This window comes from Solanum stenotomum, chromosome 3, assembly GCF_019186545.1.
Source record: "Solanum stenotomum isolate F172 chromosome 3, ASM1918654v1, whole genome shotgun sequence".
Taxonomy (NCBI): domain Eukaryota; kingdom Viridiplantae; phylum Streptophyta; class Magnoliopsida; order Solanales; family Solanaceae; genus Solanum; species Solanum stenotomum.
In genome coordinates this window covers 4,862,064-4,992,890 of record NC_064284.1, presented here as the reverse complement: position 1 = coordinate 4,992,890, position 130,827 = coordinate 4,862,064, and the positions used below count along the sequence as shown (strand labels likewise).

The 130,827-nt window shown below is 32.3% G+C and overlaps 10 protein-coding genes, 1 long non-coding RNA gene and 1 pseudogene across 13 annotated transcripts; 5 read left to right on the top strand and 7 right to left on the bottom strand.

Moving 5' to 3' along the window:
- Positions 1 to 4,840: 4,840 nt before the first annotated feature.
- Positions 4,841 to 7,683, bottom strand: LOC125860809 (uncharacterized). The gene is made up of 2 exons (XR_007445880.1): positions 7,413 to 7,683; positions 4,841 to 5,364 (listed from the first exon to the last, which is right to left on the bottom strand). It is a non-coding gene; the product is annotated as an uncharacterized LOC125860809 (long non-coding RNA).
- Positions 7,684 to 16,719: 9,036 nt separating this feature from the next.
- Positions 16,720 to 25,658, bottom strand: LOC125859277 (ribulose bisphosphate carboxylase/oxygenase activase, chloroplastic). The gene is made up of 12 exons (XM_049538978.1): positions 25,292 to 25,658; positions 25,121 to 25,206; positions 24,999 to 25,008; positions 24,032 to 24,094; positions 23,485 to 23,598; positions 22,628 to 22,689; positions 21,381 to 21,435; positions 20,998 to 21,199; positions 19,870 to 19,976; positions 19,527 to 19,582; positions 17,810 to 17,902; positions 16,720 to 17,038 (listed from the first exon to the last, which is right to left on the bottom strand). Exons 1-12 carry the CDS (start codon positions 25,623 to 25,625, stop codon positions 16,928 to 16,930), a joined length of 1,293 nt encoding a protein of 430 aa, XP_049394935.1. The 5' UTR covers positions 25,626 to 25,658; the 3' UTR covers positions 16,720 to 16,927.
- A 3,979-nt stretch (positions 25,659 to 29,637) lies between these two features.
- Positions 29,638 to 30,618, bottom strand: LOC125859276 (E3 ubiquitin-protein ligase RSL1-like). Its single transcript, XM_049538977.1, has 2 exons — positions 30,161 to 30,618; positions 29,638 to 30,004 (listed from the first exon to the last, which is right to left on the bottom strand). Exons 1-2 carry the CDS (start codon positions 30,589 to 30,591, stop codon positions 29,932 to 29,934), a joined length of 504 nt encoding a protein of 167 aa, XP_049394934.1. The 5' UTR covers positions 30,592 to 30,618; the 3' UTR covers positions 29,638 to 29,931.
- Positions 30,619 to 32,952: 2,334 nt separating this feature from the next.
- LOC125858398 (4-coumarate--CoA ligase 1) lies at positions 32,953 to 36,398 on the bottom strand. The gene is made up of 6 exons (XM_049538158.1): positions 35,149 to 36,398; positions 34,472 to 34,670; positions 33,604 to 33,817; positions 33,391 to 33,493; positions 33,172 to 33,296; positions 32,953 to 33,137 (listed from the first exon to the last, which is right to left on the bottom strand). Exons 1-5 carry the CDS (start codon positions 36,148 to 36,150, stop codon positions 33,177 to 33,179), a joined length of 1,638 nt encoding a protein of 545 aa, XP_049394115.1. The 5' UTR covers positions 36,151 to 36,398; the 3' UTR covers positions 32,953 to 33,137; positions 33,172 to 33,176.
- Positions 36,399 to 48,046: 11,648 nt separating this feature from the next.
- On the bottom strand, positions 48,047 to 51,396 carry LOC125859495 (ACT domain-containing protein ACR11-like). The gene is made up of 10 exons (XM_049539264.1): positions 50,757 to 51,396; positions 50,025 to 50,082; positions 49,807 to 49,929; positions 49,599 to 49,693; positions 49,419 to 49,503; positions 49,257 to 49,316; positions 48,885 to 48,940; positions 48,651 to 48,756; positions 48,465 to 48,533; positions 48,047 to 48,343 (listed from the first exon to the last, which is right to left on the bottom strand). Exons 1-10 carry the CDS (start codon positions 50,903 to 50,905, stop codon positions 48,281 to 48,283), a joined length of 864 nt encoding a protein of 287 aa, XP_049395221.1. The 5' UTR covers positions 50,906 to 51,396; the 3' UTR covers positions 48,047 to 48,280.
- A 3,838-nt stretch (positions 51,397 to 55,234) lies between these two features.
- Positions 55,235 to 58,492, top strand: LOC125860867 (mitochondrial protein pet191 homolog). The gene is made up of 3 exons (XM_049540898.1): positions 55,235 to 55,417; positions 55,508 to 55,612; positions 58,167 to 58,492. The coding sequence occupies exons 1-3, from the start codon at positions 55,349 to 55,351 to the stop codon at positions 58,206 to 58,208; spliced, it is 216 nt and encodes a 71-aa protein (XP_049396855.1). The 5' UTR covers positions 55,235 to 55,348; the 3' UTR covers positions 58,209 to 58,492.
- Positions 58,493 to 59,399: 907 nt separating this feature from the next.
- Positions 59,400 to 62,531, top strand: LOC125857814 (uncharacterized; annotated as a pseudogene).
- Positions 62,532 to 63,018: 487 nt separating this feature from the next.
- Positions 63,019 to 70,981, top strand: LOC125860712 (protein FRIGIDA-like). Its single transcript, XM_049540721.1, has 3 exons — positions 63,019 to 63,990; positions 69,658 to 69,833; positions 69,928 to 70,981. Exons 1-3 carry the CDS (start codon positions 63,045 to 63,047, stop codon positions 70,777 to 70,779), a joined length of 1,974 nt encoding a protein of 657 aa, XP_049396678.1. The 5' UTR covers positions 63,019 to 63,044; the 3' UTR covers positions 70,780 to 70,981.
- Positions 70,982 to 72,800: 1,819 nt separating this feature from the next.
- LOC125860711 (U2 small nuclear ribonucleoprotein A') lies at positions 72,801 to 76,811 on the top strand. Its single transcript, XM_049540720.1, has 8 exons — positions 72,801 to 73,051; positions 73,163 to 73,203; positions 73,289 to 73,418; positions 73,514 to 73,719; positions 74,796 to 74,966; positions 75,832 to 75,882; positions 76,015 to 76,188; positions 76,505 to 76,811. The coding sequence occupies exons 1-8, from the start codon at positions 72,970 to 72,972 to the stop codon at positions 76,508 to 76,510; spliced, it is 861 nt and encodes a 286-aa protein (XP_049396677.1). The 5' UTR covers positions 72,801 to 72,969; the 3' UTR covers positions 76,511 to 76,811.
- A 368-nt stretch (positions 76,812 to 77,179) lies between these two features.
- LOC125860709 (chaperone protein ClpD, chloroplastic) lies at positions 77,180 to 83,750 on the bottom strand. Of its 2 annotated transcripts, none has more exons than XM_049540718.1 (12): positions 82,755 to 83,750; positions 81,991 to 82,148; positions 81,686 to 81,918; positions 81,434 to 81,542; positions 81,230 to 81,360; positions 80,661 to 80,762; positions 80,300 to 80,581; positions 80,087 to 80,190; positions 79,672 to 79,966; positions 78,206 to 78,439; positions 77,852 to 78,088; positions 77,180 to 77,677 (listed from the first exon to the last, which is right to left on the bottom strand). In XM_049540718.1, the coding sequence occupies exons 1-12, from the start codon at positions 83,438 to 83,440 to the stop codon at positions 77,351 to 77,353; spliced, it is 2,898 nt and encodes a 965-aa protein (XP_049396675.1). In that variant the 5' UTR covers positions 83,441 to 83,750; the 3' UTR covers positions 77,180 to 77,350. The 2 variants fall into 2 exon arrangements, with proteins under 2 accessions (XP_049396675.1, XP_049396676.1); XM_049540719.1 differs by having other exon boundaries at positions 81,686 to 81,915.
- Positions 83,751 to 91,746: 7,996 nt separating this feature from the next.
- Positions 91,747 to 100,098, bottom strand: LOC125860570 (uncharacterized). 2 transcript variants are annotated; one of them, XM_049540553.1, is made up of 12 exons: positions 98,784 to 100,098; positions 98,465 to 98,599; positions 98,161 to 98,305; positions 97,316 to 97,618; positions 95,971 to 96,229; positions 95,307 to 95,473; positions 95,110 to 95,220; positions 94,135 to 94,186; positions 93,934 to 94,040; positions 93,718 to 93,846; positions 93,356 to 93,445; positions 91,747 to 92,600 (listed from the first exon to the last, which is right to left on the bottom strand). In XM_049540553.1, exons 1-12 carry the CDS (start codon positions 99,986 to 99,988, stop codon positions 92,046 to 92,048), a joined length of 3,258 nt encoding a protein of 1,085 aa, XP_049396510.1. In that variant the 5' UTR covers positions 99,989 to 100,098; the 3' UTR covers positions 91,747 to 92,045. The 2 variants fall into 2 exon arrangements, with proteins under 2 accessions (XP_049396510.1, XP_049396511.1); XM_049540554.1 differs by having other exon boundaries at positions 91,747 to 92,558.
- Positions 100,099 to 111,862: 11,764 nt separating this feature from the next.
- Positions 111,863 to 121,736, top strand: LOC125858533 (poly [ADP-ribose] polymerase 1). Its single transcript, XM_049538335.1, has 20 exons — positions 111,863 to 112,158; positions 113,179 to 113,228; positions 113,324 to 113,507; positions 113,933 to 114,110; positions 114,209 to 114,548; positions 114,851 to 115,046; positions 115,192 to 115,347; positions 115,473 to 115,533; positions 115,985 to 116,048; positions 116,123 to 116,374; positions 116,991 to 117,228; positions 117,397 to 117,512; positions 117,583 to 117,659; positions 117,766 to 117,926; positions 119,561 to 119,752; positions 120,050 to 120,158; positions 120,307 to 120,389; positions 120,528 to 120,665; positions 120,804 to 120,986; positions 121,470 to 121,736. The coding sequence occupies exons 1-20, from the start codon at positions 112,015 to 112,017 to the stop codon at positions 121,515 to 121,517; spliced, it is 2,970 nt and encodes a 989-aa protein (XP_049394292.1). The 5' UTR covers positions 111,863 to 112,014; the 3' UTR covers positions 121,518 to 121,736.
- Positions 121,737 to 130,827: the final 9,091 nt, after the last annotated feature.

The window sequence follows — 130,827 nt, the reverse complement described above, 5'->3', positions numbered from 1 at the left end:
GTCTAAAAGATGAGTTCAAATCCTTCACATAAAAAAAGAAAAGAAAGAAATGAGCTAGTTCCCATCCTGAGCTGGAAGATGAAGTGACCCCATTCAAAGAAATGTGGCAGTGGTGGACAGGTGGAGTGCCTAGAATGGAAGGCAGAACAACATACAGGTAAATTTTGTTCTGAATATGGAGTAAAAGTTGGAAATAGAGCAGAAAATTGCTGATGATTTTTCTTCCCAAGACAAACTTTACCTACCGGAAATTAGAAAAAGGTCAGAAGAAAGTTGATCTTTTTCCTTAGCTCCCTACCTATATGTCTTTTAGCTCCGAGTACTTGAATTTTTCTTTTAAGAAAATGTCTCTTTTTCGACCACATGAATTTTCTTTCAAGAACTGAACACATGCATATCTTCTCTGGAAGCTGATATTTTTGTTTTTTATGTATCTGGCTGTATTGTAAGTTTCTCTTCCTTATTGATTGGCTCTGTCTTTAAGATTATGCGGTTCATGTGATATCTCTATGTACTTGTCCTAATACAACTTGAACTTATTCTTGATAGAAGTATTGCAAAATTATAGGATCTGGATATTTGAAGTTTCACCAATCTGCCTGCTAATGATCATCCACTATTGCTGTTGTGTCTTCTGTGCATTTCCAAGTTAAAGGATTTGGTGTCAAATTCCATTTCGTTCTGCAATAATTGATTCAATTACTAATCATAGTCTTCAATATCTTATGCTCCTTTTTGTAAGAGATTTGCAGTCACCCAGTAATTCTAGAAGAAATTTGATTTGGGGTAGCGTAGCTAGTGGTAGAGCTATTCCAGCATGCCAGGTCTTTGGTTGATCATGGCAAATTTCCATTTGAGAGCTATTCCAGCACACCAATAGGTCTTTTGTTGATCACGCCAATAAGAATAATTGCCAGAGTTGGTCAGTGACTCCACAGTGCAATAAAAGGTGACTGTTTTTCTCTGGTCCTTCCAACACAAATAACATCTTGAACCTAGCTTAATCCTCCTCCTCTTCAAATTATCTTGGGTCAGACAGGCTTCTTTGACAACAAGCCAAACAAAACAAGCCACTGTTTAAGGAATTTCCAGTCTTCATGTGTTCCAAAATTCAAGAATTAACTTGTTCTCCTAATACGAGTGAGTGCATAATAGGTAGATTTAATTGTATAGTTGCCTTTGCTATGCCCTCTGCCATGACAATATGTCCTCATGTTCATAAATGCATTTTAATTGATCCATTACTCTTACAAAATTAGCTACTCTGTTGATTTCTCAATCAATTGGTAGTGTTCTAAAGCTCAGGTTTAATCACTGTTGACCTCATAGTTTGCTAACAGCTGCCCCCTTGTTACTGACAGGTTGAAGATGTATAGGGATAATGCTTTAGAGACCCTTCCCATTCCTCACTTTAAGACTGGTTGGCACTGAAGGAGGGCTAAAACGCTCTGTTTGACCTCCATATACTAAACCCAGATAGTGTAGTTACCCCTATTTTAAAAAGAGTCAACCCAGTGCAATAAGCTGGGCTATACGCAGGGTCTGGGGAAGGGCAGGACCATAAGGGTCTATTGTATGCAGCCTTACCCTGTATTTCTGCAAGAGGTTGTTTCCACAGCTCGAACCCGTGACCTCCTGGTCACATGACAACAACTTTACAGGCTCCCCTTCTAATCTGAGACAAAACTTCAGGTGAGTGGGTGTTCTCCAGTATAGATTACATCCCCTTTCTGCACCTTCCTGTCCCATAATATAAAAATTCCCTGGTCTACCATTTGCCTCTAAAAATCTGGGCACTGTCTCAGAGGGAGGCTCGGTGAAATAGACATATCCGTGAAGATGCAGGCTACCTGCACCTAGACTGAAAGACCCTATGAAGCTTCACTGTTCCCTGGGATTGGCTTTGGGGATTTCCTGCACAGCTTAGGTGGAAGGCGAACAAGGCATCCTTCCAGGGTGGGGATGGGGGGGAGCCATCAGTGAGATACCACTCTGGAAGGGCTAGAATTCTAACCTTGTGTCAGGACCTACAGACCAAGGGACAGTCTCAGGTAGACAGTTTCTATGGGGCTTAGTCCTCCCAAAAGGTAACGGAGGCGTGCAAAGGTTTCCTCTGGCCGTCCAATCTTTTGAATAAGGGGGATGAGCCATCTGCTAAGGATTACCTTAAGGCTAGTAATAAACTCACGTCCGATGAGCAGGAATGTGTTTGCCCACATCTCTTTAACAAAAGCTTCGATATTTCCTTCTAGCTTTGTTTCCTAAAAGCAGTAGATGTTTGCTTTCCATTGTGAGCTAAACTTTTCTTCACCCTTCTTTTTTGTCCTGCTATTTGGCCCCTTTCCGTTCCATGTGATGATGTTCAGCTTCATGGATAATCAGTGTATGAGAATTTCTCCTGCTCCATGTCCCGCTGTCCTTGTTATTAACATTAAATTTCAGGATTTTAGTTCCTTCATACTTCTGCATTTTGGGGTCTTACAACTGACAATGCATACTTTGGCTTGTTTATCTTGCTTTCTTTTGTACAGTTTCATGAAGAGAGATAGATCTTACATCTCACAGTCTTGGAAATCCAACACATAATGCTTGCACATTTCCAGTACATTTTTATGTACCCACAATGATGCTTCTATATCAGAATTCTGAATATGAGTCAGCAATGGGTCCACATGCCAGAGGTCATCCTCTTCATGATCAGCTATCTGTTTCTCCAATTCATTTGAGTTATGGAGAGGAATAATATCGTCACTGTTGATAACAGTCATCTCAACTTCCTCATCTTCTTGTATGACCAAGACCACCTGTAGTTGATTAGGGCTGCTGTGGAGAGCACGCTGATCAGTGACCTCAGACATATTTAGAGTGTGTAGAAGTTGTCGATGCTCTGACAGAATGACGGCTTCAATTTCCATCATTACTGGATTGTGTCGGTCTACAAATTCAACCAAAATATGCCTTATTTGTTCATTCCAAGCAGATGGGAAATCCAGGCCCATATTATTTTTACGTGGATGTGATCAGTTATGTAGCATTGAGTAGGTGCAGATGCAGAATTACTCTTCTATCAGATTACCCTGGCTAATTTCCAGGCTGAGTAAAGTTAGATCAGATTTCTATGTGTTTTACTAACTGGGATCCCCAAAAATCATAGCTAGTATCTGTGGACACCTACAATATTATGCGTTAACGTGACATTCAACTTCCAAATAGGATTCAACCTCTATATTCAGTGATTTAACATGTACAGCAATTGCCATTTGGTATTTCTCTTCAGTTCTGATTCCATGTAATTGTAGATTACAACTGTCATTGATGAACCAGTTCTTGCTTCGCAGTGGGTTCACGTGAACCCAGTAGCTTAGCTTTTGCTCAGACCTGTATATTTATTAAGCAATCCACTATATATATTTGACCGTGACCCATTTATTATTGTATACTGACTTGAGGTCTATGTATGAACCCGTAGAACCTCAAATCCTGGATCGCTCTGCTTGCTCGGAGGTGAAGGACGATGTTGAGTGATTTAATGCTCTCCTCGTAACTTCTGCAGAGGTACATAAAGCATACAAAGTTCTCTTGATATTTTAAAGATAGCTTAAGGAAGTTACCCGGGCTAGGCAAATTACTTGTTTCTTCAATTTGGTGAAATTTCTCCTCTTCCTTCAATTGGCATGTAGATTAGGATTTGGTTTCTGAATTCTGATTGAAAGAAGTAGTATTTGGATTTTGCATGAAATTGTTTGTCCTTGATTATCCCTTTCTGCTTTTGATATCATTTCTTTGTTTCTTTCTACATGGATCAGCTACTTTAACTTATGCTTTGCATCCAGGAACAGACATGGATATCCATATCTGGAGATATTCCCTTCACTGCAGACTCATTGTTTATTATACTGTCACCGACAAGAACTTTATCTTTCTAAATAGAAAGAAAGAAAGAGGTCAATCACCAACAGGAGGAGGAGGATATGAAAGAGAGTACAAACAACTATTCCTCTCGAGTAGAACTTCTAACTGAAGTTGGAGGAAGCAAAATTAAGGTGATGCGAAGAGTATATATCAAGTTGATATGCTAGAGTGCTGCATAGCCCCACTCTATTGGCTAGTACTGGGGAATTGATACTACACCTTGTAGAAACACGGTACAAATTTCTTGGCCATAAAGATACCATAACAGCTTAGAATAAATAGGTACCAGATTCTAGCTTCATTTGAACAATTCAAAACCTTATTCCATTCACCAGAACTTCTCTGCCCTCTTGCTAAATTTTTTATACCATAGAGATTTGAGATTTAAGTGACTGAATGATTAGATTATTTTTTGCCAGAACTCTCTGCCCTTAATTCCTGTTAGTTTCATTCTGTATGTAGTTGAGATTTTAAGTGACTGAATTGTTAATATTTTTACTGTAACCTACTGTCCTTGTACATATCTCATTGGCATTTTACAATTTCATAGAGGAGAGTGCATAGACTGGAGCTTAAGAGTAAATGAGTGTGTTGTCTTTCATAGTATTAGCTGCTAACAAGTTTTAACAGCTCTCTTCATGAAGTGGTACTTATCAGCTATGTTGCTCAAGACTCTTCAAAAATCTCATTGGGTGTGTATCAAATCTTGCATTTTTGAAGAATCCGACACGGGTATGGCAACATTTTTGAAAAATTCAAGCAACTTAGCTTATCAAGACAATGAGTGTTTATTTGACAGATGGTGCCAACTTTGAGTGTCTATTTATGTATTAATGCTGATATTATACTAGTATTTAGTAAATGACTAGGCATCTTAGTAACATTTCTCATTTGTTGTACATTGTAGCTGTAAATGATGGATATGTTAAAAACATAATATAACATAAATTAACCTCCCAGAGGAAAATTGAGCTCTGCACAGTTCTTTTTCTCTGTTTAATGCTGAAACATGATCATGGGGCTCTTGACAAAGATGGAATATTTACAAACTGACACCATCATAGATAAGTCTCATATGGTCATGCTAGCTAATAGAGGTATAATAGATATACTACATCCTATGCTGATATGGACATACACAATAGCTTTGTTACCATATCATGAAATACCACCACCCTATGGGGTTCAAGAAATGGAAGTTGCCATACATGTCTTGATTCTTTTTATTGTTCTTGAAGATGCAGCAAGTTGTCTATTGATGAGCATGTTCTGAGAAGGATGAGTTAGAACTATGATTGGACCATACAAATATCCTCCACAATGGTCTGCGTTTGCGTTTATGGTGCCGAGATGTCACTTCTGATTCGGTTTTTCTAAGCATTTCCCACATGACCTGAACATCCTCGTAACCACAGGTTTGTATATCGTCATGAAGCTTCAAAAGTCCAGCACCTGAAGAAAATAAAAGCAAAGATACAAACGCGTTAGTGAATCTTCAAAGCTATTGCTAATTCTATTCACAGAACATGCAGATAAATCATAATATATCACACTTTTTGAGACATGCTGTAGAAAATTGATTCCAAGTATCATCTTTATACTTTTGAATACATGATCTTTAGCTAAAGACATAAAGTGGTAGATGCTTCATGTTGAAAGAGCACTGAAGAATCGGATACCTTGGCTACTCTATGTGGCCATATTTTTAGAATCTGGAATATTACTATCTGGTTATCTTGAACAGATAAATATAATAATACAGAAAGTGACATTACAGTGTCGTTTTGACTTAAAGAGTATATGAAGACACCTATAGTTAACAATAGAAAAATAGATAGAAGATTGGACAAAAACAAAGCATATATTTGGTTGGTAGAGGCTTATGTAACTATCAACTTGGCCAATGTTTGGGTTCTAGAAAATATATTCTAACAGAAATCAGATTAGTGGATTGTGATGGCACTAAGCTAGTGGATGGAAGGAACCACTAATGGAATCCTAGAAAATATGCTTGCCATTTTATAATATGTGAAGTGCTCATGAGTCATGACCTAAAGAAATGTTACTTGCTACTTGGACATGAATAGACTAAGATTGATTTGAATTGTTTGCAAATTTGGTATGTTTCAGTGCTTTTTACAATAAGATAAGAATGCAATTTAGGTAAAACAAGCATGCCTAACACTTTAGATACTTTCCTTTTCCTCAGTATTTTTAAACCTATTTTTGAAAACGCTTTTCTTGAGCCAAAGATCTATTGGAAACAATCTCTCTATCTCACACAAGGTGAGAGTTAGGTCTGCATACACTCTACACTCCCACTTGTAGGATCACACTGTGTATATTGTTGTGTTGTTGTAAGCATGCCAAACATTTTTTTTTTTGGCCTATTTGTGAGCTAGTATACAATCATTTTTGTATAATATGTGTGGAATCTTCTGCGCAATTCTAAACACAATTCAACATTAGTCAATATTGCTAACTAAAAGATGTTCAATTGACCACCCTTCTGTCTATGTAGCAGTTCAACTCGGAATGTAGATAAAGCAACACTCCATCCCCACATCCCTCCCCTACTACCACCAACCCAACCCCACCCCCACCCCCACCCCAAAAAAAAAAAAAAAAAGAGGAAACAAAGAAATGATTGATAAAGTTAAATTTGTTGAGAAGGTCACATACATCATGCTTTGTCTCAAGTTTCAACAATTATGAAAGCAATTTTATATTTTCCTATGCCTTCAATTAAATTCCAAACTTTCACCGTTTTTTAAATCTATTTTATTTTCCACGTGTAAGGATATTACGTAATGACTTAATTACACGAACATATCCTCCTCCTTCTTCACAAACTACACCCTCCTAACTCCCACCCACTCACCGCACCGGCAAAACCACTACATAGTTATAATGAAGAGAGATGAATAAATCTTTGATCAAAAGGATTCAAAAAAAAAAAAAGAAAAAACTTACCAATATAGTAATTCATATGGATATAATGTTTTTTTAAAAAAATGAAATTTTATGTTTTCCAGTTTCTTTGCTCAGATAAACACCTCCGATCTTAAAAGATTGTGGATTCGAATCACCAAGTAGCAAACAGGTGGGAGCTCCGTCGTATAAAAACGACTCAGTAGAGGCGGAGCTACCATTGGAATTATAAGAAGTCAGTAATTTTAGTTCAAATCTGTATTCATATTGAAGATTTTATTTAATATACAAACAATTTATTCAAATTCAGTAAGTAGAAGGAATTAATGATTCAAAAACTCATAAATTAAAATTTCTGTTTCCACCTCGGGAAACGAGCACATGCAATTTGTACTCTTTAGCAGGTTCGAAATTCAAAAACACCGAATCCAGTTAAATTCTCAAATCTCATCTCTTTCTAAGAAAAATTCAAACGAAGAAGGAAGAAACTAAAGAGAATTTTGTTTCAACTTCAATAAATCGATTCAGAATGATCCTTGCTTAATTTCATGAACAGATAAGAAACTAACCATTTTTTCGAGCTTTAACACGAGCAGAAACAGCAAACCAAACACGCCTTACAGGAAACACCATTTTATGCCACCAATCATCCATCACTTTGATTTTGATCTTCAATTTCTTCCTACGACACCTTCCTCCTAATCGACTCAACAAAATCCTTAACCCGGCCAGACCTACTTTTTTTTGCTTTAATTTATTTTTTTGACAGAAGCAGAACAAAATGAACTCCACACACTTTGAATATTTGTTTTGAGAGAAGAAGAAGAAAAAATGAGGATAGTATTAGGGGCTCAATGCCACTTTTCTGCTTTTTATGGAGTGGAAATTAATGACTATTTTTCCCACTTTCAAGTTTTTCTTTTTCAATTAACAATCTACCCGCCGACACGTGACAGTGTTCTACTTTTTTTTCTTATGAAATTATTTCATGCCACGTTGGATTTTCTTCTTAATCTTCACTTTTTTCTTATACTCTCATCGTTCGCATTTACTTACTCAAATATTCCTCATTTACTTACTCAAATATTCCTGAGAAATATCGGAAATACACTTAAATTTGTGTGAATTATTGATTTTATATTTAAATTATTGATAATTTTAATAATATTTCTCATCACAATCTGCTAAATGATATAACAAATGGTCTCAAACACGTAGGAATGTAGGAGCGTGATACTCTTGATAAAAAATTGAAAGAAGTGTGGAAAACACCTCTTAAGGCGAGAATTTAAGGGTGTACTTCACCCATGTGACAAAATCAATGGTGTATTTAAGTTTAACTAATCAAATAAAGAGGTGTTTTCAATATAGTTCGAGGACGAAACTAATAATTCACACCAAGTTTAGGATTGTTTTCAATAATTCTCTCTTCAATATATTAAAAATATATTTTGTATTAAGACAAAAAATTAAATATCTATTTTATTTTTAATTTCATTAATCAATTCAAATTATGTTTCTAATGATTATTGTTAAATAATATAAATATCATAATAAAAATAATATTTTGTTTATTATTATTTTTAAATAATGCTTATTTCATTACGTGTAAAAGTAAAAAAAAAAATGAATATTGTGGGAACAAGTAATTTGATTTGAGTGGATACAAAAACGTGACATGTTTATGTGGGAAAGCAACAAGTAAACAGAAATTTTGGTGATTTGGCCGGTTTGACTGTGCATTTTTTATGTGAAGCATTTTTCTTTTAATTAACTTAAAAGTAGACAAAACAATTTAGTACTACTACCTCTAAAATGTTTTCCAAAAATAAGGAAATTACAATTTTGGCGGTGGTAATAAAACATTTGTAATTGGGTTGATAAAATATAAGTAATATTAATAACATATTTATTGTATTTATACAAGTAAAATATGAGGAGAATATAATGTATATAGATGTTATTCACAATTTGTGATTGGGTTAATTAAATTAATAATATTTTTGTTATTGAAAAAAGGAATTAAAAAATCAATATATTATTTTTATGATATATATAAATTTATCCACCATTTGTAATTGGACTAATCATATTAATAATATTCCCAAGATTGAGAAAAGGAATAAAAGGATCAATATTTACGATGTACGTGAATTTTAATTTACCAATTATTTGTGATTGGATTAATCATATTAATAATATTCCCAAGATTGAAAAAAAGGGAATAAATAAAGAATCAATATTTATGATGTACACGAATTTTACCCATCATTTCTGATTCGATTAATTATATCCTCAATATTGAAAAAAAGGATCGAAATATTGTTATTTTAAGTGAATAAAATTTAAAAATGGTTAAAATTTCATAAAGACAGAGTCACATAAATTCGATGCTTCAAATTCATCGAGATAAATGCCTCTTCTTTCTTATGTCTTTTTCGATAAAAATCATGTTTGCACACGTTATTTTTATGACTCGTAAAACTAAAAAGAAACTGATAAATTTCTCTTTTCGAGATTTTTTAAACTAATTCATTTTTATTAAATATGACGTTAGAGAAACCACAATTAACCATGAATGTACGTTCAAACTAACCATTGACAATTTGTGCAAAATTTAATTTTCGCAGTCTGCATTTATCATCACATGTAAAGCTATGCATGAATGATCTTCAAAGTTTATAAATTAAATAATTTGTATTAATCCTATTTTTAGCTTTAACAAACCTAAAGTTTGAGTAAATGCGAAGGTAATCAAAATTAAATTTGCTTTGGCTCCCCTCCATTTCGTCAAGTACACTTCTTGATAAGAGACATGTGTCCTATTCAATTTTTAATGTTCAAGATTATATTATATTAAGAAATATTATAATCATAGTTAAGTTAACAAATTTTGGTAAACTATTGTCCAAATTTGGTAAGAACAAGATATTTCACATAAATTTTAATATCCATTAATATCATTATTTTCATCTTATATTTTTAAAAAAACATATTAAACTATGTGATCTTTTAAGATGAGAATCGACCAAAAAAAATTTGTGGCAACAAACTTTATGCTTGAAATATTATGTTGAGAAACCAAAAATAAGGTAAAAAATTATCAATATTGACAAAAATTATAAAATAAAAGAAAGGGAAATAAAAATAAAAATAATTAAAAAAGACGAGATGTTATCAAGATTACAAATGTGAAATATCAAAATTCTAAAGTTTAGGAGAAAGTGTGGCTGCTGTGTTTGAAGAAGGAAAAAAAAAGAAATATATATGTTTTTAAAAAATATTCTTTTATCTTCTTCGATTTTTTTTGTTCTGTGAATTTTGAAAACATATTTAAAGCCAAAATATTTTCGAAGACTGTTATTTATCAAGCTAAATAAAAATATTGTTAGATTCATGTTCTACTTTTAAATATTTGAATAAGAAAATATAAGATGAAATTAATGATATTAATAAATATTAAATTTGTGGGAAATATTTTGTTCTTATCAAATTTGGAGAATAGTTTTCCAAAAAATTGTTGACTTAACTATGGTTATAGTACTTATTAATATACTATAATATTGACCTTTAAAAATTAAATAAGACGCATGTCTATCATCTAGAAGTGTACTTGACGAAATGGATGGAAAGTGTAATGGAGGGGAGCCAAATTTGTTTCCTATTATAGGGTTTATGCAAAGAAATTACAAAGACATTTAAAAATGACAACACAAGTAATAAGCAACCGTGAAATTGATTTTTTTTTTTCCTCAAGACATTTACATTTATTTTTTTTTGATACGTGTGTTGCACATATATGCGAGTCATCTAATGCTTGCTATTGTAAAATAATATCAATATTATTATGTAGATTTTGAGAAAATAATTATACATAAAAAAAAATAAAGTATATAAAGTAAAAAATAAAGTGATCAAAATTATTAAAATATTAAAAGTAATTAAAATTTCTTAAGGACAGAATCATGCATGCAGATCTATTGTTTTAGATTCATAGTGTTGCTTCATTCTCTTAATTTAATTTGTGACTTTTTTAATAAAAACTTATTATTTTCACGACTCATATCAGCTAGAAAAAAAGAGGAAAAAATTATTTTTTGAGACAAAATTTCAACTTATATATTTTTATCGAACAAGTTGTTAATGTTTTTTTAATCATGATTAATCGTGGGTACTCACATTCATATCGACAATTGACAATTTGACATTCACATGCATTACATGTAAATGTTGAGTTATCTATTACTTGTTATTGTAAAACAATATCTATGTTATTATATAATATTTGAGCAAACACTCGACATGAAAAAATAAAGTATATAAGGTAAGAAAAAAGTAATTAAAGAACAAAGTTTTAATTTATTTGTTTTATTGAATATTTCATTAAATATTTATTTATTATAATTAATCATAGGTGAATATTCATTGTCAACGATTAAAATATTTACTGTCTCCTGCCCAAAAGTTATACTCACTCCGTTTCACAAAGAATGACCTCCTTTCATTTTTAGTCAGTTTAAAAAAGAATGATCTCTTTCTTTTTTTGGTAACATTTTAATTTCAGTTTTTCACGTAGCATGTTTAAGGCCACAAGATTAAAGGGCAATTTTGTACATTTGACATAACTTTAATTTAGGACCACAGATTCAAAAGTCTTCTTTATTTTTTTAAACTTTGTGTCAAGTCAAACTAGATCATTCTTTGTGAAACGGATGAAGTATATTTTTATGAAATTTGCATTTATTTGCTCTTCCAAGTTTATAAACTATTTTTTTTTTACCTAACGAACCTAAATTTGGTTATTCAAAATCAAATTTGATTTTCCATCCTTGACTAGATTTACAATTCTTCATAAACAATAGTGTTTATGCAGCAAAATTTAAAATGATAGTACTATTTAAAAACAACAAAACGACAAAACTAATGTCTTTTAAAAAAGTCTCACATACTTATTTTGTTTGTTAAAAAGTGTTAAATCACTACCAACAGATTTGACTCGCCTTCGAATTTTGAAATGTATTATCCGTTAAGTGGCACCTAATTTGGGGATAAATAATTATGTTCTTTTTTTTTTCATCTAATTTGATATTTGTGTTGCACTCCGACTATTTCAAATTTACACTATATAGGGGTCTCATTTGGAGGAAAGCGCTTTAAATCAAAGATTTTTTTATTCTCAATTCAAACTCGAGATCTCTTATTAAGAGAGAATCAGTCTCATCTACTACACCACATCGTCGGTTATATAAATAATTATGCCTTACTTACGGAAAGATATTTAAATTCCTTCTGTTTTTAGTTTCACATGATGAATTATATTACTTTCAAATATAAATATGTTGTTAGTTATAGAGATGGATATAGAAGATATATTTGATTAGTTGGGTCCGTTTTAGATTAATTTCAACTTAATATAATATTTTATTTTTTTATTTATAATTAGCCAACTTGACCGATGATAATCCTAATTATTTTCTCCTCCAATTCGATTCTATTGAATAAAAATTAGGAAAAGATATAAAAGTAAAAAATAAAAAACTGTGCCTGCATATGATAAGTTTATGAAAAAATTGGCTCAATTTTTAATATGTTAGACTAGTTAGTTTATATTTTTAATATTTTGATATTCCATGAGCTCAAAATCTTCAGTCTATAGTTTATAATTCATGAATAAGTAAAATAATAACAAATATTTAAAAGAGACTCATTTTGGATCCACAAATAAACAACAAACAAGTAGATGCTCGTTAACTAACTAAAATTAATCATTAAGAACTATGAAAAAATCCAACCAAAATCATCAATTATTACTCTAAACTAAGACCAATGTATTTGACTTGCCATTCAAAATTTGTTACCATTGGTAGGTGGATTGAAATATCATTCACAAGTCACTTTTTGATTCTATTTTAAAAATAATAATTGTACTAGAATTTTATATTCATAAGTTAAATTTTAATTGTTAAATTTGAAACTTGTACCATAACTTTTTCGATTATATTATTATGTTGTCACTCATGTTATTATGTTATGCCGTTCAAGTTTTTTTTTTTTTTTTTCAGGATATGTGAACAGAAAATTATAGAAAATCTAGCCATGACTTCCACTAAATTGTCCAATTTTTTTTTATAAAAAAAAAAATGCCAGGAAGCTGTTCATATTGGTACAATGGAGAAATTATTTAATTAAAGTCTAAGGATTGAAGAAAAAAATAAAATAGATCTAGTCAAATATAGTGAGAGAATTAAATCAATAAAAAATAATTAGTAGTATAATTTTTTCAAATCAAATATATCGTAGAGAATTTTTCCTTAGTGTCGGTAGGAGTTTGGACCACGTGGTTAATAATCAATTGGTAATGGATTTTAAATTCATAGTAATTATTGGATTCTTTAATTAGGAGGTTATTGTTAAGAAAGAAAATGACTAATTAACTGAAACAGAGAAATATATTATAAAAAAATAATAATATTATTATAATTTATCACCTTAATTCTTATGACCTACCACGAAAAATGAGTTTTGCGATTGTTTTCATCAGTTAACCTCAAAAGCTAACAACAACGTAAATAAAAAATGTATATTATTATTTGTAGATTTGGATCTTAATGCAGATATCATAATTGAGTATTCTACTAGATAAAATTTGTGATAGATTTGTCCGTTTTATTATCCATCACAATTTGTTATAAAATCTCTTTATATATTAAGTATGTCGAATATTTTGTGATTGATTAACTAAAATTCATTTCTAATTTAGATAAACATTATATCCATTTCATAAATCCATCACAAATTCATAGGGAAGATACAAAGTATATATCATTTTTTTCCTACAACATACTCAGTGTAGTTTAAAGTAGTACTACTTTTTTAGTTTTTTTGTCCCTCAATTTCTGTTACTATCTGTTGTTTCTTATACATTGATTATTGTATTGTTTTGGTTGTAGTTTCTGCTATGTTACTATTTGCTATTTTTGTTATTATTTGTTATTTCTTGTACTTTTGTTACTTCTTTTTCTTAGAACTGTTTTGAACTGTTTTTTAATTTCTTGAGCTAAGGATCTATTGAAAATAATTTATAGTAAGATTACATTAAATATGTATTATTTGTTGTCTATTAAGTTAGAACCACTATAATTAGTAGGAATCTTTCTTAAAGAATACAAGAAAAGAAGAAAAGGAAGTGTAAAGAAAAAGATAGACAAAACGATTTCGTTTGCCTTTCGTCAACTTCAACTATCAGTTTTAGTGACCCAAATATTGTCACTTTTTTGTATTAACTATTCAAAAATCTAGAAGCCTCTTAATTAGCACCTAAAACTTTATGCTTCTACAACTTTAATAAATACTTAATTTAATAAAATAGTTTTATCTACAATTAGATGGTGGCTTTGATTTAGTTTTCAATTTAGATTTCTTTTTTCCTTGGAGGGATGGCAATTTTTGTTAAAATACTTATTTTAGTGGTTTTATTCTTCACTAATCATAATATTGTATGTTTAAATAATGTGAAGTGAAAGCTCAAGTTATGATTAAGGCAAAAAACTAATTAAGCACTTTATTAGGTTTTGAAAATAGTTTGATAAATGAATTAGCAAAATGGACCACTCTATTCTTCTGTTTAAGAAGTGGGAATTTCATGAGGCATGAAAACACTGGCTCACCTACCTTGAAAGAAGCCTTACACCATACAATAAATGGACTTTCTTTATGCAATATTTAAGTACTAATCTCTATCGACAAACTTCGTTTGAATTTATATATACTGATGGTGTAAAAAATTATAATATCACGTCACACTTAATATATTTGAGAGTAGTTCAGTATCAAAGTGAAATTTGTAATTTTGAAAATGAGGCAAGGTTGAAAATCATGAGGTCTTAAGTTTAAATTTTATTGGAGGTTAAAAATAAAAGGCGATTTGTTTCCATTTGTTCAAGCATTAGCGAACAAAATTACCAAGTATTTGTATTGGTGAAAGGTAGTAGGACACAAATTCATATTTGAAATTTATGAATTCCTGTGACATGATCAAGTTAATTCAACAATTATAATGGTTTCCCTCATATTTAGTGGATTGATTTTATTATATATATATATATATATATATATATATATATATAAGATCTCAGTCACATAACCTATAAACAAGGCTTTAGAACCGTCGATGGTAGCCGTGCCTAGCAAATACCTTATGAAAAAAATCGAGGTACACGTAAGTTGGTCTGTATACAATAATTTTTCTTTTAAAAAAAAAAGATAGATTACCTAGTATAATAGATAAACTCAACTTGATAATAGGAAGGTTTTTTTATACCGTTGGGGTATATAAATAAAAAGTTTATACTCTTTTATATTTCAAGGACTGAAGAAGACCCTCCATTTAAAAGTTATTGAAAATTGAAATGCACAACTTTAATGCTAAAGTCTTGGCATTGAATCAATTGGATTATGACTTGTTGTCCCTCTATCAATTTATAATATAATGTCTTTGACATCTCTTTCACTGCCATTTTTAATTTTTAATTATATTTTGGGCATCATGAATGATGTATACAAAAACGGTCCTCAAAAATTCGTTGTGAGAGCCATTCTTTTTCAATTGATTTAATTAAGGACAAAGCTAATTGGTATGATTGTAAAAATATCTTAATATTAGTAGTATATGTTTATGACTTCTTTTAGATTATAGTATTTTAACGGTAATATAGGCTTTTGATTTGATTAATATGATTGTCATTTTTTTAATATTTACTTATTTAATTCTATTAGTTCATTTTAGGTATGCTTCAAATTTTAGCACCAGTGGGAAATTTGAGCTTTATGTCGTATGACATGATCATGGCTTGTAATAAGATTTTTCTTAGTTAGAGTCATCGAGTTTAGCTTAAACAAAAAAAGTGATGATTTATATAGTTAATCTTAACTTATTTGGGATTGTTACATAGTTATTATTGTTCTTGTTGAGTTTCTAAAGAACAGTCGGGTTACACGTTTCACTTTATCGACATGTGAAGTGTAAGTGATGATCACCCTAGAGTATGCGCTACCACCCTTGACAAACACTTCAAAACCCACCTAACATTCGATGAAAACCCAACCAAATGTATGTTGCTCATGAGCTACCAAGTACCAATCTTGCAACAGTATTGGCAAACTTCTTCACTTGTTGGTTATTTGCGAATCAAACTCGCTCTCTTCCTACGACTTTCACGTCGGGACACAAGAACACAGACCATTATCAAACAAATATTATCCATAATATATGTAGTCATCATAAAAGTGCCTAGTATAGTTAGTTAGCATCAGATATCATCCTATTGTCATGAAATTGTGGGAAAATGAAACGGTCCATTGTTAGCTATCTAAACCCCTATTATATTAAAAGTGAGCCTTAGAACCACTACAATACATAAGAGGATAAATGGAACTCTTCATTCTCAACCAAAAATTTAATTCAAATTTTGATAATGAAAAAGTCTTTGGTAGGAGAGCAACTTCCTTTACTGAGCCCTATACGCCGGTATAAATCCAAATTTGTCAAGCAAGTGGATACCGTATACTTATTATAAAAATAAATTTTAAAAAGAGTGAACCTAATGAAAGAAGGGCTCCATCCAAAAAGTACTAAGTACAGTTAGCATCATTCTATCTTCATCAAATTGTGGGGTTAAGGTGAAGGAAATGGTTCATTTGGAACTCCCATTACAGTACAGGGGGACCTTGACCTTTAAGAAATGAATTTCTTAATACACTATATTGATCTTATAATTTGAATCGAAGAAAAAGACAAAACTAAAAACGAATTTGTGAAGGATTATAAAACCAGTTATTCTTACCAACCAGATAATTTACTTGAGCAATAAAGATTGTGTTTTGGGATTCACATTTCACAGTACTAAAAGATTATTTAATGAGGAAAAAGTTCAGTTTTTTTGCAACAAAAAATATAAGAAGATAAATTTATATTCCCATTTTTCAGTACTCCTGATTGGATAATACATTTTACTGTTATTCACTCAATGATATGCACAAAATCAACCTGAAGCCTCTTTAACTCACATAGTTGCAGCACTCCATACTATTCTTCATCCATGTTCTTCATGTATTCTTTTGAAAGTTTGCTCTCCATAATCAGCATTTGTTCTTTCGTAAGAGAGTGTCCCGATTCAAGTAATGCTTCCACTGTTTGCTGTTCAACAAGAATAAAACCAGTAGAATAAGTGAACGATTTTACTTCTAAGAGAGTACTCCTCAAGTTGATTCTCAACCCTGCTTCTATGTGTGAAGACCTAAGCTAAAACAACTCAATAAGTTACTCCAATCTCTAACTAAAAATAGAAGGAAAGAACGAGATAAATGGATTAGATAGATTTCCTATACATAATTGTAACAAAAAACTGTCTAAGAAATAGGCTTGACTTGGCCCGGGTTGTTTAATAACTAGTTATTCATCGCATGTTTGACCCAACTACTTGAACGCAAATAAACTTTGGATGGATTGAGTTACTACCCCCTAATTGATCCTCCTAGTTTTGACCGGGCAAGCTTGCGTGCACATCCATTAATTCCACGAGATATTTGACACCTCTTCAATAGGTATCCAATAATATCATTAGAGAAGTTATTTTCCTCCTTTTTAAGGAACATATTTTCTTAGAGAAAATGTTTTCCAGATATTTGACCAACCAAACATAAGGAAAATTGAAAACATTTACTAGCTAGACCAAATACATGGTCAATTACTCTCCCTCCCCACCCCCAAACCCCTTCTTTGCATTATTTTTATCATTTTTCTTGCTTATGTAAAAAAAAAAGATACTTTAGTTGTCCGAACAACTTTTCTGCCAAATCAACAAACATGAAAAGCCAACATATATGTAAAATTAGTTTAACAAGTGAAATCAGATTTCCTCCTGCCTTGATTGTCATGAAAAAGGAAGGGAAACAGAAAATGCCTTACCTCTGGAGGAATAAAAACTGGGAGTTCTCCCTTCTTTCTTTGTCGAAGAAATCTTCTGCCAATATCTTCAGCACCTCCAGAGTCTTCAACCCACTACATAAAAGTGGAAAGCACAAAAGAGTAACTGAAATTTTAATCAAGTCTCTGAAAGTTGGTGTTAGATTAGAAACTTGTATACCAATGTGGTAGAAAAGAAACAAACACAAAATAATTATTTGTACTCACCATTTACAAGTAACAACAATTGATGAAGCAAATGTGTTCATTAAGGAACTGCCTTTTTTTTCTATAGACCTTTTTCAGAACTGTTATAGAATATAATAGGTGTAAATATTATATATTCCATATATAGCTAATTTAATTATAGGAGCAGATTCTTAGTTGATTTACTTTGATTTCATAGAAGCATAGTATTTGTATAAGTATCTTGTCTTGATGAATAGAAAGGAAGAAGTCATTCTCCATATAATATAAGTTACAAGAACCTTAAAAGTGGAATGGACTACGAGCTTGAAAATATGCAGTGCTTGCTGCCGAGTTTTACAAATCCGAGAACCAGCCATCATAGAGCAATACTATAGTACATTGAATCTGTATCTTATCTTACTCACTAATTACACCAAAGCCTCCTTATGATTTTGGCAACATCTATATAGTGACTACTGATCACAAAAACAATGAGAATTGCCCCTATGGTACTGCAATAGACTAGCAAGGCTCTACTGCATTGTTCTATGACCAATCAATAACTTAAGTCCCAACTTCTACTATAAATTCAAAATAATCCTAATATAATATCGAGTTCTCATGAACTCACTTGTTCTGCAGCTCTTCACCTATGGACTAAAGAACACCCAAACTTTGTAAATTGGGAGAAGTTGAAGAGAGAATAATTTATACCTACAGAACCATGTGAATCTACTATGGATTAAAGAACACTCAACAACAACAACAAACCCAGTGTAATTCCATAAGTTGGGTCTGTCTCCTGATAAGTTTTAACAACATTAGTGAACTTCTCTCAAGGATTCACCATGTGAACCTAGGTACAACCAGAAAACTAAATACAGCCAAACATCATTATAGTGGCAGCATTTGATTTTCATGGCTGCTATAGTAATGCAATGTTATATTTGTATACTGACGTTTATGAAAAATTGGTTCTGGAGAAAATCATGCCATTATAGTGAAATGACGTTATAACAAATGACTGTTATAACGAGGTTTGACCATACAAAAAAGCATGAACCTTTTTAGCTATAGCTCAACATGGTCATCTAGTTGTCTTTCAGGGTAGAAGGAAAATGTGGAATGTCGTTTTGTGAGGTTACCATGAATTTCTTTGTTTCTCTTTATTGATAGAAAGACATCTTATAGAATACCCACTTCAGGAACACAGATGCAATGATCATAGCTCAGCAACTTGCCATTTCTGTCCACTGCCCCAGACATAATAATGTCATTATTCACCAAATTACCTGTTTTTCATCATCTGAAAACTAATTCTAAGACCTAATTAAGTAGACAGTTAACTCTGACTTTCTCCAATGACTCCGATAAAGAGAAACTTTTAGCAACATTAGCCTTTTCTTTCCTCTGACAAAATGAGAGAATGTTCTTTGACCAATTAGTTCAAGAAAAAGCTCAAGAAGACACCTAGGAAGCAGCTAGGCTAAAGGTTGAATAAGGTAAAATGACATTGCTCAAATTAGATTACCTTTAGGATGGACTGGTCGTATGTTCTAGATCTCATAGCTCCATAAAAATCCAATGCTGCCAAGAGATGAACAAGAAATATGAGAGGAAAAAGGCTTTCGCACCTCTGCATTTTTCACTCTATTTATATGACAATCTAGTGATATAAACAGTTTATGATCATGAACTGAAATATTTAACCAATTCTTAGCCAATCCATAGTCCCATAATAACATATGTAAACAATGTGATTGTGTACGATTGTAAGTCCTTATTGCCAGAAGTGTGAGCCAGCAAAAAAATATCAAAAAATTGTATTAACTTTCATGTATTAATTAAAACAACTTTCATGTATGGTTGGTTACCTTGATTTGGGAAGGTATTAACTATAGTCGCAACCTCATCCTTTGTTATGCCATCTTTCTCGTACATTCTGCAAACAATATTCACGATGTCTTCTTGGGTGGGCTGCCTATATCATGAAAGAAAAAATAGTTACTACTCTCCAGAAATGTATAACAACAATTTGTTGTCCATGGAGAACATCTAAAAATTCATTTGCAACAACATACCCAGTGAAATCTCACAAGTGGGGTTTGGGAGGGTAGGATGTATGCAGACCTTACCCCTACCTTTGTAGGATAGAGAGGTTGTTTCGGATAGACCCTTAGCTTAAAAGAAGTGTAATATATAGCCAAATAACGACAAACAAATAGCAAGATAAACAAAGAAAATGAAGCAACAAGTAGTACTAAAAATGAAGAGTAAGATACTACGTGAATACTAAATAATACTACTAAATAAAGGGAAGATGAGAAGAAGAGACTAGCCCCCTTTCTAAATTAACATTAATAACTTTGATTGATCAAGAATTTTTAGTTCAGTTTCAGCATAACATTGGAGTGATTTAAAATCAACAAGAAATAGCCAAAGTACATACATTAATCACTATTTTCCTGATAAAAAAAACAGTTGTTGTAGAAAAAGTATACACATAAATCACTGTAAAATATTAGCTTCAGTGGCACTGTCTTTTTCATAAACTTGAAAGTAAGAAGTTAAATTGTGTCCACCAAATGGACCGTCAGGTAGTTCATAAAAACAAATAGGTGTTGTACCCTTACTATACTCTGAAGTGGCCCAAAAATTAAATCCAGGGACGATTTCCTTAGTTTTTTGAGTATTATGGACCTTGTAGATGATGTAGAGACCTTGTTACTGAAAAGCTAGAAAGGAAAAGTTCTGCTCTTGTGTTTTGAATGTAACCCTCTCAGCACCATCTTAGATGCTAATGATGTTAATAAAAGTTAACCTCACATGTTCAAAAGTAAAAAGTAAATCCATTAAGGATAGAACTTTTGAGGTTTCTGGACTGCACCAAACCTAACAGCAACTGATTAGTTGTAATTCCCGTGACCCCTATATATACTCTGAAGTTGCAAGAAAGAAGCCTACGAACGATTAGGACAAGCAAGAGAGAGAAGGGGGCGTACCAATAGAACTTCTCCATTCTCCCATCACGAATTAGGGGAGCATACATTGTTGAAAAATCATTTCCTGTCACAATAATGGGAATCCTGTGTGTTATATCTCCTTCTCTCCAGTCCTGCCCCACGCTTACCCTTGTAGGATTATCACACAAATTCATCAAAGTTCCAACAACAATTTGGTTGTTGACTGTCACTTGCGTGTTACCTTCATAGCAAAAAAGAAAAAGAAATCTCTTTAGTGGATAATGTCAGTTCATTTAATTCTTGGTCAAAAAGAGAGCTGAAAGATATAGTCATTTAGACCGAAGCGATGCTTGATGGAAACTGAAAACACAAAAACCAACAAATGTAGATTTGTACATCCAAGTAAACATAATATAGCTTACCAAATCTACCAAGGCCAGCATCAATGTCGTTGATCATCAAAACACTCATTTTCCCCTGTCAAGCAATAGGAACCATAACACAGTTCATTAACAGTTCACTTAAACATTATGAAAGACTCCAGAGAGAATTATAGCAGGAATTACAACAATGTTTCAGTAAAGCAAAAAAGTCATAAACTTCAATTGAATCCAGAATTAAATATGCATGCTTTTGTAACATTTGTTCATGAGTGAAACAGACAATGCATCCATATGCTAAGCAGTGAAGCTACTCTTTTTCCAGTGGACTAAGTATACATTCTCTAGAACATGGAATATCATGGATGTCATATTCTTAATGTTTTCAATTTTCATCCGCCTCTCAATCTAAAATTGGTATGTGTGTATGTGCATGGTGCACTTTTGCTCTTTTTTTTCACCTAGGATTATGAAAATATTCTGGAACAAAGGAAGGAATATATTTTCTGCAATATCGGGAGCACTCATATTCATCACATATATATATCCATTTGGAACTTTGTTAACATTTTTTTTAGAAAGAAGTCAACAGTAGATCTTGCTAGTCATTATTACATAAACAAAGTGAAATGCACCAGAAGCAAAAAACTAGACAAAATCTCTTTTTTGGAACTCTCTTTTTATATTTTCAGTAGCAACATTGTTCTTCCATTAAGATTATTAAAGAAAACGTACTCAAAGTAACACAATATTCTAACACAGTTTTGATGGTTTAAAAAAATCAACACTTTCATAGTCAGAAAAAGGAAAGAGACAATAAGGCCATGGAAGAAGAAAATGAAGACGTAAAGGCAGCCGGCGAGAACAACAGCAGAAAAGAGTAAATGCCAGATGAGAAGGGAAAAAGAAAGAGGTGAAAAGAATTTCAAAGGGAGAGGAGAGAAATGAAATTCAGAACTGAATGAAGTTGTTGCTGTAGCAGATGGCCTGAATGCATGATCCTAAGAAAGAACAGAAAGGGAAAGAATGATTGATTAAGGAATTAAATAGGGTGGAAGTTTCTGTTCACTATTATTCTTCTCTATGAATTTCTATTCACAGAAAAGAAGTAACAGAGAGTAATCCATTACCTATGAACAAGTGTCACAGGAAACAAGAAACAAGAAAATGAATAAATATGTGTCCAAACCAAAACAGCTATAAGTCATAGCATATAACATAAATCATAACAGGACCCAGACATACAAACATATACATATACCGGTAATAAAAGCAGTAAAGCTTCTAACTTGGTTCTGAACCACTTGAGAAGCAGTTCTATAACGCTCACGTATTAACTTTCCCGGTTCTCCTGTTAGGGGAAAGATGAAAAGAAAAATAAGTAAATAACTCATGTACAAGTAAATAATGTATATATGAAAGAAGGATAGAAAAAAACACAGATAATAGAATTGGAAAAAGGAAATAAATATGATCACCATCCTAGATATTCACAATATGAGTCCTCAAATTGAGTTGGGAAGAGTTTCTCCATGTAAAATTTTGTGTCTCATTATGGAAATGTCATCTACCATATTAACCTATAAAATTGTTGGATGAGGGTGATCTCTAGCTTATGTGTTTATATATATATATATATATATATTATTTGTTTATGCTCATTTAAATCAATTATACTTTTCTGACCCAGCAACAGTAAATCTTGGTTGAAACTGATTGCTTTAACTAGGCATAGCCTTGTGATATACCATAGAAGATAATTTTAAGAAAAGGTAGTCAGTGTTTTACAGACTCTTTCCTGATATGACAGTGGGAGCAATATCAGAGGAGGAACAACAACGAGTCAGTTTTGTGTCCACATCTTGCATCAAAAATCATCAAACAGATCTAAAATTGACAGGATTGATTTTTCTTCTTCAAATAATATTAGAAAATATCCCAGAAAGAAAAATATCACAAGCCATTTTTATACATCCATAGTGTAAATTGACACCCTAGCTTGTCAGTTCAAAATATTAGTTGCAAGGGGTTCTTTTCTTTTTGTTTCTTCATCCAAGGATGATGATAAATACTCCAGTTCGAAGTTAAGTCAATAAGTTCCAACTCATTCTTGAGCAATTTATACAATTAAAAGAAATAATGCTACCAGCTCTTTCTGATTCTAGCTCTCCTGCAGACATAATGACAGGTTCAATTCCCATTGCCTGAAAGATCAGTTCGGTCTGAAATGATTTGCCTTGACCTTTTCCTCCCCAAACGCCTGTTACAAAAATATCAACTTAACAATACCTTCTCAAATACCCCTAAAATTCAGCTTAAAAGCTGATAGGGCATAATACAAAATCTTTTGCAGCAAAACTAACAGTATTCATGGAGTATCAAGATCATGCTAGCTACTGTACTGCCTGACAAAACTATATTTTGGTCTGGCATTTCATGATTGAATTAAGTGAAAAGCAATTATCACGTTGAGGAAACATAAAATAAGAGTCAAAATGTCTACGATAATCCTACACTAGGATAAAATATGAAGCATCACGGGTTTATTCTAAAAGGAAAAGCAGTGAAGAAAATGTTGCTCACACATCTCTAGCAAAAACTAAAACTTGTACAAGAAATACTTTCGCATAATAAGGTACATTATTAAGATCCTAAAGTTTCTAACAACAGAAGGGGAAAGAGAAAATACTTGCCTAGAATCAGGGGAACTTTGGCGTTCAAAATATGAGAAATGTAGTTCTTCACAATGTGACACACTGCAGGGGTAAGATTCCACATATCATTGAAAGGTTATCACCAATGTGTTTAAATAAGGCAGCTCTGCTTGCAATAACAGCATAAATGGTGCAGGGGTGAAATAACAAGTTTACATGTTAAAATCTGCATAGAAGTGTAGGCGTTAATCCTCCAAACACATGAACTACTACACCAATTTGTTAATACACATCCAAATCAAAGGAAAGGAAAGAGGATTGTGAGAAAACATGTAATATACCAGGTGCAGAAAACATAGATTAGTTCTTTGAGTCCTCAATCAGCCATCAAGACAAATTTTCTATAGAGCCCATTACTATAGGAAATTTCAGTTTGCCCATTTATTACTCCTTAGCTGAGAAAGTGAAAACGCATATATGAAATGAAACAATAGCAACGCATGATTTTTACCATGTTTTTTGAACAATAAAAAGTCGTTATTTTAGTCATAGCTCTCTGCAGAGTTAACCCAAACAAGAAAATGTACAATAGAAAAGGTTGCCTTTCTACTAGTAATAATAACTGTTAGGAGAAGCCAAATAGAACTGTGCTTAATCCATAAAGAAAAGGGCATCAGAATTTATTTCAGTGGCGAAGCTATAAATTTCGTTAGGGGTGTTCAAGATTTAATATATATGTATAAAAAAAAAAATTGACCTGTATAATTTTCTATGTACATGGTATAACGAAAACACCCTTCGCCTACTTGTAACTACACCACCTGATCAGAAAACAAACTGATCTCTTCTATTGACTCCAGCAAGAAAGATACCAAAGGAAGCTTAAATGCAAGAGTCAAACTCATACTGGCAGAGGAAAACACCAGTACTCATACACAAGATACAATGATCGCATAGAATGGAGCTGTTGGAAGACTAAAAAATGGCGGCACTGACTGAAACTTACCAACTTTATCCTGTTCATGTCCAGAAAACAAAAAACAAGAAACGGATGAGAAACTCATATCGATTAATTTTTCCGGAAAAATTAGAGAGCGTGATGCAAAATCCCTGAAAATAACAATGTACCAGAAACACAGGTGCAATATAGTAATCGCCTTGAAGGTACTGAAACGACCTAGTCACCTTCTGCCGATAATCAAACACAATATCCGCTGAAAAAACAACGATAATCATCAATAAACACAACACAATTTCAATGAACTAGGGTAATGATAAACAAAAATCGAAGTTATTTACAGTCTTTTCCAAGGAAATTTCCCGCGAAGAGACTATCAATGACGCCAGCCCTAGCACCAACAGCAATATTCATATTATCGGCCTCTGCACCAAGCCTATAAAGATAATCTTTGCCATCAGAATCTTTGGTTTCCCATGAAGACTGTTCAGAGAGTCTTTTCTTCTTCTTTGGTTCATCTTGATCGGAATCTCGAATTTCATCACTCTGTTGGTTAGTAGATGAACAACGAACAGAGATAGAAGAGTAATTGGGGAATTGCTTAGAAGGAGAAAGTGGAATTGAGTGGAAAGTGAGAGGAGCTCTGAGGAGATTTGTGTTGAACAAGAGAGCCATTGTTTTGAAGAATTTTGGGCCTTTAGTTTTCTTTTGTTGTATTAGCCGTTACAACCTCACACACTTTTTGGTTTGACGTTATCGGAACGCTATCAGTTGGAGGTATTTCGCGCCACACACAACAATAACCCGCCCTTCTTTTCTCTAATAACTTTATTTTGGGGTTAGATTTTTAATTTTTTGTATGTCAAGATAAATAAAAAAATTTTCACGAGATATAAATTTATATTTTTTAATATATTAATATATCACAATTATTTGCGTCTTTAAAGAACTTATTCTCCATGGAATATATGTTTAAATTTGAAGGACAAAACTTAAAAGATCAACTCATTTGAAGAGTAGATAATTAAAATTAAATTTTTACTCATTTGTCTCGTGTAGTACTAGTAAATTCATTTAGTAAATAACTAATTAAATATCTATATAGTACGTAATAGATTAAAAAAACACTTAATTCTTTCAAAAAAATAATTAGGAAAGCATTTTCATTCTAATCAAACACACCTGTAGAGTCAAATTGATATTTGTTTATTTTTTTTATTTATCATTCAATGTTCAGTATTTACATTGTAGTCTAACTATTTTAAACACGGTACCACATACTCGTAGGGCCCATTCGGGAGGAAGTATTTCCTACCAAAGATTTGCTGAATTCGAGAGCTCTAGTTAAGGAGATAACAACTTTATTCACTGCACCACATTCTTTGGTGGTCCAATCGATATTTTGATTATTCATATGATCCGTCCCACTGGTTTGACATTGAAGTACATTTTATTAACTGCTCGCCTTTTATTTTGTGCCCCTTTTATAACTTTTGACAAAAAGAAGAAAGAAAGAAAAGTCTCATAGCGTTTGACGGGAATGAAAAATGAAATAAAAGTAAAAAGCTTCGTAGCTTCTTGATCTCCAATTCAAGCCTATTAAGCACAACAACTCAACAAGGGACTGCTAAACAAGGCTCAAGTTCGTACTATAATAATAATAATAATACAACTTGAATGGCGCATCAAATTAACGACATAATTAAGTAACTTTTATATCATCAAGTCACTTTAATTCTATTATATTAACGTGCAATAAGTATCGTATCTTATTTTCGAGATTTCAAATATAACAAGAGGTTTCATTGATATGTTGTTGTTTGTAGTAGTATTGTCCAGCTTCATGCTCCTATATGATTAACGAGTCTGGCAATTCCAATGCCTTCCGCTCCAAGCTTCTCCACATCCGTAGCAAAATTCCTCTTTACACCTGAACCCAATATATATACACACAACAACGTAACGTCAGTCTAAAAAATCTTCTTAAAATATGAGATCTGTAATTTTGAAAACGATTCAATGGTGTAAAAAGTATCGCACTAACCTGCAAGTGATGTGTACACAGCCATCATCAACTTTATCAACAAGAGAATTGCAATGAGGGCAATTCTTCCATTTCCGATTTTCAGCAAGTAGCTTAACCCTTAAGTCATCTTCTCTGTCTTTTTCTTCTTTCTGAAATTGTTGACAGTCACGCCCAGTGTGCCAAGGTACTCTGCACCGCGCGCACAACATTCCTGCGCACCAAGGACATTTGCCCTTAATAATAATCTCTTCTTCATCATCAGGATCATGGCTGAGCAACTTTGCACATTTTTTATAAGGACAATACAATTTCTCTCGATTCGGAATAGCTGACTCTATCAAGCCCTTTTCATACCTTGCAAAAATTTCTAAAGAGTCTCCAATAACATATTGCTTCTGCAATTCCTTTGCTAATTTGGCATCTGATATCAGATTACGCGGAGCCATTCTTAGCTGTTATAAAATTTCTGTATTGTGTTTGTCTTTGGTATTGGAGATATGAGAATATAGTCAGTATTTATGCTGAATTGTTTGGACATAATTAAAATTTCTTAAGAGATATTTTAAGCTCATTTTTGGTTTCACATTAGAATTAATTTTTGGTTTATGTAGAAAGTTCTTGGAAGGGGACACGGAGACTTGATGACTGATATTGGTGAAGTCATCACTCATAGCTCCGATGTGACGCAAGTCAAGTGGCAGAAACGAAATCAAACACGATCTTAGAATTTAGCTCGAATCGACGGTATGGATAATAGTGAACTTGATATAAATTGAAAACTATATTAGGAATACAAATGGAATTTTTGTTGTGAAATAAAATGGATGACCATGTCAACTGTACTGTAGCAATCTTGGCGTTCAAGTTTTTTCCTTCTGCTGTAGCAAAAGTAGTAGCTAAGTAATTGACTTGGTACATCTCTATTTCTAGTTAACCAACTCATATTTTTCTATATTAATTGATATAAAAATATTAAGAAATTGCAATACTAAAAAAAATATATATATATAATCAAACAGAAAATAACAATTAAAGAAAAAAACAATAGAATTAAATTAGTCTCAAGAAAAATAAGAAGAAAATTATATTTTTTCCTTGGAACAATACAATGACATATTTCTTTATGCGTCAATTTTATATATGTTGCTATCTCATTTTTGGGTGTTTTAAATTATTTATGTTATTTCACTAATAATTTTCTTTATATAGTACTATTTACGTTTATATATTTAGTTAACTATATAAATTTAGAGTTCGTGTAATTTCTCTTACTTATAATTTAAATTTTTCACAATTATTACTTTAAAATATGAGCACATCAATTTGTTTAATTGATAAAATTAATAGCCTAAACTTTTTGTTATATATCTACACAAAACTTTCATATGAAAGGCATAAAAATAATATTTCATAAAAAAAATTATATTAAAATTAGAAATATAATAAATACACAAGAGAGCTCAAATATCAATTTTATATAGAAACCAAATTAATTATATAATTCAAACACTACATAAAGAGATGATAAACAATATCCGCTGTAAAAAAAACCGATAATCGTCAATAAACCCAACACAATTTCAATAAACTAGATTAATGATAAACAAAAATCGAAGTTGTTTACAATCTTTTCCAAGGAAATTTCCGGCGAATAGGCTATCAATGACGCCAGCCCTAGCACCAACAGCAATATTCATATTATCGGCCTCTGCACCAAGCCTATAAAGAGTCTTTTCTTCTTCTTTGGTTCATCTTGATCGGAATCTCGAATTTCATCACTCTGTTGATTAGTAGATGAACAACGAACAGAGATAGAAGAGTAATTGGGGAATTGCTTAGAAGGAGAAAGTGGAAAGTGAGAGGAGATTTGTGTTGAAGAAGAGAGCCATTGTTTTGAAGAAATTTGGGCCTTTTAGTTTTCGTGTTGTATTAGCCGTGATTATAACTTCACACGCTTTTTGGTTTGACGTTATCGGAACGCTGTCAGTTGGAGGTATTTCGGGCCACACACGACAATAACCCGCCCTTCCCTTTTTTTTTTCCTTCTTTCTAAATTTATTTTACATTAGATTTTTAATTTTTGTATCTCAAGGTAAATATTTTTTTCATGATTTTCTCCTATATTACAATTTCACAATTACTCATGTTCTGCACCTCTAAAAAAAACTGATGCTCCACTAAGTATAAGTTTAAATTTGAAAGACAAAAATTAAAAATCTAACTTGTTCAAAGAGTAGACCGTCTTCCTCTCATATTATTGATCATCTTACTAAAAATAGTTATTTCATATTAATTGTTCACCTTATTAAATCAAGAAATCATTAATTATATTTTCCTTATATTACATTTGCAATTAATTCATTTTTAAAGTGTTCATATTTATTTATAAAAATTTCAAGAATTTTTTAAGGAATGAATTGATAAAATTATTTTCTTATTTATAATTTTTTAATATGTGTGTAAAAAGAAAAAAAATGATTTAAGGAAATAATTAAATGGAGTATATAGATTTATTTTATTCCTTCTGACCAAACACGAGTCAAATGGATATTGATTATTCATGTGATCCGTCCCACTAGTTTGACGTTGAAGTACATTTTATTAACTAATCTTCTTTTATTCTGTGTCCCTTCTTTTAACTTTTGACAAAAAGCAGAATGAAAGAAAAGTCTTATAGCTTTTGACAAAAAAGAAAAAGAAATTCAAGTAAAAAGCCTCGTAGCTTCTTCATCTCCAATTCAATCATATTAAGCACAACAACAACTCAACAAGTGACTGCTATACAAGGCTCAAGTTCGTACTATAATAATAATAATAATAATACAACTTGAATGGCGCATCAAATTAACGACTTTGATAAGTATCGTATCTTATTTTCAGATATTAGGAGAGGTTTCATTGACATTTTGTTGTTGTTTGTATAGTAGTATTGTCCGGCTTCATGTTCCAATATGATTAACGAGTCTGGCAATTCCAATGCCTTTCACTCCAAGTTTCTCCACATGCGTAGCAAAATTCCTCTTTACACCTGAATCCCCAATAAATATAAACATTACTCATTAGTTAATTTACTCTTAGATCTATAGACACAACAACGTCAATCTAAAAAATCTTCTTAAAATAATGACATCTGTAATTTTAAAAATGATTCAATGGCGGCGTAAAAAGTATCACAAGCACTAACCTGCAAGTGATGTGTACACAGCCATCATCAACTTTATCAACAAGAGAATTGCAATGAGGGCAATTCTTCCAGTTGCAATTTTCAGCAAGCAGCTTAACTCTTAAGTCATCTTCTCTGTCTTTTTCTTCCTTTTGAAACTGTTGACAGTCACGCCCAGTGTGCCAAGGTACTCTGCACCGCGCGCACAACAGTCCTGCGCACCAAGGACATTTGCCCTTAATAATAATCTCAGCTTCTTCATCAGTAGGATCATGGCTGAGCAACTTTGCACATTTTTTATAAGGACAATACAATTTCTCTCGATTCGGAATAGCTGACTCTATCAAGCCCTTTTCATAACTTGCAAAAATTTCTAAAGAGTGTCCAATAACATATTGCTTCTGCAATTCCTTTGCTAATTTGGCATCTGATATCAGATTACGCGGAGCCATTCTTAGCTGTTTTAAAATTTCTGTATTGTGTTTGACTTTGGTATTGGAGAAATGAGAATATAGTCAGTATTTATGCTGAATTTTTAGGGACTGTTTGGTTTCACATTTGAATTAATTTTTGCTTTATCTCGAAAGTTCTTGGAAGGGGACACGGAGACTTGGTGACTCATGACTGGTATTGGTGAAGTCATCACTCATAGCTCCGATGTGACGCAAGTCAAGTGGGAAAAAAGAAATTAAAATAGTATCTTGGAATTTAGCTCGAATCGACGGTATAGATAATAGTGAATTTGATATAAAATTTAAAAAACATACGAAAATTGATTATATTAGGAATAAAAATGGGATTTTTGTTGTGAAATAAAATGGATGACCATGTCAACTTTACTGTAGCAATCTTGGCGTTCAAGTTTTATCAAAAGTAGTAGCTAAGTAATTGACTTAGTATATCTCTATCTTTATAATGTTGATTAACTTTCCATCTCTTATTAATTTATTTTCAACTACTCTCGTAATTATCTCCACATAGCTTTTTCATCTAATTGGGACGGGTAGACCATATGAGTGACTTATAATTCATATTCAATTGGTTATACTCTTTTTAAGTCATATCAAGTGAATTGTTGAGATTTTTCTTATTGTTCAAAATTCAAGAGAATTGTTGAATTATTTTTTTTCATATTTATCCTTTATTTAATAAGATTCTAAATTATTTTATATTTTCTAAAAAAAGAGTGTCCTCTATGCATGCCTCAAACCTCTTTATTTTTTATTATGAAACATTACGCTATTTCCTTGTTTACTTATGTACATATTTCAATGTATATAACGATTCAACACCTATTATACATACATGAAAAAATAATTTTGTTTTTTAAATATATGATATAATTTCTTATTAAAAAAAAATTAGATGAACCTCTTGAATCCACGTGGCTCCCCCCGACAATGAGTCACACATTTGGACTTCATGATCAACACTATACTGTTTTAATTCATGCATCTCCTTTGTGTGTTTTGGATGCTCAGCCAACTATGATAAAAGGGACCAAATATGGGCCACTATGAATATAATTCAGACTAAACAGATTAGTGGGCTTAGGCCATCAGTATTGGATTTATTGGACTCTAATCAGATTCTGAAGTAGATGGGCAAGTAATTTGCACAAATAAGATCTGCACACCCTTAAGTATAAAACACTGTTGTACTATGAATACAATTCAGACTAAATGATTGCAGGTTCCTACTCAAGACTGTGGAATGACCCAATTATGCACCTCAATAGTTTTTTAACTATATATAGGTTGTAAGCAAATAAGTAGTACTCCATTCAACTCATTTTATGTTTCACCATTTGACTTGATATGATTTTTTTTTTTTTAAATGAAACTTTTGAAACTTATGGTCTAAAACAATTTTTAGATATGTGGTGTTAAGATTCATTTCATTAAGGGTAAAAGAGGAATTCTAAATTAAATTATTTTTAATTATAGTAAAGTGACATTTTTTTTGAGCTGACTAAAAAGAAAAGGATTCCACATAAAATGAGACAGTAGGAGTAAAAAAAAAATTATGAAAAAAAAATCTTAATTTTTTAAATACTTTTATTGTTGAAGAAACTCTCGATTTTATGTATCAAATAAACTTCACAATACACTTATAATTGAGACGTGATATAGTTTCACGTGAGAAGAAGTTAATAAAAAGAACTATAGTTCATCCATTTGTGGGCAAACTATCTTTAAAAGTTTTGTTATGTTATTTGAGTTTTGGGGTGAATTAACGTAAGTTAACTTTGTTTATCATAGTTCGCCTACAAATGGGCAAAGTATCTGTTTTGATCTGTGTTTTCAAGAAGGGTCCATTTGATCTGTAGCATCTATAAATTATCTATTATTAAAGTCGAACTTGTTTCTTCTTGTTAATTTCATAATAATAACTATCTACTTGTTGATGACCACGAAAATTCATCGGCTGATCTCACCACAAAAATTAGAGGGAAAGAGAGTTTTGGTTGGTGTGATAATCACTCTTAACTACTCCCACCTATTTTTTCCCTTCTAATTCAACTGTGTTAGTCATATGACTGCGACCCATAACCCAAATTCAACACACTTAATTGACCATGACCACTAAAAAATGATCCATAACCCAAATTTAACCCACTTAATTGATCACGACTCATTTTCTATACTTTTAACTTTCTTCCACCACTAAAAAATGACCTCATATTTTCATCTTTAATGAATTTCATGACTTTTAACTAATTTCATTGAACACTAGATCATCGAGAGTCCTTTTTGTTGTGTAATCAACTCATAGCTTTACTTTTTATATAAGAACAATACAAAAGAAAAATATAAACACAAATTCTTGATATATTTCTTTCCCACAAAAATACTTTTGATACCTTATCATCACATAATAATATGAAAAGATGAATAAAAGAAGTCTTATAAATTAATTTACAGACATATTTCGTCCGTTGCCAAACTGGCAATTATATTGATTGAACATAAGGTACAAATCAAACAACATATAGTATCTCTAAAAATGGTGAATCTTGTATTGGTTATTGCCTCCATCAATTTGAAATACCAGCAGCCAGTCTAGCTCTTAAATCTTTTCTCAGAATTTTTCCTGACGGAGATTTTGGTACCGTCTCTACGAAAAATACACGCTTTATTCTCTTATAGAATATCACCTGCAAAATTTTGAAAAACATATCAAAAATGAATCACTTAATGTTTACTATGCACTTTTATTCAAACACATTATTGTTTCGAGATGAAACAAACCTGCTTGGAGATGAAATCCTTGACCTCATCCTCAGTAATGGTAGATCCATTTGATCTAACAACAAAAGCCACTGGAACTTCTCCCGCTTGTTCATCTATCATTCTGTCCAACGCAATTTAACAAATTATCAGAATTTAGACCATTTTTTGAGCTAGCTGTATCGTACGTTAGGCATTTATAGTTGTACATTACAAAAATTATAACTAACTTACGGGACAACAGCAGCATCAGAAATGTCGGGATGGTTGATAAGAAGAGCTTCAAGCTCGGCAGGCGCCACTTGAAATCCTTTGTATTTGATCAATTCCTTCAATCGGTCCACAATGAAAAGCTCATCATCATTGTCAATGAATCCAATATCGCCAGTGTGTAACCATCCTTCCTTTTCTATTGTTCTAGCTGTGGCCTCAGGATCATTCAAGTAACCTACAACGAAATAATCATTGTTTTTACTAATATATAATTAAATAAATAAAAATAGGCGACAACTTAAATTTTTAAGACCAAAGTCGAAAAGTAGTTGGGCAGGTGGTTGAATGAATATACACCGAATAGTTCCACAATTTTATGGTAAAAGGCTCCACATGTTTCAATAGGTAATAAGAAAGGTACTCTAAACTTTGTTTCAACTTGTATGTTTTACTTTTTCTTTTTTAATTTTTTAAAAAGAATATACTTTTTATTTTTCGAGATTTTTTTTAATTTTAAACTTTCTGATTTAATAATATCAATCTTGTATTCAATAAATTAAAAAAAGTTCTTTTGCTTTAAAAAAAATTTGGTGGGAGTGGTAGGTGAGCTTTTGATGCTAGTATCAATTTTTGTGGCGTTTGAAATATTAATCAAATCAACATAAGTTTTACTCTGTTGGTATATGAATGACCCTTAATGCATCTTGATCTAGGTCCACTAGTTGGTATATTTATTATTCTTAACAAACTGTGTTATTATCTATATACGTATGCACCTAATAAAAACGTGTATTTTGGAAATATATGTAAATGGTCACCTAACTAAAATACTAATTTGACACGTAACTTAAGTTTACGAAGAATATTCACGCAAAAGATTTTAGCATACCTTTCATGATTTGATCACCTCTAATGCAAATTTCACCGGGTTGGTTACGGGGCAGAGAGCAACCCGTATCCGGATCCACAATTTTCATCTCCGCGTTCCTCACAACAGTACCACATGCCCCTGATTTAATATCAAACGGTTCTTTCGCAAATGCCAAACACATCGCCAGCACAGGACCGGCCTCCGTCATTCCATAACCCTATTTTAATTTAATAATTTGTTAATTAGTCAATAAATTTAAATTTGGAAATTTATTCAACAATAATAAAATAATACAGTGTATCCTGGCTGGCTAGTCACTATCAAGAAACCATAATAAGGCAAATATATTGTTAAAAGTCAAAATCAATATGTCCACAAAGGTGTGCGGTATTCTTGTGCACATTTTTTTAAGAACAGACTGTTTGGCTACCAATATTTACTTAGTCAAGCAAAATACATTTGTAACTCCAAAATTAGGAAAACTATAACGTGTAATTAAAATTAATTTTTTTTGGTTTCAGTGTATCTCTTAAAAATATTGTTTTTGCGAAACTAGCGCATCAGCACATGGATGGTATTTCAGGATAAGAACATGAAGATTAAAAGATCAATAACTTTGGCGTATACCTTATATTTATGGGGAAAATAGTAATAAATTTAAATTCTAACTCCGCGTAAAAGAAAATAATATTTACCTGACCGAGTTTGGCGTTAGGGAATTTTGCTCGGACGGCATCTTCAAGTTCCTTTCCTAATGGTGCAGCACCAGACATGACTGTTCTTACTGATGAAAGATCGTAGTTATCAACTAATGGACTCTTAGCAATGGCGAGAACAATAGGCGGAACAAATGGTCCAATTGTCACTTTATGCTTCGGTATCAACTCTAAAAACTGAGCAATGTCGAATTTCTGCATAATCAAAATTGCTGCTCCGACTCTCAATGCACAGAGCAAAACAGAATTGAGTGAGTAAATATGGAACAAAGGCAACACGCACATCAACACATCATCGCTGTGCATATACAAATTAGCATTTTCTCCATCAACTTGTTGTGCAACGCTTGTTACTAATCCTTTGTGTGTCAACATCACCCCTTTCGGCAGCCCGGTAGTCCCGGAGGAATACGGCAGCGCTACGACATCGTCCGGCTGGATTTTCACATCAGGAATTTCGTGTTCGTCGGATTGAATCAATTCGGAGAAATGAACACAACCTTCCGGTGCTGAATCGACGCATATTACCTTCAAATCATTTTCAATTGCGTAGTCCTTCACTTTCCCCGCAAAACAAGCTTGCGTGATAACAATCTTAGCGCTTGAGGCTTTGGCTTGCTTTACTACCTCTGCTGGTGTAAACAGGGGATTAGCCATTGTTGAAATTGCTCCTAGATACGATGCGCCAATAAACGCAAACACAAATTCAGGGCAATTAGGCAAGAGGATCATGATTGTATCCTTCTGCTGGATCCCCAATTTGTTAAGACCAACAGCAACTTTTCTCGAAGTAAGTTCAACTTCAGCATAAGTATAGATTCGATCATTTGCTCCATCAATCAAACAGGGCCGGGAATTAAACTCCGATAGATTTTCAAAGCAATAAGAATGTAAAGGCAAATGTTTAGGGATGTAAATATCAGGGAGTTTAGATCGAAAGATTAAATCTCCTGATTGCTTTGTTTCGGTATCCATCGGCATCTTGAGAGCTAAAAAAGGAAAAATTTGGAACACACTGAAAAGCTAAAAGGAAAAGTAGATTTTTAGCTATGGTGTCCTGAAGATGAATGTCCAAAGATTGATGAATATATATATGAGAAAAAACACACAAGTCTGTGGTAGGTGAAAGGGAGTTTATGGGTATTTAGGGTTGTTCAGGGGCAACTTCATGGAAACTTGTTTCAATTTTTTTCCTTTTGGGGGGATATAAAAAAATAGAGTCTCTTGTGGTTGGTGAGAGTGGTTCTTATGGTTAGGTGACGATAGATAATTGGGATTTTAAAAGAAAAACAGTAATCATTTTTCTTAATTTACCTGATACATTTTTTCGATTTAGTATATTTTAAAAAGGAACGATATAATTTTTTATTTGATAAATGTTTAATCATACTATCAATATTCTATCCCGATTGGATCTCACTTATTTGACAAAAGTGTACTCTTCAATTTTTAAGGATAGCTATAGAGTGAAGTTTTTCATATTTCTAAAATATCGTGTTCAGTCAAATTACATTTACATAAATTTGGACAGAAAGTAAGAAAAAATTGGTCAAAATTGACATTCAAAGTTGACCTTTTGAAGTTCAGTATTTTCCACGTTGGCTCTTCACCTACCGCAACTGGTCGAGACGGGATTTTGCTGAAGGTCAGTGGAACGGGACACTTTCACCTAACGAGAATTGGTCATTGGCACTTTCATTAAAAAAAAAAAAAAAAAACATATTAAGGCAGCGGGGTACACATAATTTTACGTAAGCATGATCAATATTTGAAGAAGTGAATAAACAAATAAATTATTATAACAATAAGTAATGTATTTTTTTTATTATTATTACGAAGCGATTTTTGAGACACTGCTTGGGCTAAGGTATATCAACCTTAGCATTTTGGGATGACTTCAATAATTATTTTTAACAACCATATGTGGTTGGATACTAACTTAATTAATAGAGAATAGGACATAAAAAGAGTATTTATTATTGTTGTCCTGCTCATCAATAGTTGTCCTTCTTGGTTAGATCTTAGTGTTAATTATTTTGTTCCATTATTATTATACGTTTGGAAGTAATAAAAGTTGTTGGAATGTTTATTATCCCTCTTGTGACTTCTTCTTATATACAGAGGAGATGGATTTCTTAGAATGATAGTAAAATAAAAGAATAAGGAGAAATAGCAATTTTAGTCTTTGTATTATAGGTTTACTAGTGAATATTTTCGCGCTTCGTGCGGTCATAAAATTATTTATAAATTCAAAAAAGTCACTCACTTATGTATAGTTATCTTAGAAAGTCACTCAATCATGAATATTTATCTTGAAAAATCACTTTACCAATCTAAATAATTTTTTCATTAAATTTTGTTGACATGAGATTTTTATTTTATATTAAATTTTTAAAAAATAAAAAAAGTGTCAATTTTAATCATTTTATTGGTGCACCCTACTAAAATTATATAGAAATATATATTTATCAAGATCACTTCATTTTATATGCATTTAAAATAATATTTAAAGCAATCACTCAAATATGACGACATAATTTGCTCCTCTAATTTTTCTCATATAATTAGAAACATTGGAATCTTTGTTATTATCTAACTATTGTTCAAACGTTTTATGTAGAATACTAATAGTTGAGTGACTCTCTAAGATAGCTATTCATGGTAGAGTGACTTTCTAAGATAACTACACATAGTTAAGTGACTTTTGTGTTATAAAACAAAGTTGAGTGACTTTCTGAGAAAACTACTCATAGTTGAGTGAATTTTTGAGAAAGTTATTCATAGTTGAGTGACCATTTGAGATATTATCTCCTAATCCTACTTTCTCTTTTTGTTTAGTTACTTCCTTCAATCTTTCCTATGTTGAATTATTTATTTTATTGAATTATTTTCTTGTTTCTCTAGTTCTCGTTGCTAGTTAAATATTGTGCTCTATTTTTTAAATAATCAAAAAGAAAATTTACTTCTTTCTACTTTAATATTTTCATTACTTATTCGAAACTAACGTTTTTGATCTTTCCTTGTCTTCTATAATAATTGTCTTCTCCTAATTAATTGACAAATTATTTAGTCAAAGTTAGACTTTTAAATTAAAATGATAGGCACTAACAAATTAAAGGGACTTAAGTACAATAAGTGGTACTTAACAATGAGTAATTGGAAAAAAATGAGTAACGCATATTGAGGAGACATATTTTAATTAGTGACCTTTGATTATTATTTTTTGATTTTAATAACAAAAACAGATTAAGAAAATAGGAGAATGGTAAAATAAAAAAATAACTTATATAAATATCACCTTGTTTATGTCCAACTTTATATAAATATATATTGCTATAGATTTTAAATTACAAGCTCCCATATATTTTGAAAAAATAAAAAATTGTGATGATAATTCAACTTAAGTTTTTTGATTTGTTAAACTATTTATAATAACTTACATTCAAATTACTCATGTAAAATACAAATTCAACACATACTAAAATGAGATCATTCTAATTTGAAAAACACAATTCACTCTTTTTTAAGTTGGAACTAAATTTGAAACTTTAAATATGTCAAAATTAAGTTTGATTTCATTTCTCAACCAATAAAGTTTGTCCAGAAGAAATATAATTTTATTGGCATTATTTTTTAAAACTAAGATTAAGCCTACCTTCTGATATTTAAATGGTTAGAAGTAATATCAATGAAAGCAATAATCAACTAAAGTGTATACGGCGAGAAAATTTCCTTTTAGCATTCTTAATTTCTTATTCATGAACAATTTATCATTTTCGTAACCACCTACGAAAACACACAAAGAAAAAAAAATATTTTACATAAAATAATGAACAAAAAAGAAAATAAATGGATAATTTTTTTTAAAAAANCAATTTATCATTTTCGTAACCACCTACGAAAACACACAAAGAAAAAAAAATATTTTACATAAAATAATGAACAAAAAAGAAAATAAATGGATAATTTTTTTTTAAAAAAAATGAAACACATACACGATGTTTATTAAGTAAAATTGAACCTTCTAGATATTTAAATAATAATATTTACAAGCATAATCAAAAAGATATATTTGAGATACTCATAATAAATAGTTTGATAAACAGTCCATTTGCTCATCTTAAAATATACCAAATCTCATTCATGCATTGATGAACCTTGGTTTAATATCTCTTTTATACTTTGAATAGTTGTTGTAGTCAGTTGACACATTTTTCTTTTCACTTTCTGTAATTGATTGAACAAACATGCGTAGAGTAAAAATGATTCTAAATAATTAAAGAAAAAATATATAATTATTATGAGAAAATGATATAAAACAAAGATAAAAAATTAAAAATTGTCAGTGCAGCAATAGAAATCATAATAATAAACATGCATAAGCAAAACTTGAGAAGAGATCATAAGATCACCTAAAACCATGTATAACCAAGAATAAGTAAATCATGTTTCTTCAATTCATATAAGAAAATTTGTCAATACAATTATCCAATAAAAATAATAATTAATATTACCTAATGAAATATAGCATCATAGGTTTTTCATCTAACATAGTGGGAAAGCTTTGGAACTTTGTTCCTAAATTTCTATCATTTTATTGAGTGTCAGAATTTGAAAAGGTGTCATATTTAATACCTATAATAAATAGGAGTATTATTTATTGGGTAGGAGAAGGAGATTATTGCAATGAATTTTCTGGGCAAAAAACGTGCAACACTAATAATGCTTACTATGTTAACCTATTAATAAATGTTAATTATGGGGAAGGAGAATAGATCATTTTTTCTGCAAAAAACGTGCAACATCAATGCATAGTGATACTAATACGGCACTAATGCAATACTACAGCTTTTATGTTTGTGCTTTAATAATGAGAGAATTAAATACTATGCTTTAATTAATATTCAATAAAAGCTTAAAGCAAAAAAAAAAAAAAGAAGAAATAATTCAAAAAAAAGAAGAAAAATAAATAATTGCAAATGCTGGCCATTGGAGGGTGCCACATCAGCGGTTTTAAATTCAGATTTATATATATATATATATATATATTGTAATTTTGATCTTTGTATAATTCGATAAACATAATTAACTTTTATGAATAAACTGATGTGTTATTATGAATATTAAATAAGAAAGAGAAAGGGAAAATTTGTGCAATCCCATCATCAATTGAGACCACTTGACCGATTTCATCCACTTGAAATTTTATGTAAAAAGTCATTAATTCAATTTCCTAATAGACTTGTTTTTTTTTATAGCTTTTACATTTAATTCAAAATAAATGATTTTTTACTTAATAAAAAAGGAAAATTTGTCCTTATTTAAATTTTATAAAAATTACATAATCAAGAAGCTATATTAAATACTAGTTACTACTTTTAAATTAAGTAGTATAATTTAGTAAGAATTATAGAGTATATCTATATATAACCCTTCTTATTTTTTCTCAAGGAAGAATTTACTTTGGCTCCTTAAATGCCTTTTGTTTCATTTGGATTTGAATATTCGAGTTTCCTTAGTGTACACATTTGAAAAAAAATAATTAAAAAATCATGCAAATTATTAGTTGATACTTGATAGTAAGCTGGCATATTCCCTACCTAAGCAAAAGAATATATATTAAAAATGACCAATTAGTTGTATCGTTTAAATATATATATATATATTAAAAAGTCCATATTTAGTATAATAGTTGTCCACTTCCCAACTATTATGAACTACCAAAATATTCTCTTTATTCAATAATAGTGGTCTTTAATTGATTTGACACAAAAATTAAGAAGCAGTAAATAATCGAGAACTTTATCAAATCTCTCTTATTAAATATAAGTCATCTAAACATTGAAAAGTTAATAATATTTAATAGCAAAGGTAAAATAGACACAACATGATAAATTATTCATTAATTTTATAAACGGAATAAGTATTGTTGAACATCCTAAAATAATACTCTATAGTAATCCCTCCGTCCCATATTAGTTGATCATACTAAAAATACCTTACTAAATCAAGAAAGCATCAATTAGATTTTGTTTATGTTACCCTTAATCCCCATTAAGGGAAAATTAAGCGGATAAGCAAACATATACTAGTTAATTACTTAACATAGCTATAGTTTGCCTTAATTACATCTTGCGGCCAACTTTTAGCTATAATTACGCAGCTCAATTTTTTAGTTTTGTATAATTCGCACGTTTGTATAATATAATTTGTATAACTTTTGTATAATGTAATTTTTTATAATATAATTTGTATAACTGTTTACAGTTATGATGTTTGTATTTGTATAAATTCGTTATTTCGAGTTTATACAAAAATAACTTAATTATACAAATGTACCCACGAATTATACAAATCCGCGAATCATACAAACGAGACAACTTAAACTATAGCTACAACCTGTAAATAGGCAAACTATAGTTATGGAGCATAATTAAATTTATTGTAGTGGCTATTTGCGAAAATTCCCCTACAGTTAATTCTTTTTGAAAGTTTTCATATTTGTTTGTAAATAAATTAAGTTTTTCAAGGAGTGAATTAGTAAAATCGTCTATTTATTTATGATTTTTTAATAATATGTATGTAAAAAGAAAAGTGATCAACTAATATAAGATGAAGAGGGTAGACAAGCAAAGATTGACGGTGGGAGTAACTACCATTAAGGTCCATCCTGGTAGGGAATAATTGATGAAAATGATAACAATTAGTAATATTATTTTTATGTACTCTAATATTCTCCATTCACCCCGTCTTATTTTCTTTCATATAAATTACTCACCTTAATTAAAAATAGGAAATATTCAGTGAGTGGATGCATAGAAAAAGCTAAAAGAGTATTGATTGAATAATATGTCAATATAATTTTTTTGCTCGAGATTTGTGGATAATTAGACTACGAATAAAAATAAATAATATATCATATATCATAGTTGCTATAAAAATGTATTTCAATTATTAATTATTATTTTTTCAATTAAAATTAGGGGTGTGCATTCGGTTTTTCGGTTTGGTTTTGCACTATTCGGTTTGGATTTTTTAATTTTTGGCTTTGTAAAGTGTAATCTAATCCGATCCAAAATAAATTTGGTTTGGTTTGATTTTTCTCTATTTGATTCGGCTTTTTTCGATTTGGTTATTCGATTATGTCAATAATTAATAACATAACCAAAGTAACAATATTGAATCCCTTAAATATACTTTCTAATATAAATCATTAATAAAACTTGGGAAAAGGGTCAAAAATGCCCTTAAACTATGTGAAAGGAACAAAAATGCCCTCCGTTTATAGATTGGCTCAAAAATGCCCTTAGCGTTAATACTTTGGTTCAAAAATGCCCTTAAACTATATGAAAGGAACAAAAATGCCATCCGTTTGTAGTTTGGTCCAAAAATGCCCTTACCGTTAATATTTTGGTCCAAAATTGCCCTTATTGTTATTTAATGGGTAAAAAATGCTCATTTTTCAAATAAATATTTTTTTTAACACATTCTTTTCTAATAATGTTTTTTTTTTAAAATTAGCAAATGTTTATCCTACTTCAATTTAGAAAAAAATAAAAAATGAAAATATTTCTTATTTTTTATCGTTATATAAATATAAATTAATGATGGATATACTATAATCTTATATATGACATATATTATATGTCCAAAGGGTACATGACGTTATTCTATTTTAATTGATAAAATGAGATTAAGAAGAAAAAAAATATTTCCTACCTTTTTATTTGTTAAAGTGATTTTAGAAGAAAGAAAACAAGAATAGTGTTCTTCAATAATATTTTAATTAGGACGAAGATGTGTTTAAAAAGAAAAAATATATATTTATTCGGAAAAGGGCATTTTTGACCCATTTTGTAACTATAGGGGCATTTCTGGACCAAAGTATTGGCGGTAAGGGCATTTTTGAACCAAACTATAAAGGGATGGCATTTTTGTTCCTTTCGCATAGTTTAAGGGCATTTTTGAACCAAAGTATTAACGCTAAGGGCATTTTTGAGCCAAACTATAAACGAAGGGCATTTTTGTTCCTTTCACATAGTTTAAGGGCATTTTTGACCCTTTTCCCATAAAACTTTAAACACAATACTTATAAGTTTACCTATTAAAGATGTTCAAACATAAAATATAGACGTAATCATCATGAAACACAATAACCAAAAAGGGACAAAAAGTGGTTAACTCTAATTTAATTCAAAACCTAAAAACTTAATATATATATATATATATATATATATATATATATATATAATTCGTTTTTTTTGGTTTTTCAGTTTTTATTTTTTAAAATTCGAAACCAAACCAAAAAACCAAACAAAACAATTTATTAATCCAAAATCAATCCGAATAAAAATTCGATTTGATTTGATTTGATTATTCGGTTTAATCTGAATAGTGCACACCCCTAATTAAAACGCTTGACTATTTCAACAGGAACATCATAGATCAAAAGAGTGAACAACGTTATTTATAATTCGACTTATGAACATTATTAATTTCAAGATATTCCTTGGACGAAAAAATAGAAATTTTAAGTTATGTGCAACCGCATTAAACGTATGCATTTTTATTACATGTTCATTCTGACTTCCAAGTTAAATACTATTTTGATTTTTTGTATGGATAATTTTGAATCGTGTTTTTTTCAATTATTACACACATTTCAACGATCATTAACTTTTTCAATGAATTTTTTTTTTAAATAGAAGAGTCATGGGTATGTAGCACAACACTGTTATTACAATTTATCTCCAAAGTCTTTAGGGTTTGTTTAATATGAGGATAAAAGATAACAATTTCGATATAAAATTATTTAGCTTGTATTGAAGTAAAAACACTAATTAATTTTAAAATTATTTATGTCATTATTTAAACAATAATGATAAAATAAGTTATTTATCCCATTTTATAATAAAACAACACCTTAATCCGTTAACCAAATGCTAAAATATTGTACATTGGGAGGTGAGCACTTGAATAAATTATCAATCTCGAAGGAGATATATATTTCATTGAAATAGTGTTACTGCCACATCGTATGTGCAATTAATTGTTCAATAAAAAAATATATCAAAACAAAGCGTATTCAGCCTTGCTTTCAGAACTCAAAAAACGTGTTCGTTCCGTTGTCGTATTATAAGTAATTACTCCTTCATTCACTTTTTGTTACCGTTTGACTTGATACACCCATTATGAAAATTAATTCGTTATTAATATATGTATTTTATCAAATTATCTTTCATTATAAATAATGTCTTAGAAAATGATTTGAAAAATAAGTATTTAATATTGAAAATAAAACATGAAAAAAAAATTATTATCTCTTTTGATATGTCAAAAGTGCCAAGTAAAAATAAAACTTTATTTAAAGAATAAGTGAATAGAAGGAGTAGTTAATGTGTTATTTGAATCTTCTAAGTAATACACGTTTACACGCTTAAGTCAAGCAGTCAACAATCAATTTCATCTTATTTTAATCGGAAATCGATCGATAGTTCACAGAGCATTCACATACTTCTTTGAGGAAAAAAAAATCGCATAAAATGTTTATATTAAATTAATCTATGTATGCCATATGTTGAAAAATAAACCATCAGAGTTAGTTAGTGTATATTTTTATTTTACTAAATCACTTATTCATAGTGAGTGTTGGGTATATATACCATAAACTATACTAAATTATTATTGTAAAACCAAATGAAAAATAAATACATATTGAGAAACATGAATATTTCGCTTTTTTTAAGAAAATTTAAATTCAGTATAATATAATCTATCTCAATTTAATAATATAACTCTTGATTAATTAACTTATTCCTTCTTATATATAATAACTCAATAATACCATATAAATCTAATCATTCTGATAAATTTTTTGTTTCACACTCATAAATTGAGACAAAAAAGTTGTTGAGTTTAGCAAATAGTGAAATAATTATTCTTGTATGTGAAAGATTGAGAAAAGCTGTGAAATTATTTTGGGTAGTTGGTCCTCTTGTAGTAATTAATTATTCCACCCATCTTAATTTTTTTAAACTTCATTATTGTCTTGAAACTCTTCGAATCAATTTCATAATATATCTGGATATCTGAGGCGATTTCCTAATTTAGGATAATTTATTTAGAAAATTATTAAACTTTATTTTATAAATTTTTTCAATGAAACTCATAGGCTCAAACTTTTCTGTTATAATATTGTGAGAATCATCCACTCCTTCATAGAAGGCTTGTCAGAATCATCAACTCCTCCATAGAAGGCGTTGTGCGAGCATATGTCACAGCAGTGACAACTAACTCGCGAGTCGAAATCGCCTTTTTCAGAATTACTGTTTTTTCCTTAGTTAGAACACGAGCTTTTCTGGCCACCGTAACAATTACGGAAGGAAACTAAGAGATTGCGATAACAGTCTCACTGAAATTTTGAGATCCATCAACATTTTTAACTTGGTCAAGAATATCGAAATAGGTAGACAATAATTCTCATCCATTTGTGAGTGTATCTCTTAGATTTTTCTTTTTCGGAGTAGAATTATTTTATAACTTAAAAATTAGTTAATTTAAATGATCAAGATGGTCATAAAATACTTAAAATAAGTATGTTGTTATTTCTAATTAAAAATTTAGCTTAAGATAAAAACTTAATAAAAAAATGATGTAAATTGATTGGATGACTTTCAAGATAAAATATCGATAATAGATACTTCAATTTTTAAGTAAACTATCACACGTTGTGTGGCTTTTTGAATTTTTAATTTTTTCTAGTGAACTATCCTAAATTGACTAATTATTCAAATATTATCTCATCCACATTCATCATTGATAATATTAGTCAAATACTATATTTAAAAATTATAAAGAATATATTGGAGGATTAAAACTCAAAAGTTATCCTTTCATTTATTATTTTAACCAATAAATTATGGTTCTTTCTTCCCTTTAAATGTGAATGTAGTAATTTTCCAAACTATTAGGATCGTCAAATAAATGGGCGAAAAATAATTTGATCAGGACTCACTAAATTTGACTCAAATTTCCTTTTAAAACAATTCACTTTCCCTCTACCCTCCCCTTTTGCCCAAATCTAGGATCTGAAGACTTTGGATGCACCACAAATGATCTAAATTTAAAATAAAAATAATGAAATTTAGCACTCTAATTTGATTCAAACCTTGATCTCGTGGGTGGTTCCTCTACCTGATACCAACAACACAAAAATACTCCTATGCTTCTTATATGTGCATTATTAATTATATCCTAGTTTCTATCAGTTTTTCAATATATATATATATATAGAGAGAGAGAGAGAGAGAGACTCTCAGCCCTCAATCTCCACTTAGGCAAACATAGATGCATGTAATAAAAAAAGTCATTTATAAAAGTGGATCTTGATCATAGTGTCATTTATAAGTCAGAAAAAGTAGGAAATTAGGAATAATCCAATAGGCCCTAGGATATACCTTGGGTGAACGATATCTAGGAAGTTCGGATTATTGCACTGATAGCTATTAATCGATAAAATTGTGACTACAAATGACCAATTTCCTTTTTTCGAATATTTTAATTTCAATTTTTCACGTAACATGTTTAAGGCGCATTTTGATACATTTGACATAACTTAATTTAGGATAAGAAGATTGAAAAGTTTTCTTTATTTTCTTAAATTTTGTGTTAAGTCAAACTAGATTATTCCTTGTTAAACAAAAGTATTTGTTATAAACATTTATAATATCAACAAGCGTTAAAGAAGACTATTGAAACTTATCGTGATAGCTACATATGGTAAAAAAAAAATCTCCACTAACAGTGAAACTAATTATAAGTTGACCAAACTATTCTAGACAACTGAAAATTTCAAAAATTAGCCAAAAATAAGAAGAAGATAAAAAGATGCTGATGATAAATGGTGATTATTAAATAATGAGAAACGTACTGATTAACTAGGAAAATAATTGAATATTGGGCAGTTGGAACACATTATCAATTACTCACTCTGTCCCAATTTATGTGACTTACTTTCCTTTTTAATCAGTCCCAAAAAGAATGACACATTTCTATATTAAGTAACAATTTGACTATAAAATGTCTATTTTACCCTTAATGAAATGATTTACAGCCACATAAATTTCTATCATTCATTTTGGACCACAAGTTTTAAAAGTCTTCCTTTCTTTCTCAAACTCCATGTCGAATCAAAGTACCTCACATAAAATGGGACGGAGGGAGTAATTAGTTCCTCTGAATAAATCGTGGCGAACTATATCTACCCGTTTTTTATTATTATATATTAAATACTATTTTTTAAAAAAAACTATTGCTATATAGAAGAAAAAAAATTATTGCTATATAATAGTAATTAAGGTACTTATTTTTGTATACTTTTAAGTTTTTTATCCCTGAACTAAACCCTTTTGGATAGAAATATTCAACAAAAATAAAACAAAAAATTAAAGAGATTTTGGAATATCCAATTTTGCTTTAATTATGAGGGCTACTATCTGTCCTTTTGGAATAAAATAGTGGTCCAATCACTCCAACTTGCACTCCTTATCTTTTCTCAGTTGAAGAATTTCGAAAACCAAAAATTCATTTGCCACTCAATCATTTAACTTATCTCCGCAAGCAGAGGTGAATTTAGAATTTTAAAATAATAAGAGCATATTTAATAACTTATATTTGATCGATTTAACTTTTAAGTTTTTACTATTATCTTATTACATTATTAAAATATACGTTCAACATTATTATTTTAGATACCCTTATTTATTTGGTCTTTCACAAAGCAATAGAACATAGGAGTACTTATTTAACCCTCAGTAAGTTCCCTCCATTTCAGTGATTCAAATAAAGCTGAAAACTCATATTTCAGGGCAGTGATAACTCATAAGCCTTAACTGATACTGAGTTGTATATAAATGGCTCTTACCACTTTGGAAATGTTTATTCAAAGACGATGATCGTATAGATGGTAGCATTTTACAAGGTTAGAGCAGTAATGAAATTATATTTTTTTTTCTAGATTTTTTCATGCATGTTTCAACACGCGTTTTGTTGTGACAGTTAAAAAGTGCATGGTTAAACCAACTGATTGTCTCATCTCTCATGCTGCAATGTATTAGAAGCTCGACTCTTCTGTTGATGGTCTCCTCAAGTAATAGCGCAAGCTGTTTGCAAGAACCTGAAAGGTTACAGATTGAAATCTGTCAATGATTTTCATCAAGCTAGATGTAACTAAGACAAATAGGTAAATATGACAATGACAATAATTGAAATTGCTTTCACACAACAACATTGCGAACCTGTTGAAGGGGCTTGATGAGAGCTTTGTTCTTGTAACTTACATGAAATTTTGCCTTAGCTAGCAGTCCCTGTAATAGAATCGATGTATTAATCTACACTGCCACTAATTCATAATCATCAGAAGGAGTATAGCTAGCTTCGTCCTTCAAGCATGAATTGATTAAACAACCCTGTAAGAGTCTGACCTCGGTGTCAAATTCTCCTGATATAACATCAATGTTTATTTCAGTAATGATCTTGACGAGATCAACTATTAATCCAGGTCGATCTGCTGCCTCTACACACAGTAAGCTGCAAAACAGCAATGTTTTACTATCCGTCTTTCAAGATAGGCACGTAATGGCATCTTATGGCCAAGCTACTTGTTTTATCAACATTAGTCTGAGAGTAACAAATATGACGGTATTATTAAAACGGACCTTCGTTCAGGACCATCATCATAGACATGGATATGAGTTGCTATGTCCACATCAAGCTGAAAGTTGGCACAATAAACAACACAACATAAATGGTTAACATTAGACTAAAAATATTTAATTACTGATGTTTCTGCATCAATCATGTGCATTAGGTAGAGGTAGTATTCTCAATTATTGAGCAAGCACTATGCAAGACTAAGTAGAATCTGCTCAAGATGCATCACTAGTTTTATAAAGTAATTCTTGAAGGGATCAAAGGATTATGAGACGTAAACGCAAGCAGTTCCAAATAAAATACAAAAAGAACAGGCAGATTGTTTAGCATGGCCGCACATGGAAAATTATGGAAAAGAAGAACAAAGGATTTACAACCTTTTGACTTGGTTGAAAAGCACCAAAGGCTTCACCCATAGCTAACTGAGAGCTAGATTCCTGCACCAGAAATTATGCAGTAAGAAGAAGCAGCCATAAAAGACACCACAGAGGTACTCTTAACAAGTATCCAGTGTGTGATGGCTGAAATTGCAGTGCTACCGGATGAAACTCCATCAAATTGTTGATAATTGTCAATCGAATTGCTTCTAGCAGCTCTGGATCCTCGACCTTTCTACCTGTAGAACTGAAAAAATCCCCGATAACAGAACAATCAGAATTTCCAGATATAATTAGATCAAGAAATGACATAAGAGCATAAAGGAATCCGACATGACTTACGCATGTGTGATGCATAATTTATTGTGCTTCCCTGATGAATCTAGATAGACATTAGCCTTGACAACATTCAGTCCAAGATTTTTTAGTGCACTCATCTGTAAACACATTCAGTAAAAGTTAGGCAGTACTAGAGAAAGATGTTCTGCCTAATCGACTCTAGAATTTCCAGCAATAGCATTGACTTGAATCAATAGGAGATGGATCCTACTGTGTCAAGAAGAGCCCCAAGGCGATCACCAAAGGTAACCTCCACTACAGTTGCTTCTGGATCCGAATCCAAATCTATTATGACTTTGGGCATCGGGACAGCAGTATCTTGGGAACTTCCATCCTGATTCCCAGTCCCATGAATCAAAAACAAAATATTTAGTAAACAAAAACAAGGGGAAAAAGTTGTTTCAATGAATTAAGGTATGCATTAGATACCTCAACAGCTGCAGTTGAGGATGCTTTTGGAATAATTGTACTCTCAGAAAAAGCTAATCTGAAAGAGCACAACATGTAGATTATATTCCCGGGCGAAGCAACCAAAAGTACTTAAATTCCAGAATAAAGTAACTTTATGAACTTTAAGAAAGTGGGATGATGCTCCAGTCATTATCATTTTGCAAACTTTCCACTGCTAAAAAACTCAGCCAGTCCATGATTATTCCCCTTGCATGGCGATTTTAATCAACAGTTCTTTATTAGATTTGGAATTTTATTTCACTACCTGTTTTTAGAGATCAGCCACAAGAACCTAGATAAAAATTTCAATGCTGCTAGAAAGAGAAAACAAGATTCTGAAATGAAGACTCATAACAGATAGCCTTCAAATTAACCCGATTAAATTTCTTAAGGACACACTATACAATCTGCGGGCTCGGAATTAATTTTTAATTTCTGTCTAACCATTACAGCATCTGCTTTTAATAATTCTGGCTAGGGATACAGAGAATTAACATCAACCAGTATCAGGAATGCACCCAAAAAACTCAAAAAAAGAGAAAAAAAATCCGATTTTTCAGGTAGTCAACCAACTGAGCTAATAAAATTCCTGATTTTTTTTTTCAATTAACTTGGGGAAGATGGATAATTTCTGTGTTGGGTCTGCAACTAATCAGCCAAATTCAAGATAGAAACAGATAAGAAGTAGAAGCTGCTGAGGCAGGAACTTACCTCTTGGGAACAAGGCATATTCTCTGTACAGGATCCAAACCAAAAGAACCCCTGAAGAGAACTGAACTTGAAATGGGTATTTTCTCAATTGCTTTTAAATTAGCATAAACCCCAGAAATGCTCCCACAAGAGGCCATAGCCACAGCCATATCAGTCCAAGAATATTGAAAAATTGAACAAAAGCTCTATAAAAGGAAAAAAGTTGCGTCTATTTCACTCTGGGTTTCTTCGTGAAATAGTATACTACTAGAGGAAGTAACCAAAAAGAATCACGGAAATGGAAAGATAAGAATAGAAGCAAATTTTAAGAGAAGAAGAAGAAGCAATAGTGTTGATTGTTCTTCTAGTAGTATCCGCCATTATAATGGAAGGTGTCCTCTTTATAATATGCTAGAAAAGGTATAAAATTATGGGCCTTGTTTGTCTTTGTTGATGAAAGCTGAGCCTTAGAAATTTACTTCAATTTTATCTGATCCTTTCTCACTTTTTTTGCAGTGTTGTGAAGCTGTGATTGTATTGAGAGAGACAAGCCAAAGAACCAATGGGCAAGATATGAATGATCCTCAAAGCTACCTCCTCATCTTTTTACTTATTCTTTTTTATTAAAACTAAAATAAAAAATTACCTCCTCACATATTATTTTATTTGAAAAATCTCTTAAGTTACATATTTGACTGCTCATAATTATAACGGCTAATTTTAATATCTCAAATGATCACTCAACTTTGAGTAGTCTACTTAGAAAGTCACTCAACTTTGTTTTATCATTCAAAAGTCATTCAACTATTGATAATATCACTTAAAAAGTCATTTAACTAATGATATTTTCCTTAAAAAGTCATCCAACTAATTTAAATGTTTTCTTCATTAAATTTTGTTGAAATACAATTTTATTTTAAACTAATTTTAAAAAATAAAAATATCCTCATTTGAATTATTTTTTTGAATTTTGTTGAAATATAATTTTTTAAAAACTATGTTTTTAAAAAAATAATAAAAAATCGCTGAGCATCTTTTTGATTATTCCTTTTAATTTAGTAAAAGATATATATTTTAAACGTACAGTTGCAATTGACAAATTAAAATTAAAACCTACAGTAGCATTGTTATTAATTTATTAAGAAATAATGGAGATTGCTATTTTAAACGTACAGTAGCAATTGAGAGAAAAAAATATTTTTCTGTTTTAGTAATTGTTTTACTGGAATTAATTATGCTAAAAAATGCTACTGTTTGTTTTTCAAAAAAATTCTAATTAAATAACTGAAGAAGGTCAATAGGATAATTAAAATAAATGTCTTATTATTTCTTAAAAAATAATTTAAAACAAAAACTAGATTTCAACAAAATTTAATGAATAAACTATTTAAATTGTTGGGTGACTTTACGAATGAAATATCAATAGTTAAGCGACTTTCTAAATGAAACAATAATAGTTGAGTGACTTTCTAAGTGAAATAGCCATAGTTGAGTGACTTTCTAAGTGAAATAGCCATAGTTGAGTGATTTTTGAGTTATAAATAAAGTTGAGTGACTTTCTAAGTGAACAACTCAAAGTTGAGTGACTTTCTAAGTGAAGTATGCAAAGTTGAGTGACCATCTGAGATATTATCTCGATAAAAATATAATAACATGTCTAATGTGATTTTACAAGCGAGGCTTGAACCGCATGGGAGTTTTAGCACATAGCCACGTACATTAATCATGTTTGAGATGAGATAAAATATTATTTTCAATAGATTTTAAAGAGAAAATCTAATGTACTAAATTTTTTGCTATACATAAAATCCAGATAAGGGACCAATCACAAAAATTTATTATACACAATTTTATCTTACATTTTCAGTAGACTCTCAACTTAAAAGAAAAGTTTTTACGACTACAAAAGTAAAACATATTGATAAGGAAAATAGTAAAAATAATACAGATAGTAATATAATATTAATTATTTAATTTTAGTTATGTAATAAAATAATTTCCAAAATATACATTTATGAGCTAGTGTTAAATTACCTCCTAAACTAATGATAGTGACACTATTGGCTAGCATACATGGGGCCTTCATTATCTTCTCCTATGACGTGTCGCATTTTCAATTATATTCTCTCTTTTCTTTTTCTGGGTGCTTCTTGTCTCGCATGTGATTGAATGTTGAAAGAGCGCGTGCTAAAATATCCTAGAAACATATGCTCTGCCGTCTTATTTTACGTAAAGATATTTAAATTATTGATAAAAATATCATAAATTATAACTAAAAAGAAAATATCTTTAAAATGAATCATGAATATCTTACTTTCAAAAAATAAATAAAAAAGAGACGTGGTATATATTTTTACCAATTTAATGGAACAATTCTTGATTTATTCACTCAAAAATACGATAATCAATAAGCGGTTGTGAAGGCTACCGAAACATCACTAGTGTTTGGATCAAACAGTTGATAATTAATCTATCTAATTGGTTGAGAATACAACTTTAAACAAGTGGAGTGATAGTTGTTCTGAAGCAAACTAGAAGGACATGACATTAAAAAAAGAGAGGAGATTATAGTAGTCACCAGAGGAATAATTGTTTATTACACTTGGAAGGCTATGAATTAGAATACTTTCAAGCACATGAGTGTACAAATTAAAACAGATGCATTACAAATTAAGACGAGATCTTTTAAAGTTAGTAGGAAGCTCGTAGTTATAACAGTTTGGTTCATAGGCTTATATATAACTAGTTTTATTTTTTAGGCATATTTTTTCTCATAGCACTTTTCCTAGAAGGTGGTTATGAGATTATGTGCTCTTTTAGGTGTATTTGTTATTTGTGCTTGTTGGTTATGGCGATATTCACATTTGTTATAAAAAAAAATACATTGAATAATTAAAAAAATAAAATACCTAAAGTTTAAATGTGTAATTCAAATTACAGAAACAATTCATGAATTCATGAAGTTTAAACAATCTCCTCAAATCAGGAAGTTTTCTTGGAGTTTCATTTCCACCATTTCAAACTCGATTTCTTTTTCTACCGTTAGTTTCTTAAAATTTAAATGTTATTGTAGTTAATTTTTAGGAACACATCTTATTTTACCATAATTTTTAAAATTTTCTATCATTTAAAAAAATTACAAAAATTCTCTCTCGAATACATCACTACTCTCTCTTGAATACATTCCTCCTATTAAATAATGTATCATTCGTATTCCATGAGTATGTATCCGTCGATTTCCTATTTGTAATTTTACTTGTTTTTGTGTGAATTTACTTTAGATTTTTTTTCTTGATCTCCATAATTTTTTTCTTCAACTTTGTAAATACTTGTCAATATATAAGGTCTCTTCCGTCCTACATTGAATAATATTTATTTGTATTTTTTTTTAATCTAGATTTGTGAATATTTGCTAATATATGACGCAATGTTTTCAAAAACGTTTTTTGGATGAATCTTCGGGCGGGGTGTATCAAAAACGTTTCGGGAGTAAATTAAGACGTAGATCCATAAGGCGTAAGTCCTAAAATTTAAGGCGTAAGTCCCGAGCATAAAAACGTAAGTCCTGGGCGTAAAAACGTACACTCGGGCATTTTTAATTTATTTTTTTGAACTTTTTTTTGCTTTAAACCATATTTTTATTATTGGTGTAATGATATTTCTCAAATAGTAATTATAATACTTTTTTCTTCATTATTGATTATTAGTACTTATCTCAAATAAAATCATAATATAATTTCCATATTTTATAGGTTATTTATAAAAAGATTATTTGTAAAATAATTGAAAGGTTTACTTTGCTTATTTTATTAGTAATAAAACTATAAAATTAAAAATACATGAGATTACACCCCGTAGATCTATGGGACTTACCCCTCGTGTCTCGGGGCTTACATCCCGCCCCGTACTGTACAAAACGTCTCACCTCACACCCCCGCTTTTTAAAACCCTGAATTATGACGTTTCTACTCTTTTACCATTGTTATTATTTATTTATTTATTGCACTGGTGATTTTTTATAATTAATTATAATTTAACGAATTATAATAGCTAATATTTGTGTTATTAGCGTTTTTCTTATTAAAAGCTTGTGTTATAATTTTAAGATAATACATTATTTAAATTATTATAAAATAATAATTTGACATCAAAATTATCTGTTTACAAGATTATGATTTGTGATAATGATAAAAACATAATTTGAGATCATTAACAAGTATGTTTGTTTGATATAATTGAATACTTTTTATAGTTTTTAGAATTTATAAGTATAATTTATATTTTATATTTTTCTTAGAAAAGGAATTAATTTTGAAAATTTCAGATCAATTCTTTATTCAAATTCACATTTTATTTTTTAAATTTTTTTTATAACGAGACGTTAGCTCATCTTACATGCATCTCAAATGAACGCTAAACATTAACAAGGGGACCAAAAAAAGTGCCCAAACTGCCGAATAATCTCCTCGTTTACCTACTAAAGCCCAGGTACACTATATACGGCCCAATTAGAAAATTTCACAGTCTGGCGGCCCGGCCCTTTGTTGACTGGAAACATCCAAAAGAGCGGAGGAGAAGGGGTTTTTGAAGAAGAAAGAAGAGAGTAGTAGAAAATGGCGAAGTCCTGTAAGGGCCTTGCTGTGGAGTTGGTCAAGTGTCTTAGCGAATCCGATTGCGTTAAGGTATCCATTTTTTAATACTTTTCTCGTTGATTATTTACTTAATTTGTGTAGTTGTTGAAATCGAAAGAGCCATGTGGTTTGATTTTCTAGGTTGAGAAGAAGAGTTTCAGGGAATGCGCGAAAGAAAAGAGTCCATGTATTCCTAGTGAATGTGTAGGACTAAGGGAAACCTACTTCAATTGCAAGAGAGGACAGGTATACTTTATCAAAATTTGCAATATGTTTTATATCTTTAACTGCTCTTCATGTATTCGAGTGGTCCGATGAACTAGTCTTGTATAGCTTTCTTGCTTCTGCACTATTAAATTTGTGGAGAGTTAGTCATCTGCTCATTGCTTAATGTAATTACTTTCTCTAGTTTGATATTTGGAAATGGTTATTCTTGTGCAAAGTTACGAGGCGCGGCTGGAAATATCGTGTATTATTGGGGGGAAAATATAAAGAAGTGTCTAGAGAGGATTCATATAGCCAACTACAATTAGTATGGGATTGAAGCATGATTGATTATGATCAATTGATGATTATTGGAAGTATTTTAACAAATAGATCCCTGCCATCAATTACTCCACCCCTCCTGCTAGGTCTTTTGAAAAATTTAACCCTTCTGGTCAGATTTCACCCGTTGCCTAGCTTTTCCGGTATATAAAACAACAGGATTTTTGCACATAATCCTTGTATCATAACCATGATCTTTGGTGGCGTGGCAGTAAGTGAAACACGTTTTTGCAAATGATAAATAGAGAAATATTGAGAAGTGTATGGAAAACCTTTTCCTTTGGCACAAATTAGGCATCATTTTGGGATGAGCCAAGATGGGAAGTAGGACACATAAATAGGAACACAAAGTGAGGAGAAACATTCTGTTTCAAGAGAGTGGACGTCATTGTTGTGTAGCTCAAAGTGAAAATCATGAGGTTCAATTTGAAATGGAAGGAATATTTGTGATGTTTGACTTGGATATGGATAGTGCATCCTTTGAGGTAGACAGGAGTGTCCCACTTTGTTATGATTGATAGGAATAGCTAGTTAGTTTGTTGATTTTCCCTCAAAAGATTTTGCTTCTGAAAGTTCCATGATTGGAGAGATCCAAGAATTTATCTGAGCACACCTTCTGGGGGTACTCTTATGGGAAGTGCTTCCAAGTGGCACCTTGATGGTATTCCTATGTTCCTGTAAGTTGGTCGAAACCACTTTGACATTGTCTTCCTGGGTGATCATTTTGTAAAATATCAAGTAACAAGATTTTATTGTTAGTCTTTTCAATCACATGATAATTGTAAAACTGAATGCAGAATTTGTTCTCTAAATATAATTTTGTGTGGAAGATGATAATAGCTATACTGATAGGTTTGTAAGACAATCCTTTGTCCCATATTTTCCTTATTTGTGTGTTTGTGGGCGGTGGGTGGATTAGGCCAATTTAAACTACTTACTATCACTTAAAAAATGTTTGCTTGGAAAACCAAAGAGTTGGAGCTTGAATGTACTTGGATCTTTCAGGCTCAATGCTTTCAGCATATGCAAGTAGTGATTTGATAGGGGAAATTATTAACCAGATAAAATGTACAAATCACGGTCCCTGAACACATTGGTTTAAGAAGTAGGGAGCATGGCCAGTGAATAACAAATTAAAGGATTATCTCAGTAACCTATAGCCTTCTATAGATCCTTGATGTAAAAATTTTCAGACGGAAAGAATAGTAACTGGTAAATTCCAGCGTATGTGGCTTGATTTAGTCTGAACTTGAATTCTGGAAATGATTTCATGTTCCTCATTTCAGTTCATTCTTGAACCTAATTCCATCAGATTCAGGATGTCAATGATGTTACATCAATCTCAACAGCTGTGTTGTATGTGTCTTTAAGCTTTGAGCTGAATACAAGGTCTTCTGCTATCCTTGCCATTTTCTCGTGATCTTTTAGTGATAATCACTTTTAAAGTGGTGCCTATAACCATCCCTACACTTTTTTGCACAAACTGGTGATTAGGTATTGGACAACCAACATATCAGATGAGAATAAGTCATTATGTACGTATCAAATTAAATAGATCACTTATGTGAAGTTTCAAATCTAACTGCAGATATGCTGATGTTTGTTATGCTGGCAATTTTTACTTCATTTTTGCCGTGTGAAGTGTCCTCCGGAAACAACCTCTCTATCTCCATGAGGTAGGGGTAAGGTTTGCGTACACTCTACCCTCCCTAGACCCCACTTGTGGGATTTCACTGTTCATGTTGTTATTTACTGTTAGAATTGTACTGCTTTGCGCTGTTTGCAAGAGAGAGAGATCATTGTGGATTAATTTATGAATTCTGATTTTGGTGTTGTGGACGTGAATGCTATAATTGTTTTTCTTGGCCTTGGTGGTATCTCATGGATTTGTTTAGTTGTCTAAACTATAAGGCATTGTGTCGCTGTTGAGGAAGGGTGTCAGATAGCGACGAATTCTAGATTCTTCTTGTTAGTTAATACTGGATTTTGTTGATATAACATTCTTGTATTGACTTATCAAAAGGAAAACTAAATAGAGCTTTATTATGATGGAGGATCTGATATGACACGTGATTGTTTAAGTTAATAATACATGTGAACCACAGTTACTTGTGCATGGTTGGATCCCATAAAAGCTTAAATAAGATTACATGCTTCTTGTCAGCCTGATCCAACATGCCCTTTTTGCACTGTGATATTGACATGCATCTTCATCCTATCAACACTCCCTCTGACCAACTGTTCTCTCTTTCAGCTGGACATGAGAGCTCGAATTCGTGGAAATAAAGGCTATTAATTGGTAGGACTGGCGCAAATTCCACAAATGGGAAGTACGATATTTTCCTGACTGGACTGCATGTGTTAACTTGCAGTGTTCTGTACAAATTGCAATCTACAATTTTCTCAGCAACAGTGTCGCACATATACAAGTTTCTTGGATACACATTTTACTTGACAAACGTTGTACCTGGTGCTTCGGTCCCTTCTTAATTTTGAATAGCGTTGATATTGGATGTGAAATTGTGGAGGAGGGTTTAGTTCTCACTTTTCATCATGAATGATTAATTTGTTTTTCTTTCACTGATGTGCCATGCTGGAGAGACAATTTGTTTATCTATTTTTTTAGCATAGTTCTTGGTGGGATAATTTGTCCTCAATTCAATAAAATGACCCTCTTTGAATTTATTTTTTCCCTTTTCTTTTTCAAGTTTTCCCCCGCTTGTATGTGACTTGTGAGCAAGGTAGAACGAATTTGGTTTGTCCAGACAGGGACTTACATGATTTGTTTGAAAGCTTATCTTTAACCCACATATATAAATTTAGAAGGGGCAAAAAAAGAAGACAAAGTAACTTCACTGGAAGAGCCATTTAATGGGTATATTTAAACCCAAATATGACCATTAAAATACACAAAAGTACCCAATGTCAAACAAATGTTTACCATATTTTCTTACATGCTTATATACTTTCAGTTCTCAATTTATATCTTATAGTACTGTAATATAATTTTAACTATATATAATTATTTATTTTGCTAAAATGAAAGTTACTACTCACTCTGTCCACTTTTGTTTGTTATGTTACGTTTTTCAAAAATTAAATTGATTAATTTTCAAAGTTAAATTAGATTACATTAATTTGATATTTTAAATAAAAAAAATTAGATATTCAAAAATTATACGAAAAATACTATACATTGCAATTTTTTGCAATATCAATATGATGAAAAAATATATTGGAAATTATGACAATTAAAAGTGGACGGAAGGAAGGAGTATCAAAATGAAAATTTTAACTCTCTTAGAAAGAAAACCGAATGACACTGTAGTTTTGGGGTTCATTAGCAGTTTTCATTGCGCTCAGAAAAGAACCATTCAACTTCCCATACGACACAAAAACAGTGACGATGGAGGAGCCAGGATTGCCGGAATAAGCGTCCGTGGATCAACTGTTCGGTACCGGAAAGTCCATTACGCCTTCGTCGATGATGGCAGATAATGCCGCAACTTCAACTGCCAATCTCCGCAAACTCTCCGACTCCCTCTTAGCCTTGCAATGCTGCTTCACTGAGTTAAACCAACATATCAATTCCATTCGGTCCATAATTCACTCTGTGATACCCGGACTTGCGACTAATATCAGTACTCTTTTACCGCCAGCCGCGGTGTCCCCAGCCACAGAACCATTCCCAAAGCCAGACACTAACCCAGCCACAGAACCACTCTCAAAGCCAGAACCATCTTGGGAATTGTCTTTCGAAATTCAACTGTGCCTCATAAATTGTGAGGAGGGAGTACTTCATCATGCTTGGGACACACTAAGAGCTCCCACCCTTTTCATTTATCCAACCTGAAACGACAATTTTTATTTTATTTTATTTGGTAGCACCGAGTAAATGGCCTAATAACACCTCTTATATTTTCACAAATAGTTGTCTGAGCATCAGAATTCCCATCTGCTAGTACTTTTGGACCATACCTTAGGTCTTTGAGGACTACAGCTTCCCAGATATTCTATGGTCCTCCTACTGTTGTCCCACAATGAATCATGATTTTAAATTTTTGTATAAGAACATAGCTGTCACGCTTATAATCATATCTTTCCTGTCTAAGATCTCATGCATAGAACTTTTTACATAGAAATTTTTTCTTGGTTGAGAAATGGTATAGTTGTAATGAAATTGCAGCATTAAGGAAGTGCTGAAATTATGAAATATGTACAAGCGAGCAAGCAGAAAAACAAAAGGGATGTCCCTTTCTAATCTTGCGGTGACTCGATAGTAGTACTATATTGAACTGTTGCTAGTTGACCAGATGGATCATGCTTATAAAGTTTGTGATCCTGGATGATCTAATGCTCATTTTTTTGTGGTTCGGATGCATTCCATGGCAAGTCTTAGAAGCTACTCAACCAATTTAGCTAATTCCAAAGTTTGTACACAGTTTCTTGTTGTTCCTTCATTCGCTTCATTTTTGTTTCTTGATATGTATTAGAAGCCACTCAACCAATTGAGCTAATTTCAATGAATTTAAAAGTATGACCTCACTTTTTTCTGATCTAAACACGTAAAAGAAGTTTGTATACAGTTTGAATAACACTAGTAGTTGTTTATTAGTGTGAATAAGTGCTTTTATGTGAACATGACTGGTTTATACGCCAAATCACAATCTGGTGGTGTTAAAAATTGTTAATCTAGCCATGGTGGAGGATCATGCTAATATTACTTGAGACTCGGTGACACAAATACAGAATGGAGGTATATTCAATGTCTGAATTTGAATGACAAAAAAATGAAGTATTTGGGGAACTCTCAGTATCGTTATTGGAGAGAAAAATGAACTAAGCTTTTTGAATGATTAAAATAGAAAATGATATGGACAGGAACAAGCAGTCAACATTGGGGTAACTTTTCAATTTAGGTAATCTTTTAAGTTCAATTCAAGGACCCTTTTCAACCTTGCATCTGCTTGGAAGTTACAAACTTACAATCTGCCTTTCAATGTTTGTTTTCATTGTTCGTTGTTTCAGAGATGAAGCCTTATTATGTAATCTATCTCTTAATATGATCCATTTTGCATTTTTTCATACCTTTTCTTTATCCCAAGTGTTGCATCTGACCTTGTCGCGTAGTTGCTGTAATTTATCTGCCTGCTTAACACTGGTTTATGTAAATTTGTAACAGAAATAATTGAGGGGATGGTGAAGCAAAATTTGGAAGTTGATGCTGTTCATATTGCCTACACTTTTGGAATTGAGGACAGTTTTAATCCTCGGAGACTTTTGACATCATTTTTACTAGACACCAGAGAGTCATTGAAGAAAAGTGAATGAAAAATCACAAGGTTCACTTGCTGCTGTGGTAATTCTTCAATTTCATTCCAGCACTGATAGCCCCCCCTCTCTGATTTCTCTCCCGTTCTCCTCAAGTTAACCATGCATTTTGTTATGTTGTACAGAATGAAGCAAAGAGGAAACATTTGTTTGATCTGACATCTGTCATCAAATGTTTGAAATGCCACGATATTGATCCTTCAAAACTTCTTCCTGGGTGGAAAATCAATGAGAAAATAATGGCCCTGGAGAAAGAAATTGGTGGATTTGATAAGCAGATAGGTAAGAGTATGGCACGAAAGAGAAAAAGTGATGAAACTGAGTCGTCAAGAAGGTTCAGAAATAGAGAAGCAAAACGCTCATGTATTCCGCCATGGCTACGACAGCAAAGAGTTGATGCTCATGTCGATAACAATAACACCTTGCCAGAAGGTCGAACTACTGGCCACCTTCATGGTTATACTGTGTCCTCATCAGTATTGCGTGGGCCTTCTGCAGGTTCAATACATGAAAATATTGCTGTCTCACTTGTAGGAACTGTGGGAGGTGTGGCCATGGGTGTAGCTGGAGCAGGTATATCAGCAAGTGCCGATGGTATTCATGCAGGTATATCAGCAGGCACAGATGTTGTTCAGCAAGAAGGTCCATATGCTGGAGGTCATGGAGGGACTCTAGTTGATATTACGCCAGGACAAATAGGGAGTCATACTGGTCAGTTGTATGGTCGGCGCGGGAATGCAGCCGTGTATGATAGTCTGGCTTCATGCAGCTATGCTTATAGGCCATCATCGTACTTGGAAGGCTCTAAGGGGTTGCCAAACACCATGCATACTGATGCTTATAGGTCACCACCATACTTGGAAGGTTCTACATGATTGCCAAACGCCATATCCGGTGATGCTGCTGGCCGGAGCTCTGCATCTGATATCTACCAGGTTGCTGATACTGTCACAGCAAGTGAATTACACATGAGCAGTGGCTTACGAACAGTTGATACCGTTTCATCTGCTGCGTCTGCTCATCCTTCATCCAACTTGTACCGGCTGAAATAGATTTACCTTGGGCAGTCACTTCTGTCTACCTTAGTTTCCCTTTTCTTCTTTTTTTGTCCGTAAACCCAACCTAGAAGTGACTTCTATATGGTCTGTTAAGGCAGTCTCAGAATTGTGTTTATTAGTTACTAAAAACTCTGGACAGTTGTGTAGGCTTAGCATATTAATGTCTATAATCTACAAGGAAAAAAATAATTTCTCTTGTATATAAAACCTTCCTTTTCCATTCCGTTGAAACTTGTATTGTATTTGCTTTTATGATTTACCACTCAAAATGCTATATTTTCTCATTTGGAGTTGAAGGTGGGAAGGGAAGCACCCAAAAATTACTTACTAACTGCATATTGAGCTGTTGGATTTATTTTTTTGGTTGCAGAAGAGCTAGAAGCTGAAGAACAGGCTAATAAACGAACTTGTGAAGTACTATGTGTTTTCTGGCTAGACTTCAGTTGCAAAAAAAAAATGTTGTTACACATTGCTTTTTAATAATTATATTTTAAATACTCATAGGATGTAAATGCATATTTTTCATACTACAGGGAGATAAATATTTAATTTTATTAAAATGTATATTTTTCATAGTACAGACTACAGGGAGATAAATATTTAGTTTTATTAAAATATAGAGATAATTTTCGAAATTGAGTCAAGTTAGCCTAATTAATTTTCACTCCGAAAAAGCACAAATAAAAGAACTATAAAAATTCATAGAGAATTGCAAGAAAAAGCTTTCTCATTTTTCTTGTACTATGGTTGAACCAGCAGATGCTGCCACCGCTGCGCCGTCTCCGTCACGGCCATCGCCGGCGGTCGAAGCTCAATCGCAACTCATAGAAACAGTAAATGCTCTGCAAAACATCACCAAACAGTCTGAATTTCTGCAGCCACCAACAAATGATGACTCAATTGTCAGTTTCAGCAAACTCTCGGATGCTTTCTCCGCATTCCAGGTCTGCTTTGCTGAGTTACACCGACACGTTGTTTCCATCGGGACTTTAATCGACTCTATGCGACCCCTAGATACAACTAGTACTACCCCTTTATCTGTATCCTCACTTCCCGCAGCGGCAGCCCCAGAACAAGAACCAGAACCATCATCGGAATTCGATCCCTCTGAAGAAGAAGAAATGGAAGTGAAATCCCCTTGTTTAGAGCTAAAATCTACTCGTTCAGAGCTAGAAAGCATCTGTGAAAGGACGGACGGTCGTGGTCTGCGGAAGTACATGATAACGCATCTCTCAGATATAAATGTACTGCTTGAGGAAGTCCCTAAGGCATTGAAACTCTCGCGCAATCCGGCAAGGCTTGTATTGGATTGTGTTGGGAAGTTTTATTTGCAAGGGAGCAGGGCATATGTTAAGGGTTCACCCGTGGTCAATGGAAGGAAGGCTTCTATATTGGTTTTGGATTGCTTCTTGTTGATGGGAATCGACGAGGGAGTTGAGTTTGAGAAAGAGGTGAAAGAAGAGTCGGAGAAGGCAGCTTTAGCATGGAGAAAGAGGTTGATTGCTGAAGGAGGTTTTCGAAAGGCGTATGATATGGATACCCGGGGTTTGCTATTGCTAATTGGGTGTTTCGGGATTCCAGGAGAATTTAGAAATGAGGATATCAGGGATTTGCTTCTGGCAAGTCCGTTCAAGAAGAATATTTCTGGTTCCCTCACAAGATCAAATGTCTTCATGGCAAAGATTACAGGTCCTATTTTCATGAATTCAATTTGTCTGTAAGCTACATTTGCATAAATTGTCATTTGCTATTCATGTGAGATGGCGTGCTTTTAGTAAGTTGGTGTCTTTTAACTAATCTGATTGAACAAGATCACTGATACAAGTGGTTTGATTTGGTTGTATTGCTGTAAATAAAACTTTCCTAACTTAGGATAACCTTTAAAAATGCAAATAATTTTGACACTATGATGGACTTTACTCCTTGCATACTTGAAGGGGACAACAAATCTGCTCGCAGTTTGGAGACCATCAGTACTTGCTTGGTGTGTTCTTCTGTAAAAAATATACTTACCGAACTTAGAACTTTCTCTTCCTACTTGTTTACTGGTGTCTTGCACCTGTCCTTCCCTTTTTATTCATCTCATTAGATTCAAGGCTTTTTTCTTTCCCTTATCATACCCAAAAAGACATCAAGAGCTCCCACCCTGCCCATTTATCCAAATTGAGACACCAATTTTTATTTTGGTGGTACCTAGGAACTGGCCTAATACCACCTCTGAAATTTTCACAAACAGTTGCATGTGCATCAGAATCCCCATCCTCTATTACTTTTGGACCATACGTAGGTCTTTGAGGATAACAACTTCCCAGATTCTTTAAGATCCTTCTTTTGCACGGTACACAAAGAATCATAATCCATGGTAATGATTATATTTTTGTATAGGAATATAGCTATGATTCTTGTAATTATCTTTCCTGGCTAAGATCTCATGCATAGAACCTTTGAAGAAGAACTTCTTTTTGGAGAAATGCTAATTCTATTGAAATTGCAGCACTAAGAAAATGCCGAAATATGTACAAGTGAGCGAAAAAACATAAGAAATCCTTTCTATTCTTGCAGGATTCTAAAAGCTTTTTAAAAAGAACTTCTGCATAACATCCTTGAAGTATATCCCTAACTTAAATTACATCCTCCATGCATCTCTATGAACAACAAACATCCTTAATATTTTAAAAATGAGCTGCTTTCATCCTTCAGCTAACTACCTTTATGAAATTAACGGCACTTGAAAACTTCCGCAAAATATCTTCTTCAAGATCCAACCTGCTTTTCTTCACCTGCATTATCTCCCCACCACTTGTCATATTTGACTCTTTCTTCATATGCCCACTTGCATGATGAAAGTTTTTCGTTGTAGTTGTAGTCCAACTTCCCTCCTCTTACTCCTACTCAATAGGAAACTTTCACTAGTTACTCAAACATCATACTGCTCAAACAGCACTGGTTTTTTAGTCCCTTGTCTGTTTCTTCTACTCTCCTTTTCCTCTTTTAGACCTATTGAGATTAGTTTGTATTTATTTTGCTTTCCAGATTAGCAGACAGTTGGAGTACATTTAGTGGTTGGTGTTATTAGTTGGTGTTATTAGTGGCGGATCCAAAATTTTAAAGTAATGGGTGCTCGCTACATTCCGAGCACATGACGTATTATAACATATATATAATCAATGGGTTCAACTTAGTCCTACATCTTTGATACCAAATAATTATATAAATAAAATATAATCCATATGGGGTCAGTTTATGGAGATCTATAAGAGACACGTGGGATGAGGTGAAGAACAACTCAAAGAAAAAAGTGGTGAATGGAAGAAAGACCAAGTTTTGGAAGGATGAATGACATGAAAAAAGTAATTTGGAAGCTTTATTCCCATATATTTTCAATCTAGCTTTGTTCCAACAAAGATCCATACCAGAGTTATGGACACCACAGAGGTGGAACTTTGCCTTTAGGAGGCAGATGAATGACAGGAAATTATGGGAGTTGTTGAATTCCTTAACACACTGGACACCTTTAATGGGCTTTAGATTGGGGAAGATAAATTATGGTGGAGAAGTAACAACAAAAGGGTATTCAGAGTTAACAAAGCTTACCGGAGATAGACCAACCTAGTAATCATAATCTAATTTGGCCTTGGAAGCAAATTTGGAAAAGTAGGATACATTACAAAAGATCTTGTTTCATCTGGTAATTGGCCAAAGAAGTAGCTTTGACCTAGGACAATGTGATGAAGAGAGGGATAACCTTATGCACAATATTCTTTCTTTGTAAGGAAACATATGAGACATTGAACCATTTGTTTCTACACCGCACTTACACTCTGAAGCTATAGAGAATATTTCTAAGTCTCAAAGCCATCTCCTAGACCATGCCCAGGAAAGTCTCAGAGGCTTTGAAGAGTGGGGAGGAAGCAAGAGTACATGCTAAGAGCAGAGATAGATGGAGAATTATTCATGTTGCTATATGGTGGTCAACCTGGAAAAAGAGTTTTTCTAGGTGTTTTGAGAGCATAGAGAATAATGTGCAGAAGGTTAAACTAAACTGCATTGTGTTGTTATGTTTTTCGTGTAACCAGGTATACTCAAATGAAACTATCTCTATAGTTTTAGTACAACCCATGTACGGGTTGTGATATAATACGAAGTTAGTAAGCTAAAAAAAATATAGTTTTTTAACTCATCAAATTTAAATCTTATATTCGACTAATAATGTTCACCACTACAATAGGGTGCTCGCTACATTCCGAGCACATGAAGTATTGTAACATATATATAATCAATGAGTTCAACTTAATCCTACGTTTTTTATACAAAATAATTATATTAATAAATAACCCATCAAATTTAAATCTTATATTCGACTAATAATGTACATCACTACAATTACTAAGTACCAAATATAAGTGCAGAATTGTCTTTTAAACTAATCTTAAAAATATTTCAATATAAACTATAATAAATCTTACATGTCATTTTATCATTCTGTTCACACTTATTTTCAATGTTTTCCTATTTTGGAAAAAAGATTAATAGTAGTATTATTGAGCACCCAAGGTGTGACCTAGTAGTTAATGAAGTGGTTAAAAACCATGAGGGCTCAGGTTCAATCCCAGCGGAGACAAAAAACACTAGGTGGTTTTTCCTATCTGTTCTAGCCTTAGTGGACAAAATTATCTAACACTTGTTGTTGGTGGTAGGTGGCAGATATCCCGTGAAATTAGTTGAGGTGCGTGAAAGTTGGTCGGGACACCACAGTCATAAAAATAAAAATAAAAAATAGTTATCATTGATTACACTAATTTTATAACTAGGGGCGAATCGAGGATTTTAGAACATGCATGCACCACCAAAAGAAAGAAGGGAAAAAATGCATTAAGTGAGAATTGATCTGTAGTCCTCTAGGTAAGTAATTCAACATCCAACCAATTGCACCACTTAGCCTTCTTGTAGCATGAGTCCCAACAAATAATATTATTCCAATTTTAGAAAATTAATACCTAGTTTTACAGAGAGACCGCAGGTTCACGTGTAGTCGTGCACCATTTCTAATGTGTAAAATCGCCCATGTGTATAACTATTCAATACAAAATTGGTATTAAATTGAACATAAATTGTATAAATTGATTTATCTACAAAGTTAATAAAGAAATGTTTTTTTTTCCAAAAAATGATGTTGAACTATGTTATGCCTCTCTACCTTCTCAATGTAGGTAAGGTAACTCTACCCTCCCCAGGCCCCACCTATGGAATTACATTGGGTTGTTGTTGTAAACTATATTACATTTCCTCGTCTCATAATTCATAAGAGAAAACAAAAAGAAAAGGAAAAATTACCACAGAAGTCGTTAAGTGCTTAAGATGGTACTCCATCCGTTCACTTTTACTTGTCCACTTTGGATTTTGCGCGATATTTGAGAAATGATGATTAAATATGAGTAATATTGCCCAATTAATTGATGTATTGATGTAGGTCCTTGCAAATAATTTGAGGAATAAGTAATCAATGTTGAGGGTAAAAACAAGAAAAAATTAATTGTCTTTCTCATAAAATATTAAAACTAATACGTAAAAGTGAAAATCTATTTTTGGAATATTGGAAAATTAAAAATGCACCGAAGGAGTAGATTCTAGTAGTAGGAATGAAAACAAGAAAAGAAAAAGAAAGTTAGAAAAGGAATCAGATAAATGTGAGGAAAAAAAGAGAAGCAAAAAGGGAAGGAAAAGAAAAATTGTTGAAAAGCCTTAAATGCAGGATACATGTTTCGATCTCTTATCAAAGAGATCCAATTGACTCATCAAATACCTTTTCAACCAAAGCACCTGATGCCTCTGTGTCTCTGGTGCTCACTTTATTAGTTGAGTAGCTCTATTCATTTTTTATATAAATTCACAGGTTCCGCATTGGAAGTAATGGGTGCTCGAGCACCCACCAGGGCCTACATGAGTCCTCCCTTGGTTGTTGTTAGTCATACTCATTTTTTAATCAATTAAAAGGTTTCATTGATAATAACAAGGTCACTTGGCCGCATACAAGTGATATACCAAAAAGAGGAGAAACCTATAAAAATATGATTCTCTTCAAAGACACCTAATCCTCTTTACAAATAGGAACTACATAGGTGCTCCAAAAGAAAATAAGGGATCAGAGACTACTACTCAATCGAGCGAAGCTCATCTCCACCCCTTCAAAAGCTCTCCTATTCCTCTATTTCCAAATGACCCACATCAAAGCAAGAGAAGTAACATTCCAAGCCTTGTGCCGCCTTCTCCTAGCTCCACTCATCCAATTGAGCATCAACTCTTTAACGATTCTTGGCATAGCCCAATAAACTCCAAACCATCTAAAGATATCCTCCTATAACCTCATGGCTAAATTGCATTGTAATAGAATATAGTCCACGTCCTCACCCGTCTCTTTACAAAGGAAACATTAGCTCATTCAATGAACCTTTCTTTTCCTAAGATTCTCTGTCATCAAAATCACTCCTTTAGTAGCTAACCGCGTGAAAAAGCACACCTTCCTCAGCACTTCGGTATCCAGATCAAGACATATGGAAAACCATCCTCTGCCCTAACCATAAGCTTCTCATAGAAGGACTTAACCGTGAACACTTTATTATCCCCCAACCCCAACTCAAAGCATTGGGTCTGTCAACTGGCTCACATTGCTTTTGAAGTAAACCTAGAAATCTCTTAAACTCGGTTACCTCCAATCTTGGAAAGTCCTCCTAAATCTCAAATCCCATAAGGTCCCATCCCTATGAGTCCTCCTAACTTGTTGAACGGACAGTTCCCTTTGGAAAGAGACTCTATACTATACCGGGAATTCATTCTTAAGCACCAAACCTCCGCACCACTTTTCCCCCCAAAACTAACCTTACTCCCTTCCCCAACTTTGAAACCAATGTTATCATTAAATGCATCCCACCTCTCCATGAGTTCGTGTAGTTTGATTATAGTATTATTTTGTTGTAGTATTGCTCTGCTACTATTTGTTGTTTTATTACTGTCGTTGTTTCTGTTATTTCTATTACTTCTTTTTCTAGACTGTTTTTATTTTGAGCCGAGGGAACAACCGCTCTATCTTTGAGGTAGAGGTCGGGTCTGCGTGCACCGTACTCTCCCCAGACCTCACTATGTGGGACTACACCCTCTTCTGCTTGGAAGTTACAATCCAACTTCTGATTATTTGTTTCTGTTGTTTGTGGTTTCAGAGATGTAGCTTATTATGTGATTATATCTTAATATGATCCATCTTGTAGTTTTTCATACCTTATATCTGCCCCAAAATATTACAGTTGACCTTGTCGTAGTTGCTGTCTGCCTGCTTAACACTGGCTTATGCATGTCTGACAGAAATAATAGAGGAGATGGTGAATCAGAAGATGGAAATTGAGGCAGTTGATATTGCCTATACTTTTGGAATTGAGGACAGATTTAACTCTCAGAAACTTGTGACAACATTTTTACGAGAATCTAAAGAGCCACTGAAGAAGATGAAGGGAAAGTGGCAAGGCTCACTTGCTGCTGTGGTAATTATTGAATTTTATTTCAATACTGATAGCTCTCCTGCCCTGATTTCTCTGCTGATTTCCTCAAGTTAACTGTGCATTTTTTTTTGTACAGCATGAAGCAAAAAAGAAGCACTTGGCTGCTCTTAGATCTGTCATCAAATGTTCAAGACGCCATAGTATTGATCTTTCAAAACTTCTTCCGGGGTGGAAAATCAATGAGCAAATAATGAGCTTGGAGAAAGAAATTGAAGTAGGTGAGAAGAAGATGGTACAAAAGAGAAAAAATGATGAAACTGAGTCATCTGGAATGATCAGCAACAAAGAGGCGAAACAATCACATTTTCCAAATCCACAGCTACAACAGGAAAGAGTTGTTAATCATATCGATAGCAACACAATCTTGTTAGAAGGTGGAACTGCTGGCCACATGTTTGGTTTGTCCCCATCAGTATTGCATGGACCTGGAGGTCATGGAAGGACTTTAATGGATAATACACCCACACAAATAGGAAGTCATCATACTGGTCAGTTATATGGACTGCATGGTGATGTAGCTGTGTACGACAGACTGGCCTCCCACAGCTATGCTTATGGGTCATCATCGTACATGGCAGGTTCTATAGGGTTGCCAAACACCAAAACTGGTGATGCTTATGGGCCACCACCGTACTTGGCAGGTTCTACAGGGTTACCAAACACCAAACCTGGTGATGCTTATAGGCCACCACCATACTTGGAAGGCTCTAGGGGATTGCCAAACGCCATACCCACTGATGTTGCTGGCCGAAGCTCTGCATCTAACCCCTATCAGTTTGGTGATACTGTTGCAACAAGTGAACTCTACAGGAGCAGTGGCTTGCGAGCAGTTGATATTGTTCCACCTGCTGCCTCTGCTCATCATTTGTCCTATTTGTACACTGGACCAGATAGTTTTGCCTTGGGTAGGCATTACCTTCAACCTTAATCTCCCTTTCTGTAGTATAGCCAGTCTTGAAGTGATTTCTCTAAAGTCTCTCGAGACGCGGGCGCTGAAATGTTTAGTTACTGTGAAACTCTGGGATATTTTTGAAGCTTAGATAGTGAAGTCTAAACTCTACCTAGCAAAATTTCATTTGTCTGGGAAGACTTAAATTAAAATCTCTCCGAGACGAAATGACTTAAACCTGCTTCGTATTTATTTTCTCTAGTTCTGTCCTTTTCCCCTTTTATTCTCTATTTGCTTCAATCCAGAAGGCAAAAGCATCGACTCGTTATTCCTATTAAAGACCGACTCATTTGCAAAGTAATTAGATGAAAAATAGAAGAGTTGATGGGTGTGCTTGATATTAATGTTTTCATGAATGATGCTGTACTTGCTGTAAAATAATTTACTTGGAGAACCTCATTCTGTTGATCATTTTAGGGGTATTCTGTTTGGCATAAAAGGTTTATAAGAACTTCTAGCAAGTTAAATGTGAGAAATGGATTTTAATTAAGAGTGTGACGTTGTTAGTTCTGAGTACTAAAGCTAAAATCAGTTTTTACATGTCCGTGGAAGAAAGTGACGTTGGAGCCGGAGGATATGACCTTAAATATGAAGTTTTGGACATTGACTAGGGTAGAAGGTTAATAGATATTGACTAGGGTAGAAGGTTAATAGATAGTGACTAGGGTAGAAGGTTAATAGATAGTGTAGTGTAGAGTATTGTCTTGCTTATTTTCCTTTATAAGTAGGTTGTTGTATTGTTATGTAGTTTTTTGTCCTCAAAATTCTGTTATTATCTACTATCACTTGTACTTGTTACTTACTATATCTCTTGTACTTTATTGCACTATTTTATATAAGTTAATTTTTTTATTCAAAATGTTTTTTCATGATTTTCTTAATATTTGCTTTGATTGTATTTTTATTGCGTGAAATATTTATCAAAAATTGTCTTTCTATCTCTCTCAAAGTAGGGGTAAGATAACAATCTTTCTATATCTTTTGAAGTAGGGGTAAGGTAATGAAAAGTGACATTGGAACAAATTGATGTACTTCCTCTATTCCAAATTTATTAACTAAATTTGTGAGGCAACGTACACCTATTAAGAAAAACATTCAAAAACATAATTTAAATCATATTTTTCACTATGTTCTTTGTGAAATCATAAATATAACTTTGTAAGTACTTCCTTTGTCCAACAATAGTTGTCCATTGTACTATTTTGAATTGTCTAACAATATTTGTCTGCTTTATATAATTAATGAATAATTTAACACCGAGTTCCTAATTTACTCTTATCGTTAATTATAATCATTTTTCAATTACATTTTTCAAGATTTTGTATTTATTATATTCAAAGGGTGATATAGTACAATTACCCTTCTATTTATAATTTCTTAAGAAGTGTGCAAAGTCAATAGTGGACTACTATTGTTGGACATAGGAAGTAGTTTAATTTATCTCCTTATTAAATATAAAACTTTAATAAATGAAAGGATAAAGGGAAAATGGATAAATATACCCCTGAACTATCATAAATGGTATGCAGATACCTTCCGTTATACTTTTGGGACATTGGTGCCCCTGTCGTCCAAAAACTAGAGCATATATGCCCTTCACTCTAACGGAAGACAAAATAGGGACACGTGGCGCAATCTTATCAATAAGTCTGATATTTAATAAATATCGGATCGGTGGATAAGATTGTAGCACGTGTATGTCCGTTAGTATAAATGGTATATATGCTCTAATTTTTGGACGGCAGGGGCATTAATGTCCCAAAAATATGACGAAGGGTATTTGCTAACCATTTACGATAGTTCGAGAGGTATATTTATCCTTTTTCCCAAGGATAAATATGGAAAAGGATTCAAACATCCTCATTTTAAATTTTGAACAATTCAATAATTTTGAGCAATAGAAAAAACACTAAAAATTCAGTTAATATATAATAAAGGGAGTATAAAATACAGTAATCCACTATTCAATTGAGTTTTTGCAGCTTTTCGGAAATAGAGAGAATTAAAATAGAGTGCCAAACGAGACGCAGCCCGACCAAGGGCAATATCGTAAACGTACTCTAGTTTTTCTCCGGTATACAGAACCGGGCTTTCATAAACCTTTATGCACTTTGGGGTTTTTCTTGTATCGGCTACTAAGAGCTGCAAAAGAGAAGAAGTGACACAAAAATGGTGAGGTTAACGGCGGACCTGATTTGGAAAAGCCCTCACTTCTTCAATGCCATTCGCGAACGCGAGTTAGATCTTCGAGGTTTTTTCTTCAACCCTAATATTTTCTGTTTTCAACTTCAATACATAGTTCTATGCATAACTCTTGAATGGAGAAGCTTAATGTCTCATTTTACTATGTTATTATGCACAGGCAATAAGATTCCGGTCATTGAGAACTTAGGTGCTACCGAGGTCAGTTTTTTCTATTTTAATTTTTCAACTTTAAGATTTTTAGTTATCGGGAAGTAGTTTTTGAAGTTTTATATTTTGGTTACAGGATCAGTTTGACACGATTGATTTATCTGATAATGAGATTGTTAAACTCGAGAATTTTCCATACCTGAATCGACTCGGAACTTTACTAATGAACAACAATAGAATTACGCGTATCAACCCTAACATTGGAGGTGAGATATTAGACAGTTAAAGTATTGCACTTTAATCATACGTCTATTAACGAGGCATTTGTTCGTGTTTTTTTTTTTTTTTCGTGATGTTGCAGAGTTTCTGCCAAAATTGCATACTTTGATTATTACTAGCAACAGACTTACGAATTTGGTTGAAATTGACCCGCTTGCGTCTCTCCCAAAGCTGAAGTTTCTTAGTCTTCTTGAGAACAATATCACAAAGAGACCAAATTATCGCCTTTATGTCATTCACAAGTTGAAGTCCTTGCGTTTGCTGGATTTCAGGAAAGTCAAACAAAAGGTTGGTTTGCTCATTCCTTCCACCTCTTCAATTAAATGATGTTGGAACTCTTCAAAGATGTTCGTAGTTCAGCTTGTGGTTTTAGTTAACTTTGTCTTTCTATTTGGATTGAACTAGGTGCCATCCAGAATTTGCTCAAAATGCAAGAAATTGTATAAAATTAATTACATATCTTGCAGTCGAATTAAAAAAGAAACATTGAATGGGTTCCCAATCTTGAAGAAGGTTACTTGCCTTTTCTTCTTTGTTTGCAAAGGCTCCGTCAATTAAGTTGGAGGTGTTCGGTATGTTGTCTGAAGTAGTTGCATACATAGATGAATGACAGACCTTGTAAATCTGTTTGCTAGAATTTTAAATGGAAATGGAGATGATAGACATTACCTCCTTGAACAGGTCAAACCTCAAGATAAGTTGTGCCTAAATGAAACATATTGCAGGTCTCCTTGAATAGTGCTGTCTATGTATTTGGCCTTCTTAATATGAAATTTATCATTTTAAAAAGCTTGTAATTTATCTTAAAGCAGAGGACATGACTAGCTCTCCACATATAGATGTAAGTACAATGACTATTACTAGAACTTGTTAAGTCCCACATCGGTGGTGGTAGGCAAAATTGGTATATGGTCTTGGACAATCCTCACCTCTTGAGCTAGCTTTTGGGGTTGAGTTAGGTCCAAGATCCATTTCTTTACAAAACTTAAATGTATCGTTAGAACAGTCTTGCTTGCTTGTCTTGAATTTAATCTGTTGTTGTTTGCTTTATGAGATTGCTAATGATTAAGTGTTTTTTTTTGAGATATTCTGGGATTTGACACACAATGTCGACATGTATAATGTTACTAATATACACTCTTTAACTTCTCTATATAAACATACAACTATTTTCTCCAGCAAAAATCTATGCTTGCTCATCTCTCCACTCACTGATGTTCTATAGTTACTAGGTGTTTCTATCTTCATGCTAGAATTTCTAGGGCATGTTCTTTAAGTTTGTCTTAAAGTGTGGTAATCAAACCTTGCTTTTGTACTTTAAACTGCTGCATATTGAGCTGTCACATCTAACTTCGTTGCTATAGGAGAGATTGGAAGCAAGTAAATTATTTGCATCACAAGAAGCTGAAGAGCAGGTCAAAAAGGAATCAGTGAAGACTGTACCTGTTGAGGTTGCGGTGCCTGCTGAGGAACCAAAGGAAGCTCAAGCATCTAAGCCAGTTGCTCCAACACCTGAGCAAATAATAGCAATTAAGGTACAATATTCAGTTATCAGTTACTGTTTCTTTTTACCCGTTCTTTCTTCCTCTTCTCGGATGCTTTCTAAGAATTAGGATGGTGGAACAGATTGTTTGGATACGTGTGTCTATATGATGAGGGCTGTTCGTCGTATGAAATATGGATAGGACCAACCTATTCACTGTCTCTGCACAAGAAGTCAACTACTCAATATCTGCTTTATGTTTCTGTTTTGTGTTTTTGGCTAGCCTTCAGCTGCAAGTGACAATCACCACCACCGCCACCAAAAAAAAATAACACTTGTTCTGATCGATGAAACAAGTTTCTGCCCTTCTAAAGCTTACAAATCAACTAGTTTCAGCAACACAACCAAACATAAAATGAAATATTTTTTTAGAAGACACTGGTTAACAAAAGCTATCTTCATGATAGGTTATATAGAGCAGAACAATTATTAAGAAAAGCTACATATTGTATCATAGAAGCACAGTATCTTCTGTGGATGGAGGCTATATATTTCATTTTTTTAAAGAAAAGTCATCAGACTCTTAGACATTTCTTGCAGTGACTTGTCGGTCAGAGTCAAATAGGTAGCTTTTTATGCTAATAGGAGTACCCTATGTCCACTGAATTTCTTGCTTATGTCAATGAACCGTTGCCAAAGAGAGGCTAGAAGGAGCTTATACGTATTGGGCTTAATGCACTAAGCTTTTCTCATTAATGGTAAATTTGGTCTAATTATGGAATTGTACCTGGTAAATTGAAGCATGCTGAACGCCTCTCCTGTCACGGATTTGTGTAAAAGAGACCACTCCAGAAATGAATAGAACAGTTTTTTCCTTTTGCTGGTTGACTTAATTGTATTTTTTTTTGCATGTGCAGGCTGCCATTGTGAATTCCCAAACTCTTGAGGAGGTGGCTAGACTTGAACAGGTGATGCATAAAGTTTTGATTTACTGAAATTAGTGTTTTTGTCATTTTCCCCCTTATGAAGACTTTGCTCAGATTCCCTTTCTTTTTCTGGCATGTTTTGTGTTACTTATGATGATGTGTAAAACTGTGCAGGCATTGAAGTCGGGCCTGCTTCCTGCAGATTTAAATATTGGTGATCATGATGTTTCTGCTAAAAAAGAAGATGCCAAAGAAGACAAGATGGTAACAGATAGCGATGATAAAGCTAACAAGGCGGAGGAAAATGTACCTGAACAGAAACCTGATGGTCCTACAGATATGGAGCAGGTAGAAATTACTCTAAATAAAAATTTAATGACTATGTCTTCTCTTCTCTTATGTTGTACTTCCTCTTGTTTAAGTTTGCTGGGTTTATATTTGCATTAGCTTACAAGAAGAAGAATATCATTGGGGTCATAACATAGTTACATAACTGTTGCATGCTTAAAATTTGGAGCACTGTGCCAGGGTTATGAGAACCGTTCCTAATTGCGATAGTAGACTTGTCTAATTGTATATTGCCCTTTTGACTCACTCTGTATTTCAGAAAACTTCATTGTATTGTCTTGTCACCTGATTTCCTCTTCCTGCTTCTCTTTTTCAGGAGTAGACACCTTGGGTTATCATGTGTAATTGAGTTAGACATTCAAAAGCCAGTACATTCAGTCATGCACTGTTATCCGTGTATGAGGAGCGCTTCTTTTTGAAGTGAGGGGATTAGTTAATCGATGTAACTGAAGCCATTGTATTCTGCTGTGTACTAAGACCTTTTCTTGCATTTTGATTCTAAAAGACTAAGTAGCTGCCAAGTTTAGCAAATCGTAGCTTGAAAGCATCAGGTGACAAGCTGAATTAGTGTGTCAAAAGTTGTATTAAACAAAAAAAAAAGTTTGGTAAGCCTTGTCTTTTTATTTATTCTCTTACATCTGATGAACTGAATGAAAGTCTATACATATCTGCTAAATTTATCAAATCATAGCTTCAAACATCAGGTGACGAGCTGAATTAGTGTCAAAAGTTGTACTGAACACCCCAAAAACAAAGGGTTGGCATTTATTGTCATTCTGTCAAAGTTGGTGATGTCCGCAACTTAATAGATAGAATATCGACAACCAAAGCCATCTTGGTTGAAGCTTCATGTTCACAATTTCACATTATTAACAAATGTATATCTTCATAAAATAGATTTGACAAAATAAGGTGCACTATGGTTAGCTTCTCTATCTTTTAGTAGAATAGATTGTGTAGGTTAAATACATGATCATCAATATTATACAAGGATCATAAGGGTTTATACATTGTTGAAAGAATTCTGTGGCATGTCTTTACATGTATGAATGGACTATATCTAAAACTATACAAAAAAATTACTCATATACAGTGAGCTATATCGTGTTGTTATTACCTTACATTACAGTATAGATGTATCAGATAAATGGATACGCTGGCTTCACCTGTTGGTGACAACTGGATTTCCATTCGTATCAGACAATTGCACACTCTCGCTTGACTGGTTAATGACAACAGGATTTCCAGATTCATCTAAATGGATCATAGCAACATCACCAGGCTTGAAATCCCCAGAAAGTACAGATTCACACAGGAGATCTTCAACCATTTGAGTAACAGCCCTCCTCAGAGGGCGTGCACCATAGTTTCTGTCAAATCCTTGTTGGCATATTAGGTCCATTACTGCTTCTGATACCTCCAAACTTATTCCTAATGAAACAAGCCTAGCTCTTACCTCCTGCAACATCAGGTTCAGTATCTCGAGCATCTGAAACAAAAAATACAAAGCAGTTACTCACAGTAGCCAATTGCTTTCTCAAGATTTGTGCCAGAATAAAATATCACCCTATGGTCCATTTCAGTTCTCAGATCAAAGCAACTTCTTGAATCAAACTAGAGGTCATCAAATAGGTTACAAGATGCAGAGGTATATTATACGAACCTGAGGCTTCTCTAGTGGACGGAATACCACCACTTCATCTATCCTATTCAGTAACTCTGGACGGAAGTATGTTTTGAGCTCCTCCATCACTATTGCTTTCATACCAGCATAGGAGGCGGCTGACTCATCGTCAGCAAGCAAGAAGCCGATAGTATTCTGTCTACCCTTTACAATGGCTGTCGAACCCACATTAGAAGTCATAACTATCAAGGCGTTCTTAAATGACACTCTTCTTCCCTGTTGAATCAAGTTCCATAATTAGCAATGCCAAGATCCAAGGATAAATAAATTCTTCAGTTAAATTTATTCGAGACAAGTTTTACAATCTATCTCGTGGAATATTTAAAATCAAACCTGAGAGTCTGTTAGGTGACCATCTTCAAACAACTGAAGGAGAATATTGAATATGTCGGGATGAGCCTTTTCAATCTCATCTAGCAGCACTACAGTGAAGGGCTTTCTTCGGATAGCTTCAGTAAGAGTCCCTCCTTCTCCATAGCCTACATAACCGGGAGGCGATCCAATTAACTTGCTCACAGTATGCCGCTCCATGTATTCACTCATATCCAATCTTAGCATGGCAGATTCCTGGGCAACACCAAAAGATACAGTGAGTACATCGAATCCAAAAAAAACAAGTATCCCGTGGAATTAGTCGAGGTGCGCGAAAGCTAGCCCGAACAGCCACGGTCATCAAAAAATAAAAACCCACAAAACCAAGTGATCCTTAAAACAGAACAAAACAAAAGAAAACAAATATTACTCTAGCAATCTGATGATAAACTAAAAAAAGTAGATGTACAATTCTCGATGATGAAATTCTTCTTGATGAAATCTTATCCCCAATTTCGGATGAATTTATTTGATTCAATCTTTGCACTAAAGTCACAAACCATCTAGAACCAAGAGATTCAAATTCAAAGTAATGAAAAGATTAAAAGCACATGTACACTTGAGCACATTCAGTAATTTTGATTTATTTTTTGACAGATTAGGTGATTAAAGACTTCTTAGGTTCTTTCTTATGGGATCAGTGAGGGGGATGCAAGGATCTAGTTAATGTAGGGAATTTTTCAGATACATAAAAAATGTTATTCTTCATTTCATTATTGAAATGGCTGAAGGAATAATCTGATCCTGGCAATGGAAAAAGAGATTTGAAATAATCCAGTAATAGAGCCACTAGTATGTCTAAACTTGAAGTACTGCAACAACATTAATTGGTGGGGTCTTCAACACTTCACATAATAGCCAAAGAAACCTAGAATGGCCACACAGCACGGCCTTCGGCACCCTTTCCCTCTCTCTTTCTTTATTACTTTGTGTGTCCAGGACCAGCTAAAACACAATCACCAGATCATACTATCATAGTTTAATACTTTGTTACACAAATAACCACTACTACCAGAAACCTAGAAAATCCATCAGCATCAAAAAGGTCCTAAAGAACACTACTGCTATCATCATTACCTATATCCATTGCTACAGAAGTGGCTGGACTGCAACTTTTTGGACAATAATAACTTCAGTGGCAAAAACTTGGTGACTGTCTGGTGAAAACTAAGGCATCTAGAATGAAAGATCGAAGCAGATTTCTTATCTTAAATTATTCTTCTCAAATTCAGACAAACTAATAAAGGTAGACTTTGTTACCCAAATTATGAAGCCAGGAATCCTGATCAATAGTTCTACATTTAGATGACCAAAATTATGGGGAAGCAATTTCAATTATGCAGGTTTATATTTCTACTCAATTGTTTAATCTAGAGACATGTATTTTTGATGACTAATGCGAAACAATTTATTTTATTAATACTTACAGAACCAAAATAAGATGCTGCCAAAGCTTTAGCCAGTTCAGATTTTCCAACTCCAGTAGGACCACAGAAGAGCATTGCCGAAATTGGTCTATTTGGGTGTTTGAGGCCAGTTCTGGATCTCTTAACAGCCCGACAAATAGATGTAACAGCCTCATCCTGACCAACAACCCTTTTCTTAAGCTGCTCATCGAGACCAACCAGAAGCATTCTTTCATCAACAGTAAGCTGCTTAAGGGGAATGCCTGTCCAGAGTGAAGCAACTGCTGCTATTTCCTCAGGTCCAACTAATGGGGGTCTAGAATAAGATCAAAGAATTTAAGTTAATTTACTTCTGATTTAAATTTATGATTTCTGAGTTCTGACAATCTTTGTTCTATTATAATGCCCTTTGTGGAACATGGAAGCAGATACGTACTCATGTTCATCAGATGTAGAAGACGAAGCTGGCTGCAAATGAAGTTCACTGTCATCATCCAAACGAGACACATCATCATTTCCAGTCAGCTTGCTTGCCAGGATCTGTTAGTAGAGTGGGCACAGGTTCTTGTATTTAGACAACATAAGGAAGTACAATCTTTTAACGACATGCAAAATCTAGAGATATTGTGTAACATTTAAGTATAGTTACCACTTCATGCATGGTTTGAACAGCTCTAATTTCCTGCCAATAATCACTTGGTGATTGTGAAAGTACAGATATCTGCTGTTCCTTTCTTCTTTTGTGAGCTTGCATACGAGATTTACTACCAGCCTCGTCAATAAGATCAATAGCTTTGTCAGGAAGATACCTATCCGGTATATATCTTGATGATAGTTCCACAGCAGCATTTATGGCTTCCAGACTGTACCTACACTTATGATGTGACTCATATTTTTCACGCAACCCCAACAGTATCTGGACAGCATCCGCCTATATAATTTAGGCAGAGGAATATCTGTTAGGACATTACATACTCACTTAAGCATACATAGCATAGAGTATTATTCACCTGACTTGGTTCATTAATCAAGATGGGCTGGAACCTTCGGGCAAAGGCCTTGTCTTTCTCAATATGCAATCTGAACTCATCCATGGTCGTCGATGCAATACACTGTTACATGAAAAAATTTTATGCACAAAATCCAGATTTTAAACATCAAAGGATATGCATAGATGGACAACATACATAGACGTATAACACACATATTAAGACATACGAGTGTAAAAGGATAACCAGTGTTTTTTCAGCAGGATCTTTTTCTCTGTTTTGTAAATTTAATGTTGAAAGAGAAACTTATATTTGATAGGAACCTTAAAGAACAAGCAGGTCAAGGGACAACAAGAGGATAAAAAACCATATTCTCAAAGAATACAGTTGAGTTACACCAACCAACGCCCAAAAATTTAATTCATCATTGCTGAAGGAACTATGCATGCACCAATGGTGAACCTTCTTCACCTATCTACAGATTAACCAATAGTTTATATGACAAGTATATTACAGTTTTTACGTCTAAGAATGGAAGCCCACCTTAATGAACTGCATAGAGTAATGCAGGGAACCAGAATAGGAATTACCTGCAGTTCACCACGGCCAAGTGTTGGTTTTAGCAAATTAGCAATGTCAAGACCAGAGCCCTTATTTCCCCGTCCAACTGTGCCAGCACCAACAAGGGTGTGGACCTCATCTATGAATAGAATGATATGGCCTGCAAATTATGTCACTAGGCTTAGCCAATGACCAAAGAATTTAACCAAATTTTACTTCCATTCTATGCTCACCTGACTCTTTTACATCCTTAATTAATGTAGTCACACGCGCCTCTAGTTCACCCCTTTCCTTTGCACCTGAAATCAATAGGCCAATGTCTAAAGACATTACCCGTTTTTTCTGTGCACATAGCAGAAAACCACTAGTTAAGTTGATGCAGCAGCTAGTGGAACAAGAATATAGGAGATGCATATTAGATGGCTAAATGGGTCAAAGAATCCCAAAAAGGGAAAATCAGAAAATGAATTCATTGCAAAGCTCACCATTAAGAATGCAGGAATATTTCCCTCAGCAATGTTTATTGCAAGCCCTTCAGCTATCGCTGTTTTCCCAACTCCAGCTTGACCAAGCAGAATAGGATTGTTTTTGGTTCGACGGCAGAGTATCTCGATCATTCTCTGAACTTCAGTCTCCCTACCAATTACTGGGTCTATAAGGCCCTCACTTGCACGGGCAGTAAGATCTACACAAAATTGCTCCAGAGCATTTTTCTCTGCTGGAAACAAAACTCATTTGAGATAGTATGCCAAAACAAACACTATCAAGAAGTGAGAGGAATTGGCCGTACCGTTTGCTTTCTCAGCAGATCTGTCAATAGTTATTTTTCCAGGAAAGGATTTCTCACGTGATCTTTTGAACGAAATTGGGTCTCTACCATCTTTAGCAAGCTCTCCTTGAAGCCTGGAAACTGCTTCAGCTGCCAGACGATTTACATTTGCTCCTAACCTGAAATTAGGTCAGTCTACCCTTCATGCAATTCTTATATGCGTTACGTGTGAAGACGACAGAAAGATAAATCATATTGCAAGACAGTGCATATTACACTCAATCAGGAAGGTAAAGAGGAATATTGACCAAGCTGATTGCATTGTAGAATATAAATTTTACAACACACAAGAAATCAGTATGCATTCTCATCTCTCTCTGGTATCTTCTATACCTTGGGAGCCAGAACAGCACTAAATGGAAGTGTATCCAGAATGTAAAATATGGCAAGCAAGAATAGATGAGTTAAGGACGACTTTCTACCGAATCTCCTAACTCCATTCCTAGTATGGTACTACAAGTTGTTTGATTCCTATTAAACAGTCACAGACAACCTTCTGTTCCTCAAATTTAGAAGCTATTTTGGATCTCAAAATAAGCAGCATTAGCTAATCTAGTCGTGATCCCAAGACGTTTTTGCTGATCAAAAAGCATACTACTTTTGTTCTTACATAGTCTCCTCATCCACTATTGCTTGCTCAATCAAAAAACGAACAGTTCATATACAGAAAACAAAATTACTAGATGGTAATAAAAAGGATTTCTTTAAGCGACTACAAGTAATACCTCTTGAGCACACGACCAGCGCTGCCATCATCAACAGTAAACAAACCAATAGCAATATGCTCAGGAGCAATATAATTATACCCCATGGTCCTTGAATACTCAACCGCAGCCTCAAAAACCCGCTTGGTACTTGAAGAAAAGGCCACATCAGTAGCTGAGGTAGCAGAAGCGGAGTCCTGAGAACCCAATTTTTCTGTATCGTCCTCTGAGTCTCCAAGCCATATGCTCCGAACAGCTTCACGGGCCTTATCAATAGTTATCCGAGAACCAAGAAACCCACCAGGACTCCGATCCTCCGCGATAAGACCAAGTAAAAGGTGTTGGGTGTTCACCATATCTTTACCCAAAGCCTTTGCTTCCTTCTGGGAGAACATCACAGCTTTAATCGATCTCTCGGTAAATCTCTCGAACACCCCAGATACAATATACAAAGAACGCTTGATTTTACGAGAAACAGAGCTGCTGGGTCGATGAGAAAGGGAAATCCCAAAAAGGGTCGAAGTAGAACTGCTAGTACTACAAGCAGCAGAAGCAGTAGCTGTGGTAGCAACATGAGAAGAAGAAGGAGGACAATATGGAAAAAGGGAGAGAACACTTTGACATCTCCTATAAGGGTACACAGAACCAAAGCGGTTGAAGCTGATAGTAGAGTTGACAGAAAGTGGAGAAGAACACGATAACTCCATTGAAGAACACCCACAAAATTCTTCAGGTAAATATAAATTACAACTAAAAATCAACACACAAAAAAAGAAAAAAAGAAGAAGATGAAGAATGGAAAGTCAAAAGGGGAAGATGAAGTACTTTTTATAAGGATTTACAAACTGTATAGTAATTTATATATATAAGAAAAATTGTGTTAAATTTCTTTCGAGGAAAAGTTGGAATTAGAGATTGGAGAAGACAACACGTTAAAGGCAAGTTTTTTTGGTGGAAAAAAAGGGGAGAAAATGTGTTAAATTTGTGTTCAAAAGAGTCTGTGCCCAGAAAAAATGACTTTTCTCTTAACATGCCAAAACCTGTCTTTTTTAAAAAAAATAAGAGAACAAATTGTATTTTCCTGTTTAGAGACCTGGTATGGGGAAAATTATGTTGAGAGCGTCATCTCCGAATGGAGTCTGTAGTGTGTGATTCAAATTTAATCAGAGCTTTAATATGAATTTCAAACACCGGGTGAGAAATAAAAAAAAATGATAATAGTATTATTTTTGGGGAAAATGCATAAGTACCCTCAGCATATGCTCAAAATCCCTGAGACACACCTAACCTTTACTAAGGTCCTATTCCCCCAAACTTATTCTATATATAATTTTCTACCCCTTTTCGGCCTACGTGTCACTATCTTGTGGGCCCAGTGCATGTTGACAATATTTTCAAGGATAGTGCCACGTAGACCGAAAAGGGATAGAAAATTAATTAAAAAATAAGTTCGGGGATAATAGGACATTAGTAAAGGTTAGGTGTATCTCAGGGATTTTGGACATAGATTGGGGGTACTTATGCATTTTCCCTTATTTTTGTAATAATATATAATATTACACTATACAACTCACACAATATATAATAATTGAAACGTATATACTAAGTAAATTTTAGACTTTTATATTATCAATAACATTTTTTGTTAATTAAGTTAATATATTAATATATACTTTGAAATCAGTTGATATTTATGCCCTCCAACTTTTGGTTGGATATAAATACACTTAAATTTGTATAAAGTTGAACAAATTGACGAACACATACCTAGGATACGTGTAGAACATGAATTATCATGTAAGATGTGAATATCTACTTGTTCAACTCTACACAAATTTAAATTTCTACTTAAACATATTTAGATTTGAAGAAGATGTCAATTAAGACAAAATTAAAAAAGCATATTTATGTTTCACACTTTACTTATAACTTATTTTTGATGGAGTTAACTTGCAAACATATTGACTATATTCGTTATTGAATAGTTGAGTGTTGTTTACTTCTCAATATTTGTATTAATGTTATTATTTTTAAAAACTACAATTATGATGCCTAATCCAGCCTGAGGTCCCCAGGGGTGGGGTGTGTGTGTGTGAATAGGGATGGAGATATAATTAAGTAATAATAGAATCCAGTAGGAGCACGCAATTCTTTGGACACAAGGCAGGAGAAAAAGAAGCTTACGGAAAGGATGGCTTCTTTCCTTATTAATCAAAAAATAGAAATTCCCATTTTCCAGAGGCTTTCGCTTGCGGACAAAATATGTCCATTTTTATTTCTCTATACACATTTTAAAAAATAATTTTTTAAGGTTTATTGTTTTCCTGTTTACGTACGTACTTCTTATAAATTAATAAAACTTTTCCAAAATACTGAGTTTCTGTTTCTTAATTTTATTATTTTGGATAAGTAACATGTTTACTTTAGATTAAATTAGGCATAACTTCCATTACAGGTGTATTGAATAGTTCAAGTACTTAAACTCTTAAAATACTCTTTCAAAATAAATAAGGTACGTATGTAATTCCTAATTTTTTATGTCAAATCCTCTTTCCCAAAGATCACTCTTTCCATCCTATGTGTCATCCCATTATAAGTCCACCATGAGCCAAAGAAAAGAGTTGTTTCTTTTCACTTGATCAAGTCAAACAAAAACGTAAGCAAGATGCATGAATGAAAAGGGTTAATTTTGAGTTTGACGTGGCACACCACTAACAACTTGTTTGAATGATTGTTACAAGTGAAATGTTTGTTTTGATTCCTACTTAAATTTATTTATTTTTTATGACAAAAAGAAACAATAAATAAATTCCTATTTAACTTTCATTTTATCATATTACTTATTATTTTGTTTTTATTAATTATTTAATAACTAGTGAATTTGTTCGCGCTTCGCGCGATGAGAAAAAATTCAATCAAATATTTTAAGGATCGTTTTTAGTTTTCGAATTCAAATAGGAATTTCAAGTTTTAGTTATTATTAAATCGCAATTTAAACAATGTAATAATAATGGTGTAGTATGAATTTTTTGTTATTGATTATAGCCGTAATTTAAAATAACAATATATATATATAATACAATATTAAATATATTATAGGAAGTGTTTGACTTTTAAAAAGAAATAAAAAGAGTTCATTTCACAAATAAACCATTACGTATAAGTATAAAAAAAAATTATATGTTGAACATATTTTAGAGTTATAGTTGAAGATTGATATCTCAATTTAGAAAAATATAAAAGTGGTGGATAAAAGAAAAATGTAATAACTCACTTTGGTCAGGATTATCATTTGTCTTTATTGTCAATTTTTTATTTTTTTCTTTATTTTGATTTATAATATTCACAAAAAAAATATATATTTAAAATATTTTATTTACCTATCTCCTTACCATTATTACAATTTATTAAATATTTTTTCATCTCTCCTCATCATTACTTTTATAATTTATTATTTTTTCTACATTTTATTTTTATAGTTTTTTAAAATATTAATCTTACTTATCTCTCATCTTTATCATCATTATTAATTATTCTTATTCACAAAAACATTCTTTTTCCTTAATTATCTTCTTTCTTTTTATTTATAAAATTTGAAGAAAAAAATAGATTTAAATATTATTATTATTCAAAGAATTTATCTTTTTTTCTTTAATTTTTTTTCTCTTGATCCGTAAAATATGTAAAAATAAAATTTCTCTTTGATCAAGAGTCATAATTATCCTTTTTCTCTTTTTCTTGACTTTTAAATATTTTTAATTTATATTTTATGTTTAAAACCTCAAAAGAAGTTATAAAATAGTATCTAATTTAATTTTTGTTAAATATAGTTATAGTACTCACCATATATTATGATTATAATAAATATATTTACCTTATTTATCTATCTTCTTATCATTACTACAATTTATTGCTTTTTCATCTCTCCTCATCATTACTATAATTTAGTATTTTTTCTTAAATTAGTTTTTTTACCCTCTACAGTTTTATAATTTTTCAAATGAAAAATCTTATTTATCTCCCCTCTTTATTATCATAATTTATAATTATTATTGAAGAAAATTTTCTTCTTTAAAGTTTTTTTTTATTGATCTATAAAATCAGTAAAAAAATAATTCAAATACCTTAATTGTCTCTCTCCTCACATTACTACAATTTATCACTTTTTCTTAAACTTTTTTTTTTTTACCTTCTATTTTTAAAAAAGATTCTAAAAATAATAATATTATTCATTTCTCTTCCTTATTATCATAATTTATTATTATGCTTAATTTTTGTTACTATTCTCTTTTACTCTTCTAAAACGTTGTAGAATGAATAATTTTAATTTTAATTCAAATGTAGTAAATTCAAATTATGTTTCTCAAAGTAATCTCCTAACTTAAATTTTTTTTATCGCGATTTACTAAATTCATATTTGATTTACAAATTGAAAGAAAAGGAATTTAGAAACTATGATTATCTTAATGCTTTGAAGGCACATGATAACTTAAAAAGATTTGATAATTTTTATCATCTCAAAATAATTAGTAATATATTTTGTATGCATATGCTATAATGATAAACCTTTTTTAAAAAAAAAAACTTATAAAAAGGACTCAACTTTATTGCTATGGGCATTCTGATAAAGTTTGTTTAAAAAACTTTTCTGAAATTTGTTATATGCATTTTGATAAAGTATATAGTGCCTCAAATAATTAGTTTCTTTAAATACTTTATATTATTTGTGTAACTGGGGTTGTACATCTCTTAACCTATTCTTTTTTTATACATAAATAATAAAAAATATATTTATCTCTCTTCTTTATTATCCTAATTAATTATTCTTATTCACAAAAAATCTCTTTTTTCTTTTTTTTTTCTTTCTTTTAATTTATAAAATTTGAAGAAAAACATAGATGTTAAATATTACTGTTATTATTCATAAAATATCTCTTTTTTTAAAAAAAAAAATTCTCTTAATCCGTAAAAATAAGATATCTCTTGATTTTTAAATATTTTTCTACTTTATATTTTATGTTAAAAAAACTCAAAAGAAGTTATTCTTTTTCTCCTTTTCTTGATTTTTAAAGATTTTTCTTCTTTATATTTTATGTTTAAAAACTCAAAAAAAGTTATAAAATAGTATCTAATTTAATATATTTTAAAAATAATTATAGTACTCACCTTATATTATGATTATAATAAATATTTTTACCTTATTGATCTCTCTTCTTACCTTTACTATAATTTATTGCTTTCATCTCCTCATCATTACTGTAATTTAATATTTTTTCTTAAATTAGTTTTTTTATCTTCTATTTTTATAAATTTTTAAAAGAGAAAATCTTATTTATCTCTCCTCCTCCTTATCATGATTTACTATTATTATTGAAATTTGTTTTCTTCTTTATTTTTTTTTCTTTTGTTCTATAAAATCAGTGAAATAAAATTCAAATATCATATATGTCTCTCTCCCCAGTCCCCATATTACTACAATTTATCACTTTTTCTTAAATTTCTCTCTCTAATATATATTTTTAAAAGATTCAAAAAAATAATAATACTATTCATTTCTCTTCCTTATTATCGTAATTTATTATTATGCATGGAATTTCTATTTTTTCTCAATTTTATTTCTTTTTATCTATAATATTTGTCAAAAAAATATCTATTTAACCAAGAATCATAATTAATTTTTTCCTCTTATTCTTGACTTTTAAAATATTTTTTCTTATTTATGTGTTATGTTAAAAAAATTCAAATTCAAAAAATTTATAAAAAATATTATCTAATTTACTTTTTAATATAGTTGTGCTCACACTTATAATATGATATTACATTTCAAATAATAATAATATATATATTTTCTTTGAAAGTTCAATATATATATTTATATAACTTTTTTCTACTTAAAATGCTATATAATAAAGAAGAAAGAGAGAGAAGTAGTTAAAGAAAAATAAATAAAAAGTAACGTTTTTACATTATTTTTTTTCCTTTCATGTGTTTATTTTTATTGTAGTTACTTCAAAAAAAAAAATTCTTTCCTTTTTCTTCTTTACCTTCCTTTTACTTTTTACTCAATTCACTACTATAAAAGTATCTTCTTCCTTTTATCTTGCTATTTCCTGCCATCTCCTTTTTTTTTTTTTTCTAATTATATCATACTAAATTTATTCTTTACTATTAGAAACGAGAATCAAAAAAGTATTTTTCTTACAATTTTTCATTTGTGAAAAAAAAAATAGAATTAGAGAACTAATACTTCATGATGGCATCATTTTTACCGTTCACAAATTGAATGTTAAAGACATTTTGATGTCTTTCGATCTTTGGTATATTGAATTCCTAAATAGGATTTCATTGTACAATTTTGATAGATCTGTTGATATAATTCTTGTTGGCATAAAATGATTTAATTTGCATAGGTATATTCTAATGAATTCATTTATATAAACAAATCAAAATTTTGATTTACCTGAAGCAGTAAATCTTCTTGTGGAATGATTCTTCAATTTTCTCAATTTACCTCCATATTGTTTGCTCTCCTGTCTGATTTCATATAGATTTGTACAAACAAATAAAAAAATTTATTTATTTGAGGTAGTAAAACTTTACAAAAATTCAATCTACCTGAAGTAGTATATCTTCTATTGCAATGATTTTTCCATTCTGTCAACTTACTTTTAGATTATGTGCTCTCATGCATAATTTCATTTGTATAAACAAATCAAAAAACTTGATTTACATGAGGTAGTAAAACTTTTTTTTTTGACAATGATTTTTAAATTTTGTTTGTTACTTTTAGATTATGTGCTCTCCTATTTTATACTTTTTAATTGATTGATTGTAATATAAGTTCTTGACAACCGTTACAACTCTTAATTCTCCATTACAACAATAAAAATATCATTTATGTTAAAACTTTTCATTATCCTCTTTAAGAAATATCATTTATGTTAGATGTATTTAGTAGATTATTATATTAAGAAATGAATAAAAAAGTTCAAAAAATTGAGAAAAAAGATAAATAGAATGGTGGCCATATAGGCATGCCACATCAGCTTTTATATATTCAGCTTTATATATATATATATATAGATTTAATTTTATCATTTATTGCATATCATATCTTTTTATAGTAGCTCTAACATGTACCCTATGTCTCTTTCTTCTTTTTAGTAGATTTTCTTCAATATATAACATTACATAACGATGAAAAACATACAATCTATTCATTATATAACGATGAAAAACATACAATCTATTCATTAAAACAATGAGTAATGCTAAATGGCCAGAAATTTAAAAAGTTTTAAAAAAAATTTACCATCCCTAGGAGCTCCCCACCCCTTTTGCTCCCTTGGTGACTCGAACTCGCAACCTTCGGGTTGAAAGTGAGGGGTGCTTTTCATCCGAGCAACTCCCTCTCGTCTTATAATATTTTTTTATTTTAAAATAAACTAATCTTTTTTCCATTTTTTAATTAAAAGATATTAAAATTAAAAAGATAAAAATGCTTTAAAAGGTAAAATAACATAAGAAAAAAACCATTTTGATCAAATTTTCTAGCTAAAAGGATTTTTCCTAAAACAATATAATACAATGAAATATCTATTAATGCCAGGAGGATTTCACATATCATCATCTACACGGCAATTCTGCTAATCTCTGTTCGTTTTCATGTCGAACGATATTCTTTTGTACTTGTTTTTATATTTTATCTATTAATTGCATAATACTAAAATCAAATTGCCAAAATTCGTTACGTGTTAGACCATTCCTCTTGCTTGCCACAGCCCCACAAGAATCTTTTTTTCTTATTCATTTATTTTGGTCAATAAGAAAGCAAACTAAACCGGAGTTTGTTTCTTATATACCACTACTGATGCTGAAAGTCAACTACAGCAAACCAGTTCAAGAAGCTAAAGTCAATAATCAATAATTGTATAAAATAACTTTCCAGTTTCCAGCATTAATGAAAATTGAAGAATTCTGCAGTACCAAACTTAAATAAGTGTTACCTGAACCGAGGATTTGAAGAAAACACTCTTTTGCTACGTGAAGTAGGACAGTAGGAGTAAGGTATGCATTCACTCTGCCTCTCTTCAGACCCCGCTAGTGAGATTATGCTGGGGTATGTTTTTGTCTGCAGCATCAAACTTTAAAGGGAAAAGGGTCTGATATACCCCTCAACTTTTGCCATTTAGAGCTGATATGTCCCTCGTTATGAAAGTGGCTCATATATATCCTTACCGTTATACAAACGGCTCACATATACACCTACCGTTACAAAATGAGCTCACATATACCCTTTCATTTAATGGAAGTGAAAAAATTAGTTTTAAATTTATATTTGACTTTTGATTTTTTTTATAAATCATTTAGGGGTATATATGATTTTTCTAGCAAATTTCAAGGTATGTTATAATTTTTTTCGGACATAAATTATTTTTGACTTCTTGATTATTATTATTTGAGTTTCTTATTATTATTTTATTTTTTTCTTTCATTCCTTAGTGTAAAGAAAAAAAATTAAACTATTTTTTTTGTTGCAATATTATAATTTAAAATTATTTTTTTCGGATATATTGTAATTTAGTTTTTGTATTTGAAGAAAATAATTGGGTCATCTATAATAAATTTTACAAGAATATTAGCGAAACTTAAATAAATTTGACGATCAAAATAATAAATCTAAATTAGTCATTGAAACAAAAAAATAATAATAATAATAATAATATATGTTTGAGGAGGATTAAATATACCCATATGAGATTATAGTTTTTTCAAATAATTAAAAAATTATACTAAAATTAATTTTTTCACTTCCGTTAGAGGAAAAGGATATATGTGAATCATTTGTATAATAGTAGGGGTATATATGAGTCATTTTCATAACGAAGAATATATCAACTCAAAATGACAAAATTAAAGATATATCAGACCTTTTTCCCAACTTTAAAAAAACGTGGCAAATTTTGACATCTCAAGTCAATGGTAGAAAAATCAAAAGAAAGAAGCTGTCCAAACAAACGTCCTCAACAACCCTTTTTATGTTCACAAACAAATGACTTATACATTGTCCTTTTCTCTACCATTACAAGTACAATGATACATATATTTTCACATTATCGAAACTATATTACTAAACACTCTTTTTCAACTATAATCATACAACAATTTTAATATTCCACCAGTATGTGACCCCCTAAAGTAATAAGAAAGGGAGACGTTGAACTTCGGTATCATCAGAATAGCTTGGACCAACTTGCCCCAGCATATCTCTAATCCTACATTATTCTACCTGAATGTGATTCGTATAAGATTCTAACATTTCTCTGCGGAATCAACTTGACTCCATAATTTCTCAGCATAAGCCTTTTCATCTTCTTTCTCCTTAACAACAAAATCAGTAGCCTCAATCACTTCCTCTTCCTCGGGAATTTCTTCTTGCATCCATTCATCCGCCTCTTTTGCTGCCTCACATACATCTCTCCGGCACTTAGTTTGCTCAATCAAAGCCTCCCTCATCTCCTGTGGGGTAGCAGGCTTGTCTGCCGGTCTGTATTTTGGTGCAGGCACAACAAAGGGTAAAACTATATCATCTAAGTTCGTCCTTTGGTTTATCTTGCCTTGAGCATCTGGAGGGGGAGTAATGAATAAGATACCTAGTTCATAGTTAGAGACATGAAGTCTCGAACCTAAACTAGAATTGATTTTCTTGCCAAGTAAACCAGAAACCTGACGCCCCCATGCAGCTTCACTGAAATTGTGTGATCCACAATAAACCCATCCGAAGGACGGTGCATCTTTCCTCGATTGGAATCTTCTTCGAGCAACCTGCTCACCTCTTTTTTTGTTATTAGGACTTCTAAGTGAATACTGAACATGAATAAGAACTCATTATTTAAATCCATAACTTGACACTATTCTGAACTAGAGAAATTGTGAGGGTGGCGTGGGTGGGGGGTGGGGTGGAGCAATGTGAGGTATGGGTCTGACAGACGATGATGATTTGCAGGTAAAAAGGCACTCTATTTGAGTCTAGAATATTCTGCTCAAATCAATTATCAATTATTTTAGTTAAACCCAAGAACCCAGGAAACTAACAAGTCTTCTGATGAGATTTATACAAAAGACGAAAAAGACTCCATTTTTTCCAATCGAAACCAACATGGGATAAAAGAGTACCCAAGATAAGATAAGCATAAACATTAAGTAGACAACTGGCCATGGCATATCAACCACCCATACGACAATAAAACCACTAATTGAGAGTTACGAATGCAATTAGCATCAGGATTTTCCGCACAAGAACTTAGCAAATAAAAACTTAGACCACTAGTAGCAATTGGAAAGTCAAACATGACACAATTTAACTTGGTTTTAAATCTCAAAAGGAATTTTGTCTGCAAAACAGCGACATCAGATAGTGAAGCAGCAATTGAACAATTTGTATAGAACAATAACTGATTTTCTCATTGTTCCTCGATGGAAAAAACAAGCAAAAACTATCTCATGTAGCATTTTCAAGCAGATACCGAGTTTTGAGAAGAATCCTATTCTTAGGACTAACATAATTAACTGTCAGACGTGTATAATAGAAGAAATAATCCAACTGTTCTGGTAGCTTTTACCTTGACATGCATGGGATGCCCAATTCTGTCGCGAGGATAAGGAACAGCATCATGCAAAAGGCCCATAGTTTTCAACCGATGCCAAGTTTTCTGAGAAACAAATATCAAGTAAAACCTTCTACTTAAATTGGAGTAAATGATTGTTCAATAACATGATAAGAATAAGGAAATTCATTCTTCCAGTTGTCAGACACTATCATTTTAACAACATACCCATTGTAATCCCACAGGTGGGGTCTGGGGAGGGTAGAGTGTATGCAAATCTTATCCCTACCTTGGGATGTAGAGACACAATAGTTTTTTCTTAAACTAAAATGAGAAACATTGTTTAAGGACTGAAAGGAGAGATCAAATTAATCTACCTGTGAAAAGCACAATATACGTCTGGATGCCAAGATTCCACTGCTCGCATTTTTCACTCGTTCAATGGTAGGAAAAATAATTCTAATCGATGGGTTCCTCAACTCTTGGCTCACACTCCAGCAGCCCCACTGCCAGAAAAAAGTAAGGACAAACTCTGAACCTGATAATAACATATTACTCGAGCCAAATCATACAATTTCATGATAGCTACTCACATCTGGATCAGACTCCTCTGATTCAGTGAACCTTGATGACCGCTTCCCAGCTGCTGTTGAAAATGCAGCTAAAAATTTTGCATTGATGGACCCAATTGAGGATGCTCCTTAACAAAATGGCAAAGATAATTATAAATGATAAACTCAATAAACTTTGAAGGACTGAGCATAATAATCATCAGGTAATCATGAAACACTCACCAAATACAAAATCAGTTTCTAAATGTTCCGGCCATTTGAACTGGCCCAACACCTGAACGCAAGATGCAACGGAAGGAAATGTGAAAGTCAGGACATAACTGTTATAGATAAAGATGTTATCTATCAAACAAATTATCTGTCGAACTTTATGTTCCGGCTGACTGTTCCAACGTCCACCTACATACATTTTGAAACACTACCCAACTTTAAATCTTTTGTATGCTTCTAGGTCTGCTAACCAAGAAGCTACAGCTCATTGTACACCTAAAATACCGAACTTAGGTTCTTCAAGAAAATGATGCATCTATTAAAATGTTTGCCTTTTTCATTGTGAGACAACCATAACAGGTCAAGATACTCTCAAACAGTATACTTGTAAATGACATACATTTGGCATCTCAACAGAATTGGTGTCTACATAATACTAATAAAACGTTTCATAGGAATTCACAGAAAGAGTGAAGTCTTCAAAGATCCAGCAATCATGTGCAATGTGCCATGTTTTAACCGAACACCACCCTACAATCAGACTTACCCAATAACCGCAAGATAGTTCAAAGAAAAATTGAAAAACTTGTGAAAGTGATGGACAATGCATTAAGAATAACAATGGCTATCTTGAGAAAATTGTGAAAGCAATGGATCATGTGTTAAGAATAAAATTAACTATATCGTGCCTAAGCTCCATAAGCTGTTAGACCATGGTATCCAAGGTAAACCATCACTTGAGCCCAAAAAAAAAAGTCCAAGCAGAACAAGGTAACATAGAAAATTTTCTTTTGTGATGTTAATTATTACTGTTTTATACTATTAATGCAGTGCCCATAAGCCCATGGTTGAAAACTATACGGGGCTGACACAAAAAAATGGTGACTAGTAATGTCCACAGTCCCAAGACATAGTAGTTATTTTTAATTGCACCAATTGAGAATCAGTTTAGATTTGACATATTGTCCGACCTTCTCAGAAAATTACCTCTTGAAGCCGCCAGATTCCCCAACACCTCTGAAGCGATGCAATTAGTGAGCAGATTGCAGAAAAATGTTCAGCTCTAATAATTTCTGCAATGACTGAAAGGGATGGACCCTGCACGTTATGATCTCAATACGACTACTAGACACATGAAAAATCAGTTCAATAGAATAATCTAAAAGAGTATCACAAATGAATACCTGAGATACATGCAGTATCAACTGTACTTTGCTGCCGCTTCCCTCTAAAGCAGCACTAAGAACTTCACTTGGGAAAATATATGCAGAAAACACAAAAATACCACTGTCCGAGAGTGGCGCAACCCACTTCGCATAATTCTTCGGAAGAAACCCAAGTTGAACAGATTCTATCACACAATAAAGCAAAAGAATTGGTTCAAAATTAATAATCAGAAAAATAATTTGGCAATCAGAAGAACACAAATGAAAATATTCAAATCTATGGCACTATATGATTTAATTGTCTGCCCCTCTTACAAAGCAACAAAACAGTAAGATGCTAATGAGAACAAGACTGAACTACTTCTTAAAATTAGGTCTAAAAGTGAAATGTGGAATCCAGCTCTTACTAAAATGTTATCTGAAACTACTTCTAGATTTTATTCTTCAAGTCACTTTGACCATTAGTATGTCACAGCCACCACCGGCATTTATAATAAACTCGCCTCTAATTAAGGAATTGAACATGACAAAAAGAATTGTTGACAAGTGAAATTTCTTGGAAATCAAACTGATCCTAGTGAAGATACTTATCATTACATTTCAATACAGATGCCACAAATAAAGTATAAATCAGCTAATATTCCTATTCAAATATTTATATATGAAGTGTTAAGTAATTTACCCCCTAAAGAAAGATTTTCAGGACTAGGTACATGAATGCTAACAGCATTTGCATCGGCTGGTATATTTGGGTCTCTCTTTAGAATAACCTCTGACATCCCATATACATCTTCACCGCATTTCCTAAGGTAACTTGCAAGTTTCTTCAGCCGTGCTCCATTAAGATCCGCTGAAGTACGGAAGAGATGACTTAGACCAGCCACTGATGCTTCAACAGAACCCACTGACTTAAAGTGACATAACTCTGGTAAACAATCACCCTACAGTATTACGAGTAGTGCACTTCAAACTTCACTTCACCAACCACACCCCAATAAAATGCCTCCAGGTTATAGAAGAGCTAAAAAGAGAGAAAACACTGAAGAAATATTTAACTAGTAGAACCATATACATGAGGGAATTTACAAAACAACACGGCTCATGAGATACGAAAGCCCACAAGAGCAGAACTTTTTTTCTGCTAATATCAGAATTTTGAAATGGGTTTTATTCAGACAACTGGTAAACAGATTTTCTTAACATAAAACTAGAAAGTAATGGGGTGGATTTATTCAAAATAATCTTCAGATGAATACCTTTTTCACCCTCAATCAACAGGGAGCTGTTCCAAATTTAAGATAATACAACACGTAAAACTAACACAATTGTCGGGAGAAACTCGGACCACTCTACAAATTTATTCCCCAAGGGCCAAGGCAATGAAAACTATCACTCTTTCTACAAGATTGTATGTAACAATTCCTTATTTTGAAAAAAAAATTATATTTCTCAAATATCAACCTTAAGATTGTACTGTCAGCTCGTCTTACCCCATCATGCCTACAAAAGCTGGACACATGCATTAGCAGAGCCATGCTTGGGTAAATGGAGATCACAAACCTTTACATTATTTTGGGGAAAACGTTTGGGTAAAATGGAGATCACAAACCTTTACATTATTTTGGGGAAAACATAGAGAAAAGGAAAGAGATTGTATTGCTATTTAAGCAAAATTCACCAGTAATTATATTTATATTGATGTGCAAAGGTATCCAAGTCATCTTTTTTCCGTGCACATGACTGGCAATATCTTGTCTTACATGTACTGTTTATTAACACCACAAAGCACTAGTCTATATTAGGTGTAAGCTACAAAAGTAAGAAGATCGCTGTACAGAGGCTTTCATATTTGCTTTTGTGCAGTTACACACTAAATGGGAATTGCTTTAAAATCCTGTGCAACACTACAAAAATATCATCAATGTGACTGAAAATAACAATTCAATCAGGCACTTCACCATAAGAAAGTCATGTAGCAAAACTATATCAGACAAGACAAAAAATTCACAAGGACAGAGGGCACTAACCCCTAAGAAATGTTTGGGTTTTGATATACATGGAATGCGACTTGAGTGAACTCCAGGTACAGAGGCAACCAGATAGCAAACACTTCCTTTAAAGTCATAGTTTGTCAGCTCCAGTATCCAATGTGCCTGACTAGGTACATCAGCTACCAAAGAGGCCATGAATCCAGCTAATTGAGCAGCAAAATCAGATACCAGATGTCCATTATTTCCCACTGCAGAAATTGGTGTGAACAGTGACAAGTAATCTGGTACATCCAAGCGAGGGAAATCCTGCCACCAGATTGTATTTGTAACTCTGCACCACTGCAGCATTTGAGTCGAAAACATTAGTACATCTGGACGAAGACAGTTCATAGAACAAACACTCAGATGATTAACAAATATATATATGATATAGGGCCCTTCTTAACCGATTTTTAACCCTCAGAAGGAACGGAGTGTCTAGATTACTACTTTTCAAAGTTGGGGCCAATCTCTAATCTACTTTTTTCTTTGTTCAAGAATATCTGATGGACTCTTACTCCTACTTCGCAGCCCAACTCGATGTTGCAGGTGTAAAAAAATTATATATGCTCAATTAGGCAAACCTATAGCAATTAACCGTATCGTGAGCACCACAATTTTGTTCTTTTTCCTCTTCTCAATTTATTTTAACAGGTTATCAAGATTAACAAGAGTACTGACGAAAAGGGAAAGACGAAGAGGAAAAACTGAATTGCTAGGTGACTTGGTGCCAAAAAAAAAAACATGTTCTTTTCAAGTTCACATAATAATTTAATAGGTCATAAGAGAGAATGATTTGATTCACACAAGACAACACAGAGGAAAGGTGATTAAACAAGCACCTGTCCTGCCACCAAATTAGAAGATGTGACCACAACACGGAGACTATCTCTCCTTTGCAACACAAGCAACTTTGGATGATGGCAACCAATGCCTGATTTCCTCAGGTCTTGACCAAATGCTATCACCTCAGGAAATGGAGGATAACTGTAATCATGAATTCATGTGATCAAAAGTTGTCTGTTGTTACATTCCTAAGCAGTTTAAGAAACTCAACCATTTCTAGCGCATGCTCCTGATAGCATACCATTGGCAAAGAAGAGTGGAAAAGAAAAAGGGGGAGGAGGGAGGGGTATGTCAACCTACACAACAACTAAGTTTGGAAAATCTGGGTAAGGTTTTGAGCTTCTTCTATCAGGGCTCGAACTCCAACATCTTTCAGCATTGTGGCAAGCAATGGTAACAGGTAGATCAGCTGGAATCTCACAGTAGGACAGAAACCTATAAGAAAAAATCCATTCAGAATAAAGAAAAGAACAAAAACTAGGTAGTCTGGACATATACATATATTCCAAGCTATGTAATTGACTATATTGACTCTGTATAGTCAGTTGCCTTATAAGCTTCAAGGAACTCCATCTCAAACAGAAGATAATTAAAATGTAACCAAGAAAGTTTGACCTACCATGGTATATCAGCAGTAAATGTCGCAATAAATAGTTGTTCAAGAGTCTCAATTGGATAAAGAATCTCCTGCAATGATACAGCATTAGGATCTTCTAGAAAATTTGGTGGCCCTTCACTAGCCAGTCGATTCAAAACAAACTTCTTTCCTGGAGGTGGAACAACACGAGTTCTGTCCTCTTTTTTCATTGTATCATCAAGTAGACCAACTACCTCCTTGCTTATAAACCCCTGAGATAAAGCTTCCTCCATTCCAATAGCAATGACACCATTCTCGTGAGATGCTCCGTCATTATTGACTTGTTCTGCCCCCTTCCCATCGAGATGACATGTTTCCACCTCAATAGCAAGTGCAACATCTTTGAGGAAATCACATTCCCTATCCTGGACAGGTTCACCCTCAACAAGAAATACCTCTTTCCTACAAGCTTTTTGACCAGACTGTACTCCATGAACACTAGCCACTGGGAAATTAAAATCCTCATTGACTCCAATTTTACCATGGCATCTAACTCCCCTTCCATAATCAAGAATAACACATTTGTGGATACGCGACACAGGATGGTTGCTACTTAATATCTCCCTACACATATTCAACAACACATTTGCTTTAGAAGCAAGTGCATAACTTGCATACCCAACTGGAACACAATCTGTGGTTAATACATCATTTTTTCCAATTATATTCCTATCATCAACCTCCTGAATAAATACAACCTTTTGCAAACAAAATCCTATCTGTAACCCCATACAACAGACCCCTTGACTTCCACAGCCAAGCGAAACTTCATCACCGACACAAATCTCTACAACCTCGCCTTTTGCAACTCTAACCCCATTAACAAACACCCCATTCAGCGAAACCCTAAACTTAGTTGAACCAAAAAATAACCCGTCGCATAAATACAATTTCTTATTTAAGGGATCAAAAAGAATCTGACAATGAATATTACTGATTCGATGGTCTTCGAATATGAAATCACAACGGCTGTAATTACGGCCAATAGAGTAAGGTTTATAGGGTCGGAGATGTATAGTATCAGAAGAAGAACCAGTAGTTTTTTGAATTAGAGGAATTCCAAGAGACTTTATATGTAAATATGTTGAATTTAACACATTGGCTCTAGGTTTCTTGCATGGAAGTAGAGAAAAATCGAGTCTATGGCGTTTCGAATTCGTAGGGTAACTATCATCTGAATACTTCATGAATGAAATAGAGAAAATAATAATTATCAATTGTAGGAAAAAACATGGATAGTGAAGATAAACAATTACAAAGAATTGAAATGAATAATTGCAAAAAAAAAAAATGGAAAGAATGGTGAAACCTGAAGCGTACAATGGAAGCCAAGAACTGTTCTTCCTTGTTCTAATTGAAAATTGGAAAAAATTTCCCTCCAATTTGTTATTTATATAGAATTAATGGGCTTTTCTCATATTACTGGGCCTTCAACTGTATCTTAATTGGGCCTTTAACTATCTTAATTGGGCCTTGTGACGCTGATAACCGGAAAAGACTTCGGAGAAAACTAGGGGATTATTTGCACTTCTGTCTCTATTTTTTTGTGATTTTCTTTTGGTATAAACACACAAGAAATATAGAGTTTCAGATTTATCTATGAGTTTTCAAATTATTCACTATGTCTCAATTTATTTGGCATAGTTAAATTTCGAGATTTAAATTAGTTTGGTCTTTTCGTTTGCAAAACAGATGAGACACAAGAAACAATAATATATTTGAGATATAAAATTTATTTATTTATTAAAATGTAATAGTATTTATTTAAATGTTAAATGCTACTTTCAATAATATTCTTCTTCTTGTGTTTATAGTTTTATTGATAAGAAATCTAAATTATAGAAATATGACGTTTGAATTGGCTTAAAAAGTAGCTTTAAAGTCAAATTGAAATGATTTTTAAGTTAAAAATAAAAATAGGAAGAGATATACTTTTGGTTTTTGACTTATTTTAACTCATTTTGAACTTATTTTAATTCATTTTTTATCTTGTCAAACGCTTCCTAACTTATTTTAAGTCATTTTTTATTATTTTAAGTTATTTTTTATATTTGTCAAATACTCTAGAAGTCAAAAACTGACTTAAAAGTAAGTTTGACCAACTTTTAAGTCAATCCAAACATCCTTTACGTATCTATTTACAATACTCCCTTTGTCCCATTTTATATGTCATCCATTTCTATAAATAGTTGGATCACAATATTTGTCATTTTATAAAATTTATGCATAATTTACCATGTTTTGCCTATTATACCCTTGATAGAATAGTTAATAAATCTTGTCATTTATTAATAAAGTTAACTTAAGAAAACATTAAATAAGAATAGAAGGGTAAAATTACATCATTTCTTAATGCAAGTGCAAAGTAAAAATGTGACATATAAAATGGGACGGAGGGAGTATTAGGAAAATAATTTTAATAATAATAACCTAAAAAGAGTAGAGAATAACGAGACTTTATTTGTAGTTTCCTATTTCCTCCATTTCATTTTCTATTTTCTTTTACTAAATTAATAAAACATTAAATGGTCATGTTTTTTTATATAATAAAACCAAGAACTCCTAAATCTAATATGAGATCTTGTGCACGATCGCTTTCTTAAAGTTTTCATTCTTTAAAAGGATGACCAAAATTGTTTTTAAAATATTATGTTATTTTAAAAAAATTATATACGTAATAACATAATAAATACACAATATTTTGTTAATTTTATATACATTTATCACGGAATATACTACCCTTATTAATAAGGGACAGTTGGGAGGACGAACACTCCAATATGTGTTTGTACGCAAAGCAAATTAAATTGTACTTAAAGTTGGTCTAAAATTTGTGAATTGATTTAGGGGTAAATTGGTACTTGCCCCTCTACATTAGAAAGACATTGTACAGTGTGTTGATAAACACGTGTTCTCTTTTCTTTCTCTATGAAACACGTGTACCGTGGTCAGATGGCATACAATATTACTCAGTTGAAATTTTTTATTTTGTGAGAGGCTCACCTTTTGTCAGTTGTATGAGGTTTTCTTTGACTGCCAAATGTACAATATGGGACCTATACTTTACCCATTTCATTTTCTTTTATCTTCTTATTTTTCTCATTCATTTTTAACTTTCTCTTCTACAATTCTTTTTTCCTCCTTTGTAGTCTCTATGTTTTTTAAAGATTTGGCACCAATATTTTGTTATTTTATCGTTATATCATTTATTTAAGGAAAATTTAAAGTGAATGTGATGAGAAAAAAAAAAGTTTTTCAATAAGATTAAAGAAATTGAAGATAGTGAAATTAAAAATAAAAAATCATAAAAATTTGTGTTTTAATTTTAGAATAATAAATTAATTTTTGTGTTCGTTTATAAAAGATCAGACATTGATTTTTTAGGATAAAATTTTTCATCCTATTATTTTATTAATAAATTATATATATATATATATCCTTCTTTAAAATTAAAAAAATTATTAGAAATATTTTTTTTGGTTCTCTTTGTTAGTATTCAAGTGTATCTCTTTATAATAATCAAATTATTTGCATTTACTTTATAGTTTAATTTATATTTTAATTTTGATAATGCCGAGAGTGCTTTTTCATGTTCAAAATAACTCGTGATTTAATTGATTATTTTTATTTAAATCAAATACTCACAAGACATCCTAATATATCATCGTTAAATCTTTAATTTTTGTAAGAAAATAATAAAATCGTTGGAAATAATTTATCATATTTCTTAGAAATGATTAAATTCTTAGATAATGCATAATATTTTTTTTGGAAGGATCCTATATATACCTTACCAAAATTTTATTTTATTGTATATTTTTGAGAAGTCCACAAAAACCAAATAGCAAGAAAAATTTAAAAAAAATTAAAGTGATGAAAAATTGACTTAATTAATTTGACTTGATTTTAACATTTGAAAAATCAAATTAATTAAATTATTTTTCGTTTGATAAAACATGATCCAAACTAAATCACCAGCAAAGCAATCAAGTTTCGAAGTTTGATGAATAAATATATTTAATAAGAAAAATAATAAAATTTTATGAAGAAACGGAAAGAGAAAAAAAAAAGGAGAAGAAGAAGATACGGAACAGGAAAAAGAGAAAGAAATGGAGCTTTGAGCACATTTTCTATAAGTGGGACCCAAAATCCACTTGGCAAAACCTGAGAGGATCTCATACAAGTATTGTCTGTCATGTAATATGTATACCTCTTACAAGAAATTTTTTAATATGGTTGAGGCCCAACCAACAATAGTTGTTTGAGGCTCCATTCAATTTTGAACAACTTTCACATATAGCAAACACAAAATTCATATTTGTATGCTATAACAAAGTTTGCATAATTGTGCTCCATAACAAACATATATATGTATAATTCGCTATACATATACAAAAAAAACAGTTGTATAATTTGCTATACATATACAAAGAAAACAGTTGTATACAAAAGATCAATTGTATAATTTGTGTATGTATAAAACGAGAAAGAGAGAAAGGCAAAAAAAATTAGGCAGAAAAATATTTGTATTATATGATTATAAGTGTATAGGACGAAGATATATGTATTTGCATGTGTATATACAAACAGAAGTGTAATTTATACATTTCGTTTCTGTTTGTATAAAGTGAAAGAGGCGAGTGAGCCAGCGAGATCTGGGAGAGGAGAACGAAAATATATGTATATATACAATTTTCTCCCGCTTTATACAAACAGAAGTGCAATTTATACATTTCATTTTTGTTTGTATAAAGTGAGAGAGGCGAATGAGCAAGCGAGATCTGGGAGAGTGGCGAGCGAGATCTGGGAGAGGGAAACGAAAATATATGTATATATACAATTTTCTCTCGCTTTATACAAACACAAACGCATTTTATACATTTGCGTTTTTGTATAAAGTGAGAGAGGCGAGCGATACTACCACCAAACGAGAGTGGCGAAAATCGCAATAGTTTGCTATAGGATACAATTAAATCAAAGTATATTTATTGCATTTAATTTGAATTAATAGTTTGCTATTATATACAATTTTCCCTTCAATTTTTGATACTTGGATTTGTGGGCCTCATTTTAACACCACACACACTCTCACCTTCATTTTTTCAAATTCCTCCCTTTTCCTCATAATAAGTATTTTACCTCTCTTTTTTTTTTAATAGGCTTAAATTTTTATTTTCCAAAAGTCAAATAGAAATATGTAAATTAATATCAATTTAAGTTTTAGCCTTTTTTTCTCGTGATTGTTAATATGATTAAAAAATTAAACTCCATTATAATTATAGTCTTCTTTTCTTGTTTTATATTTTTTTTTTCATTGATTTTTTATTTTTTACTTTTAACTTAAATTTCAATAATAAGTGCAACACCAAGTACAATATTTCTAAAAAAAAATTGAAGAAAGAGTGATTTTAGAATACTTATAGGTATGCTCTCACTTACTCATTGGTGACCTTTTTTTCGATATAATTTTTAAAAAAAATTTAGTTTTGATTGATGACAGTTGAATTTACTAATAATGAATAATTAAACGACTAAAAACAGTGATTTTGAACATAAAATCAATTTTTAAAATCATCATAATAAAATTACAAATTATACTAGAAAGTGAAAAAATAGAATTAAATTTATAAAAAGGTAACTAGATTACAAATAAATAGAGTAAAAATTTAATTTTACACACCATATGTTTACATCCCTACACTATACAAATAGGGCGAAACGTCGCGGTGACTCGAAAAATAATCAATTGATTCAATTTTAAAATAATTTTAAGAAAATAAGAATTTTAAAGGAATCGCCACCTAATTTTAGGAAAACTAGGAAACCATTAAGTGATCTACGAAACCATTAGATTCCAAGTAAGGGGTTCAGGTTATTTCGAAGGGAAGGGGTTAGGCATCCTTCGAAATCCACAAATGTGAATCCCGATTGAATTCATTTTTTCAAATTGAGGAGTAGGATAAAATATTGCACAAGTATAATAAACATGCAATATACACAAGTAATATGATAAAACAATAATATAAGAATTGGCCTAAATTTGCCTATCGTCAATAATATACAATAATGAATTAGAGTATAATTCAAACCTAATTCGAATAGTTTCAACGGGAAGCATCTCCGGGGTACCTGTAAACACACTTAGTAAAAGTGTTAATAGTAAATAAATATAAATAGAAATAAATAAAATAAATAACAACTTAAAATAAAAATCCGTCTTACTAACATGGAAGGCCTTGGAAATCGACGGTAATTTCTTTATCGGCCATTTTAACTTACAAAAAATATAAATTTAAACTAAATTTCCGTCTTTTAACATGTGAAGGCCTCCAAAACCGACGGAGAGATTTTTTCATTGGCCAATTTTAACAGATAGAATATATAAACCTAAACTAAATTTCCGTCTTTTAAAATGGGAAAGCCTCCAAAACCGACGGAGAGATTTCTTCATTGGCCAATTTTGACAGATAGAATATATAAACCTAAACTAAATTTCCGTCTTTTAAAATGGAAAGGTCTCCAAAACCGACGAAGAGATTTCTTCATTGGCCAATTTTAACAAATAAAATATATGAAATTAAACTAAATTTCCGTCTTTTACAATGTAAAGGCCTCCAAAATCGACGGAGAGATTTTCTCATTGGCCAATTTTAACAGATAGAATATATAAACCTAAACTAAATTTCCGTCTTTTAAAATGGGAAGGCCTCCAAAACCGACGGAGAGATTTCTTCATTGGCCAATTTTTACATATTATATTAAATCAATTTAACAAAGTACTTAATTTAGCAAATGATCCAAAATATGACTAAACTTTAACAATGATTTGCCAAGGTTTTCCACTAAGCACGTGAACACTCATCATAACACCAATTAATCACAACAACAAAAATAATGTCATCAAATTTAAAGCTCAATAATAATAATAATAATAATAATAATAATAATATATTTAAATAATAAAAGGTGAAACAATCTTGATAACGACAAAACAAATGGACATCAACAACTAAAATGCTTAAATCAACAACATTTATTATCCACTACAAGGAATAAATAATGAAAAATAATTAACTAATAACAACTAAACATAACAGTGAATTAACTAATAGATGTAACAAAGCGGCAAAAATATAAAAAAATAAAAAGACTTAGACAAAGAAAAATAATAACAGTAGTTGAGCAAAATTAAGGGCAACTAATGATTGGACAAGAAATTGCGTGAACAAGAATTTGGACAAAAGATACGAGATCAAAAATCAACCAAAATACTAACGCATTTCGACGTAACAGTGAGAATAACAACAAGTAGTAACAACAAAAATTAATTAAAATCAAACCAATATCAGTAAACAAAGTAGTGGGTCATCGGAAAACTACTATATTCATCGGATAAAGTAAGAAATAAGAATAGTGGCCGGAGTTTGAACCCCTCCGGCCAGATCTGTAAAGAAAGACGAAGTGAAAGAAAGATTGTTTATTTACCGGAGTTGGAGCCACGCCGGTGGTTGTTGATAGTTGTTGTTGTCGACGGGATTCTGGTTGGGTTGGAGAAGAAGAGGCGAGTCTGGTTGGTTGCTCACGAGCTCGCAGTTTCGCTGGAGCTTTGCATCGAAATACCTGAAAACGGAAGAAAACCGTGAAAGGGAAAGTCGTTGTTGGTTTAGAGGTCTTGTTCGAGGGAGAACAGTGGTGGGTCTGTTGGTAATGGGTTTCGCCGGGAAAAGGAAAAGTAAAAGAGGTTTCTGGCTGCTCTTCTAGTCGGATGGAAGTTAGAAAAGAGGTGGTTCTCATTGTTTCAACTGCTGTTTGGGAGCTTGTTTCAGGCGGCAGGAGGTCTTTTGGGTTGTTTGTGTCGATTTTTGTATGTGTGTTGGCCATCTAGAAGCTCAAGTGGTTTTCAGTGTTATGCGAGCTCAGAGCTCGCTGTTCCCTAGAGCTAAAGCTCACCGGAAACAATGGAGAAAGGTTCGCCGGAAAATCAATGTGGTTTGAACTGTTTCTAAACTGTTGGTTGGTGGATCTTTAGAAACAATGAACAGAAAAATAAAATGGAGTTGGGGTTTTTGGTTGCCGGAGCTTTGCCGGATTCCGGGATGGTGGTGGCCGGAAAACCCACTTTTGTGAATAAAAATTTAAAAGTTTATAACCCTATTCTAAAAAATAAATTCACCACCACCTGACCTAATAGACAAACTATTCTTTATATAGGGAGTTGAAAACTACAATATCACTATTTTAAAATTGTGGGTTAAAATTACCGGTCAATAAAATATCTATGTATGAAATATTATCTATATCAGAATGAATTTTTGGATTATGCAAAATATCAAAATGAATATTAACAAATGTAACAGATAAAAATAAATATTAAAAAAAAGAATATATATATATATATAACGAACGTAACTAATGACATATAAAAAATGCAATTTTAAGATTAACTGATAAAAGAAAAATCCTAATTTTTGATAAATAAGGATAGTTATCGATAAACTTATTTAAAATTATAAAAAAAATTATTTTGAACTATTAAATAAATAAAACTTAAAAGTTATGAATTTTTGAAAATGTTAGGCCAAAATTAGGTGTCAACACCATACACTATATATATATATATATATTTAAAGAGGGAGATATTTTTATAATCAGTTTGGTGATTTTTTGATTTATTTTTACTTTGAAATCAAAACTGATTATGTCAAATTTTTAAAAAATAAATTGAAGTAAAAGAAATATTCAATTTGACTACATTTTTATTTAGTTCAATTTTTTATATTCAGTGAATACTTCTTAATACAAATATAAAGTGTGTGTGAATTTCTCATTCAAAAATTATCTTTTAAAGGTATCCTAGGAATTTGATTCAATTTTTTGAGATGTAAAGTAAAAAATTTAAAAGATTGTTTTTTCTAAGGCTACGAGGAATAATTATATTTTAGTTCAATTGGTTGAGAGGTGGCAATTTTTTAAATTGCTTTAGTTGAGGGACAGAAATGGTTAATGGGAAAGAGAGAGCTAATAAAGTTACTAATTAATAAAGAGCACAAAGAATTAAAAAAAAATGAAAAAGAGAGGATATTGAACAAGGAGCTAAAATATTTTGGAAGGAAAAGGGGGGAATTTGCGAAAAAATAAGGTCAGAGAGTGTGTGGTGTTAAAATGGGCCCCACAAATCTAAGTGTCAAAAATTAAAGGGTAAATAATAGAAATAACATATTTTTAAGGCAAAATTACAATCTATTCCTTAAAAGTTTATAATTACAGAAATCCCTCAAACGCATACAATAATATCAGCGTTGATACATTAATCTGATGCGCGAGATACATTAATCGTTAAGTAAGATACATTACATTTTATACATGATACACTAATCTGATGTACATTTTATACATGATACACTAATTTGATGCGCGAGATACAATAATATAAGCGCTGATACATTAATCTGATGCGCGAAAATGAGGGATTTTAGAGATTTGTAAAACTTATAGGGGATAATGATAATAAGTAAACTAAAAGATGGAATTTCTTTAATTTTTCTAAAATTAAATGGAGTCTCACACTACTATTGTTGGTTGGGCCTCAACCATATTAAAATTTTTCCGTCTTACAGAATAAAATTTTTCTTACTCTGTTTATGTCCTTTTGTAGTTCTCTTTCTTAGCTCTCTTTGACTTACCCAGATTCAAGTTGGAATTTTGAAGTTGTTGCTTAGTTTAAATTGGTAAATTTCTCATTCTCTAATTATACCTATAAATATCTATTGTTTTACTGTTTTATTGGAAATTTTTTGGGTGTATTTCACGTAAGAGGAGGAAAAGGTTAACAAACATGTTGGAGGTTTCCGGCGAGGGAGTGTAACAGGGATACCAGTTTTGTTTTCAACAAAAACGACGGAATGTGCATATGTCGTGGTTGTTAACAGTGTCAGAGTCTTTGAAAAAAGGAAAAAGAATTCACAACAGAGATGACACCAATGAGTTCTTTAACCTTCTTCACAGGTGGTCTCTTCTTCGCGACATAATTATCTTTCATGCTTCATAATATACCCAACTTAATTGAACAATTCTTTTTATCTTTTGACAAATGCTCTACAAGTTAATGTTGATTATTTCACACTTTATTTTATTATGTTCCTCAAATTATTTCTATTTTCTTGGTTCAAAATTAGGGTTCAGAAGAAAAGGCCATTGATTTGAATAGATCTACATGATAGTAATGAGTTATTTGTTATTTCTTTTGGGTACTTTTTTTTTTATTTTTTTTGTGTACTACTGATTGATCAACTGTGCTAATTTTTTTATCGATTCTGAGATGGGCTCAATTTGGTAAAATGATTCAGATTTGTGAATTGGTAATCTTTCAAATATGACTTGGTTCAGATATAACTTATACAGAAGAAATTATGTTAAAGAAGAATTCAAAAATGGTTAAGATGTCATGTTTGAGACACTATTGACTATTTAATTTGACATGCACCTTTAGTTGAGAAACAAATCAAATAGTGTGAAACCCTCTTTCATGAACATAGACCATTGTTTATAGTGCATCCTTCTTCATGCTTATTTAATTGTACATTAGTTGATTTTGAGCGGTAATTAATGGATTCATGCACTCTTCTTCTTTTTATGATTGATTTGGTTGATCGACGTTTGTAGATTAGATGGAACATCTATCTTAAATGTGATATTACATGGACTGATGTTGGCTGAGGAACTCAGAAGAATGTGAAACTTTCACTTATGCTTATGCAAGGTAATCCTTCTTTCTTCGTGTTTATTGTGCGTTTCTTACTTCATTCCAGCTTAAAACAAACTTAGTCATTGATAGGGCTCATTATAATTTTCTATGAAAATTGAAGCTTAAAGGACAATCAATTTCGTTTCCAATGAATTCCAGTCAGCTCCAACGAGAATTATGCTATTGTTACTGTCGATCAGGTAGGTGTATTTTCTAACAGACTTTCTTCACTGGTTTATCATTTTCTCTATTTCTATTGTTCACGATATCTTTTTGTATCTAACTGGATATAATGGATTAATAACAAGGCAACAATAATTGTGGTACCTCCTCCCTCTTTATTACTTTATTTTTAGTTAGATCTTCAATGTTTTAGCCATTGCTAGAAGTTGTGGAGTTAATTGCAAGAAGCTGTTATGAAAAGGGTATATAACCATTTAGACTTTGTTACTTGTTGTATTAGTTTTTTTAAGCTTATTTTACAAATTTATTTCTTAATTAAACTTTATTTGTAATCTTTGTTTGTTGGGTATTAATCCTTCCTTCTTCTTCCGGTAAATTGTTTTGTATATGAGATGTAGGTGAGACGAAGAGAAGCCCACATTTTTAGTATGTGCTCTTTCTACGTCCCCAGATTAAGAAGCATAAGGATAGGTAGAGCATGAGCTCTTGAAGACTAAGTTGTTGTATTATATGTTAAATGTAATAAAGGGATTTTCTTAGTGGTTTATACAACATCAATATAATATTATGTTATTCAAACTTAAGGTCTGATTTGATTGTGAATTGTGGGCGGCCCAAAGTAAGAAATGAACTTTTTGTTTTAGAACTACCTAACTTCCATATTTGAATGTGTAGCAGCCATTAAAAAAATATCGATTGAGTGCTTATAACATTAAGGTGGAATAGAACTACAAAAGGTTGGGCTTGATGTTCATACAAAAAATCAATGGTGAAGCTTGCCAATGGTAAATCAAATATGTACAAAGAGTTGATATGGTCGGTACTGTCAGGTGCAGCCTTTGGTAATATACATATGCTTAGAAAACACTTACCTAAATTTCCATTTTGCAAAAATAGGAGGATTGACAGTAATCTCAATTTCGATTGAGTTTTAGTTAACATTATTTTTGCAAATATTGTAACAATATTATACCAATGTTGTACAGAGAATTCTTACTCATTTTAATAACATGTTGGGCACGTTGGGCATGTTGGGCCCGTGCGATGCACGGGCGTTATCCTTCTAGTCTCATATACAGGAGAGTTGATTATAAAATTTAAAATGTTGGTCTGTTTTTTTTTTTAAAAGGGAAAAATGACAAATATACCCCCCAAATTATCGTAAATAGTATGCATATACCCTCCGTCATACTTTTGAGACATTGGTGCCCCTGCCGTCCAAAAACTAGAGCATATATACCCTTTATACTAACGGACATACACGTGTCATAATCTTATCCACCGACCGACATTTATTAAATATTAGATCGACGGATAAAATTGCGGCACGTGTCCCTATTTAGTCTTCCGTTAGAGCGAAGGGCATATATGCTCTAGTTTTTGGATGGCAAGGGCACCAATGTCCCAAAAGTATGACGGAGGGTATTTGCATACCATTTACGATAGTTCAGGGGCATATTTGTCCTTTTTCCCAAAAAATAAATAAAAACACAAGCCCCTTTTTTGTTGTTAACTCAAGATTGTTAACGTATATACTATTATTATATACTTTCAAAATTAAGTATCTTATCACTAATTAAGAGTTTCATACCTATCTTACACTTAGATACATGTATTTTTGCTACCAGATACGCAAAAATAGGGAAAAAGACTAGTGAGATTGAGGAGAGAAGCAAGCAAGATTCTTATGTTCCCAAAATACATGTGAATCATACTAGTAATGTGTATCTGGAGTGTTTCACACGTATCTGAGATAACAAATACATGAGAGAGTGGCAAGCGAGATAAGAGAAAAACAAAATAGGCGAAAGAAATCTAGATACAAGTGAATCTACTTGAATGCAATGTATATAAAAACAAATTACACATAAATTTGACCTCATTTATCCGAAATACATGTATCAAAATGTGATAGGATACATAATATTATAAACTAAAGTGTATCTAAATAATTAACTCTTAAATAAATAGAATTTAGATAATTACCCTCAAGAAACCAAAATAATCGAAAGACAAAATATCTGATCCTACAAAAAAAAACAAAAAATTTAAACAAGAAAGAGGGTTTTGGGGCTCAAATAGAGCCCATTAGGTCCACAGTCGAATAGAGCAATGCCACAAGCTTCTCAGACAAGCTTAAAGATCCAAGAAATTCCCCTTTCGTCACTCCGGTGAGTGTGACGCCACTCTTATTTCCCCATATATAATCTACATTAACAGCGACACATAGAGAGAGCTAAGCAGCTACGAATATACAAACACCCAAAAGAGCAAATTATTGCGGAAATGGCGAATCCTCCGAAGCCATGGAAAGCTGAGTATGCAAAATCATCGCGTTCAGCATGCAAAACTTGCAAAAGTATTATTGACAAAGAAGTTTTCAGAATTGGAAAAATGGTCCAATCCACTCATTTTGATGGATTAATGCCGGTATGTCTCAATTTCCCTTTCCAACTTTTCACCTTGCAGTGTTTGTTTTGAAATTCATCTCTTTCTTTTCTATTTTGAATTTCTTTTCACTTTGTACCTTTTCCATGCCTATTTTATTGTTTTCTTGTTTTCTTTTTCTTCTCTAAAGTAATTTTCTGGAAGTTTTTGCCTGTTTACTTTTTTTTTTTGTCTTGTGTGGGTTTCTCCCATTTCGTTTTTCACATGCTTGATGTGGGTATACACTTCATGGGGACATGATCAGTTTTCTAGGATAGGGAAAGGTAGACATTATGGTGAAACTCACTCTTGTGTGCACTATTTTGACTTGGTGAGTTATTATTAGAATTAGAAATTCGGTGGATGGTTACAACAACAACATACTCAGTGGTGTATGCGGACCTTAACCTTGCCACATGGAGGTAGAGCGGCTCTTTACTAAAGACCTTTGACTCAAGTAATGATGAAAAAGAAACTGCAAAAGCCGAGAAGACATAGCAAATAATAGGGAAAACATTAAATAGCATTTAACAACAACTAAGGAATGATAAAAACAACAAAATAATGCGATAACCAAAGCACAAGTTGACGATATGAGTTGCTTCCATTGTAGTTTTGTTTGTTAATCCACTAGGGTAACAGGGAAATTTCAACTACACATGAGACAAACGGTATATGTATGCTATTGATGGAAGTATGATTATCAGTCCTATATGTGTTATGACCTGCTGATTCTTGAGATCTGAAGACCCTTAAAAAAAATTAGTTTGTTAGTTGATGCCTCAAACACCACCACTTGCTGGGGTATGTAGCTCTTATTCTACTGGTAAATTTGGTATCATAGGTTCCCTTATGATACTCATTGCTAATGAGTTAAGAATCTTAAGATTTGTTTCTGTTATATTTTTCATTTTTCGTCCTTGTTTACAAGCTTTTAGTTAAGTTCTGCTTTATGTTGTCACTGATCTTCCTTTTATCACTCCACTTTTTGTCCATTTAATTGGTTCTTGTTTTTTGATTCAGATGTGGCATCATGCTAACTGCATCTTGAGGAAAGCAAAACAGATAAAATCGTATGCCGCTTCCATTTCCAAATATTACTGTTAAATTGTGGTTTGGTGATACTAGAAAGAACTTTATTTTCCATTGACTTGTATTTTGGTGTTAGCCTGGAAGATGTTGAAGGGGTTGACCAGTTGCGGTGGGAGGATCAGCAGAAGATAAGGGAATATGTACAGGTTGGTGGATCCTCAAACATCCCTACTCCGGCTGCAGTGGAATGTGGTATTGAAGTATCTCCAGCCTCTCGTGCTTCCTGTCGGCACTGCAACCAAAAGATTGTTAAAGGGGAGGTTGGTTTTGTCACTTAGTATGCTTTACTTAGCTACTACTACTACTACTACTACTAATTCTTGGTTAAATTCTGAATCTGCCGTGATTCCTTTCCTGGGGATTATTAGTTAGTCTTGGTTGAACATTGCCATAAATCATCAGGGCCTCAGTTCTTTTTGGTGCAAGCACCTGAACAGTATGTGTTTCTTGGGTCATTTTTCTCTTTACTTGAGAGAAAATGTTATTTTATACAAAGACTAATATCTAGGCATGAGACAAGTTTTTTTCTCAAAATTAAATGACAAATGATGTAGTTTAAAAGATTGTATGCAGATCTGTAACATTGTCAGAGCTTTGAATATCATATCACCTGCTCATAAAGCATAAAATAAAGATAAAATGGATAGAGCACTATATTTTCTTAAATACTTGCTATCTGTGTTAGGTACGCATATCATCAAAACCTGAAGGTCAACGTGCTAAGTCGCTGGCATGGCATCATGCGAAGTGTTTCTCTGAAATATCTTCGACTACCCAGGTTGAAAAGCTATCTAATTGGGATAGCCTCTCAGCTGCTGATCAGGCAGCTGTTCTATCCCTGTTTAAGAGTTCTACATTGGCAGGTAATAAGAACTTTGCTCTGTTGATTGCACATCACTGTTGTGGTTGAATACTCTTTTCTGCCCTCTTTAGCAACTAATGTGTTTGACAATTGTCTTAGGTAACAAAACTGATCCCAAGGAGGAACTAGCACAAGAATCAACATCTAAGGCTGGTGCTAAAAGGAAAAAACCCAGTAACAACAGTGAGAAATCAAAGCTTGCTAAAGCTGAAGCTGATGTTTCTACTGGCAAAAAAGTGGTTGACAGAAACATTGACAACGTGAAGGATGAACTCTCTAAAGCATCTGAGCTGGAGAGCCAATTGGAGGCACAGACTAAAGCCCTATGGGCACTCAAGGATGATCTCAAAAAGCATGTCAGTACAGGAGAGTTGCGAGAGATGCTTGAAGCTAATGATCAGGAATCTTCAGGATCAGAGCTTGATCTTCGAGATCGCTGGTGTGGTTTTTCTGCTGGTTAATCTGATATATTTTAGATGTGGCATTGGTCACTTATGATGCATCCAATAATTTTCTTTTCAATTGCCAACTTTAGGGTAGTTTGTAGTAGAATAGTCTTGGATTTTGAGTGATGTGGGCTTTCTTTTCCTTACTTAGTTTCCTATATCCATTGTTCGATGTCACCTCTTCTTTCTTTTGGATTTCTTTGTTTGTTGAAGGCAAAAGAAGTATGCAATATTGGATGGAATTTTTGTGCCGCACTCATACATTTTCTTTATTTTTTTTCTTGGCTTTATCCAGTGCCGATGCGATGCATTTTGGAGCGCTCCCCAAATGTCCCCTTTGTTCAGGACACCTTCGATATTCTGGAGGCATGTATAGATGTCATGGCTATTTGTCAGAATGGAGCAAGTGTTCATACTCTGTCACTGACATAAAACGTCATAAAGGAAAATGGAAAATTTCTGAAAAAACCAGCAACGAGTTTCTTCTCAAGGTACATGGTTAACAAATTCTAAATATGATACATAAGTATGAGCAGCACTTTAAAGATTCCCTTTTACCCTCAACTTGTATTTGTATTAGAGGTATGGATCAATGTTATGCTGCTCTTTGATTGTAAAAATTATTTTTTTGTTCAGTGGTATAAGGGACAAAAGTCAAAAAAACCAGAAAGGATACTGCTTCCGGCTACACCCAGCAAGGAATCTGTGAGCCAGGCTGCTAATGGGCTGTCTCAGGGTGAAAACCTAGAGGATCTAAAAGTTGCTTTGATTGGATTGTCCAGAGATTCCAAGGTAAGGCTTTTCCTTTCTTTTTTCCTCAATTTCTCTTTAGGGGTCACTCATGAGTATTTGAGGTTATACTCTTTCCCTCTGTGATTTTTGTCCAGCTTATTAATACACTATTTTCAATTTAATAGGAGAACTGGAAGAGCAAAATTGAGGAAGCTGGTGGACGGGTGCATGCCAAGTTGAAGAAAGGTGCTTTAAGTCTTAGAATTTAGGTTTAAAATTTGTCAGTCCTTGTCAGTGGCGGCTCAAGCTAATTAGTGGCCAAAGCCAAAAATAAGTTGGAGGCCTAAATTTTAATTATTTTTTTATATCTGAGATTTAAGTTATTTCTTTCTTTTAATAAAAAAAGTCTTATTTTTTTATGATCTTAAACTAAAGATATATACATATATATATACCAAAATATTTTTTAATCTTGTGATCTTAAAGATATCATGTGGAAGTTAAATTTAAAAATTGATCTATAAAAAAGAAACATTCTTTAATGTTTCGACACAAATTAAAACGTTAAAAAAAATTTAAGATAATTTTATTATTACTATAAAATTAGTCCCTTCGGGCATATGCCTCATCTTTAAAGGCATTGGGCCATCCCTGGTCCTTGTTATATTCTAAACGTTTGAAGTATTTGGACTTGCAGACACAGATTGCTTAGTTGTAATAGGGACGTGGAATGATCAAGATTCTGAGATAAAGAAGGCCAGGTAACTCCTTGCAGGTTGCAACAATACATTTTACCCTGTCAAATTCTTCATTTCTAGCTGCTTCATTCTGACAGGAGACTGAAAGTGCCAGTAGTCAGGGAGGATTATTTGGTGGATAGTATCAACAGAAAGAAAAAACTTCCTTTTGGCTTGTATAAATTAGAAGCTAATGGTGAGACTCAAAGCATGAAAACTGTCAAAGTAAAAGGGAGGAGTGCGGTTCATGAGTCATCCAGATTGGAAGATACAGGACACATTCTTGAGGACAAGACCAGCATTTATAATACGACTTTAAATATGTCAGACCTCTCAAGTGGCATTAATAGGTGATGCATCCATATTTTTTCCTCTGAAATATGCAGTTGCAATCTAGTAGCTGTCTTTTTCTTCTCTTTTCGTACATTATTCTGTGTTTCACTTTTGGTCTTTCTGCATCACTAATTGAGATGTCTCTGGTATTGATAGGTGTTTCACTTTTGGTCTTTCTGCATCACTAATCTAGGTTTCTAAAAAAAGAAGGAAAAATATATTTAGTGGGAATTGATCTCTAGTCCTTGATCTTCTTGTAACATGGGTCCTATGGGTGCCTACAGATAATATTAGATTAATTTTAGAAAATATATACATAAAATACCTATGGGTTTACGAGCCCCAATCTTTGCCTATAAATTTACCCCTGGTTTGAATTTACCTAAACCAAATTTATAAAGTAATGAATATATCTCTACAGCTACATGAGTAATAGAATATTCTTTTAAATATCATTTGGTTTTGGAAATAGCTCGGTTTTCCATGCTGCCGAGGTAGTCAAACCTCTTCAATTTATAAAGTAGCTCTATTATTATAGTGGAGAGTGATTTCTATCTGTAACTTTGCCCATGTGAGTTCCTGGTTTTGTTTGATCATATGGTAGTTTGGCCTTTTTGTTTCTGTTATCTGCAGTTACTACATCCTTCAAATTATTGAAGAGGACAAAGGGTCAGACTGTTATGTTTTTCGCAAATGGGGTCGCGTTGGAAATGAGAAAATTGGAGGAAACAAGTTGGAGGAGATGTCTAAATCAGATGCAATACAACATTTTAAGCGTTTGTTTCTTGAGAAGACCGGGAACTCATGGGAAGCATGGGAACAAAAGAAAAATTTTCAGAAGCAACCTGGCAGATTTTATCCTCTGGATATTGTTAGCCACCTCCTCTCGCCTCAAGTCTTTAAACATTTTGCTTCTTTTTTTTTGGGTTGCACCCCTAGTGTTCTTCTCTAATAACACCTTAATTTTATTATTTTTGTGCTATAGAAATGTCAAGAACCTTCACCAAGTACTCAGGTTTCAAAATGATTTACTTTGTAGGATTATGGGGTTGACAAAAAACCCACCTCTAAGAGTAATATCAATGACACAAACAGCAAACTTGCCCCTCCATTGATGGAGCTGATGAAGATTCTCTTTAATGTTGAGACATACAGGTTAAATAAAATCTCACTGTTGAACTCCTTGTATGTTTTAGAAATGCAGCTGAACCCACAAGTGATGCAGGGCTGCTATGATGGAATTTGAGATAAATATGTCGGAGATGCCACTAGGAAAGCTGAGTAAAAGGAATATCCAAAAAGGTACATTTGTTCAGCTATCTACTTCTATTGGGTATCTCCTCTGTCTATCTATGTGGTGTTTAAGGTCATCTGCTTACTTGTTCCTGATAATGTTTCTGGTACTTAGGTTTTGAGGCATTAACGGAGATACAAAATCTGTTCAGCAGCACTAATCATGATCCAACTGTCAAGGAGACCCTTCTTGTTGATGCAAGCAATCGCTTTTTCACAGTCATACCATCTATTCATCCTCATGTTATTAAAGATGAGGATGATTTTAAGTTGAAGGTGAAACCTCTTTACTTGATATCAATGTTGTTTGATTTGACAACCACTCTGCCAACTGTGTTGTGCCATCTTAGGTTTTTGAGGATCGCCACCAAGTTAAATTTTTTTAACCAACTGCCATGCCTCCATGCAATCTTGAGGCATTGTTTCCACTTAATGGAGGTGGCCTAAATCTGAGTCTAGATTTTAGCATTTTCTTTTTTTCAGCAACCACTTATTAGCTCTTTAATAGATTTGAATCGTTCATATCTTATACAAAGTCTTGAAATCATTAAGACCTTCCCATAAAAGTTTCATTAACGTACCGGTTACTGCTATTCTGTTTCTTACACCACCATGATACTACCACCGGTTGCCTCTACCAGCTTCTACCGCCGGCCTCGACATCACAACCACTAGCGTCACTTACTACCAGCAAACCATCAGCCATCACCACCAACCACTTCCACCATTACTAGCCATCAGCCCATCGCCAACACCAACCCCCTCCATCACACAACTACCACCACCAACCACCTCCACCACCCACCTTCACTGCATAACCACTACCAACAACCACATCCACCGCACAATTATCACCACACAACCACCAATCCATTGCTAGCCACCACCATTACTCTTCACCATCCACTGCAATCTATTTGTTTTCTCCACATCCAATTCTACCTTTTCCAATTCTGTCAGTATAAGAGTGATACTTCCCATTTCCCTGTCTTGTAATTTTCTTATAAACACTATTTCCAAACTTCATTACTATACCATTCAGCAACAGTTCAGTGGGGATTATTTTCGATACTATATGGATTCGAGAAGCATCTTTTAAAGTGTTCCCATGCATCCACATGTCTTGCTGCATTCTAACTTTCTTCATATCTCCAATTTTCATTCTGATGAGAGTCAGAACTCACCCCGGTCCTTTAGTTTGTTTCCATTGGCCTGTTCCATGGGACTTAAGACCTGTTTGAGCACTCTGGTTTTCCATTCCATAACTGTTTTTATAACATCTTCCCACCGCTCCTCCTTTTCTGCACAACTCCATAACCAATTGTATAGTAGGCTTTTGTTTTGTATTTGGTTTGTATATCTAATCACCCTCTATTTATTTTTCCCGTAGCACCAGAGTCCATTTCATTAGGTGAAACTTTGTCTTGATTTCCTTCCCATTAGAAACATCTTGTAATCTTGACTCAAGGCTGAAATGGAAGATATTTTGTAAGATTCAGATGAGCCCCAAGGACGTTGGTCTAGGGGGTAAGACGGCAACGCTTAATGATTTGTAGAATGTTTGAGCCATATTTATCAACTGAAATTGCTTGTAATTGCTTTCTTTTTTTCTTTTCACATATTTAAAGATCATGCATTGCTTGTTTGGAATTCTAGGTTTCCTCATCTTTTGGTATTAATCATAAGACTAATTGCTAAATCTGTATGAGTTCTTTTAAGTTTATGTAGTAAGTTCATGGAGTGAGTTAAGAGGACATACTCTGACTGAGATAGCTGCCTCTTCAATATCCCACGTGTTACTGTTTCTTTGGCTAACCTGCTGTTGGATATTTTACTCAGCGTCTCTTCTAGCAAACCTCATTTGGGTGCCAGGATACCAGCTAACTTATGCCCCGTGTATTTGGTGACAGATAAAAATGCTGGAAGCTCTTCAGGACATTGAAATAGCTTCACGACTTGTTGGCTTTGACATTGACAATGATGACTCGCTGGATGAGAAGTATAAGAAGCTACAGTGTGATATATCTCCACTTCCTCATCAAAGTGAAGATTATCGAGTTATTGAAAAGTATCTCCAAAATACTCATGCTCCTACACATAAGGTGGGCTTGTGACTCCCCCTTCCTCTAACCGTCTTTTCCCCTGGAGCTTGCTAGTTGTTTACTTCAATCTTTTTGTGTTTTGTACTTCTGGAAACCCAAAATGGATCTATAAGCACACTTTGGCTGGCGGTGGTGAGAGCACTACCGGCATAGATGCAACTGAATCCTCTCCCTGCCGTCTTTAAAATCTTTAGCTATCTACCTACTTATTGAAGCGATTTGAAAAAGACATGTTTTATGTTTTTCAAGTTTTTGAAAAAAAGAGAGGGTATGTGCTAATGTTTGCAATTTTCTCAGGACTGGGTTCTAGAAGTCGAAGAAGTGTTCTCTCTCGAACGTAAAGGGGAATTTGACAAGTTTAAACCTTGCAAAGAGAAACTGAAGAACAGAATGCTTCTATGGCATGGTAAGGTTAAACACACATCAAGGCGACCTGTCAACGGGAGGATTTATCAGTTGAATGGCTCACAATTTACATTGTATTGAAATTTAAGGTTATGAGACTATTATTAAACTACGAAAAGAGAATTTAACTGCATCGAAAAACTTTTCAGGTTCACGTTTGACAAACTTTGTGGGTATACTTAGCCAAGGACTAAGAATTGCTCCTCCAGAAGCCCCTGCTACGGGGTACATGGTATCACCTGCCCCTTACATTAACATCTTGTACTTTTTGAATTGACCTCTGTTTCTTAGCTACTCTTTTGTCCGTATATGAAGGCATTTACTAAGCTTTACACCTATCTGATGTGCAATGTCTTTACCTACATTGTAGTTTGGAAAGGGAATATACTTTGCTGATATGGTCAGTAAAAGTGCACAATATTGCTTCACTGATCACAAGAATCCTGTTGGGTTTATGCTTCTCAGTGAAGTTGCTTTAGGTGAGGTTTATGAGCTAAAGGCAGCCAAGGTGAGTAAATACAGTAGGATTGCCATACCATACTGCTGTTATTTTGTTCATTCAGCGTGTTGTCCTATCTCTCTTTGTCTGCATTTAATTACCCGGTACTTATGATATTTATTGCGGCTTTGTTTGGCTTCCATGTAGTACATGGACAAACCTCCTAAAGGGAAGCACTCTACTAAGGGTCTTGGCAAGACAGTACCTGAGAGATCAGATTTTGTGAACTGGAGGGATGAAGTTGTGGTTCCGTGTGGAAAACCAGTAACATCAAATGTTAAGAACTCTGAGCTTCTGTACAATGAATACATAGTCTACGACGCTGCTCAAGTAAGTGTTCTTATCAACATTAGGTCTGTTTCTTGATAGAGTTTGGCAATAAACCTTTTGAGAGTATCCAACATCTATTCTTGTTTGATGCAACACCGCCTCTATCCATGAATTGGATGAACGATAGGGTTATGTATTTACTTTTGCTTCTTTCCTATAAATCAGTAGGTTTATGTATTTCGTGAACATCAGAATTTCATGCCACCAACATAAAGCAAGGAAGCGTTGTAATGAATTAACCCCGTTACAGCAGTTTCTTAGTTGATACAGAGTAGTAGTTCAATTATTTCACATTTTGATGTCAGGGTCGCCTAATAGCTGTGTGCAGAAATCAGTTAGGATCTTTATCTTTTAACAATTGTTACATATTTTTATATCATGTTCAAACTTCTTTCATGACATTCTTCAGTTGTGGGGGTGGGGACATGAATTATAGATGAACATACTGATGGATTGACTGCTTTGAATTTCTGTGTTCTGCAGGTAAAGCTGCAATTCTTAGTCAAAGTGAGGTTTAATTTCAAGCGGTGAAGTTATGATTCAGACTTGTAAATACGTGTGTTTTGTAAAAAGATAGTTTCACTCCATATCAGTGAAAACTGCACTTTCTTACCCATCATGTGCAGGCTTGACATTGTCTTTTGTTGTGTATGGGGAGGGCTAGATCTCATTTTGGGGTTTTTAGGAGGAGATCGCTTCCTGCACATGTAAATGTCTCTTTGTAAGAGATGAAATCATGTTTCTATTTTTCGACAATGATGCTTAGCTTTCTGGTAAAGATTAACATTAGCAGTATTAACTTGAGAGCTCTCACTGTTAGCTGTAGCCGAAGCTGCTTTTGCTCTGCAATTTCCTCGAGATTGCTACAGGTTTGCTTAGCGTCCTTTCTGCTGCTACTTTCTTACTAGTTGCGAAGAAAGTTTGACATGAAACTAGTTAGAGTTGCATGGTTTCTCCTGGTTTTGCTTTCTTGCTACATCATGAACTGTTTGAAGTCCTAACAAGTTAACCAACTATGAATGGCTATAACATGAAAGATGGTAATATTAATTTATGGAAAAGAAAAGGAATTTTCATAATGTTTATCAACTTTAACGAGCATGGAAGCCTTGAAGCACATTTTGACTTGTCCAATTCAATCCATCTAAAAAATTAGACCATGTCCCCTAAATTGATTCATGAGAAGTCAAAATATTTTTAAAGAGGTTGTCTTCGTTTGATATATAAATTATGGAAGGACAAAAAATTAGAACTTTTTAAGGACTGACCAGATAGATTTATGATTCGCCTTTTAGTTCATTTTAACTTAGAATGAAGTGTGAATAACACACTCAATTTTTTTTTTTTTAAAGTATTGGGAATGCCAGTTTGATACTAAAATTATTACTCGGTAGAGAAATACATTTCTCTCTTTTACTACACTCTCTTGATGGTGTTTTATCTTCACTTTATTTTATAATTAGAGGAATTCCAAGAGATTCGGGCATCTCCAACCCTAATCTCTATTTTACTCTCTAAATATAGAGTTCTCTATTTTTTTTAGACAATCAACTCCAACACAATTCTTTATTTTACTCTTTAAAAAAGAATCTTTTTCTCTCTCCTCAAATATTATATTATTATTTTTATTATTTCATAATATCACCCTTTATTTCCTTTTTTTTTTTTCCAAATAATCACTTTATATAATTTTCATGTAACATAAAATTTTATTTTTTCAAATTCTTTACTTAATATAAAATTATATTTTTTCCTAAATTTATAAATAACATAAATTGCTAGTTAATATTATATAATGTAGAAATTAATAGACAATTCAAATAAAAGTGAAATTATTAATGAAATATAATTACATAAATACTCTACTTTCAAGATTATTATGTTGCTCCCGTAAATGCTCTATTAATGCATTATGGACTTCCAATGAGCATTTTTATCCTTAATTATTTTATGCTAAAGATGTTCAAATTAGAGATTTTCATGCAACAAGAACAACTACGAATAATTGAAAAAAGAAATCAACAAGTACAACCGCAATCACAACTACACTAATTATGTGGATCACACTATTTTTTTCCAAAAATTGTTAAATCTGAAATGACCTACCGGATTACTAAATTATCGTTGTGATAAAATTATTATGTTATATATTGTCATCTTGTATTTAAATTATTATGTCATGTATTGTATTTTTAAATTAATATTTTCATCTTATCATTTTAATTTTGTGCATTCTTCATAGTGAAAATTAATAATGATATCAAACTATATTAAAGTGACGAAAATTAAAAAAATTGAAATATTATAAATTCGAGATGAAAGTAGTATATATTAAATAATATATTTTTTAAAATGTTATATTACATTTAAAATGAATTACTAATATTAGAGATTAATTAATGGTCTTATATAGAAAATAACATGTTAACTACAAAACAATAGAAATAAAAATAATAAAATAATGAAAAAAGTGAAATAGAGAGGTAGTTCTCCAGAACTACTATTCACCTCTCTATAAATGGAGAAGAGAGAGTTATTTAGAGGATAGTTGGAGAGCTCATTCTCTATTTTACTCTCCAAATATAGAGAATGGAGAGTAAAATAGAGTGGGGTTGGAGTCTTGGAGATGGTCTTATTATTTGTAAATATGCTGAATTTAATACATTTTCTCTGGGTTTCTTGCATGGACGAAGAGAAAAATAGAGTCCATGGCGTTTTTTATTTGTATGGTGACTACAATCTGAATACAATTTCATGAATGACGTAGAGAAGATAATAATCATCAATTGTATGAAAAAACATGGATGGTGAAGATAAAGAATTACAATATGAAGAATTGTTAAAAAAAGCAGAAGAAAAGAATAATGAAACCTGTAGAGTATACTAAATGAAAACTTCCCTCCAATTTGATTTCACAGAGAGATATTGGGCCTTTCCAAATAACTGGGCCTTCAACTGCATCCTAATTGGGCCTTCGAACGCTCATACCGGGTCGTTTGCACTTTCATCCCTATTTTGTGTTGGTTTTAAACATTTTCCCCTCAAGACAAATAATTTATTTCGATTTCACATCATAATTTACCACAAGTTAATAAGGCGCAAGTTTGATTTCTCAAAGGGAAATATTAAAAATCAACTCATTTGAACGGCAAATTGTGCAACAAAATGTTGATAACTGAAGATTTGTCGAAAATTAAGACAATATTGTGGTTTCAATTTCTATATGATTGCCTACCAAAGTTCAAATAAGTCTTGCTATAAAACTTACAAACGAAAATTTTGCTTAAAAAATTGTCTTGGAACTTTAGCATAATATATTGGAGTATCACCTTTAAAAAAATTTAATTTTACCAAACTATCTTGAGTTTACTTATAGGACAGTTTCAAACTCCAACAGTAGTGTGATGGATTTTCACAACTCCAGCATATTTTTGTCCCAATATACTTTTCTTTTTCGTGTTAAAAAGTTGCTAAACTATGAATAGTTTTGATGTGATGGCAAAAACTTAAAACGGTCCCAAAAGTGGCTATTCGCCAAATTCTTCCCAAAATTCCTACAAAATGAAAAAGTCCGAATCTCTTGGGTTTACATGCTATTGGGCTTATTTGTGGGCTTACATATATTGGGCCTATTAGATGATCCTTCACCAGATGCTTGTTTGGTATCGTCATTGTCATTCTATAGTGTATATTCAAAGATATTTTTTCTATACCAACAACAACATATGCAGTATAATTCCACAAGGTAGGATGTACACAAACCTTATTCGTGTCATTACGGGGTAGGGATGTTGTTTTTTATAGACTCTTGACTCAGATGCTATACCATATGTATAAATATTTTTGTATTCTATATGTTTTAGAGTGTATAATCAGAATATATATTTTAAAATATTGTTTTGTAGTATATCATATGTGTAAATGATGTGTAATATTTATACCACACACATACCTTACATTTATCCATGAATTATGTGTAATTTTTAAATATTTTTATACATACCTTACATCATTGCCATTATATGTATGTATTTTTATATTTTTATTATTAAGTAAAAGAAAATTATTTAACGAGAAAATATCAATGGATTTGCATTGGGTTGGTAGGAATATAATTTAGTTTTGTTCCTATGAAATGTAGCAGATTACCGAAAAATGTCTATACCGTTCATTGTAATTTTTTTGTAAAAAATCTGAACAATCACACATTTAATCACTTAAACAAAAAAACAACTTATATATAAACAATTTTTATAAATAATATTTTCAAATGTAGTCCAAATTATTATATATAGCCATGATAAAAAAAAAATAATTTAATTTGATATATTATATATAGCCATGATAAAAAAAATTATTAGGTATTGATTTTTTTTATAGAAGAACATATAAATCAATTAAACTTGGTAAAAGTTGAGCGGGTTGGGCTGTAACCTAGCTATATTTTAATTTGTATAAATTATAGGAACCACATATTATAAGTACTAAATAACATCCTATCCCTTCTAGTTTTTTATTTACCAAAAATCCCTTAAAAATGATGTTTGCGGGATACATAGCGTTGTGCACGGGATACATTAGGTTTGATACATTCCACATAGCGGGATACATATGATTTGATACATTCCACATAGAGGGATACATAGCGTTGTGCACGGGATACATGCAGGATACATAGCGTTGTGCACGGGATACATAGTATTTGATACATTCCACATGGCGGGATACATAGCGTTGTGCACGGGATACATGCGGGATACATAGGTAAAATAAGGGATTTTTGAAAATTTTGAAATAAGTAGGGATAAATAGATATTAAGGTAAGTAAATGAGTGTAGTTAAGTAATTTGTCCTTTTAATTTTTTAACTAATTTCAACCCAAATGATTTTTGGACACTTTGTAAAGAGCTAGTAGTGTAAATTAAAGAGCAAAAGACTTTTTTTTTTCTCGCTGAGTCCGGTACCCACATTTGAGTTTGACCAAATTCGAATTGTGTCAGAAAATCTGGGTAAAGCACTCCTAAACAAATGCAACTCTGTAAACCTCTGGTCAAGAACGAAACAATACTTATTACTCCATCATGAGTTTGTTGACGCGGTCGCGTCAATGTTGTGCAATGAGCATGAATGGCGGGATTGAAATCCTTAGTAAGTTTGAAAGCAAATGGACCATAGATATATCGAGAGACAGAGCATTAATTGCTCTTGCATAATTTAGTTTGTAGTCTAGCTAGTGGAACAAATTTGGCCCCAAAATAAAATATTCAAATAAATCTACTCGCACAAATTTCATTGATTATGTACGTAATAACTAATACCTACTATTCTTTGTGATATGAGTAGCAAATTTATGGTGTATATGTAAAGGTCAAGCCAAAAGCTCTTGTCAATGCTTGTAACAGGTTAATTCACATATGATTCCTATTTTATTTACAAAATTATTTTTATGAAAAAAGAATCACTCAACATTACCAAAATATCCCGAAAGTCACCAAACCATAGGCAATATTAGGCATTGGATTCTCAATTTGCGTAATTTTAGTTATAAGTTCAAACTATAACATTTGCCATATTGGAATAAATACTTTTCTAATACAAAGCCTACAAAGCCGCGTTTCAGTATTTTTGGCTTTACGGTAATGTATGTATAGAGTAGCCACCAAAAGTCAATTTTTGTCCGTTGACCAGTCTATATTTTCATACTAATTTGGTCAACCTTATGACCCAATAAAGAAAAGTAGCGAAGAAATAGGAAGGCCCGTCCCTTTTAGATCCAGCAACTTCCTTTTTGTTCTTTTATACACAAGTAATTTACAGTATCATAAATCATGGGTTGTTTTGAAATAAAATTATGTACTTAATTAAATTTGATCAAGCGTGATTTTGTTTGGGACTAAGGGTTGTTAGTATTAAAATTTGATGGAAACTTTTATCTTTGTGTAATTTGAATAAGGGAAATTAGAAGAAAGGATTCCAGTGAGAGTAGAAGTCTGATTAGGATATAGAAAGTATTTCCCACAATCAATAGATAATGGTTCTCGTGAGATTATCCAAAATGAATTTCCATGTTAAATATATAATGTAGTGATTTCCCCCCTAATTAGAGTGATAAGGAAGTGAACCAGACAATGTAATTCAAACTCAAAAGCTAGTTTAAAAAGTGACGATTGTTCAAGACTATATGTTTAGCAAGAACCCATTGATGTGGGACCACTAACACGGTACCCCTGCACGCCTAGGCCAACAAGTATTGGGTGAACCTATCTCTTATACTATGATATTAAAAAAATGAACTTTAGACCTAACTCTACAAAAGTCTATCAAAATCATATAAGAAGATAAATTTCCATCCACACTTACTACTACTAAAATTGAGACACACCAGTAATTATCATTTCGGTGATTTAATTATGTAAATATATTTTATATTATCAGTGCATAAAAAAATCTTTGCGACATGTGACAAAATCCACAAAATTACGATTTGCATGCGTCAATCTTGAGGTTGGTTTGATTTTGTTGCGTGCATGAAAACGTAATATCTTATATTTGCATATCGTATCATGCCAAAAAGGATTATACACCACTGGTTGACACTGCAGGCTACCGCCCGCGGCTTCTTCGAAAGAGCACCAAAAAGCTTCTAATTAATTCTAAGGACAACAACTTTTTTTGGTCAATTCAAAAAAGTTGTATATATATACGTGATCAGGTCAACTTATTGGGTCAGTTGAAAAAATAATGTAGGATCGATACACAAAAGTCAATTGCAGTTAATATAATTAGGTGTATTTGCAATAAGAAGAGAAATCAAAGTAAATTAGAACTTCTTTCTTTACTTCTACGTATAAAATAGGAATACATATATACAAGATTATATATAATCAGGGAGGATCTGTAGTAAGTAGAATAAGATTTCATAATCTTTAATTATAAGTTTTGAATTTTAGTCTTGTAAATAGAAAATTCTAGCAGAGATCTTTCTAATTGGCCTTAACTGTCATCAGTCTTATGCAATGTGAATCTGAATTATCGGGATCCGAAAACAGGTACAGGACATCTCATATATGGAGAAAAAAAAGATCCGGAGATTTCCTTGAAATTCACCTACCAGCACTTTTTGACTATTGTATCCAACTTTTTTCAAAAATAGACCTGAGTCTATCGTAGAACTTTTGAAAGTTTTTTTCTAGTTTATAGTTAATAATTTAACTAATTAAGGCGGTATAAAAGTTGTACAACTAGTCTAAGATAAAATTCTTATTGATTTACACATCTGAAAAATGATTAACTACAGCTAACTAGTATAATTATATAAAGTACTTTATGATATGAAAATGCTCTTAATAGTTACCGCACTAGCTATAACGTGTTAATAATAATTGCATGATGTAACTTGTGGTCTTTTTTAAAAAGATTCAGTATTTAAAATAAATAAATAAGTAAATAAAATAAGTAAAATAGCTGGATTAGTCATATGATATCGTGGTAGAACTTTTTTTATTTATTTATTTATAAAAGATACATATTGATATCGTGGAACAAAAGTTAAAGAGTACTGTTTCTTATAATTTTACACTCTTGACCAGAACAGATACTGAATTGTTTAGGATTTTTTAATTATACTAGATAATGTGGCCCGTGCTATTATAAATGGTATGTTTTGGGGCTAATAACTGAGTTTTTGAAGCGATTGTTTGCGTGGATAAAGAAATAAGTTTTTTTATCACAAACCTGGACTTTCTTTGACGCTATTTAAGGCATAATAAGACTACCCACATACAACATTTTTGAAATATTTTATGTTGTCAATTATCATGATTTATAGTATTTTTACGATAGATTCACTTCAAGAATCAGTGAAATTTTTTGTATTTTTTTCAAAACGTATTTTATATTGTCAATTATCATGATTTATAGTATTTTTACGCAATTTTTAAATATAAAAAAAATAAAAAATAAGACAAATAAATTAAAATGGACCCAATATATGTTATTTTTATTGTCTCAATTTATGTGACACAAATGAAATTTGGAAAGTCATCCAAATTTTCATATTTTTTTAAAAAATGTTTTAAGTTATTAATATTGTGATTTATGATATTTTTATGTAACTTTCAAATAATGTACATTACTGGTCACTTTATCCTAATTTATGTGATATGGATAAAAATTACAAAATTAACCCTTTTAAAATATCTTTCAGATATTTTAAGTTGTTAATTATTATTTATAATACTTTTTTGGTAATTTTAAAGTGATATGTGTAATTTTTTTTGTCCCAATATATGTGAGCCTGATAGAATTTTGAGAGTCAACGTATTGTATAATACAACTTTTAAATATTTTAAATTGGTAATTATTGTAATTTTTAATGCTTTTTAAGTCATTTGTAAATGATATATGTTGCTTCTTTGATTGAGACTTTTCCATTTGTGACACACACACACACACACACACATATATATAGATATTTGGTGCCTGTGCCACGGGCCCAATAAATATTAATTTTTTTTGTTTTAATTTATGTGATATAAATAGAATTTGAAGATCAGTCGATTTTTATAAGTTTTCTTAAAAATATATTTGAAGTTATTAAATTGTTGTGATTTATAGTATTTTTGCGTAAGTTTTGAATAATATAGGTTACTCATGTTTCAATTCACGTGAATAATCATAAATATTTTCAGTTGTTAATTTATTGTGAATTCTATAAACTTTGACGTTATTTTCAAATAGTACATGTTACTTATTCTATTCCAATTAGTCAACCAAATTTCTTATATGATTTAAAAATATTTTAATTGCTAATTATTGTGATTTATAATATCTTTTATGTAACTTTTAATAATATATAATTTGTTCAAATTCATATGACAATGATAAGATTTCAAGAGTCAACGCAATAAAAATTTAAATTTTTTAAAAAGTTGTACCTCTAATATATTTTGTAGCTAAAATATACTCTCTCCGTCCACTTGTATTTGTCATGTTGTGCTTTTTTGAAAGTCCATTTGACTAATTTTCAAAGTTAAATCATATTGTATTAATTCGATATTTTAAAAAATAAATAAATATGCAAAATCTATACAAAAAGACCTATAAATTGTAATTTTTTGCCTATGAATATGATGAAAAAACACATATATTAGTTAAAATTCTTATAGTTTGACTCTAAAAAGGAAATCATAACAATTAAAAGTGCATAGAGAGAATAATAAATAGGTAATTAAATTTCAAGAAGTTTAAAATAAAAGGTTGAAAAAAAGAATTAGATAGACAACATATATTGAAAATTGAAAACATATAAATAATAAATGGGCCCAAATGAGGTCAAACATTTTGGCTAATAAAGTAGTAGGTAATTAATGGTGTTAAATTGTCCAATAATATAAATTTTAAAGGTACAATCATAAAAAAAGAATGTACAACACTATGAAGCACATATCATCCAACATTTGTCATGTGCTAAGTAGTAGATATTCCCACTTATTATATATAGTAATATCGAATTAAACCACTTGCTCCACCGCTTGTGCAGGCCCCTGTCAATTCCTTTGAGTTTCGGTCTTGCGGTCGTAATATACGAAAAAGGTATAATGAATTAATTGAATATTTTAACATGACATAACTGTTACTTATTTTAACCCTAATTAGTGCTACCTAGCTAGTACCTATAATGTTTACTTGTAATTATTATATTAATGGCCTCGTTATTTAAATATTTTTTACTTATTAACACATAGTATTAAAATACATGCTGAAGTTGAGAAGGCTGGATAGACGATATACAATCTTGCAATCTAGTCAACATCATTACTAGTAATTAATCAATTATTGT

What these genes read in the sequence shown, in the direction of transcription:
- LOC125859277 (XM_049538978.1), bottom strand. Translation starts at nt 25,625, where the DNA reads ATGGCTCTCTTGTTCAACACAAATCTCCTCAGAGCTCCTCTCACTTTC. An exon ending in AAATTTCCTTGGAAAAGACT is followed by an intron (nt 25,207 to 25,291) that starts GTAAATAACTTC and finishes TTGTTTTTTCAG; the next exon opens with CGGATATTGTGTTTGATTAT. An exon ending in AGAATGGAGAAGTTCTATTG is followed by an intron (nt 19,977 to 20,997) that starts GTACGCCCCCTT and finishes TTCATGATATAG; the next exon opens with GCAGCCCACCCAAGAAGACA.
- LOC125859276 (XM_049538977.1), bottom strand. Translation starts at nt 30,591, where the DNA reads ATGGCTCCGCGTAATCTGATATCAGATGCCAAATTAGCAAAGGAATTG. An exon ending in TGTGTACACATCACTTGCAG is followed by an intron (nt 30,005 to 30,160) that starts GTTAGTGCTTGT and finishes TTGGGGATTCAG; the next exon opens with GTGTAAAGAGGAATTTTGCT.
- LOC125858398 (XM_049538158.1), bottom strand. Translation starts at nt 36,150, where the DNA reads ATGCCGATGGATACCGAAACAAAGCAATCAGGAGATTTAATCTTTCGA. An exon ending in AGGTGATCAAATCATGAAAG is followed by an intron (nt 33,818 to 34,471) that starts GTATGCTAAAAT and finishes ATTTCGTTGTAG; the next exon opens with GTTACTTGAATGATCCTGAG. An exon ending in TCTGATGCTGCTGTTGTCCC is followed by an intron (nt 33,494 to 33,603) that starts GTAAGTTAGTTA and finishes TGCGTTGGACAG; the next exon opens with AATGATAGATGAACAAGCGG.
- LOC125859495 (XM_049539264.1), bottom strand. Translation starts at nt 50,905, where the DNA reads ATGGCTGTGGCTATGGCCTCTTGTGGGAGCATTTCTGGGGTTTATGCT. An exon ending in ATATGCCTTGTTCCCAAGAG is followed by an intron (nt 50,083 to 50,756) that starts GTAAGTTCCTGC and finishes GTGCTCTTTCAG; the next exon opens with ATTAGCTTTTTCTGAGAGTA. An exon ending in TTGGGGCTCTTCTTGACACA is followed by an intron (nt 49,694 to 49,806) that starts GTAGGATCCATC and finishes ATGTGTTTACAG; the next exon opens with ATGAGTGCACTAAAAAATCT.
- LOC125860867 (XM_049540898.1), top strand. Translation starts at nt 55,349, where the DNA reads ATGGCGAAGTCCTGTAAGGGCCTTGCTGTGGAGTTGGTCAAGTGTCTT. An exon ending in GCGAATCCGATTGCGTTAAG is followed by an intron (nt 55,418 to 55,507) that starts GTATCCATTTTT and finishes TTGATTTTCTAG; the next exon opens with GTTGAGAAGAAGAGTTTCAG. An exon ending in TCAATTGCAAGAGAGGACAG is followed by an intron (nt 55,613 to 58,166) that starts GTATACTTTATC and finishes TCTCTCTTTCAG; the next exon opens with CTGGACATGAGAGCTCGAAT.
- LOC125860712 (XM_049540721.1), top strand. Translation starts at nt 63,045, where the DNA reads ATGGTTGAACCAGCAGATGCTGCCACCGCTGCGCCGTCTCCGTCACGG. An exon ending in CTTCATGGCAAAGATTACAG is followed by an intron (nt 63,991 to 69,657) that starts GTCCTATTTTCA and finishes CATGTCTGACAG; the next exon opens with AAATAATAGAGGAGATGGTG. An exon ending in AAGGCTCACTTGCTGCTGTG is followed by an intron (nt 69,834 to 69,927) that starts GTAATTATTGAA and finishes TTTTTTGTACAG; the next exon opens with CATGAAGCAAAAAAGAAGCA.
- LOC125860711 (XM_049540720.1), top strand. Translation starts at nt 72,970, where the DNA reads ATGGTGAGGTTAACGGCGGACCTGATTTGGAAAAGCCCTCACTTCTTC. An exon ending in TATCAACCCTAACATTGGAG is followed by an intron (nt 73,419 to 73,513) that starts GTGAGATATTAG and finishes GTGATGTTGCAG; the next exon opens with AGTTTCTGCCAAAATTGCAT. An exon ending in TCAGGAAAGTCAAACAAAAG is followed by an intron (nt 73,720 to 74,795) that starts GTTGGTTTGCTC and finishes TCGTTGCTATAG; the next exon opens with GAGAGATTGGAAGCAAGTAA.
- LOC125860709 (XM_049540718.1), bottom strand. Translation starts at nt 83,440, where the DNA reads ATGGAGTTATCGTGTTCTTCTCCACTTTCTGTCAACTCTACTATCAGC. An exon ending in ATATTCCTGCATTCTTAATG is followed by an intron (nt 81,543 to 81,685) that starts GTGAGCTTTGCA and finishes CTATGTGCACAG; the next exon opens with AAAAAACGGGTAATGTCTTT. An exon ending in CAGCATCTTATTTTGGTTCT is followed by an intron (nt 78,440 to 79,671) that starts GTAAGTATTAAT and finishes GGTGTTGCCCAG; the next exon opens with GAATCTGCCATGCTAAGATT.
- LOC125860570 (XM_049540553.1), bottom strand. Translation starts at nt 99,988, where the DNA reads ATGAAGTATTCAGATGATAGTTACCCTACGAATTCGAAACGCCATAGA. An exon ending in TGAAAATCTTTCTTTAGGGG is followed by an intron (nt 95,474 to 95,970) that starts GTAAATTACTTA and finishes ATTGTGTGATAG; the next exon opens with AATCTGTTCAACTTGGGTTT. An exon ending in CAGAGGAGTCTGATCCAGAT is followed by an intron (nt 93,847 to 93,933) that starts GTGAGTAGCTAT and finishes TTTTTCTGGCAG; the next exon opens with TGGGGCTGCTGGAGTGTGAG.
- LOC125858533 (XM_049538335.1), top strand. Translation starts at nt 112,015, where the DNA reads ATGGCGAATCCTCCGAAGCCATGGAAAGCTGAGTATGCAAAATCATCG. An exon ending in CTCATGCTCCTACACATAAG is followed by an intron (nt 119,753 to 120,049) that starts GTGGGCTTGTGA and finishes CAATTTTCTCAG; the next exon opens with GACTGGGTTCTAGAAGTCGA. An exon ending in ATGAGCTAAAGGCAGCCAAG is followed by an intron (nt 120,666 to 120,803) that starts GTGAGTAAATAC and finishes GCTTCCATGTAG; the next exon opens with TACATGGACAAACCTCCTAA.